Genomic DNA, 144,179 nt, shown 5'->3' on the forward strand with positions numbered 1-144,179 from the left:
TAAATTTTAATATTTATTGTTTTAGTTTTTGGCGGACACAACATCTTTGTTTGTATGTGGGGCTGAGGATCGAACCTGGGCCGCACGCATGCCAGGCGAGCGCGCTACCGCTTGAGCCACATCCCCAGCCCCATCTATAGTGTTTTTTAATGGTTTCTTCTAGGAATGTTCTCAGACTTCTTTGGGAAAAAGTAAAAAGCAAAAAAAAAAAAAAAAAAAAAAAAAAAAATGCTGAACTCAATTTGTGAACTAAAATGATATGTCATTATAAATTTACAAGATAAATGGCAACTCACAAAATAATCTTCTAAGCAAATTTAAAATTACGTACAATTTGAAGATAACAAATATTAAAACTTATGTATAAAAAGTTATAAACCAAATGTAAAAATTAACCACAAAATGGAAAAATATTTGCAACATATAATAGAAAAGGTAGGTTCTTTATAAATTTTATAAATCATTAAAAGAAAATTATACACAATAGAAAAATAGGTCCAATAATATTAATAGGCAGTTTTCTGAAAAAAAAGAAAAGAAAAAAACAAATGGAATCATACTTACCTTTATTCATGATTAAATAAATGTAAACAATCTTATTTTTCAACTATAAGAACGGTAAACACAAAATATCCTGATAATACACAGTGTTGGAAAATAGCATTTGATAGGAATGTTAACTGAAACAACTTTTTGGAGGGTAATTTTGTAATACTATCAAGCTTTATGCTTGCATATTTTGGAAATATAATTTTATAGCTTGGAATCTACCTCAAAAATTACAAGGTGCAAGTTCAAAATACTTAATAATCAATCATTGGTAATAACAATAAAAGGTGATTTAAATACCTATAAACTTTATTTAAATTAATACCAAATTGACTCAATATTATTAACAATTAAATAATAAAATAATTTTGTGGTTCTGGGGATTGAGCCCAGGGGCATTCTACCATGGAGCTATATACCTAGCCATTTTTGAAACAGGGTCTGGCTATATTTGGGAGATGCTAAGACTTGAACTCAGAGCCTCTACCACCAAGCTACACCGTCTACCCCACAACATATATCTTTAAAAAGTTCTGTGATAAAGTCAAATGATATTTTGGAGAAATGAAACCACATGAATAATTGCTTATAAGTTCAATCATTCAATAGTAGGTATGGTACATAATTCATATCATCCACCACGGAGAAGAAACAATGATTTCAAAACAATAATTAAAAAAGAATGGGTTTTCATCCTTTATTTCTTTTTTTTTTTTTTTTTTTTTTTTTAGAGAGAGTGAGAGCGAGAGGGGGACAGAGAGAGAGAATTTTAATTTTTATTTTTATTATTTTTTCTTGGTTCTCGGGGGACACAACATCTTTGTTGGTATGTGGTGCTGAGGATCGAACCCGGGCCGCACACACGCCAGGCGAGCGCGCTACCGCTTGAGCCACATCCCCAGCCCCATCCTTTATTTCTTGATGCAAGTTTTTTTTTAAAAAGAGAGAGTGAGAGAGGGAGAGAGAGAGAGAGAGAGGAGAAAGAGAATTTTTTAATATTTATATTTCAGTTTTCGGCGGACACAACATCTTGGTTTGTATGTGGTGCTGAGGATCGAACCCAGGCCGAACGCATGCCAGGCGAGCACGCTACCGCTTGATCCCCAGCCCATCTTGATGCAAGTTTTAAATTAATTTTAAAATAAAATCCAATACCATAGTATAACTACTTTGTTTTTTACTTTCAAGAAACTTTTAGCAAATACTTGAAGTCATGGTAAAGAACCTTAAAGATAACAGTATGCTTGGTACAATCACTTAAGAAAACAATGTGTCACTGTCTTTTGAAGGGGTATACATGCCTTAAAAACTAGTAATGCCTTCTTTCCTAAATACATATCCTATCGAAACATATTTACCCTGACACTTGTATAAAAATGTTCACACATCAGTGTTCACAACAAAAACAAAAGCTCACAGGAGATGAGACCTCAGTGGTAAAGTAAAAGGCCCTGGGTTTGAACCCATCCCTACAAAAATATAAAATAAAACTAAACACAAAGTGTATCCTGGAAACCATAAGAGTATTGATTAACAGTAATTATGGTATAGAAATAGAAGGCTATATCATGAAAATACACTACAACACAAATGCCTGAGTTATTGGCATAAACATATGCTGAAGAGAAGAAACATACAATATGAATCCATTTATTTACTGTGTTTTGGGATGAACAGTAAAATCAAGGCACAACCATCATAAACTTTCCATGAGTAGAGAAAAAGTAGGGACTTTTGGGAGTCCTCACGAGTTTCAAGACCTAGATGGTGACTTATATAGGTGTTTGCTTTATAATTTCCACCAAAATGTACATATCTGTTCTAAACATGTCTCTGTATATATGTTACATATCATAAGAAATAATATCAGATAGGGCAGGGGGACAATAACCCAGTGGTAGAGCATGTGCCTAGTATAAATACATATTTATGTAAATATATAGTGTATATATGTATATAACAACAAAAATAAAAATTAAAAAGTCAATATGAATGGTTCACAAAGAAAATATTCTATAATTCCAAGGGAATCATCCAAAGAGTCATTAATAGGCTTGCAGAATGAATTCTAAGATTTAGGCATTTATAATGCAAAAATAAGGTATAGGGAGACTAAATATGGAACTCTGTCCAAATGATCATGGATTAAGATCAATTACCAGACCCAGGAATAGGTTTTATATTTAGGTAAGAATATAGAATTTCTAATTCTTATTTCATTATGAGATCTTTAACATTCATTCCTAAATTAGATAAGGGTCGTTCTTTTTCAAGGGTATTACATTTCATGATAAATTTATTTAATAAATTATAAATGCTCTTAAGCAATCATATTATACATCCTATCATCATTACTCCTATTTATGTAGCCTATACAGAAAGAACAAGAGATTTTTAAAAGTATAAGACTATCAAGAGGATTAAAATCATCTCCTTAAAAATATATGGTAGTGTTGGTGGAGTAGAATATAATTTTAGAATTATTATTGTGTACACAAACACACACACACACACACCCCACACACACACCTAATTTTGTAAGGAGAAAATTCTTATAAAATGTTATCTATGTATTAATTTTCCCTTAACTTATGTAGGTACATTTTTAATTCCATGTGCAACATAATTATCATTTTAAAATATTTTATAATCCTTTAAAATAGAGGTTTCTACCCACTGGCAGTTCTCATGTGACCATGGGGGTTTCCTGAACTCTATGGGTTATGGCTGGCCACAGGATTGTGAGGTAGAAAGCTGTATTTTCTGTCTAAAGCCCTGGGTTCAATCTTTAACACCAAAATAACAGCAGTAACAACAATCAAAACATTATATTTCCCAATCTGGTATGCATACCCAAGTGTCTTACTTTTGGCATATACGATTAAAATGCCATTGCACATCTGTTAGTGTGTGAGTGTGTGAGAAAGAAAAAGAGAGGGAGGGAAAGAGAGAGACATAAGCTGCTTGTTTTCTACTCTCTAGTTCCCCCTTCCCACTGATTTGAAAACAACAAATAATGAAGGCTTCCATAATTTTAAATTTTTTCATAAAAATTAGGGGATAAAAATAAAAGCATAAAATGCATAGATATTTACTTATATGATCTTGTGATAACAAAAGCCTCTCTAAGCATTGCTAAGAAAAGAATCATAAAGAAAAATACCTAGTTTATTTTCTAAATAATTGCATGTCAATATTATGATGAACAAACTTACAATGCAACTAACAAACTGAGAAAACCATTTCAGTGTAAGGTTTATGTTTGTAATACATAAGATATTCTTAAAAATGGTTAAAAAGAAAACACCAGAAAAATGGTAAAGAATTTTGTGTTAACACTGATCTTTGATTACAAGCCAAAGAACCCAAATGTTTAAGTAAAACAGTGAATTACTAGGAGAATATGGAAAAGCTAAAAGGAAGAAGAACCTTATGCAGAAAGGATAAGAGAAGTAGTTTCAGAGGGTCCTGGTATCTAGACAACTGTGTAGTCTTTTCTGAATGTTGTTACTAAAAATAAATAGACAGTACCTTGGAAATAGACTGAGGAAGGCAATGATGAACAGAAACTTTGCTAGCAAGTGTTCCCAGGAGATATATCTCTAAGGAAAGTAGGAAGAGTAGGACTGGGTAGGGAGAGAAGCAGACGTACAGGATACAAATAAAGCCTCATCCATTCTCATAAGGTGCTTATGCTGGAATGGCCCTTTAGAGTTGTCCCAAATTGAGTGGAGGCCCTTTGTATTTACCATCAACCTGGCAGGCAGTTCCTTTGTGATAGAAGCAGCAAGATAAAAGGAACTAACAGTCCCAACAAACAGACTTGATTTCTGACTTTGCTTCTAACACCTGAAATTCAAAATGTTTAAAAGAGCCAGATTGGTTCATTTTTTCATGCTCACAATCTGGCTGGAACAGGCAAGTTACAGAGAGGTAATTCTTAATCCTATTGAAAAAACAATAACTAAAAAAAGAAAATTGCACATTCTTACCAAAACAAGACAGGATACAAGTGAGCTTTCCATGACACAGCAAAGGTCTACTATAAACATCATCAGACAATTCAGAAATAAAGATATATAAATGAATAATAAACTTTTGAGACAAGTTCTGTTTCCCAGGTTGGCTTCAAACTCCTGGGCTCAAGCAATCTTCCCATGATAGCCTTTTGAATAGCTGTGACTACAGTGTGCACCACTAAGCTTGGCTAATAAACTTTTAAAGGTATGTCTTCATTAGCAAAGATCTGAAAATGAAACTATCTTTGGATAATAAAATTGAAAAGGACCAGCCAGTTGTGGTAACACATACAATCCCAGTGACTAGGGAAGTTGAAGCAGGAGGATCTCAAGTTTGAAGTCATTCTCCTCAACTTAGTGACACTATATCTCAAAAAAAATAAATAAATAAAAGGACTGGAATGTATGTAGCTCAGTGGTAAAACACCCCTGGTAACATGGCTCCCTGGTCGAGAACCTATGCCACCAGTCCAATGGACCCTGTGAAGAAGTGGCATCAGAGTGAATTAGTGGAGCAGCAGAGCAACAACCTGTACGAACCGGAGTGCAGGCCTGAGGCATAGTGGGCTTGAGGCATGTTGGACCAGCACTGCAGTTGAGCCAAGACACATCAACCTGTTATGCAGCCATAGGGGCTTGGCCCAGCTGCACTGCTGCAGCTCCAGACATTCAATCCAGCGTGCAGGATTCACCGACTTTCCCAAGAAGCTAGGAGAAAATGGAAGGCAAACTTGAATGGGATTTAGGGCTAATAGTGTGTATACGTTTACAAACACTAAGTAAGCAAATTTGTGGATCAACAGCATTGCTACTTTTTTCAAACCCTGATTAGCATAAATTTGGACCAATAACATTGACCCATGTGTATATAAACCCCTAGACTAGCATATTCAGCTAAAACCCCTCTTGGGTCCTCTCTCACCTTGTGAGAGTTCTCTTTGAATATATAATAAATCCTACTCTTATACTCACTCATCCAGGTCTTTGGATTTCATCTTTTGAATTCACTAAGGAACAGAGAAAGAAGGAATTGATGGTGTGTTTCTAGGGTTTGCTGCAACACTGGAGGGCATGGCCTGAGTGTTAAGAACTAAAACACACTTCTTGGCTTCAAAAGCCAGTAGCTTGTGCAGACCCCACACGCCAGGAGAAGCAGAGAAACTCCAGTTTCACTGGATTCAATCTCTAGGACAAAAAAAAAAAAAAAAAAACAAACTTCAGGCATGGTGGTGCACGCCTGTATTTCCAGCTGCTAGGGAGACTGAAATAGGAGGACCCTGAGTTCAAAGCCAGTCTCAACAATGGTGATGTGCTAAGCAATTCAGTGAGACCCTGTCCCTAAATAAAATACAAAATAGGGCTGGGGATGTGGCTCAGTGGTTTAGGGCCCCTGAGTTCAATCACTGGTAACCCCCCATCCCCCCAAAAAAATTGATGAAAGAGTAAGAAAGATTTTACTCAAATCTATAGGAGGGTAGAAGACAGGCACTTTAAATACAAGGCCAATAGAAGGTCAAACTGATAAAACTTTACTGAAAATCCAGTTTGTAACATATGCCAAGTTTCAAAACATACATACCCTGCAATTGCACCTGTAGGAATTCATTCTAAGGAAAAATCAGTTAAGAAGAAAGACATAAGAATGAGGCATGGTGGTGTATGTCCACTCCAGCACTGGGGAGGCTGAGAGAGAAGGATTACTTGAGCCAAGGAGTTTGAAACCAGTTGGGCAACATAGTAACACTCTCAATAAATAAAAAGATAAATAAATAAACAAAAATCTGTATATCCACAAAGATATTCAACGCATTTCTTGATTTTATTTATAAAGGAAAGAAAAATTTTAAAATAGGTGATATAGTCAGTAAATTATGATAATTCTAAATCATGAAGCAATATTATGAAGCCATTACAATCATGCATATAAAAGATATTTAACATTATATATGAAGATATTCATGTTATTGATGTTTTAAAAATTACAAAACATACAATAATTTTATAATACCAAGACCAAAAGGTAGATGTTATTTTGAGGTGACAGCATTATTTTTTTCTCTTTGCTTTTTTCTTGACTTCTACATTAAACATGTATTACTTTTATAATTAAAAATTATTATAAATAATAAATATCTGATTAACTTCTTATAAATATAAATATAAAAAATTTTATAGAGATTTTAGAATTTTGTTTTCAGACACTGGTTATAAGAGGTGGACTTTTAATTAAAACCTGTTAATACAAAAAAACTTTGAGTATCAGAAGAGCTAATACTCAGGGATATATTTAAGTTTTATTTAAGGGTTTTTTGGTTTTGTTTTGGTATGTGGTATTTGGAATTGAATCTAGGGCCTCATATGTGCCAGGAAAACAGCTCTACCACTTAACTATATCCCCGGTCCGTTAGCCCAGTGTTAAATAAAAACAATTGGTTGAATTGTGAAAACTTGTCTTTACCTGTTTAATCATTAGTTTGTTTGTTTGTTTTTTAAACTGGAATATTGAACCTAATAGTTTTGGCCCACATTTAAAGGAAGATTAAATTACTTGGAAAGGGCTCAAAACAAAGTAATAAAAATAATTATATACTTAGAAATTGGGCTCCATAATGACATGCAAGAGAAATAATTGAGAAAACTAAAAATTACCTTACATTTTATGGGTTACCATAATCTCTGAATAAGAAGCAAGAAAATTTTAATTGTTTTAGCAATGATTTAGGTTAGCCATTGGGAAGAATTTCACATTCTTAAGTAAGTATTTGAGTGATAATTATATATCCAATGCTATGCATGTAAAAACATGTAACCATCAAAGTATTATCAGGGAAAAAAATTTCTTAAAAAAAAGTGTCAAAAATAGAGTAACTATTCTTTTTTTTGGTACTAGAGATTGAACCGAGGGGCACTCTACTGCTGAGCTACTTAAAAGATTTGTCTTAGCACTATTTCTTTTGTGAATTAAATATTTAAAGTTTTGAATATTCATTTAATGTTATGAACAGTAGGCCTTACCACGTGTCAGGCACTAAATTTTGAGGATAATAATCATGTAATCCTATAACTTTACAAGGCCCCTACTGTTATTGTCCTCCATTTTACAGATATGAGAACTGAGGCACAGAAATCACACTAGACCACAGTCATGTAACTAGTAAATAGTGAAGCTGAGATTTAAATCTAAATAATCTGGTGGTTGAGTTTAAGTTTGTAACCAACAGCTACTATGTAAAAGTATTTACTTTATATATTAATATTTGATAAATTGTGAACTCTAAAATTTCTAAATGTTCACAGCCTGTAGTTAGAAGTACAAAAATAAATCAGTACAGAAGGAAAACAACTTTATAAATACAGAACTTAAATTGAAAGAGATTTCCTTGACTAGCTCTGTGACAAATGCATGTGTAGGTGGAAATGGGAATGAGGAAAGAAACTATGTTTATTTTAAATGCATTTTCATGAACTTACAATTTGGATAAGCAATACATGACAAATTTGAATTAAAAACAAACTCAGGCTGTCTTTTTTAAAAGACATAATTTACAAATGTTGAGTTTACATATTGTGTAGAGAAAAAAGCATAGTAAGGTTTCGATTAATGACTGATATCATGACTGACTTAAAATCTGTGATTTTTAATTAAAGAATGTACCTGGGACAGGTAAGACAACTTTCTCTAAAGTAACTTTTTTCACGATAAGGATGATCACTTAATTTCTCAAGGGAAATACAATTGATTTAATTTGTGCTGAAAGCCAGTTAGTAAAAATGGAAATGGTTACTAGCTAAGCACTGTGGCAGGAGCCTTAATCTCAGTGACTCAGCAGGCTGAAGCAGGATAGTCCTAAATTTCAGGCCAGCTGCAGCAATTTAGCAAGATCCTTGGTAACTTACAAGACCTTAAAATGGAAAATAAAAAGGCCTGGGGATGTGGATCAGTGGTAAAGCACCCCTGTGTCCAATCCCCAGTATCTAAATAAATAAATAAATACATAAATACAAAACCATAGCCAGGCAGAATGGCAGCACTACGTGTCTTAAATAAAACATACCGCTTAAACAAAAACAAAACAAAACAAAAACCCTGCACATCAGATTGGACAGGGCTGAGTTGGGGAAGAGGGAATGGGAAAGACAGTAGAATGAATCTGGACATAATTTTCCTATGTTCATATATGAATACATGACCAGTGTAATTCTACATCTACATTACCTCAACAATGGAAAATTATACCTCATGTATGTATGATATGTCAAAATACATTCTACTGTCATATATAACTAAAAAGAACAACCCTCCTGATTTTAAAAGTTCTATGTGGTTTTGAACCTTACATGTTTTAATGCTGCAGATATGAGAATCTGTAGATCTAAGTTAAATTACATCTTTAGGATATTCTATCATGTGAAATAAGAGCTTTAGAATAACAACTACCTAAGTCCTGTCTAGTACTAAAATCTAAGTATATTAAATACATGGTACTAAGTTCATCAATACATATACTGTCAAATGCTGATCTTTTTATGCTTCTTGGCCCAATATAACACTGCTGATTCTATTTCCATGTGCCTTTATATGGTTTTCTTCTTCTTCTTCTTTTTTTTTTTTGGTACCAGAAATTGAACCCAGGGGCACTTTACCATTGAGTTACATTTCCAGGCCTTTTTATTTTTTAGACAGGTTCTTGCTAAATTGCTGAGGCTGGTCTCAAACTTTCAATCCTCCTGTCTCAGTCTCTGGAGCTGCTTGGATTACAGGCATGCCCCACACACCCAGCTGGTTTTCTTATCTTTTAAGGCAGTTACTTTTGTCTGTCCTTTGTAGGTCTTAAACCAGAAATGTTGGAATTACTTTTTTACTTAGCCAAGATTTCCATCTTTCAAATGGGATCCTCTGATTTTCTTCATAATGTTATGAAAATTATTAAAATTATTATGAATCAATGCTTTTGCCCAGTATTCAGGACATAAATTCTCTAGAAATGTTAGCTGCTATGATTATCACTTTATGACTAGATTAACAAAAATTGTGTCCTGCCATATCTTGCTTAGTCTTCCTCCTCCACTCTTCAGTCCACAATTTATAGAGAGTTTCAGTAAAAGTAAATCTGAACATGTGCCCCTCTATCTCCCTGGAAACCCATTAATAGTTCTATGGGGCTTTTAGAATAAAGACAGATTTATCTCTTACTACATTTGCCCTGTAATTCCTATGCTTTAACCAAAGTGACTTCAAGATGCTTATACACCATATTCACTCCATGAGGGCTTCTGTCCACACTATTTCCCTTGTTTGAAAACTCCTGCAAGTTACAGTTTGGTGCTAAGTGTCCTTCAGACCTCTGCCAAAAAGTCACTTCATTCCTAAGTCTGGACCATTTTGCATTCTCTTTGTACCATGTTCCTCTCTCCTAGAATTTTTCAGTTTGCAATTACATATTTATTTGAATGAATATTTACTATTATTATACATTTGTGTGCTTCCACCAAAAGACATTGCCAACCGAGTTCCTGTCCTTCCCAAATATGTTCCTCTTACCTTCTATTCCATCTCAGAAAAGAGCAATACTATTCTTCCCTTGAATTCTTTCACACTCCACATCCGCCAGCAAATTCTAGTCTCCCCAGAATTCAAACATTCACTTCCCTTCCCACTGGACATTCTGTAGTATAAGCATCACTTTCTGGATTGTTGCAATACCTCTTAGCAAATCTTGCTTCTTTTCTTGCCTTCACCACTTACTTTCTTGCCTACTTACAACATGGCAGTTAAACAGATCCTTTAAATACAATCATGTGTCACTTACCTATGGAGATACATTATGCAAAATACATTGTTAGGTTATTTTGTTATGTCAATCATCAAAGTATAATTTCCAAAACCTAGATGGTATATTTGCTACATACCCAGACTATGTGAAATAGCCTTTTGCTCCTAGGCTAAAAACCTGTACAGCATATCAGTGTACTGAATATTCTAGACAATTATTAATACAGCAGTGTCTGTGTACATAAACATATCTAAACATAGAAAAAATAAAACATTAAAAAATTAGGACAGGAATTTTTTTTGAAACTCTATTATGTTTGTGTGGCAATATCTTCCTAAAATGTCATCATCCAATACAAAACTTTGTCAGTTCACTTCATTCTTTTACTGGAAATCTTGTACTTGCCATGTGCTCTGGACTCCAAACATATTGGAGCCCTACACCCACAGATAGGACAGGTGGAGGCAACCTTTTTAAGGTAATTTTAAAGTTGAATGAGGTTATAAGGGTGGAGCCCTGATCCAATGGAACTAATGTCCTTATGTGAAAGGGAAGAGGTACCAGAGCTTTCTCTCCATTAGATAAAGACACCCTGAGAAGACTGTCTACAAACCAGGAAACTAGCCTGAAGCCAATCATAGTGGCATCCTGTGAGAAAACAAATTTCTATTGTTTAAGCCACCCAGTCTCTGGTCTTTTGTCAGAGAAACCTGAGTTGACAAACACATTGTTGCACATTGTTGCACTCAGAGAAAAGCCAAAGTATATCCAATAGCCAAAGTATATCCAATATACAATATACAATAGCCAAAGTATATCCAATAGCCAAAGAGGTCCTACACATCTCATGTCCCACATTCTCAAACTCTGACATAACCGCCTTTGATTCTTCCCATTTTTTAAAGCAGTTCCAGTCAAGCTGGCCTACATGCAATTTCATGAACATTTCAGACATGCTCCCACATTTGGGACTTTACCTCTGCTTGGAACAATCTTTCCCAAATATTATCATTCACATCCTTACTCAAATGAATCCTTCTCAATGAAGCCATTCTATGTAAAATTTTACCATTCTCTATCTCACAAATATCCCATTTCCTTTGCACTCATTCCTCTGATATAGGTTAGTTTATCTATTAGTTCTCCCTCACTGGAATGAGCTCCATGAGAAGGGACTGCTTGTTTTGCTTAACTCCAAATCCCTCAAACACAGAGCAGCTCTTAGTAGGTGCTCAACTTTTGTTCAATTTAATTAATGCTGAATTCCAGCAGCCACAAATCAGCTTTGGAGGTGAATGCTACCATACAGACCAACTACTAGGGCAACAAGTACCCTAGTAGAAAACTGCACAGCTAAAATGACCCCCTGATCTTTGGCCTCTTCTGGGTTCCTGCTAAAGTTCAAGATGGGCTTTAGAAACACTGGCTCCACAATCCAAGAGCTTTTTTTTTTTTTTTTCTATTTCCCTCTTTAAAATACAGATAATAAAATGATTTGATAAGTTATCAAGGTCAAATAAGATCATGGCATGACCATGTTTTGAAAATTACCTGGTTGCTTTTATTAGCAGTATTTTTCAGTTTTACAAACTCTGAAACTAAAAAAGGTTCAAGCTTCAAGGGCTCAACAAGATGGGTATTTATCCCCATAACTAAAATTTAAAAATATGGAAGTACAATAAAAACATAAATAAAAAGACAAGCGATCAGAGGAAGCCAACTTTGCCACTTATTTTTTTTACTTGGGGCGTGGGTATAACTATTAGTTAAATATGGATTCCAATGTTAAGAGAAGTTGGAAAATAGTTACGTTTCTCTATTTTTTAACATAAGAAAAAAAAAAAAAAAGGATTCCAGAGCAGAAGTGTACCATAATGTTTGTTAAAACTTGAGTTGATTCTTCACAACCCAAACCATGTAGAAACGTGCTTTACAGGAATATTACTGTAGTCAAGGTACTGAGAGCTAAGCGCCTATCATTTAAATATCGCCTTTAAACAATACACAACTAAGCTCCTTTCTCACCTTCAGATATCAGTCTTTAAAATAAAAGTGTAGTCGTCAGAAATGTGGACACACCCGCTGCATCACGACTGGAACTGATTCTAGTTATGCAAATCTAACTGCCTGGCTGCCTGAGTGTTAGACTAAGAGGCCTCAAGGAGGGAAGCTGCCTCTCCTCAAGTTCAGGCCACGAGAGCGGGGCGTGGCGGCCGGCCAGAACCCCGAGAAGGCATTGCAGAACACGCACCAGCCCGCGGGCCCCACAGGAGAGCCCCCAGCATCACCGTAGGAACTGCGGCGGCCGGCAGCGGCGGCCGGCAGCGGCGGCCGGGCCTCGGGTACCACGCGCCTGAGGGGAAGCGGCTCAGTCGCCCTGCAGCATCTCGCGAGATCTCGCCAGCCTAGCCAAGCACTGCGAACTCAGAATTAAAAAAAAAAAAAAGGAAAAGAAGAAAAAAAGAAAAAGCGAGAAGAACCCCTAAAGCCGTCGCTGTGGTGGCAGCTGCCTTGGTAGCATCCGTGACCGGCGTGCCAGCGCCCACACGCTGTCCGTGGCCCCCGGCGCGGGCAGTCGGCCCGCTGACGCGCCGCCTTGGGGCGGGGAGACCGGGAGGCGGCCTGGGGGCCCCGCTCCTCTTCCTCGCAGAGCGCGGCGGGGGAGGGTGGAGAGGTGGGAGGAGGGCGACGGAAGAGGAGGTAGCGGCGCGGATATATTCCCGGCCACTGCGGTGAGGCGGCATGTAGCCACGCCTGCTCCCTGGTCGCGCTGCTGGCGCTGCCGGCGGCCTGACGCCTAGGGGCCGAAAGCCACCCTCGCGCGGGCGGCTCTCGCGTGGGGTCGTGCGGGAACCCGGGAAGGCCGCGGTACCAAGGGAGCGTCCGCCGCGCGCCACTGCGGGACCGCGGGTGGGCGGGCTGAGGGGCGGAGGAGCCGCGGGCCCCGCCTCCCGCGTGCTGCAGCCGGAGCCGCCGCTGCGGCCCCGCCGAGCCTTTAAACAGCGGACAGCCCCGCGCCCACAGCACTCGCGCCTGGCTCGGGTGCTGGCGGCTGACTGCTCGCCCGGGCGAGTGGCAGGGAGAGCAGCTTCCTCGCCTTACCTTGCAGCCACAGCCACTGCCGGCCGGGATCGCGGAGACGCGCAGCAGTCCGCAACGTTCGCCAGATTCTTCAGGTCCGCCGAGGGTCGGGCGGCGATGGAGCCGGGGCCCACGGCGCCCTCCCCCGGCGCCCCAAGGCTGGCCGGGGTCGTGGAGACGCCGCTGGCCGCGGCCGAGGTGGACTTGCCCGGCACGGCAGTGCCCTCGGTGCCGGAGGATGCTGCGACTGCGAGCCGGGGCGGCGGTAGAGTTCTCGGTGCGGGCGCTGCGGCGGCCGGGGACGGGCTGGGGAGACCCCTGGGGCCCACCCCGAGTCAGAGCCGCTTCCAGGTGGACCTGGTTTCTGAGAACGCTGGGCGGGCCGCGGCGGCGGCAGCGGCGGCGGCCGCAGCAGCCGCAGCGGCTGGAACAAGGGCAGAGGCAGGGAGCAAGGAGACCCCAGCGGACGGGAAAACCAGCGGTGAGAGCGGGTCCGCCAAGGCTAGCGAGGAAGCCAAGGGCCGCTTCCGTGTGAACTTCGTGGACCCGGCTGCCTCCTCGTCTGCGGACGACAGCCTGTCGGATGCGGCGGGGGTCGGAGGCGATGGGCCCAACGTGAGCTTCCAGAACGGCGGGGATACAGTGCTGAGCGAGGGCAGCAGCCTGCACTCGGGCGGCGGCAGTGGTCATCACCAGCACTACTACTATGATACCCACACCAACACCTACTACCTGCGCACCTTTGGCCACAACACCATGGACGCGGTGCCCAGGATTGATCACTACCGGCACACAGCCGCGCAGCTGGGCGAGAAGCTGCTCAGGCCCAGCCTGGCAGAACTCCACGACGAGCTGGAAAAGGTGAGCTCTCCCCGCCTCCCATCCTCTGGTGCGTGCTGACCGCAGGATGTGGCCACCGACTCTCCCGGGTGAGGTGGCGGGAATGGACAGCCTGGCTCGCTGGCATCTCTGGATTCAGCTGTCAGGGGTGGAATTGCAGTGGAATGTAACTTAATCTGTTAAAAGTTTGCTGCAGCGGGTTAGGCTGGTTACGTGATACTGGAGAGGGCTGCGTTTAGTTTAACAACCTTCCCTGTCCAGTTACGTCGTGTACACTGTCTTTCTCACCCATGCTTGACAATTACCACCTCACTGAGTTTATAGTTTTGTTTGTGGGCCCTGCGAAGGGAGTGTGCAGGAGGTTTAGGTGAGGACCTCTCTGGGGAGAGGGCGGAGAGCACCTACCATCTGTGTCTTTTTAGATTGTAGCGTATGGCTTATGTACACCCATTAGAGAGCCTATGAGTTGGTGGTGTTTGAAGGAAAATCTTAATAGGGTGTGTTTGTGGTCTATGAATTATTAAGCTCAAAATTTTGCAATCTTGAAAGTTCAGAGGATTATAGGAATCTTGAATCTTGGGATATGACATTCCTAATAATGGCACAAATTAATTTTTTTTGTAAACCTTTTGGAAGGGTGCTCTATATCAGAAAACTTTGACAAACAAGCAAGTCATTAAAGAAAAAGGCGGGGTGGGGGTGCGATGGCTGGGACAGGAGAATTGATTTTTCTCTGAAGAATGCTCAGAAAGACCATCTGGAGTGTTTGCACAAGTGATCATACTTTGGTAAAGAGAAAACTGTCCCCTTACACTTGTGAGTGACTTCAGTAATTATATTTTTAAGAGCCCATTAGACATGTTTCTTCAAGGTTCAAAACCATTATTTTGAAATAACATTGATGCTTTTGACACTCGGTTAATATTTAACAATTTTTATGGGTGGGGATTACTTGGAGTCTGCCCATGCAAGTCTATAATGACTACATTGATGGAATTTGATGTGGGCAGAGTTGGTACCACATAGATTGAAATGATCATTGTGTGGAAAAGTTTAAATCTATTTAGTGTGTTAAGTGTGTGATTTCTTTTTGACATGATTATTTGATTGCATATATTTATTTCATACAAGACTGGACTGGTCCTAATGTAAAAGTAATATTCACAATTTGATGTAATTGCATAGGTCCCATCTCTGACAGCTTATTGATTATTTAAAAGCCTGACATCATTTAGGTTTAGATAATACTATTTCTGTTGTTTCATTGTGGTATTTTGTCATCAAAAGCGAAACAATTTCTAAAACACTTCTTTAAGTGTTTAAACTTCTGGAGTTTATTTTTTCCAATCTTTTTTCAGCACTTCAAATCTGTGTTAATAACAATAGATATGGGGTTGGTAATATTCCTTTTCTTAGAGCATTTTTGCTATTGAAAATATAATACAAATATGTTTCAGATTTATTTAACCAAGTCCAAGTAGTTTAGCAGTCAAGCCAATCTGTATTTAACCCATAAATTCTAGGAAGACTTTAAATTGGAAGTTGTTTTTTTTTTTTTTTTTTAATTTAAAACTCTGCCACTAACAAAGCACTTTATGTTCTTCAAGACTTTAGTTTTATTTTGAAGTTGTATTTGCATTTTTGTTTTTGGCATTTTTGTTCATCTAAAAAAGAGAAGACTTGTGCTGTTAGCTGTATGATAGTTTAAAAATTTATCCAACCCCTCAGCCTTGGATTCCTCAACTAGGGAAAAAGTGCAATAAAAATAGAGGGCCATGCTCAGCACCTGAAAATAATGGCTAGTGCAGTTTTTGTTCCACTCATATTGGCCCTTCAAAAAGGGCAAAATTTAAACTCTGATATATCAATATTATATTATCTTAATTACTTCATTTTTAGATGAATATGTATATTTATATCATACACACACACACACACACACACACACACACACACACCACACACACACATAGATTTCTTTTTCTTTTTTTTTTTGAGACAGAGTAAGTTGGGACTGGCCTTGAACTTTGCAGTCTTCCTGCTTAGCCTTCCAAGTCATTGGGATGAATATATTATATAAAATGTTAAAATTAGGGTTTGCTTTATGCAACAGGTAGTATGATCAATTCTTTAGTTTTCTTTCTTTTCTTTTTTGGTACCAGCTCTTCTTGTTTTTTTGTTTTGAGACAGGATCTTGCCAAGTTGCTTAGGGCTTCATTAAATTGCTGAGACTGGCTTTAAACTTGCGATCCTCCTACCTCAGCCTCCAGGTCCCCTGGAATTAACAGCATAAACCATCCTGGGCTAACTTTTTTAGTTTTTTTTTTTTTTTTTTTTAAACCTTCTTTTGCATATGCTAGGCAAGCATTCTACCACTGAGCTACATCCTCAGTCCCCAATCAAGATTTTTTCTGGACTCTGGAAGAAGTTGGTAGGGTTAACTTAAACACATATTGAAGATAAATTGCTTAGAATTTTAGCAGATGGGTTAAAGAAATAGGTGTGATATTAGGTAGTACAAATATGCCTATACACCACTGTTGAAGGGGGGCAGGCAAGGGAGTGTGATAAATTGGGTTGGCTAGATCCCTAAAAGTTGTTTCTACTCTGTCTAGATTGACTTCTATCTCTGTAAAACCATCTATAATGTTTCCATTCCTTAGTGAACTGTAATATTTAGAATTTCTGTAACATTTAATTCTAGCTTTTGATTGATTGTTAATACTCTGGTCACTAAGTGCTTTAGTATCTATCATGTCTAACTCTGTGCTAGGAACTATGAAAGAAGTCAAAGGTAAGTGCTCCAAAAACTTGTTAGGAAAAAGAATTATATTGTCTTTCACTTGAATTTCTTTCATTACTCAACACTGACCTTTTAAAAGTATTTTGCCCAAATGTCCAACTGTAGAGGAACAAATATCCTTGGTGTAGCTTGCTGTGTTAAGCAGCCATTCTAGAAACAAGACTCATGAGGTCTCTCTTTTATCAAATATTATTTTGGGAAAGGGATGTGTTAGATGTTGGCTACATGACTGTGATACCATGGGATGAAGGATGATGCAGTGATTAGCAAAATAGATACTGCTTCTGCCTAGACAGACATTAACCAAATAGTTGAACAAATTACATATTTATAAATGAAATACTATGTTATAAATGAAATACCACTGAGCTACATGAAATAAAAGTAAACTTTGCTAGTGAAGATGTAATAGGAGCTAATTTTAATTGGGTTTTGGGAAGGTGTAAGTGTGACATTGATGCTTGAACCTGAATGAACCTGATGACAAAAAAAAAGAGCAAATAAAAAGATAGATGTAAAATTGTGATATGTTCAAAGACCTAATGAGAGGCTGGTATATCTAATTATAAATGTAATGGGCAGCTATGAAGGATTATGTATGAGGGAGCAACAGGATCCATTTTGCTGGCTGCTGGGAGTAGAGTGGATTGGCAAGGGTAAAAAATGAAAGCAGGGAGACTCGAACTGTCACAGTGGTCTAATTGAAAAATAATAAGGGTTGGTGACAGAACAGATTGGATATGGCTGGCTTGGATGCAGAACAGAGAGAAGATGATTCTCAGATTTTTTTGAACTTGAATAACTAAATAGGTAGTGGCATTGTTGCCTGAGGTGGGAGAGATGAGAGGAAGAATAGATTTGGGGTGATGGACAGAAAGAATTGTTTGAATAGACTCTAAGACATCTTATTAAAGAGTCATTGGGAGGAGGAAGGCAAAAAAAATTATATACATACATATATATATATCTGCCTCTCTCTTTTCTTTCCATATATATTCTTATTCATCAAATCCTTAGAGAGTGTATGTGTACACGTGTGTATAGATAGACAAAAGTATTAGGGGGAATGGGTAGGTAAGAGAAGAGGGACTGGACATTTAGAACACCTATAGGTATGTTAGAGATTGAGCTGCCAGACCAGTGACAGATAGCTGCCTAGAGATTGAACCTAGGGGCACTTAACCACTGAGCCACATCCTTGTCCCTTTTTTAAAAAAATTTTATTTTGAGACAACGTCTTACGAAGTTGCTAGGGTTTTGCTAAATTGCTGAGGCTGGCCTCGAACTTGCCATCCTCCTGCCTCACCTCCCTAACTGCTGGGATTACAGGAATGCACTACCATACCCAGAGAGAAAAGAGTTTTTACAAAGGCAGAAATTCTTCAAAACTGCAAAAAGTAAAACCAAAGTAATAATTTCTGCTGCTATAGGAAGAAATAAAAAGTGGGGAATACCAGTGAAGTATTTGATGGGCAACTTTAACATGTATGATAGGAATCAAGATTATCAAAGATGGAAAAATGGAGTGGTGAATATTTATACTAGCTCTTACTAGATTTAAAAGGCTCTACCAATGAACTATACCCCTACCCTAGAGCATTATTAAAGCTTTCTTTTCTTTAAGGGTTGCACTACTTTTGCATTTGTCCTTAGGCCTAGACTTGGGAATCTTTTGCCAGTGTTGTGTGAATTCATTGTATGTGGCCTATTTTTGCCTTTCTCCTTAATAAAGGAAAGGTAAAGAAGGTAGCTATGTTATTTTTAATGCTTCTCTGCACTTGTTAGTTTTTCATTTAATTACTAAGAAATAGGTTTTTACACATTTTGCTTATGATAAAATGGTCTCATGGACACTGAAGATATTGCTTAATAGGTATTCATTAAAAGAAGTAGAGCTGGACTTCACTCTTGAGTTTTTTGACTCTAATGCCAGAAGCCTGTGTCTTCAGATTCTTCTTTCTTATCTTGTGCCTATTACCCAGACTTGGTCTAAGCCTAGCAGGGATGTTGAGTTGGAGATATGATCACCATCACCCCTCCACACTGACACCCCGAGAGTTGAATGATTACATAATGAATAGAAACAAGGAATACCTGTGATGATGTAATTGATATTGCAACTAACTCCTTAACTAGAATCTGAGTTTATGCCTCATTTATTTCCAAAAAGATTTGTTCACTGAATGGATGAGGGTGGGCAATTCTTATCAGCACTTAATAAAAGACTTTAAGTAACAATTGTGATATCACCTCGAACACTGAGCTGCTTCTTTGGGTGGGTGGTATTGATTCTGGGGAAAAAAATTCCACACCCTACTAATTACTTCAGGAATTGCTTGATTCCTTGAAGGTCACCCTGGAGGCATAAGAATATGTCACATGGGGAAGTATCTAGGAGTAATTTCCAGAATTTAGTAAAGCTGGAACCCTTATATGGGGAAAAGTCAGATTTGTCCTGTTTCACAATTTTGTTACGGGCTGCTAAATCCATGCCAGTGGCCACTGAAGTCTGGCTTACACAAACTGGATACATTCCCTAAATACATACCAAATGACTACCTGGGTAGAAGGAAAAATAAATTTGGGGATATAAAATATGGCAAAAATATATTTATGTGTCTAATCATAATTGATGTCTTCTTGATATGTATTTGTGTTAATACTCTCAGTCCTGTGAGACTGGAACTTAAAGCAACAAAATTGAATTTTTTGGTTCTTACACATTTAGTGTCTTTGCTTTCAGTGATTCTTAATTATGTTTCATATATGTGTTTGGGAAGTCCATAGTACTTATTAAGTTGGCTCCATGCTGAAGTGAGATGAATGTGAATTCTCTTATTCATCAAATCCTTACAGAGCATCAACAACAGCATCATTAGAAGTGGGGGAATATAGCAGTGAACAAAACAAAGTCATGGGGCTTTCATTCTAGTTGTAGGACACAATAAACAAATAGATCAGATGTAGTACTGTGAAGAAATTAAATCAGGGTAAAAAAAAGATGGCTAGATAGAAATGACTGCAGTCGTGGTATTTCAGAGTAGTTGAGGAAAACCTCTCTGATATGGGGGCACATACTAGAAGGGAGTGAGGGATCATCCCATGTGTTTATAAATCAGCTTTTTCATCACTTTGACCAAAAGACCTGATAAGAACAATTTTAGAAGAGGAAAAGTATTTGGGGCTCACGGTTTCAGAAATCTCAGTTCATAGATGACCAACATCATTTCTCTGAGCCTAAGGCAAAGGTAGAATGTCATGGCAGAAGGGTGTGGCAGATAGAGGTAGCTCAGGACACAACTGTTGGGAAGTACAGTATTACTCAGCTCAACACACTCAACAATATGAGCCCCAAAGGCATACCCTCAATGACCCATCTCCAGCCACATCCTACTTGCCTACAGTTATCACCCAGTTAATCCATTTAAGTGGTTTAATGTACTGATTAGGTAAGACTTGATCATTTTACCTCTTACTGTTCTTGTATAGTCTCACACATGAGTTTTTGGGGGACAACTATCTAAACCATGACATCATGCAAATATCAGGAAGAACGTTCTAGGCACAGGAACAGCAGACACTAAGACCCTGAGATGTTTGTGATAAAGGAAATCAAGACTGAAGTGGTAAGACACTTGATAGAAGAGTAATGAGAACCTTAGTAGTGTAGATCTTTGTAATATATGATAAAAACCTAGGGTTTTGTCCCTACAATGGTAGTACATAGTTGTGTTCTTTGTGCTGGTTTTCAAATTTGAGATACTCTAATGCAGACAGGTAATAGACAAATAGTAACTGTCAGATCTGGCTTCAACTCTTAGATAAGTATATCCTGAATTGAATTAAGTTACTAATTATTAAATATCTGCCATGTTCAGAAGCTCTCTTTTGGCTAGGAACAACCTTGCATACCAGGTAATTTACAAATAGACAAACTCAGGTTAGTAGCAACTTAAAACTGAAGTCTCACAGCAAGTAAGTGGCAGGCACAGGATATTAGGGAAGGTGAGGTATTAAGGAAAACGTCTATTTTTTAAAGTGGCCTATTAAAATTTTTATAGAAGTCAGACTTACAAGCAATAATTGTTGAGTTTAACTCCTGATGAATTCATTTGAAATTATTGGGTGTTGATATATGTCTTATAGAACTTAATGGTTCCAGGCATAAATATTTAAGCTTTACTATTTTAGAAATCAAATTTTATGATAAGCTACTCTCGATTTCAGAGGAAGAATTTTTCTTTGGATAATAAAATGTGAATTTATTTTCTTTAGTCAATAGTTTTAATCTCAGAATTTTAGTTTAAAATAAAAACATCACAAAGATTGTATGCTTAAATGTACTTACTTAAAATGTGTTAGCCATTTGTCTTTATGACAAAACATTTGAGGAAACAACTTAAAAGAGGAAAGAGTTATTTTGGCTCATGGTTTCAGAGGTTTTAATCCATGGTCCACTGACTCCATTGCTTTGCCTGTGAGTTGAGGTAGGACATCATGGCAGAGGGCATAGTATAGAAAAGGTAATTAGCACATGGCAGCCAGGAAGTGGTGGGTGGGAAGTAGCCAGGGATAAGATGTAGTCCCCAAAGGCATACCCCCAAAGTGGTCCCACTCACTTTGTCTAGGTCCTACCTCTTTCATTTTCCATCACTTCCCGGTAACACCGAATCTTGTCAGTGAATGACCCATTGATGAGGTTAGAGAAGTTAGAGCTCTCGTGATCTAGTACCTTCCTCCAAATTCCACTTCTGAACATTGCTGCATTGGGGACCAAGCCTTTAATAACACACGAGACTTTGGGGGACATTCTGAATCCAAACCATGACAAAATATTTATTATTTTATTATGGAGAGAAAATAATAGAGCAAGTTTGGAAAATAAAGAAAGTAATATCAAACCTTTAACATTTTTGCATTTTTATGTATGTTTGTTTTTGTGGATTGAGGGCTAGAATTTAGGGCCATGTGGATGCAAGCACTGTACCACTGAACTACATCCCCAGCTCCTTTGTGCATAATTTTAAACTGTAATTTTATATCCCACTTTATAAATGTGCACTTATTAGTAAATAGAGAATGAAAGTTTTGTATGTCACCTAAAGCAATCTTCTATTTAGGTGAATATTTATAAAATACTCTCAGGTACATGTACCATAATGCTGCCCCCGACCTGGGTGGGCAGCTGAACTTAAGATCGCTCATGAATTTCCATGGACACCAAATAAAACACACACACACACATTACCTTTAAACAAGCTTCAGGATGGCTTTTCGCTTGGCCTCAGGCTCCCCAAATAGGAGAGCAAGAGAAAGTCACAAGAGGCTGGCAAGAAAGAGCAAGAAGTGGGTTTTTATTGGTGGGAGGGAGACCCTTGTTCTTAGAAAGTTCCATCCAAAAAAGACCACAAGGGGCAGGGTTACAAGGGACAGGCCAATGTAATTCAACCCAGGGGGCATTGCCTACATTTGAAGACTCAACTTCCTGAACTGCCCTCAACTTCCTGAACTGGGACAACGCCCAGATCACTATGAAATGTAGTGATGGTCAAGGCCTCTCTCTTCAGGATGGAAGGCAGGAGTCATTCAAAGTGGCTTCCCACACCATAATTTGCCTTTTCCTCTGTATACTGTTTAGTCCATTACATTTGTTTTGATTTACTTATAATTAAGTTGGCTATCTCATTTGTTTTGTTTCTCTAATCCTTTCCCTGCCATCTTTTGTGCTGATTTTTTAAAAAAATTTTTTAGTATTCCATTTAGTTCTATTGACTTTCTAGTGATCTCTTTGCATTTTTCTTTTTAGTGCTTGTTCTACTAAGTGTAATGAATATCTTTAGCTAATAAGTAGAAAACTTTCCTCAGAATCCTTATTGTTGTATAAATGGTAAATCCAGTAATATGTTTTTTAAGCAGTTGTATAGCTTTTAAAAAGAGAGAAAAGAATACATGAATGTATATATGCATACATACACACATATTTCCATTGTTTTTCATTTCCTAGAGATTTATGTATCCATTTGATACTGCTTCCTTAAGTACTTGTAATAGAGGTGAGCTGCCAACAAGTTCTCTTTAATTTTTATTTATCTGAACATGTTTTTATTTTACTTCAGTTTTTGTTAGTTTGTTTTTGTTTTTAACTGGGAATTGAACTATTAAACTCGGGGGCATTTTAACTCTGAGCCACATCATCAGCCCTTTTTATCTTTTATTTTGAGACAAGGTCTTGGTAAGTTAATTAGGGCCTCAATAAGTTGCCTAGGCTGGCTTTGAATTTGTCCTGCCTCAGCCTTCTGAGTCACTGGGATTACAAGTCTGCAACTGACTTTTACTTGAGTTTTGAAGGGTAGTTCTGCTGTATATAAACTTATTAGTTGACAGGGTTTTCTTTTAAAAAAATTATTTTTTAGTTATAGGTCAACACAGTATCTTTATTTTATTTTTATGTGGTGCTGAGGTTTGAACCCAGTGCCTTAATGTGTGCTAGGCGAGCGCTCTACCACTGAGCCACAACCTTCTTTTCAGCCCTTTAAGCATATTGTTCTGGTGTCTTCTAACCTCCCTCATTTCTGGTTAAGAAGTTAGATAACTGTACATGGTGTGTTCTTTTTCTCTGTTTCAAAATTTTCTCATTGTCTTTGGCTGTTGTCTTGCGTTTTTCCATTTGCCCTGAGTGTCCATGCACATATAGTTGAGCTGTCAACCAGGGATTTAAAACTTGGCTATTCCCATTTAATAGTTCTGTGACATGTAGGAAAAGGATTTCCCATCCTGACTCTCAGTTCCCTTATTGAAAAGAGGAAAGATGATATACTTGGTGAGATATATTATCTATTCCTATCAGAAATGCATGAAATACCAAGTGCAAGTTATGTATTAGATTTATACTAAATGTAGTTTTTGTTATCACAGTTTTTCCATGCATCTTGTTTTTCCATTACTGATGCTGGAAATGATGTTTCTATTTCTGATGTTGCTAGTAATGTATTTCTCTTTCCCCACTTTTGGTTCTTATTTTTTTTTTAAATACCAACAATTTGAAATGTAAATCACACAGCTATATTATTAATTGGAACCAGAACGTATAAATTTTCTGGTAATTTGAATGAAAATGTTTCAAATTTTTTCTTTGTTGGCATTAGCAAGTTGTGTGAGGTTTCAAGCAAAGCACAATTTATGTTATTCTTACGTGTCCTGTTGTAATTCATTCTTGAATGGTTAGTAAAGAACATGATGGGCTAGGTAGAGGACTGAATTCTTTGACTGCAGTCAGCAGTTCTGACTTGGTTCATTGTAAAGTCACATGGTCACACCATCCACTTTTATCTCTGGTACTTGAGTTTTGAGCTTTGCATTAATGCCACTGGATATTAATAGAGCATTGTTAACCAGAGCAGATTGGATTCCTGTAAAACAATACTTTGTTTTGAAAGAGTAGTCTGTATGGGGAGCATTACACTGAATACACCAATCACCGACAGCACGGATAGGAAATGTTGGTAGTTGGGGGATGATACAATTTGCTAGTACTTGATTTAAAAAAAAAAAAATTGGTTCGAACAATTGTTAGAATAAAACCACCTTTGTCATACAAATTTGTCATACACATTTGCATATGTATGCATTAATATTTTAGTCAAAAAGTTTGCGTTTAGGATGTAAATAGATTTTTTGATAAACTTTGGCATTTTTTATGTATGATTTTGGGTTTATTTAAATCAACCATAAGTTGCCAGCCAAAAATAGTAATACATTTTTGTATATTAACAGTACCCTGAAATAAAGCTTTCCACCCTTCTCACCATCAGTAACTGTGATTTAATTTGCCTCAATAATGCTGGTCCCAGAAGTCTGATCACTTGTTCTTAAACATTCTTTTTTTTTTTTTTTTTTAAAGAGAGAGTGAGAGAGGAGAGAGAGAGAGAATTTTTAATATTTATTTATTTTTTTTAGTTCTCAGCGGACACAACATCTTTGGTATGTGGTGCTGAGGATCGAACCCGGGCCGCACGCATGCCAGACGAGCGCGCTACCGCTTGAGCCACATCCCCAGCCCCTTAAACATTCTTAAAATTTAGCATTAATGTAAATGAGTTTGTAAAGTGGATGACATTGCCACTAAGGTCAATCGGGAAGGAAGGAGTTTGTCATTTATTGAGTAAATTTTTTGTGCCAGAAAAATTGCAAAATATTTCTAGCTGTGTGATCACTGGTTTTTCAAAGCCATGCACGTTGTGCTATAATAACCTGCTGATGGCACAAGTGAAACCCTTTATTACTGCTGTGCAGAGGTTGACATCATATTTATATGTGAAAAACAGTGCTTTTGTTTTATTCATACAGAGATAAATTTTAAAGTTTGCCAATTTTGCATTATACTGTACAAGCTATGTAATAGTATGAACTTATATTAATGATGTTTTGCAGTGTTTGTTTTTATAAATTTGTTTAACATCCAGTTTTAAACTCAAATGGTCAAGTGGCACTAATTCATCATTCTTTAGTTGTTTATAGTGATAGCCAAAGTTTATCAAGCTCTTACTCAGTTAATGGCAGGTAATATACTATGTATTTAATACATATTCTTTCTTAATCTTTAATCTTTTCTATTGTGGAATATAAAAAAGAACATAAAAAATAAATATATAACTTTTCTAGTGGAAACATGTAATTACCATCCAGACCAAGAATTACACTTGCTGGTACCCCTGAAATCCTCTGTGCACCCCTTTCTAATTGTCCCACAAAGTAGCCATTGCCGTGACTTAATGGTGATCACATCCTTGAGTCTTGGCCTTGATTTTTTTTTTTTAAACACTTTTGAGTGTATTCCTGGAGGCTATTAGTTTAGTTTGTCTTCCTTTGAAACTTTGTATGAATGGAATATTTGTTTTTTGAGACAGCCTCTTGCTATTTTGCCCAGTTGTTATTGAACTCATGTGCTCAGGCAGTCCTCCTGCCTCAGCCTCCAGAATACCTTGGGCTACTGTGTCAGCATGTCAGGCAACTGTTATATTTTATTCACTCATAGCTTATGATATTCATTTATACTGTATTTGTAATTCAATTCATTTTTGTGGCCATTTATCTTTCATTGTATGAATATACTATACTTTCTTTATTCTGCAGTTGTAGGTCTTTAGATTGTTCCTAGTTTGGGGTAATTATAAATAATGCTGATATGAGTATATTTATGCTTTGTAGAAGTATTGGATATCTCTAGAATGAACCTGTGAGTAGAATTGCTAGGTTAAAGGGTATGCATCTTTTTAAGTTGAAAAAAATGTCCATCACCCCAGTTTTTTATCAATTGATATTCATGCCAGCAATACTTAACGTTTTTTTGTGTTCTATATAATCATCATATTTTCTCATTTTGTCTTCTCAAACAATATGGGGTAAGTAATATTTCCATTTCATGGTTTTAGAAACTGAGGGCCAGAGGAGTTATATCACTAGCTTAGTGAATAGCAGAGCTGGGATTTGTACCTAGATCTGACTTGGGAACTGCCACTTCTCATTTCACTCTACTGTTTCAGGCAATATTTAAGAAACAGAAGTGACAATAAAAACTGAATATCCATTTACCACATTTATTATACCTCTGTTGCATTTTCGAGGAGTGGGGTGGGTACTAGGGATTGGATCCAGGGATCCACTGGTCATATCTCCTGCCTTTTTTATTTTGAGACAGGGACTTGCTAAGTTGCTTTTTATTTTTAATTTTTATTATTTCACAGGGTCTCACTAAGTGCTAAGTTGCTGAGGCTGGCCTTGAACTTAAGATCCTCTTGCCTCAGCCTCCCAAGTTGCTTAGATTACATGTGTGGGCCACTGCACCCAGCCATTTACTATGTTTTTGATAAAAGCGAAAGGAAAGGTCTGTGCTGCTTTAGACCTTCCATTTAATATATATTAGAGGAGTGGAGGTGAGTATGTAGATTACCAATAAGTTTTTAAAAACTACATGAAAAAGAACTATATATACCATGAAGGTGAAAAAAGGACACTGATAAGACACTGTGTAGGGTGATATAAGAAGGAGGAGGCCACATTTACACCAAGACTGAAGGATGAGGAGAAGTCAGCCATCTTCAAAGTGCATTACAAAGGGGATAGCAAGCCAAAAGTTTTTCAGGAGAAAAACACCAGTATTTCAGAAAAAAAAGCAAAACTATATCAAATTGAACACTGTAATTAGAATTCAGTAATTTTCCAAATTAAAGGATGAGTTTGAGGGTGCATAAGAAGTTTCAAGAAAAAATAATAGAAATAGGAAAGTGATCTATGGTTGGAAAAACAGGGACTTTATATCTGGAAGAAGCAGACTCGTATTTTTCTTTTCTATAATCCTGTCAAGTCTTAATTATTTACGATAACAAAACACTAACAAATCCAAAGATTCCTATCTGGATAATTTTATTTTTCAAGTTTTCCTAAAAGAGGCATGAGTGTGTGGTTGGGCCCAAGGTTTCAGAGATTGCAATGGGGAGCCCAATGACTTGAAACATTGGCTTGAGGTGCTAATGAGGATTTTTCATTGGAAAAAGACAATTCTAGGTAACATAGAAATTGAATGATTGGTATATTTTAACTACCATCTTTATTACAATAGCTTCCAAATAAACTTCCAAAGATAATAACACACATAACTCCATTTCATATTTAAACATTGTATATCTTTTCAGGTAGATTTCTACATTTCTCCTCCATAGGTGATATAGTACAGCTGTCTGCTACCAGTGTCTGGGAAAGAATTTCATAGACTACACTGTGTACCATACCCTGGTGAACATTTCTAAAAAGCACAAAAAGTTAAAAGCAAACAAAAAAACTTCCTGTGGGGCCATCCAGTGGAGGATTTCTGCTGTCCTTTTTTATGAGGACCATACTAGAAGCCCTGACTTTCTATAGAACAAAATAATGAGAGAAAGATGAAGCAAGTAGAAGAACAAAAATATTTGGAGAATTGGGAAGTTTGAGCAGGATAGTTTTCCGAGTTGCCTGTCTTTGGTTCCCATGTCCAAATTAGATACCTAAAATAATTTACCATGACTCCCTGTAATATGTGGAATTCTTTCCTATTTAAAAGATTATCTTCTCTGCCATGTTAATACAGGCTTTTTGATTTGGGCAAGTTAACCTCTCAAAAGGCTGTTCCCTCATTTGTGAATGGGGATAATATCATCTCTGTCTCTTAAGATATGTCAGTTCAGGGAAATAGGACACATAGCACTTAGGGATGTGTCTGACACATAGTAGGCATTCAGAAAATGGTGGCTGTCATTAAAGTAAGCCAGCCAGATTATGAGAGTCTCATCTAAGAATTCTTAGATCACAGGTAATCACCTAGGTTATGAAAACTATTTTATAAGAAACTTCTTTTTAGGCTATTTCTTTGTATTTTGCAGTATTATTTAACACACACAAAAAGCTGGTATATATCTCAGTAAACACAATTTTTTTTTTTCCCAGTTGGATTCTATGCCAGGATTCACCCTAAGACAAATATGAGAAGCTGAGCTATTCTCCACCCTACAAACATTCTTATCTAGAATTGGAAACTTTAATAGGGAAAATTTTATTCCTATTCCTGTTATATTATTCCAAATATTTGTTTGTTTATAGGAAATATTAAAGGAATATTTCAGAAACATGAAAACAAAAACATTTAACTAAGAAGTCAGCTTGTTATGCTACTCAAAAATATTTTCATCTCATTTTCTTTAGCATACATTATAATTTTGGATATAATTTAAAACTCAACTCCTGGAACAATTATTGTTTTGGTTTTATCTATGTGTGATCTCCTTTAATGTTGGACTTGTGACTTTTTTGGTGGCTTTTATTTACCAGAAATTTTTAACATTTAAATAATATAGACTGCCAGAATAACTTGAAGTTGGTTAATCTGAATCCAGGTAAACAGTTTTCTGTCTTTAAAATTTCTATATTCTGTGCCATAACTACTACCCTGTACATAGCACTATCATCTGAAGAAGTAATTTATTAAATGAATAAAAGCTTTATAGTGATGTATCTCCCTTCCCTCCATTCTGTCTCTCTTCATGTTTCTTTTCTGGCCCATTAGGCTATTTGTTAAGGTTTGGATTACAATATAAAAAGGTGCATCAGTTGTGTTTGGGGAAGAATTTTTATTTCATAGATCAAAATATGAGAAAGTCTTTTTAATTTTTAATTTATAATTTTTCAGTCTTCATTTTGCAGGGTAAATGATATATTTGACACATTTTGCGACAGTGCATTCCAGTGCACATAATTGTTTTATTATAAAACAAAAACTCATATTCGGCTTTCTTCATCTGTAATAAGTATCCTTGCTTTCCCTTCCTCACTCTTGGTACCAAGGATTGAGCCCAGGGGTGCTTAACCACTGAGCCACATCCCTAGCCTTTTCTTTCATTTTTCTTTTTTATTTTGAGACAGGGTCTGGCTAAGTTGCTGAGGCTGGCTTTGAACTCACGATCCTCCTGCCTCAGCCTAACAAGCTGCTGTGATTATAGGTGTGCGCCACATGCCTGGCAGTATTCTTGCTTTTTTTGATAAGTGAATGCCTTATATGGTTTCTTTATTAATCATGTAAGTCAGCATGATTTAAGAATCATTTTCCAGAAATGATGCCAAAAGCATATTTTGCTCCTCTTAAATGAATGGACATTTACATAAAAGCAGATTTGCACCTGGTTCATAAAACATGGTCAAAACTTTATACTATGTGAAGACTGACCACAGGTTATGTCACAGGATCCCCTGTTCCTTGGGTTCACAACCATTGAACCCTGAGCCAATCACACCTATTCATTTGCCACCACTTTACAACCTTAGCTTTAAAATTTTTATTGGTAAGAAAATATTTAATTGAAAAAAGTAGTATAATAATATACATATAATAGTATATACAGTATGATATTGAGCTGAATAATTATGTATTTTTGTATACATTTTTTTATAAATACATCTTAATATATGCATAGAATGAAGCCTGATAGGAAATAAACCAATATGTGATTTTAAGTTGGGGGAAAAAAAAAAAACCTTTACACTGTGTATTTCAGATACTTGTTTGAGGGTATTAAAGTAAGAGGATCCCAGTTGCAATAGTAGTTAAGGGTGTGTTCTTGGTCATCCCATACTGTGATGGGTCAGAGCTTCTGAACCGGTGGAACAGGTACAGAATTGACTAGGCACTGAATGCATATGCAGTCTCAGGAATATGCTGCCCTTGCTCTTACAGAGTCTACTGATGGAAAAATCTTGATCTTACCAAAGAGTGTCCAGGAATTAAAAAGTAAGGCCACAATAGAGTAAAAGTTTCCCATTAATTATTTTGAATATGTGGGACAATTGTCTCATTCCAAATTTGGGATTGGCACTTAAATTGAAGTCTTATAATCTAGTTGTATCAGTTAACTTAATAGCCAAGAGCTAGCAGTCTCAACTGCTTTAGATGGCTGTTTTATTACTAACTGATCTTTATTTAGAGAACCTTAAGGTCCCCAAGGGGATAATATTGGTGAACAGGGATTATCTCCATTTTACAGAAGAGGAACTGCTTCTCAGAGTGGGATTGTAACTTGAAAAGTAAAGTGGGTGTTACTGTTATTTTATTATCATCATTACTTTGAGATGGTCTTGATTTATTACTCAGGCTGTACTTGAACTCCTGGGATCTAGTGATCTTCCTGCCTCAGATTCTTGAGCAGCTGGGACTACAGGTACATGCTACCACACCAAGCTGAAGTAGTTTTCATGCAGCATTTGACTGGATTGAACATCAAATTCAATAGAGGCTGCTTTATACAATGAAAAATGTCCCGATTTATGGTAGAACATTTGTCTTTTATGTCTAGACTCTACTGAAAAAATAGCAACTCTAAGAGGGCTGAAATGTACTTGATAAAATTAGTTAATAAATATTTACTTAATGGGCTAGGGTTGTGGCTCAGCGGTAGAGTGCTAGCACGTGCGAGGCTCTGGGTTCAACCTCAGCACCACATAAAAATAAGTAAATAAAATAAAATAAAAAGGTATGGTGTCCATCTACAACTGAAAAAAAAATAAAAAAATAACTTTTGCTTAATGAATGAACAGTGATTCTATCTATGCCCAGAAACTGCTTTTGCAAATGCAGCATCTTCAAATAATAGAACAGCATTAGAAGTTACTTTAGACTTTTTTATGTATTAAATATGATTGAAGGGCTTTGGAACATTTTCCTGTTTAAAGACATGATATTTGGGCATCCTTTAGTCTCCCTGGACAAAACATTGTGTCAACCTAGAAAAACCTAAAGAGAAATTTTAGTACAACTTTGTTCACTTGTGTTTTAAAATCCCAATAAAATAACAAAACATACCCCCCTTCCAAATTAAAAGAAATAAACCATTAGTAGGCTGTTGTTTTGCCTATTATGCCTGAAATCACTGAGCAAAGACACTTTTACCAAGCCTTTACCAGTTTAACTGTAAAAGAAGAATAAGTTTGTATTAAAAGTGATAGATGGTAATACATTGCCAGAAATGTGTTTTTTTTTTTTTTTTTTTTTTTTGGTATGTTCACTGTACTGGGAAGTTTGATTGTCTAAACAATCTCAATTTTTCTTCACACAGTGAAAAATACTTTTTATCAGTCTACTGTGGAAAAAAACACAAGATCCAAAATCATTCTGGTGACAGCACAGTCACTTTTCTGGGTATTACCATCCTTATCCAGTGACAACATAAGGAATAGCTATGCTACATTGTATGTTATATTGTACACTTGATGTGAAAACCAAAGAAAAAGGAAGAACTATAATACATTAATGTCATGTATATTTAAAAATGTGAAGTGCATTGATATGCATATTTTTGCATTAATAAGGATACACATTGAAGACAATCCTACATTCTGTTACAGAAAGTTAAAGCCATGTTAAGGTTTTTTTATTATAATTTTTTTAAAAAATAAAGAATACTTTTTCCCTCAAAGTTTGATTTTGTAATTGTTTTTAGAAGTAAAGCTTGTTACATAAGAGTTTGCTCTAAAATACCAAATAAAATTTTAGTATTAGGTAAGAATGAATAACTTGATATTTTAAGAATTGTTTCATTGAGCTGGGCATGGTGGCACCCTGTAATCCCAGCAACTTGGGAGGCTGGGCAGGATTGCAGATTCAAGGCCAGTCTTGTCAATTTAGCAAGAACCTAAGCAACTTAGTGAGACTGTGTTTCTAAAATAAAAAAAACAAAAAGGATTGGGGATGTAGATCAGTGGTAAAGCACCTCTGAATTCAATCCCCAGTACCAAAAAAAAAAAAAAAAAAAAATTGTTTTACTAGAAAAAAATAAATATTAAGCTAATAAGCCAAGTATTTCATGAGCAGTGTTTTAGCTCTAGCAGAATTAAAATATGACCTTTAATATGTAAAATATAAATCAGTAAATCGAAAAAGTTAAGTTTTAGATATTGGAAATTGAGAAAAAAAGGACACCTGAATGTAGGAATAAATCTAAAATATATTTACATCCTAAAACATTATAAAGGATTTAAGTCTTCCTGTCTTTTTGGTCAAGTATGTTTTGGTTTGACAGTTTGCACTGAAATCTTTCAGGATCTAAAAATTATATCCAAAAAAGAAACTCTTTTCACTTAGAAGAAAGTCACTATTATAGTACGTTGGCTATTTCTTTTTCTCATTTGGTAAGGATTAGAATAGTAAGCAGCAGAGTGGATGGTTGGTTTTTCTTTGGGAGCCATCCCAAATTTAAGGCAGGAAGATGATGACTGCAAAAAAGACTAAGTGTCTAGAGTGGATCAGCTTTAGGCTCCAACTTGTTACGAAAAGTGGAATGTATGTGCTGGAGTCAGGCAGACTCTGAAGATGAATAGAGGGGCAAAATGAAATTGCTTACCCTGATGACTGCCGCAGTCTTGGCTGGGCACAGAATCACGAGCCAATCAAGCAGGAACAAAACTTTATTTTGAAAAAGCCGCTAACACTCTCAGCGCCAGCAAGTCAAAAACCGGTCCTCCCACGAGGGTGTCCGACCGGAACCGCGCGCCGACCGGAACCCCCCCGTCTCCTCCCACCTCCTCCGGAATTCCCTCCTACTATCCTTCCCCAACCAATGGGAACTCTCCAGCAGTCCCGTAAAGTCCCGTAACTTGAGTCCGGTAGCAGGCCAAGGTGAACAGCGGGAGTCCAGTTTGCATATGAATGTAAATTTTAACATAATCATCTCAGTGGCTAGCTGGCGTCACTTTACAACCAAAGGTGCCATACATCGTATATATGCTTGTGGCTCCTAGCATCTGCCCCCTTCTGTTTAATTAAGCAACAAGCAATGTGGCTAGGGACCGTGCCTGGTAGGTTGTCCAATTTAACATATGGTTCTTACCCGTCATGGGAGAACTGACCTTTAGGCGTCAGCTTCCTGTCTTAGGTTGAATCCACTGTAATCAGAGCAACCCGTCGCTGACTACCGGTCCAGCATTCAGCCATGCTTGTGGATAGGCCTATGCACCAGTGGGGGGGTGAGGTTCTTGCCTCACCTCTGTTGGCCCCCAAATTTAGCCTTGGTGCCAGTGGGGGGGTGAGGTTCTTTGCCTCACCTCTGTTGGCCCCCAAATTTAGACCATCACTAGTAGAAGGGAGGAGGATACAGAAATGCCACGACACCAAGCCAATTGACGGCTCCTTTGGAAAAATTGCGTCACTGGTGACACCATCAGCAAAGATATGCCAGTATTACCACAATAAACATGGGGTGAGCTGGCAAGGAAATTGCATCACTGGTGACACCATCAGCAAAAATATGCCAGCAGTACCACAATTCGGTGCACCAGATGATATTTCACAATGTATGCAACTGATATATAGTCCAGGCAAGTTCTGCAAGCAGTTCAAATTGGAGGAGTCTATCAATATGTCCATATCCTCCCAAAGTAAATCAAGTCCTTGATAGCATTACTTGTTGAGTTATATTCATTGATGCATCAGTTTATACAGTTTACTGTGATAGCTATCATAGAAGCTGTAGTTTGGTTTTATCTCAGTCTTCACTGGAATTGGGATGGAGATGGAAATTCTGGCAATGATGGTAAAGAGACATTATCCTGAACAGAATTATTAAATATAATAAAAAGAAAAGGTGAAAGTAAACAAACAGATCTGTTAAACTCCTTTAAAAACAATCCTTAACAGCCGTTTACCAAATTTAAATTAGTAAACAAACAGATCTGTTAACCATCTTTAACAACAATCATAAACAGCTGTTCACCTAATTTAAATTAAACCATATAAATCACGTGAATAAAGAAAAAATTCGGATCCATTTTTTCATGAGCGCTCCTCATATAAGAAATATGGACATACACACATACAGACATACAACACAAAACAGAAGTGTGCACACAACATACAACACATAAGACAATAGTAAATAAAGGCCTTGTAACTATACTTAGGTGAAATCTCCATTGCAATGTTTAAAAACTCCACAGTCAAAAAAAAAAAAAAAAAAATAAATAAATAAATAAATAAATAAAAAATAAAACACAGTCAAAAAATAAAACTGATCAGAAAAACATTAACCTAGGTTTGTATGAGCTCAAAAATAAAATAGAACTTTATGATGTGGAAAAATGCAATAATAAAATAGATACTGAAAAAAAAAAAACCTTGGTTAATCACTGTCGCAGATGTAAGAATAGCCAAGCTGGAGCTCTGGATGTCAGCTGTTATGGATTTGAGTCAAATCATCTTCTTTTTCTGTAGAAATTGTTTTAGTTAATCTCTCTGGAATCCAAATCGGTTGCTGTTCATCCTGTGGGAAAACACAGACAGCGCCCCGATTCCAGACTATCACTGGATCCGGGCCTTTCCATTGTCCTGTTAGAATATCTTTCCAAAGTACCTTAGGCTTATGTACATTTTTGGGGTACAAATGTCTTTCCGCAGCACTAAGTCCCGATGAATCTAAATTTAAAAAGTTTAGAGTAAAAAGGGTTATTTTAAGTTTATCTTTGGGGGATATATACCCCTTTCCAATTCCCTCCTTTTGTTTTAATAAGTACATTTTAATAGTTTGATGAGCTCTTTCAACTATGCCTTGTCCTTGTGGATTGTATGGAATTCCTGTTATGTGAGTAATACCAAATGATGAGCAAAATTGTTTAAAAGAGGAGGAAGTATAACCAGGACCGTTGTCCGTTTTTAACTGTTTTGGAACGCCCACAGTGGCAAAATTTTGTAAGCAATGAGCTATAACATCTTTAGTTTTTTCTCCGGCATGAAGGGAGCCCATCAAAAATCCGGAAGAGGTATCAACTGTAACATGTAAATATTTTAATTTTCCAAATTCTGGCAAGTGTGTGACGTCCATCTGCCAAATATGGTTAGGTATTAGTCCTCTAGGATTGACTCCAAGATTAACTTGTGGTAAAAATGTCACACAATTTTGACATTGTTTTATTATATGTCTGGCCTGTTCTTTAGTTATTTTAAAACGCTTTTGTAAAGTATTAGCATTGACATGGAACCTTTTATGAAAATTTATAGCTTCTTCTATTGTGGAGAAAATATGTATGTCATGTGTAGATTTATCTGCTAGTTCATTGCCCATACTAAGGGCTCCAGGCAATCCTGTATGTGCCCTGATATGACCTATGAAGAATGGATCTTTTCGGTCCCAGATTAGACTTTGTATATCGGAAAACAAAGAGAAAACAGTAGAGGAAGGGGAAATCCTACCAGCATCTTCAAGGGAATTAATAGCATTAACTACATACTGACTATCAGAAAATAAATTAAATACAGAATCTTTAAACATCATAAAAGCTTGTAATACTGCATTAAGCTCTACCTTTTGAGCTGATTGTTTGGGTACTAAAAATGTAAAAGTTTGATCAGGAGTAACTACTGTTGCTGTACCATTGTTTGACCCATCAGTGAATATATTTGGAGCATTTATGATAGGGGTTTTTCTTGTCATTTTTGGAAAAACTACAGGATGCTTAGACCAAAAAGACAACAAAGGATTAGATGGTAAGTGATTATCAAATGAAACACTAGTTTTACACAGGATTATTGCCCAAGTATTTAACTCATTAGCTAACTCATCAATTTGATCCATAGTATATGGAGTAATAATTTTATTGGGAGAAATCCCAAACACTCCCTTAGCTGCTTTTATTCCTTTGAGTATTAATTGTCCTACAGCCTCAGGATATCTAGTAAGAATAGTGTTAGGGGAATAAGATAAATGTATCCACAATAATGGACCTTCTTGCCAAAATACTCCTGTAGGAATATTTTTTGTTGGTAGTACAATAAATAATAAAGGCAAACTTATATCAATTCTATCCAAATGCATATTTTCCATATATGTTTCAATGATTTTTAATACTTTTCTTGCTTCAGGCGTTAACATGCGGGGTGAATTTGGATCTGATGGACCTTTTAGAATATCAAATAAAGGTCCTAACTCTCCTGTTGGTATGCCTAGATAAGGCCTTATCCAATTTATGTCTCCCAATAACTTTTGAAAGTCATTAAGTGATTTGAGTTGATCTACTCGTATTTGAATTTTTGGTGGACGGACCATGGTTGAGGATAATAGAACTCCTAAATAATTAATTGGAAGATTTAATTGTACTTTATCTATTGCTATCTCTAGATTATAATTTTTCAATAAATTTGTAAGTGTGGCATAACATTCTAGTAATGTGTTTTTATCTTTATGTGCCAGTAACACATCATCCATATAGTGAAATATTTGTAGTTCAGGATTTTGGTTTCTAAGTGGCTGGATTGCTTTATTAACATAAATTTGACACATAGTTGGGCTGTTAGCCATCCCTTGAGGGAGTACTTTCCATTCATATCTCTGATCAGGACCTTCATGATTCAGTGCAGGGATAGTAAATGCAAAATGTGGACTATCCTCGGGATGAATTGGAATTGAAAAGAAACAATCTTTAATATCTATAACTAAAACATGCCAGGTTTTTGGTAAAGCAGACAATTGAGGAATCCCTGATTGAGCAGGTCCCATAATAACCATCTCATTATTAATGGCTCTTAAATCTTGTAATAATCTCCATTTACCAGATTTCTTTTTAATGACAAAAATGGGAGTATTATAGGGGGATACGGAAGGTTGTATATGTCCTTCCGCTAACTGTTGTCTGACCAAGTCATGGGCTACTTGTATCTTTTCTTTAGTCAAGGGCCACTGAGGAACCCACACTGGTCTTTCTGATTTCCAAGTAATTTTGATTGTCTCAGTGGCCCTTTCTGAAAACCCAATTCATGTCTATTTATTTTTTGATCTATTTGAATAGGTGCTGTCATACCTTGTTCTTGTTCTCTTAATCTTTTTTCTTTCCTAAAGCCTTGTTTAGCCCTAGTAGTGGGCGCGTTAGGATTGATGTTATTTGTTAATGTCAATCCTAATTGATCTAGGACATCTCGTCCCCATAAATTTACAGGAAGATGATCCAATACATAGGGCTGTATAGTTCCTTCACATCCTTCAGGATCCCTCCAATCTAATACCATAGCACTTCTATGGGGATTTGTTGCCACTCCTAGGCCTCGAAGCGTTTGAGTGGCTTGTTGTAATGGCCAATGTTTTGGCCATTCTTGACGAGATATGATGCTGAGGTCAGCTCCTGTGTCCAGCAGCCCATTAAAGTCATGTCCTTGAATTTTTAATTTTAGCATTGGGCGAGAATCTAAATTTAAAGACAGCATAGCCCAATCTACACCTGTGGAGCCTAATCCCTTGGAACCTCTTTCTACATTACAACTGGAAAATTTATCATGCAGGCTGGGTATTATTAATAACTGTGCTATTCTATCTCCTGGTGAAATTACTGATATACCTCTTGGAGAACTAGCTATAATTTTTATTTCACCTTCATAATCGGGATCAATTACCCCAGGACTTATCATAAGTCCTTTTAGTGTAGAAGAACTGCGTCCCAATAATAAGCCTACTGTTCCTTTGGGAAGAGGTCCTTTTACTCCTGTGGGAATGATTTGAATTCCCATCTCTGGGGTTAGTACTGCTCTGGCAGAGGCGCAGATGTCCAGCCCTGCGCTCCCTCTAGTTTGTCTGATGAGGGATTTAATGGATAATGCGTCCTGGGCACTACCTTGATGGGGCTGTTGGGTTCCTCCATTGCCCCATATATTTGTGGTTTGGGGCCCCGGGGCATTGGGCCCTCTAGTCCGTTTTTTGGCAATGGAGCTTGATACCTTTCTCCACGATATCGTGGGTAAACACTTGGTCCTTGTCCGTTTTTTGATAACGGAATACCCTCTATGGTGGTTTGAGAACGGCATTCATTAGCCCAATGTCTCCCTCTACGGCATCGTGGGCAAATACCTGGTATTCTATTCCTTTGATATCCAGCTTTGTTAAACCCTCCTCTTATGGGGCAACTCCTTTTAAAATGTCCTGTTTGATTACAATTATAGCATGTTCTTGGCCTGGCATCTAAAGCCTGTTGTACTGCTGCTAAGACTTGCCCCTGTTCATTAATGTCTCTACATAATTTAATATATGTGTTTAAATCCTCATGTCTCCATGGTCTAATGACCTCTCTGCAGCAACGATTTGCTTGGTCATAAGCCAGTTGTTTTATAAATGGCATTACCTGTTCTGTATTTCCAAATATCCTAGAGGCTGACTGAATAAGTCTATCTACAAATTCAGCATAAGGTTCATTAGTTCCTTGTATTACCTTAGATAATTGACCTTGTAAGTCTCCATGCCCCTGTAAAGTTTTCCATGCCCTAACTGCATCTACAGCAATTTGTGCGTACACACCAGGGTCATATTCAATTTGTTGTCTTTGACCCTCATAAGGTCCCTTCCCCAAAAGCATGTCCATATTTCTTTGAGGGTACCCAGCTTCTGCATTTCGCCTAGCTGTCTCCATGCAAAATTCCTCATTGGCAACCTTCCATAACAAATATTGTCCTCCGTTTAGCACAGATCGACACATGTTAGCCCAATCTGCTGGTGTCATGTCCAAGTTGGTAACAGATTCAACCATGCTTATTGTGAAGGGAGCTTGCGGCCCATAGGTCGTTACAGCCTCCTTTAATTGCTTTATTGTTTTGAAATCTAAAGCACGGTGAATTCGTTGCCCTCCTGCCTGCTCAAGTACAGGGCATGCTAATCTTTGGGGTCCTGCCTCAGAATTCCGTCCATCAACTACGGTAGTTGAGGGCCGCTCAGCGGTAGATGGAGCTGTTGGCTGAGTTACGCCCTCTGGTGATAGAACGGAGTTGGTAGCAACCTCCTGTTGTAATTCTCCACCTGATGGCTGCTTGTCCTCTAAGCTTGCTTTCTTTAAATTCTCCTCTGTCTGACTAGCTTGAGAGACCTTCTCTTTTGCTTGACCTAGCGTTTTTTCTACCATAGTCTGGACCTCTAACAATTTACTTAACAGTTTTTCGGTTTGTTTTTTATTGGATTCTAATCTACTATAACCTAACCCAATAAGGTAGGATAAAACAAAGCCGAAGCAGAATGAAACAAAGACGGAGCAGACAATGGTTGTATCAATTTTCTCTTTCTCAGGGCTGAATAACTTCAAACCTTGAGCCAACCATTTTTTCCAGTTCGCCTGAGAAAATTCTAGGGCTAGGGAGCTCGAAATGAAAACAAAATAAATCAAAACAAGAACACATTGTTTTCTGAGAAGGTCATCCATCCTGTCGCCTTCCCTCAGGGGCGAGCAATTTACTCACCTCTAAGCTTCAGGCGTTCCCCGCACGGGCCGCCAAATGCCGCAGTCTTGGCTGGGCACAGAATCACGAGCCAATCAAGCAGGAACAAAACTTTATTTTGAAAAAGCCGCTAACACTCTCAGCGCCAGCAAGTCAAAAACCGGTCCTCCCACGAGGGTGTCCGACCGGAACCGCGCGCCGACCGGAACCCCCCCGTCTCCTCCCACCTCCTCCGGAATTCCCTCCTACTATCCTTCCCCAACCAATGGGAACTCTCCAGCAGTCCCGTAAAGTCCCGTAACTTGAGTCCGGTAGCAGGCCAAGGTGAACAGCGGGAGTCCAGTTTGCATATGAATGTAAATTTTAACATAATCATCTCAGTGGCTAGCTGGCGTCACTTTACAACCAAAGGTGCCATACATCGTATATATGCTTGTGGCTCCTAGCAGATGACTGCTCAGCTTTGAGAAAATATGAAATAGAATAGCCATGTTGCACAGACTGGTGTCTGACACTGGTGGCAGTAATATTGAATTGGCATGTGTCAGATACCAAAGACTCTGCACTTTGGCTATCATTAAACCCAGATGATTCTGATATTATCAAGAAGCATGCCAGAACAGACTGGTGACAGGTAAACCATGCAAGACTCTTTTTTTCAAAAAACATGTCCAAATTTATTTAAAAAAAAAAAAAAAGGTGCATATAAATGGAGTCCAAATCTTAGAGGATATCAGAAAGGGAATTTTCATATCCTTTCTTATACTATCTTGCTGATCAAGTTAGCGTACATTTTCATCTTCCTAATTTGCCTTTATCTTCAAATAAATAAATAAATATAACACTTGCCAGATCCAGTTTAAAAAAATTTGTAAATGTTGAAACATCAAAGTACTATCATAAGTATTTACACAGAGAGTTGAAATTTAGAGGGGAAGTCTGATCTGGAAATGAATTTGATCCATCACTGTGACTTGTCACACATAGATGGTATTTAAGGTATGCGTCTAGTGAGGTAACCATAGGAAGAAAATATAGCATAAGAAAAGGATACAGGTTTAGGACTAAACATTGAAAAAAGACTCAATATGTAATCATAAGCAACTGGGAAAGAGTGATATTTCATAAAAGATACACTGGACTGTAGTATAAAATACAGCTAGAGGAATCCAGCAAGACAGAGCCTAAAAAATGTATATGGGGGGGGGCTGGGCTTGTAGCTCATTGGTGGAGTGCTTGTCTAGCACTGGGTTTGATTCTCATTTCTATACATAAAAATAAAGTAATTTTTAAAAAAATGTATATTAGATTTGGCAGCAGAGAAGTTACTGGATGTCTTAATAAAAAACTTTTGATGTGGTAGTGGGGCAAAACCAGGTTGACCTGCATTTAATGTAAGATTGTGCTGTACTAGTCATTTAGTGACTTTGGCTGGGGGCATGAAGCAATAAAAAGTTGACCATGATCAAAGGAGAAAGAATAATCAAGTTGAAGTAGTGCTTTGAATATGCAAGGGAGAGATGATATCATCCACAGTATAAAAACTCTTCCTTTTCTTTACCCCTTTATAAAGAAATAATGACCATAGAAACCAGAATTCTCTTCCTTCTTATATTTTGCATAATACTGAAAAATGTTGCATCTCTCTGTAAGTTTCTCTCAATTTTGTTTCTATAGTTTTACCCACTGGCTGTTTATCCCTGGCCCCTCTCTTAAGTTCCTCTCATGAATTTTTCAACTACTTTATAGAGTCTTTAATTGTCTTCTGGCTCCTGAAATATTCCTTTCAGGATGACATAATTTACAAGTATCTTTATTTCTTCTATAAAAAAATCTTTCTAAATACTGAAGGTCTACTTTACCTGGGTCTTCCATATTTTCTTGCTCTCCCGCTTTTCCAGTTCTGCTGTCATCCCCACCCTCAGTTCCAACTTCGTAGACTCAAAATCCCTGGGTACTTTTTGGAAGTTACTTTCCTGAATAATGCTAAGTTAATTTGGTCCACTGACTTAGTCTGGCTGGGCACAATTCAGGAGCCACTTGTCAAAAGAAACGAACTTTATTTTTAGAACTACAAATGCCAAACAAAACAGCTCCTCAGGAAAAAACCCTCAGAGCCCAACTGCCACCACCTGCTTCCCACAAGCCTCTCATCCCCACACAAACCTCACCACCTCCCACAATCCTCCTGCTCTTGAGGCTGATTGGCTGGGTCATGTGGGCGGAGCCAAAGAAGTCCCCCAATGAGCAGCTCCGTGGAGGAGCCAATCAGCTAGATGTTGCTGGGGCCGCTGTGAGCCAATCATCAGCTGGCAGTCTGAAGGGCAGGGAAACAGCCCAATGAACATCACCGCAGAGGAGCCAATCAGCTAGATGTTGCTGGGGCTGCTGTGAGCCAATCATCAGCTGGCAGCTGGAAGTTTGCTGGCAGCTGGAAGTTTTCTGGGGCCCCTTTGGCTGTGGCTCTCAACAGTCCACTTCATTGTTTTTTTTCTTTTTTTCTTTTTTTTTTCTTTTTGTACCAGGGTTTGAGCCCAGGGACACTTAACCACTGAGCCACATTGCCAGCCCATTTTTATATTTTATTTGGAGACAGAGTCTCGATGATTTGTTGAGACTGGTTTCAAACTTAAGATTTTCTTGCCTCAGCCTCCCAAGCTGTTGGTATTACAGGCATGCACCACCATACATACCCAAGATGGTCTATTTCATTTAAATGGAGTTATCCATAAAATCATTTATGTTTTTGCTTTTTATGTATTAGTGTAGAAAACAGTTTAAAACATAAACCCATCATTTCTATGTAAATGGCAGTTGAATTGAAGATTTTTATTTATGTACTTCTGTATTAGCCTAATTTATAGTTCATATGTGAATATTCGACAATATTTGGTATATTTGACCTTTTTCTTATATAATGAAATTTTTATATAGTTTCTTTTTTGGGTGGGAGTGAATATATTGGATAATTTCTTTATTTTTCTGAAGCTAATGTATTTAAAGAAACAGCTGGAGATATATCATGCACTTCTGTGATAGAATGGCTTGCCCAGCATGTATGAGGCCCTGGATTCTATCCCCAGCACCAACAAAATACATGAGAAACAACAACAAAAAGATTAATATTGGTATTGATTTTGGTTTCCTGGTATTTCAGGAAATTAATTATGACCTCACTTTCATAATATTTAAGTTTGCTAATTGAACAACAAATAGCATACTTAGTTGATTTTAACTTTTGAATTATATTTTAGAGATTAATAGAGCTAAGAGAAGATGATTAGAATTTTTTTCATTTTGTGTGGTTGCATATTCATTTTAATATACTATTTCATATACTCTGGAAAATCTGTTTCTGAACATAATTGTTTATGGTATGTTGAACTATCAGAATTGCTAGATCTTCAACTTTGAAGTGGAATGCTGATAAACACCCACAGCAGAAATTTTAGGATGCCTGCATACTTTTGCATTGCTAAAAAGACACCCACATTGATACTTAGCCTTGGAAACAGCAGCCCATAAGGTTATACACATCTTTAATTTTCTTTTAATAGAGTTGGAAAGAGGTATTTTTTCTACGCATATTATAGACATTATATTTACTTGTAACACTTGGAAGTTATATAATATTTTAAAGTCTTCTTTCATAAACTAATTAAAGAACTCTACATCCTAGAGTAGAAACTAGGAAACTTTTGTCTAAAGTTAATTGATTAACAGGCAAACTTTTTCTGTCCTGGCTGTATTAGGAATCATTTGTACTATTTGGGATAATTATTGACTATTTATGGTCTGGAACACATTTTACAATCTAAGTAAAGCCAAAGTAGGGTTGTTCTTGTGATTGAGCTATACAAACCTATGATCAATATTTTTTGTTGTTGTTTTCACATATACATATTTCTTTTTTCCTTTGTTTTTTCTTTTCTTTTTTTTTTTTTTTAAGCACTGGCGATTGAACTCATGGGTACTTGACCACTGAGCCACATTCCCAGCCCTATTTTGTATTTTATTTAGAGACAGTCTCTAAGTGAGTTGCTTAGTGCCTCACTTGCTGAGGCTGGCTTTGAACTCCCTTGTGATCCTGCTTCCTCAGCCTCCCAAGCCGCTGGGTTTACAGGCATGCACCACCTGGCTACATATACATACTTCTAAAAGTTTAATGATTAGTGGTTACCATGTTCATAGGATATTCTACACAGGGCAAGGAATAGCAATAGGCAACCTAAAGACAAAGGGAAGTTTATAAAGATTTTGGTCTAAGGTAATTTTGGTCTATGGTAATATAGAACTTGCTATAGTTCATTTCTTTAAATAATTATATTCAGAATTCATTCAGGGATTGGTTTTAAAAATTTGATTGACTCTTTTATATTTAAAGAAAGCCCAAAGTATAGTTGTATTTTGTTCCTTTCTGTTGAGAATGTGGATAGAGTAGGAATCATGAGAATAATATCTGGAACATGATTCTAGATCTGGAACATCTTCTGTTTTCCAAGCCATCTTTCTAATCCCTTTGTATTTTGCTTTGGAAAGTTGTCATATTTCTTTGGTGTACTGAGAACTACCTAGAGAGAAAGAGAAAAGGTAGGGGGACAAAAACTAGGAATTACAGAATTAGACCTGAAACTTTACCTATCGGTTGGGAAAATGTATTGTTTCAACCAGTTCATGTCTCAAACTAAAAGCAATTAACAAAGGAAAACACCAAGATATGAATGAATGTTGAGAATCCTGCTGTCATGGACTATGCTAGGTGATGAAGAAATTTAAATTGTTGATGCTGAACTTTGTATGTAAGAAGGGTGACAACTAGGTAATATGAATTGTGGCTTGAGATACAAAGTTTGAATTGATTGACCTAGGAAGCTTGTACTTTGCAGACAGTATTCACTAAGTACTGTAAAATTTAGAATTATTAAAATGGTTTACCATAATGGTGAGACTTAAACTTTAAGAAATCTGAGTGATTAAGGTTTTCTTTGAGTTTATTGCTTTACATTTTTCTCAGGTGAAGTATCAGAAACCTTTATGTATTTATCAGTTTTTTTAGTACCATAACAAAATGCCTAGAACAGCTTACTTAGGAAGAAAAGAAGTTTCTTTATCTCACAGTTAATAATTCTTTTTTTCTCCCACTTTTTTTTTATTGGTATATGATGGGATTTGTTGTTATGTATTTGTACATGCACACAATACAACAATATAATTGGGCCAATATCACTCCCCAACACTACTTCTTTTCTCCCAACCTCTCACCCCTTGGCCCCTTTTCCTCTCCTGATCTCCCTTTAATTTTTAGGATACCCCTCCCCCTCATTTTTTTCCTTTTTCCTCTCCAGCTTCCACATATGAGAGAAAGCATAAAACAACTCTTTGCCTTCTGAGTTAGACTTATTCCACTTAACATGATAGTCTCTAGCTCCATCCATTTTGCAGCAAATGCTATAATTTCATTTTTCTTTATGGCTGAATAAAATTCATGCACATGTACCACATTTCTTTATCCATTCATCTTTTGATGGACACCTAGGTGGGTTCCATAATTTGGCTATTGTAAATTATGCTGCTGTAAACATGGGTATGTATGCATGTATCACTCACAGTTAATAATTCGTAAATATAATGTACATTTCTTTTTATGACTAGGAACCTTTTGAGGATGGCTTTGCAAATGGGGAAGAAAGTACACCAACCAGAGATGCCGTGGTCACATACACTGCAGAAAGTAAAGGAGTCGTGAAGTTTGGTTGGATCAAGGGTGTTTTAGTATGTATTAATAGACTTAATTTGAGAGTACAGCATTTCTGTTGATTATAAAAGCTACCTAATATTGTCATCAATTCTCAAGAGAATTCTTTTTTCTGTTTTAACTGTACCTGAGTCTATAGAAGACCAATTAATGTGCTTCCTTTCTTTTGGATATTCAGTAGAGGAGATAGGGTATTTATTAATTTAACCAAATTTTTCTTGATAAATTGGGGAAGCTTTCAGAAGTAATTTATTTTAAACAGGAAAGAAACACCTAAGGTATGGTAGGATTATTAAACTTTAAATTTTTAAAAAACATGAACAATTGATATGTTGAAAAATATGTAACGGTTTAATTTGCTAACTACTCAAATAAGGATGTTGTAAAAGAACAAGCAAAATTTAAACTCATGATAAAAAGGGCATGTGAATTATTTTTAAGTGCTGGAGTCTTACAGTATTTTTTGTACCTTTTTTGTGTTGCTTCTCCTACTTCTGATGTCTGTGATTAAGCACATTTATTTATACACATGTATTTATGTTACATTATATTTAGCTTAACAGTAAGCTTTCACATTAAACTCTTTTAAAAAGGAGGAGTTAGGTTTAAAAACTATATAGCTTCTGTAGTTTCCAGTGTATGTTCTTCTACTTTGGGCCAGTTTAGTATTTATTACTATGTATGTTTGATTACTTTCTTCATCTGTGATGTGGCCTCTTTTTTCCTCCCAGGTACGTTGTATGTTGAACATTTGGGGTGTGATGCTCTTTATTAGGTTGTCATGGATTGTAGGTCAAGCTGGAATAGGTAAGTGAAGTTCCTTACTAATTGATTTGAACATAATCAATAAATAAAATAGCATGTGCCTTTGAGCTCTCAATCTCATAAAACTCAGGCAAGGGAGTCCTTATGAGCAATATTTTCCTTTATTATCAAGATTCTTAAATTAATTTTACTTTTTTCACAATTCTGATTTGGTTTTTTAAAAAAAATAGGATTAAAAGTAGCTAATTTTAACTTGTAAATTCAAAGTATTCAGACCAACCAGTTCTAGATGATGGCAAGTTTAAATAAGAATATATATATACTCAATTTCTTTCTTTTCTCCCTAAAGGTCTGTCAGTCCTTGTAATAACAATGGCCACTATTGTGACAACAATCACAGGATTGTCTACATCAGCAATAGCTACTAATGGCTTTGTAAGAGGAGGTAAATTCAGTCTTTTTCACTTCATTATATTATAATTATTAAATAAACTGATATTTAAATCTTGTTTTTAATTATTTTTTGCCTTAATAGAATATACCAGGTGTATACAGGCAAGGAAGTTGCTACCAAGCACTTCCAAACTATTATGTTGAGTGTAAGGTTTTATATTGACTCATATTAATATAATACATGTATGTTTTAAAACATCTAAAATGTTAAGTCTGTCTGGTAGCAAGAATAGAGGTTCTAACTAGTCTTTTTTTTTTTTTAAACTGGGCTGTACCTTGTTACTTCCTCGTAAGCTTTATCCCTTGTATCAGTCACATGTATCCTGACATTTGGTCTACATTTTACAAGTATAACTTTATTTTCCCACTCATTAAAGGAAACTGAAGTAGAATAATTTCCCCATGTTCTAACAGCTTATGAGAGTTGTACCTGGGACTCTGAATTTATACCTTTAAGTCTAGCTGTCTTCTCTGAACACCCTGAGGCCTCTTTCATTGGAGTCCACAGGATGTGCCTTATGAGATTTTTGCCTTCCCCAGAGAAAGCACTTAAGAAAACAAGAGCATGACCTTGAGACCCCTGAGAAAATAAAATAATTCAATTTTCCAAATCAAAACTTTTCATCCAGTTGGTGTGAGGGGAATCCTGGAGAAAGAGCAAAGAATGTCAACTAGCACTTGTGAAGTCACCATAGCAAATCGACCTAGAATAGCATTCACCTATTCCATCTAACTTATTTATTTTGAATGTACCTATTTGACATTATGTGAATAAAATTTCTGCTTTAGTTGTGTCAGGTTTTCTGTGAGGGAGACAGAGAGCCACACTGAGCTTTTCATTTTCACCAACATCTTTATCCTTCTTAGACACCAAAGGATTCAAATCAATAAGCCCTGGGAAACTGGTAGCTTGTATCAATATGATTATCAGTATACTGAGTAAGCATCATTGTTTACTGAAATTTTATATTTGTATTAGTCTTCTTGAACTTTATTAGAGTGTAAAATATGGATATGTCTAACAAAGTTAATCAGACAACACTGAAATGCTTCATTTCTATCCGACATTGGGAATAATTAACAGGAGACAAGGGTACGGTGTTGGGTATTTGCAGGGGATCAGCAAGTCATCAAAGAATTTCTCCTTACCCTCTAACCTCAACATCTAGATTGTGAGTCTCTATGAGAAAGGGGGAAGAAACCACAGGCAGCATGAACCCTGGACCATTTTACATTTGAATCTGAATCTTGGAAAGCATAGATTTTCCTGGATTGTGCCCAAAAAGCCATTTCATTTTTCTTTAGTAGTAGTACCTATCTAGTCACAAATCTGTCTACCTTGGGGACTGTATCCAATCTTCTCTTGTCTTAGATGCCAGGGAAAAGTGTGAAAACTTGGAACCTATGAAGCTCTGTTCCAACAAATTCACATGTTTTGTAATTTTGCTAATGTCTCCTCAAAATGATAAGTTAAAGAGGAAGAACCTTTAGGGAGAAAGATCATTATATCATAAAATTTGGAATTCTTCTGTTACCAGATACTTAGATAAATAAGAATTTAGCACATTTGCTAAAATAATCCTAAAGAAGATAAAAGAGAAAGTTGTTGATTGAAGAAAGGACCAAATATTATGACACATTAGAAGGCATTTATTTTTCACTTTATGTTAGTGACTTTGGACACCTGAAATGAGCTGCTTCCTCTGTAGTATTTCCTCAAGATTCTTGTGAATTTAAGACCCTCTGTTTCTGACTCAGGGACTTGTAGATCTCCAACAAAGTGTCTTTGTATCATGAAAAAAATTATTCTCCACATGGGAGACAGTAGTCTATACCCCATATGCATGATTGGAAATACTATGTATGTAGTATCATACATTTTATCCTCAAAGTACATAATTTTTAGCTCTCTCCATTAAAATGACCTGTAATAAATGACTAACCCGGTAGCAGCAAGTACCCATGTCGTGAATTTCCACTGAAAAGAATGAAGCATGACTAATTTCAGATCTGGACAGGAAACATAGTGCATAGTCATTTTTCATTTCCAAAAGTAATGAAGATAACAGAAGCTACTAGTTATAGCAAAAGTACCCAAGAACCAACTTAAGGAACCAACTTAAGAGCCTAACACTGGCTGAAGTTTGGATAATTTGAACAACAATAATAATGATAATAATCTATTTGGATAAAAGCACAATATATGATAAAAATCCATAAGTTCACAGTAACATTACAAAAAAACTCATGTCTAATCTTTGGGAAATGGTAGGGAACCAACCTGAAATTTGAGAAAGTTAAACATATCTAGTGTTGGATCAAACTTTACTGGATGAAAGATTTCTTACCAAAATATAAACCAACCAAGAAATTGATAAGAAATTTGTTCATTAGATAATTATTCTACAATAACAAGTGAAGAATGGAAGAGAATTAGAATATTTTAACTCTGTAAACTCTTTACTTGTTAAGAGTACCTGTTAAGTATTATTTTCTAACAAATTGAATCTGAATTACAGGATAACTCCAAGAGCATTTAGTACAATACTTAGGAGAGTTAAATGACAGTACAGGAAGATGATAACAGGTCTAGACTGGGAATCTGTGGAAAAAGGAATGTTTTTTGTTCAACAAAATTTCAAGGAACCAAAAAATTGAAGGTGTTAAGGTGTAAAACTGAAGAGACCATTAACCATAAACAGTGCTTTAGGGTATTATCAAGAGTACCTAGAATGGATCTTCTACAGCTATGATTTGACTGCCTACTTTGTAAGGGCTACTAAGAGAGGAGGATGGTAGAGCTGGAACTATCCAGAAAAATCAAAGTGTCAAGAAAAAAATGGAGGAATGCTATAGGAATAGTGATATCTGGGGACCCATCTGAGCTTTTCTGTAAATTTTAAGTTGATTGATAATATTTTTAGGCAGGAATTATTATTCCAAGATTGGAGAACACTATTACTCTTAAATTTGAAGAATCCCCCTTTAAACTTGATAACTTACTTTTAAAAAAAAAATTATATAAAGAAACTATTTTGAGGCAGTGCTTAACAATTTGTTTTACTTATCTTGATTGAAAAGGTGAGTGACTCACCCAGGATGGAGATTCAAACAAGAGATGTATTGGGGAAGAAAAGGAGAGGCAGAGAGGAGAGAGGAAGAGAGCAGAGAGAAAGAGTAGAGAAAGGAGAGAAAGAAGAGGAAGAGGGCAGAGCTTAAGCTTGCAAGCTTTGGCTTAAGAAGGTTTGCGTAGGTGTCCCGGATGCTGATTGGCAGGGTGACTCAGGAACGGCTAGTGGACAGTCAAGCGGACACTATGTCCAGTGGGGATTGGTCGAGAAAACTTTTGAATTTAGCGCTCTTCGGCTTGGCGCCCTTCTGAGAGGAGGGGGAGGGATAAGAGATTCTGTGATGTTCTTGCCAGATGGAAACTTAACTTTAGCTTCAGCAGGGAGTCTCCCACATACCCAACATTGATTCTTAACTGAATTACAACATCTATTTGTATTTTATTAATAGTGAATGTTTTGTTCTTGTAAAAGGAATGTTTCTAACTTTGTGGAAGTATGTGAAATCTTTACTTTTCCTAGAGTTGTATACTTTTTGCCCTAGGAGAGATTTTATGTTTTTGGTTTATTTTAACTTTGGCTTAAACTACATTTTAGAGTTTAAACAGACATCTAGAAAAGTTGTAGTTTTGTTTCTCTAGTATGAATTTACTGCCAACTTGCAAACAAATATAATGATGTTCAATTAATAAGGAAACATGGTTTCTGGAAAAGCAAAAATTTAAGAAATAAAAAATACTTAGTTTTATGCTGATTAGATTATAAACGAGATTTGAAGTACTATTTAAAGCCACTGGCAGTAGGTTAGAAAATCATCCCTTAGGTTTTCTGCCTCCTCCAGGAAAAGAAGAATTGTGCCAGTTAACTGATGAAGTTTGCCTTCATCTCTGGCATAATTCCTGCCTGAAAGATACATTCTTACGTTTAAAATTATTTCAGTTTGCTGGGTGTCTAGAGCTTTCTCTTGTTCTGTAAATCACATCAATGTTCTTGAAAGCTTGTGTTTTACAAAATTTGCATGAATCCTGTTACAGTTCTATAATTAGATGGTGTTGGCTTTACTCATATCACAAACCAATACTCTCTTATCTTCTACTAATGTACATATAGACTCACTTAGAGGCTAGCCTCAGGTATCTGAACAAGTATAAGATGTATAAATTCTGGTTTTTGAGTCATACTATATTAATGAATGAAAGAATTAGTAATAGAAGGAAAAGATTTCTCAACCACTTTATTTTGGTATACTTAACTAACTTATTTAACAATAGGTCATTGCCATTTCAATTAAAAACTCAAGTTACATCAAATTTCAGTCATGTAGTTCTAAAAATCCACAATAAATATGAACCTGCCTAGTCCACGATTAAGGTGAATTTTACTGAGTATTTTGTGATAGACACTGGGTTTATAACAGTGTAAGTCAAATAAGATCCAGTTTTCTTGGAGGTTATGTTCTGATAATAATAGTACTGTTATTTTTTCAGACCTAGCTGCTGGGATTATACCATGGTTTTGACATATAGTAACTTGTCTAATGCAGTGTTGCATTGATAAATGTTATCACATATATGGATAATGAGAGCATAAATGAATTAGGTACATCCCTTTTTTCCCAGTAAAATGAAATGTTATGCAGATTCTGCTTGTGAATCCTTCTTAAATGTCTACATCTTTTTCCTTTCTCCAAAATTAACTGAAGACCTCTGAATTTTTGCTCCAAATATTGAAAGAGAGGAAAAATACTTTCCACATTTTCACAAAGAGTGCTTACTATATTGGTAAAAACAGGTTATCACTGATTATTAACTACTCATTTCTAGCGTTCCCAAGCAAGAAGCTCTGTTATAATTCAACTCCATAGTTCTATTCTTTTTTTTTTTTAAACTTGTTTTCCTTTGTAACTAATTTATTTGAAACTGACTTTTCAGGTAAATGAAATGTTTGAAAAGGCTGCAAAAGGCAGTTCTGCAACAGTTGTTTTATGAGATTTTCTTAGGTTTAAATATAGTATGTTTTTGATTTAGTAAAACACTACTTGTATGTTACAAGTAACTCGCATATAAATCTGGTGAGTGAATAATTTTATATATTATAAATATATTTTTTAAATTTATTTTTTACACGAATGGAGTACAACCATTCATGCAATCATACCTGTACATAGGGTAATAATGTTCCCCTCTCACATATACCCCACCTCCCCTCTGCTCAATCCAAAGTTCCTCCATTCTTCCCTTTTCCCCCCAACCCCCCATTATTGGTCAGCATCCACTTATCAGAGAAAACATTCAGCCGTTGGTTTTTTGGGATTGGCTTACTTTGCTTAGCATGATATTCTCAAACTGTCCATTTACTTGTTAATGCCATAATTCTATTCTTCAAGGCTGAATAATCTTCCATTGTGTATATATTCCACCATTTCTTTATCCATTCATCTATTGAAGGGTATCAAGGTTGGTTCCACAGTTTAGCTATTTTGAATTGAGCTTCTATAAACATTGAGGTGGCTGCATCACTGTAGTATGCTGATTTTAAGTCCTGTGGGTATAGATCAATGAGTGTGATAGCTGGATCAAATGGTGATTCCATTCCAAGTTATCCAAGGAATCTCCATACTGCTTTCCAGATTGGCTGCACCAATCTGTAGTTTCACCAGCAATGTATGAGTGTGCTTTTTCCTTCACATCCTTCCCAACACTTATTGTTGTTTGTATTCTTAATAGCTGCCATTTTGACTGGAGTGAGATTAAATCTTAGAGTAGTTTTGATTTGCATTTCTCTAATAGCAAGAGATGTTGAATATATTTTATATATCTGTTGATCAATTGTGTATCTTCTGTGAAGTGTCTGCTCATTTCCTTAGCCTATTTATTGATTGGGTTATTTGGTTTTTTGGTGTTAAGTTTTATATCCTGGAGATTAGAGCTCTATCTGATGTGCGTGTGGCAACGATTTTCTCCCATTCTTTTGGCTCTCTCTTCAGGTTATTGTTTTTTTTCTTTAGCTGAGAAGAAGCTTTTTAGTTTGAATTCATCCCATTTATTGCTTCTTGATTTTATTTCTTGTGCTTTAAGAATCTTGTTAAAGAAGTTAGGTCCTAAGCCAACATGATGAAGATTTTGGCCTGCTTTTTCTTCTATTAGGTGCAATGTTTCTGGTCTAATTCCTAGGTCCTGGATCCACTTTGAGTTTTGGGCAAAGTGAAAGATAGGGGTTTAGCTTCATTTTGTTGCATATGGATTTCCAATTTTCCCAGCACCATTGTTGAAGAGGCTATCTTTTTTCCAATGTATGTTTTTGGCACCTTTATCTAGTATGAGATAACTATTTATTGTCTCTGTGTTCTCTGTTCTGAATCATTGGTCTACATGTCATTTTGGGGCCAATACCATGGTGTTTTTGTTACTATAGCTCTGTAGTATAGTTAAGATCTGGCATTGTGATGCCTCCTGCTTCACTCTTATTAAAGATTGCTTTGGCAATTCTCCTCTTATTTTTCCAAATGAATATCATGATTGCTTTTTCTATTTCTTTTCTGTCTTTTTTTTTTTTTTTTTGGTAGCAGATTTTAAACCCAGGGGCACTTAACCACTGAGCCACATCCACAGTACTTTTTGGTGTTTTATTTAGAGACAGGGTCTTACTGAGTTACTTAGGGCCTCACTAAGTTGCTGAGGCTGGCTTTGAACTCATGATCCTCCTGCCTCAGCTGAGCCTGAGCCTCTGGGATTAGAGGCATGCACCACCATGGTGGCAAGTGAATAATTTTTGACATGGGCATTTTCTTAAATAATTAATAATATTTTAAACTTGGTTTCAAAATGTAATTGTATTTATGGTTGATTTGAGATTTAGAAAGAACTACAAATCTGCGAATCCACATGGAATAATAAGAGAACCCAGTATGGTTTTATCACTACATGTCATTTCTGGCATCTTACTTTTTTTTTTCTTTCTTCCTTTCCTTTCTTTCTGTACTTAACCATTGAACCACATCACCAGTTCCTTTTTATATTTCACTAGGAGACAGGGGCTCACTAAGATGCTTAGGGCCTTGCTAAATTGCTGAAGCTGGTCTTGAACTCAAGATTCTCCTGCCTCAGCCTCCTGTGTTGCATAGATTGCAGACGTGCGCCATAGTGCCTGGCAAAAGAATACATTCCCTGTATCAGTAATTGGGGTAGTTTATGGCTGGATTATGAGCCTCCATGAGGATTTTTCCCTGATATTGACTTCTGTGTTTGCTTGAACAATAGATTATTTTTTGAAAGAAAGTAGTTAATTTTTGTTTTGATGCCTTTTAATTGAGCATAGTTTTTTTTGTTTTCGTTTTTGTTTTTTTACTGTACTCTTGAGCATTTTCCATTACAGACTGAGTTTCAAGATTTTATTATAAATTTTGTATTGGGTAAACACCCAAAGATAGAAAGATCTGAGTTTAAGTACATTTCTAGATTTGCACGACCTTGACCAAATTATTTAATTTTCTAAGCCTTATTTCTCATAGATAAAATGAAGATGAAAATAGTATGTTGCTAGAATGGGTAATTCTAGTAGAAGAAGGAAGGAAGCAGTTTTTTTTTTCTTAGTTTTTTTTTCTCAGCCCATATTAGGACTGATTTTTTTTTTTAAAAGAGAGAGAGAGATGAGAGAGAGAGAGAGAGAGAATTTTTTAATATTTATTTTTTAGTTTTCGGCGGACACAACATCTTTGTATGTGGTGCTGAGGATTGAACCCGGGCCGCACGCATGCCAGGCGAGCGTGCTACCACTTGAGCCACATCCCCAGCCCCAGGAAGCAGGTTTTAAGTCACATTACCTCTAGGAAGCAAGAATGGAAATGGGGAGGAAGAGGGCATAGAACTTTTGCTTATCATCAGGAGTAAAAATTAAAGATAAATAGATGCTTTTATTTTCTTTATTATCCACTGTCACTTATTAATTTCCTGACAACAGAAGATAAATATCTATATTTCTCTCTCTCTCTCTCTCTCTCTCTCTCTCTCTCTCTCTCTCTCTCTAAAGTAACAAACTGAGTTTTAAGTTTAGGTTTGTGGAAGATTTTTAAAGTCATTTGGAATGTCAAAATTGACATTTTATATAATCAATATGCTAGAGCACATAACAAATGGATTCTTATTGGTGATAGTTCTTATTCTAAAGTTTAATTTTTCAACTATGAAAACATATAAATGGTTGTGATTGCAATTAGCCTTTCTTTGTGACTTAGTTTTCTTGTTTATAAAATCAGGATAAATAATAGTTGTCAATTCATTGTTGGTATTAAGAGTAAGTGAAAAAATATTTATTTGGAAAGCATACATGTTTATAGGCTATGACATAGTATATGCCAGGGATTTTTCTTGTAATTAACTTTCATGTGATTTAATGTCTTTAGAGCTTTTATTAAGATCTTTATTTGACTTACAAAATTATTATTACATAAAAATTTATTGGACTTTTTAGTGTTCAGAAATATTTCTGAGAAATTTTTTAAGTCATTTTCATCCCAAATTATGAGACTTATGTTAAATTGTAAGATTGCATTTTTTTTTCTTTAGGATTTCTGTGATAAATAATTGGTGTTACAGGTATTTCCAAAATGAAATTTGCATGTTTAGTGTTTTATCAAATGGTACAATTTTGTGTTGTTTCTATTTATCATCTTTATACTGGGTGAATAATAGAAACAAATATTCATCTGTTTTAATAGCATTTCACTAAATGGCCTTAAAATTAAGCATTTCTTTAGTATACAGAAATATATATATATATATATATATATATATAATGTAGCTTCAATATTATTAACACTAATAATTTGGTTATGACCTAGAAACCAGATTTAAACTAGAATTTTATAAGTTAGATTTCAGGAATACATTAGATTGACTTCAAATCAAATAATACTGCTTTAAATTTATTTATTTATTTAGTACCGGGGATTGAACTCTGGGTGGGGGGACTCAACCACTGAGCCACATCCCTGGTCCTATTTTGTATTTTATTTAGAGATAGGGTCTCACTGAGTTGCTTAGCACCTTGCTGTTGCTTAGGCTGGCTTTAAACTCGTGATCCTGCTGCCTTAGTTTCCCAGGCCACTGGGATCACAGTCGTGTGCCACTGCGCCCAGTAGTATTGCTTATTTTTTTTTTTCACATCTTCATACTTATTTTTTAAGTTAGAAAAATACTTGCTTTGTGATAATGTCATGTAGTATCTTGTTTATTCTGCCTTTTAGGCAGGATTTACTAGAGTACAAATTACTTCTTTGGGATGCCATTATATGCTTTTCTTTACAGTTTGTCATGAGAATTGTTTTATTTTTGCCTTGGTATTCATACCACCTGCAAATTGTCATAATAGTTAAGCAATTGAAATCAGGTCAACTGTGAATTTTAAAGTTAACATATTACTTGGAAAATCATTGGGAAATGATCGTGATATTTATGAATATGGGGAGGAGGCTGCCCATTTTAATCTAAGCTTGAAAGAGAAAGTGGGGACTTAAAATAGGATGAGCTTATATTTGATGTGGGAGAATTCTCCTAATTTGGGGGAATTTTTAATGGAGTGCATTGGACTGTGAAGAATTTTTTTTTCATGTTCCTGAAAATATACTCACCTTTTGTTAATTTAATTGCTGTGCTTACTGAAGGCATCTGCTTTGTGAATTCTTTATGTATTTAAAAGGCTTGATCAGTATTAAATCCTAACTTTCTTTTTTTCTTTCTTTTCTTTAGGAGGAGCATATTATTTAATATCAAGAAGTCTAGGGCCAGAGTTCGGTGGTGCAATTGGCCTGATATTCGCTTTTGCCAATGCTGTTGCAGTTGCTATGTATGTGGTTGGATTTGCAGAAACTGTGGTGGAGTTGCTCAAGGTAATTCACCTTTCTTTTGGTCATCCATTTGCCACATGTTTATTGAGTGCTCTGTGCCCTCATCATGTTAGGAGTTAGTAAAGTTGTGATGTGATAACTTAGAAACTTGCCCTTCAAGAAATTTAGTACCAGAGATAGACAAAGAAGAAAATTATGTTAGAATGCCAGCTGTGGAATACTATAGGTGGCATTAGCAGCCCAAATTAGGGGCAGAGAGGTGGTGTTTACATGATCCTCTTTGGGAATCGGCATAGTAGGAATGTTGAGGAAGGTTCTTCAAGTAAGGGAGTTAGCATTTGCAGGCAAATAGGAAAGGTATAGTCAGGCATGAGGGAACAGGAAAGAAAAGGAAACAAAGGCCTGGAAAGTGTAGAGTATGTTATGTTAAACAAACTAAATATTTCACTGTGATTGAAACACAGAGTGGCAAGACTTAAGTCTTAAAGCATCAATTCAAGAAAGGTCTTGTTTGTAGTAAAGTGGGCTTTAATATTGGAATTGGGGCCTAGAGAAATATCTGACCATAGTATGGAAAATGGATTTGAAGGATCACAAGTTGGGATGGAGACCATTTCAAAGTTTATTGTAACTATCCTGGAAGTGGAGATGGTGGCTTTTATTATAATAATGACCAGTGGAGTTGGAGAGATGGAGGTGATCTTCAGATATTTTAATAAAGTTGAATGAGGACTTCATGATTAATGTAATGTGGGAAATTAAAGAAAGATAAATGAGGATTTCAAGTTTATACACAGATTTATGACTATTGGATTTAGTTGGAAGGTAATGCCATTCACTGTGAGACAGAGAATATAGAACAGCCTAATTCTGGATGTGCTAATTTGAAGAACCAAATAGAGCTGGTATCTAACTATTCAGAAAGAACTATTCAGAAGACATTTAATAGTACTGCTCTTGGATTCAGAAGAGAATTTGTTTGAAAAGTTATGGAGATATGTGCCATTAAAGAAGTGAGAATGAGTAAGATTCCTTCATATTAACTGAAAGTTGTTCATGTTAGGTTGTAGGTATTCTTCTATAGTAGATTATGGCAAATTAGGAAGCGTAAACTCTGAAAAAAACTGACGCTATGTTGCTTTGACCTCTGCCTATGTAGGCCAACAAAATGAAGAAAAGGAAGATGTATAAAGTAAGCAAGTGATATAATCACTGAAGTCCATATTCTTTTAGTTTAGTTTTAGTTTTAATTTTTATTTTAGTATTTGTTCTTATTTTCTGCTCAGTTTAAGATTAAGCTTGTGAACTCATCAGAATATTTAGAGTTTTAAAATGTTTTTGTTTTGTGGAAAGTTAGATCCAGCCAAAATTGAAACAAATACTTAAAATACTGGATTTAATATAAAAATATATATATGAGAGAGAGAGGGAGAATTTTAATATTTATTTTTTAGTTTTCAGCGGACACAAAATCTTTGTTTGTATGTGGTGCTGAGGATTGAACCTGGGCCGTACGCATGCCAGGCAAGCGCACTACCGCTTGAGCCACATCCCCAGCCCAAAAAATATATTGAGCTACAACTTTGGTGTTCTGTTGTACTTATGATCCAGTGAATCTCGATTTAAAAACAGATCCAATAGATATATATTTGCACTCTCATCATTTTTTTCTTCTATAGGTAATCATCAGGTGTGATTATCCAAATGCTATAGGAAATGTCAAATGATATAAAACTAAAATTTAAAAACAATATATAGCTAAAAGTTTAGATATAATTTTATTAAATCAAATGGGGTCCTTTAAAAAAGTTGAATTTGTTCCTGTTTTTTTTGACACTTACTATGCCTTTGGTTGGCAAAAATGTCTTTGGATCCTGGGATATTTTTCTCCTTAATTTTTTTATTAAGCTCATCTAATTGGAATTCAAAGATTTTTCCCTTGTTGCTTTTATGAAGGAGTTTTTAAAAAAGCTTTAATAAGAAGGCTTTTTTTAAAAAGAAGCAACTGCATAGGAAAATTGTAATCTTTTATAATTTTTCAATCATAATGCAGTCATTCTAAGTTATCAAAATAAATAGATATTTTAGGTTTTTGAGCCTTTTATAAATTTATTTGAGCAGTGGTAATTCATACATAGCTACTTATTTAGGTTGATTGAGGTATCATAGCTTTTAGTTTTGATCTACAGGGGAACTTTTATAATATGAATCTTAAATTCAAGTAATTTTTGTTTGTAGAATGGAAATAATATGTGGTTTTGACAACTGCTTGAAGGAGATTGTTCATCTCTTCCTCACACATCATAAAAGACCATCAAAAACATGAGTTCTCTAGCCAGGTTAATATGAAATATATCTCTGCTCTGTCATTTAAAAAAATCTAATTAGCAGACTAACGTCATTTTTTTGTTTTTTGATTATTGAATCTATCAGATATTCAAGTATTAATTTAATCATACATTTGATGTTAGATCATCAGATGCTTGAATGACATCTCAATAATAATTCATTCCTTTCCTTAGATTTCCCATCAGTTCATTTAATAAGCATTTATTCAACATCTACATGTAAGGCATTGTTGCTCATTATATTTATAATTCTCTTTTCTAGGAACATTCTATACTTATGATAGATGAAATCAATGATATCCGAATTATTGGAGCCATTACAGTAGTGATTCTTTTAGGAATCTCAGTAGCTGGAATGGAGTGGGAAGCAAAAGTAAGTCATGTTAGGAGTATCTATATATGTTTAATATGCAAACTTTTAGAGGTTGTCTTTTTTTTGTTTTTGTTTGTTAATTTCCTTTATGTAGGTGGGGCATATTTGAAGAAAACCAGTCTAGGATTCAGTTAAACACAATACTTTCAACGAGTTTGTTTTTGTTTGTGGTGGTAGAAATTGAATTCAGTGCTTCATATATACAAAGCGTGATGCACTCAACCACTGAGCTACATCCTCAGCCCTTTTTATATTTTATTTCATTTTGTCCTAAGTTTTGAACTTCTCACTTCCTCCCCTATATTTCAGTATTTACATGGAAATATTCAGGTCAATATTAGGTAGTCCTAGTTTAATAAATGGTTTTACAATTTATTCAAAGAGATTCAGTTTAACAGTAAACCTGGGGCAATGACTGAAAGTGTCCACCTGAAGTTAGAGAAGCTATTCTTACCCCTTGATATTGAAATCTTCAGAAATCAATTAGTGCTAGTGTTTCTTGAAAAAATTGCTGAGTTCACACACTGATCAGCAAAGCATGCAGAAATATTATTGGATCTTTGAGCATTACAGTAGGTTACAGCACCATTCTAGTTTCCTGAATAGTGAATATCTACAAAAATACTGTTCAGAAACTCAGAAGGTCCAAGTTTTTTCATGTTTACTTTTGTAGGTTCTGTAAAACTCACATATTTGTTCTATAAGTGATAATATTTACTGAACTGAAAATTAGAAGAAAGAAAGAATCTTTTTCTAAGCTTTTAAAGTCATATTAGAATAAAATTAAATCTTGTCTATTTAATTATTTACATATCTTAGTGCTGGAAATCAAATCTAGGGCCTTGTTCATGCTAACCACATGCTCTATCACTGAGCTATACTCCCAACCCCTCATTTATTTGTTCTTTTAACACATTTACTTTGTTGAAGGGATGTGATTAGCATTATAAGTAGTTTTTTTTTCCTCACTGATGTAATTTTTTTTTTTTTTTTTAGTACAGGGAATTGAACCTATTCGCACTTCATCACTGAGCCACATCCCTAGCCCCCACCCCCTTTTTTTCTTTTGGTACTGGGGATTGAGCTCTGGGGCACTCACCACTGAGCCACATTCCTACCCCTATTTTATATTTTATTTAAAGACAGGGTCTCACTGAGTTGCTAGGCCCCTCTCCAATGCTGAGGCTGGTTTAGAACTGGTTTAGAACTCACTATCCTCCTACCTCAGCCTTCTTGAGACACTGGGATTATAGGTGTACATCACATCACTCAGCCATCCTAACCCTTTTTATATTTTATTTTGAGATAGAGTCTCTAAGTTGCTTAGGACCTTGCTAAGGTGCAGAGGCTAGCTGTAAACTTGAGTTCCTCCTGCCTCAGCCCCCCAAGCCCCTGGGATTATAGGTGTGCACCACCATGACCAGCTGATAACATACTTTTTCATAAGTATTTGTTCCCTTTTATTGGGAGTTAAAATTGGAGAAAAATTCTTTCCTTCCCATCTCATTGCCTCTTGAGTTCTCCTCCTCCATATTCTCTACTTTGTCTACTTTTTCTTCTTTTCATATAGAAGTCACATATTTAACATATGTTTGGATCTGGTATAAAACTTGCATATGTGTTAAATTTGTTCTTAATGTCAAGAATGTCGCTGAAAGCTGAAGGAAACCGAATTACATAGGGTGAAAAGCTTACAGTATATATAATTTTTAGTGCTTTAGGGTTTGATATATATGTCATGATCCTACTTTTGCTACCCGCTAACCCCCATTATATTGAATATTCTAAAACAGTTCTTTGTTTATTTAACCAAAGCTTATCTAGTACCTGCTTTGTGCTTGGCACTCTTTGGGGAAGCAGACAAAATAGAACAAAAGTTACATTCTAGTGAAATTACACTTGATTTTATTTTTAATGTTTAAAACTACAGGCTCAGATTGTTCTTTTGGTGATTCTACTTCTTGCCATTGCTGACTTCGTCATAGGAACATTTATCTCATTGGAGAGCAAGAAGCCCAAAGGTTTCTTTGGTTATAAATGTAAGTAAAGAAGATTAAATATCTTTAAAATTTATTTATATTTTTTATGTAGTACTGAGAATCGAACCTCGGGCCTCATGCATGCGAGGCAAGTACTATACCACTGAGTTACATTCCCAGCCCGAATAAATACCTTTTAAAGAATGTATATTACAGCATTATACTGCTAACTAAATTTAATACATTTTAGGTATTTTGTAATGTAAATTGAGTTAGTTCTGGTGATCCACACTCATTCTTATTTCAGTTTTTGTCACCTTTATATAGTCTATACACTTGCAATAAAAGTCACCTTCATTTTCATCTTTTATTTTTCAGCGTTAGCAACAAAAGGTGATAGAATTTACAGAAATCAGTGATACTGAGAAAAGGTGCTTTTGATTTCTACTTCTTGGGGCAGTTTGTAACTAACATGACCTTTTCTGTGGTGCTGGGGATCAAACCCAGGTGTTCTACAACTGAGCCATATCACCACCCCATTTTTTATTATTTTAGATGTATACGTATACATTATATTCCCTTAACTATGGAAACACTGTGAGAAACATTCATTGACATGCAATTCAGTGGATGAACTGCATGTATTCAATTAGTTGTTGTGAATTGAATTCATTGAATTCATTTTTGTGCAGATATCAAAATATAACACAAATTAAGGTGCATACAGTGTTAATAGGCAATATAATTTTATGGAACCGCTGTCCTATATGTGTTCCATTGTTGACCAAAATCTCATTATTTGGCACATGACCCTATTTATAAACACAGCAGTTTAAAGGTGAGATTGTGAATGCAACTAAAATATCTTAGTTTCTTGGTGTAAGTGCCACTTAAGTTACTCTGCAATTTATATTAATTATGTGAGAATTTTCCTTAGTTTTTATATTTTATAATCTTTTATTTTTAACTGCTGGTGACATTTACTTGTCTAGGACTTCATTATTTCCTAACATTATATCAGTGTCCTCCCCATCCTCTGTTGACCTAATTAAGCAACTCTGGACCTGTCTTTAAGATAGTAGGAAAGATTAGTTGCTGAGAGGCTTAGCTCTAGTCAGCTAAAACCCACATTTTTAAGCCCTAGAAGCAAAAATCTTGTTTAGTTTCCCTGAGTTGTTTTCCCCAGATCTGTAAAAAGATACAGAATGTAGATCAATGCACTTCTTCCTTCAGAAAGCCTTACTGGAACCAAAAATAAATAAATAAATAAAATCAGCTGAACTAAATTGGAGCCTAGAGACCTCATTGGTTTATGTTCTATTGTAAGCTCCTTAATCTTGTTACTGACTGGAACATAGCACTGGTGTGGCTTGTACCTAACACTGACTCAGTTAGCTGAGCTGTTTTCTGATACACATTGTTTTAAGGCTTTTACCTCAACCAGGGACACCCAATATTTGTGACTATTTGTGGTTTCTATTCAGATTGCTAGTGTATATGACTGATTCAAACTGGGCTTTAAATTTGTTTCCTAAGTTGGAGAAGAGGCAAGCCAGAAATAAGTTAGTAGCCTTCTTTGATTGCCTTCTTTTCTGTATTTTGTGCTCTTATAACTATATTAGATTTTTTTCCTAGTAATGAGTTTTTTTTCCACTTCATTTTTTAATATTATGTATTTTGGGGGAACAATTGTTTACCATTTTTTCTTCTAAAAAAAGTATTAAAAATTACAGTGTGGGCTGGGGATGTGGCTCAAGCGGTAGCGCGCTTGCCTGGCATGTGCGGGGCGCTGGGTTCGATCCTCAGCACCACATAAAAATAAAATAAAGATGTTGTGTCCACCGAAAACTGGAGAAAAAAAATTACAGTGTATGGTTACTTCTAAAAATATCCCCAATAAATACATTTTCTTTTATTTTTTACTCCAGTTGATTTTAAAATATCTGTAGATAACCTTCTAAGCCATATTTTTTTTTCCTTTTCTTCAGATCTCTGACATCTTATAAAGGTGTTATATAGTTATATGGCATATTAACAGTGTATATTGTGTTTAAGTAGCACATCTGGGCTTACATTAGTTCAAGGTTAATAAATCTAAATGCTTTGGCACGTGAGTTTTCCTTTTGGTAGTTGATACTGCTTTGGCTTTCCTCTTCATTATACTATGAATTTTGGCAGTGTACAATTTATGCTAATGAACTCTTGAGTTCACATGACCTCCTAATGGTGATGTGGAGATATTCATGTTATGCCCTTTTCCTTTCTGTCCTCCTTTTGCCAAGGAATAGTGCCTCTTCTTTTTCTGGATCCTGTTTCTTTTACTTTACACAAGGCACTTCTCTTCATAACATACTTATTTCCCTTAATCAAAATGTCTGCCCCTCTGCATAATAAGCTTGCTCTAATAATTCTCATCTTTGGAAATGCTGTCTTTCATTCCCCTTGTTACGACTTCACTTTTCTAGTTACCATTCATATATAAATTTCTCAGATATTCACCTCCCACTTATTCCTTGTTATTTAAAAAAAAAAAAAGACAAGCCTGTAGAAAACTTGCAAAAATAGTAAAATAAATTCTTTATACTTTTTACCTGGATTCAATGATGAACCTTTTATTTTTTATCTTTTTCCCACATTTATCATATATATATATATATATATATATATATATATATATATATATATATATAATATGTAGTAACAAATTTACTATGTATATTATATATCAAATTATTATTATGATTGCCTTCTTTTGAGAGAAGTTGCAGTACTCATAGCTTCTTACCTCTAAATACTTCTGCTTATATCTAGTAAGGAAAAGAGTGATTCAGGAAATTTAACTTTGGCACAATACTAATAATATTTGACATATATGGGCTAATACAGATTTTTTTCCAAATGTCTCTAAAGATCTTTATAGAATTTTATTTTTCCTCCAGGATCATGTGTTTCTGTGTTGCATTCAGAGGCCGTGCCTTTTACTTTCTCCACCACCCCGACCCCAATGGTTCTTCACATACTGTTCAGTCTCCTTAGCCTGCCTTTGTCTTTTGTAGTGTTGACATTTTCAAGAGCAGGACATTTGTATTTCATTTGGGTTTGTCTGGCTTATTTCAGTGGATTCAGGTTATTTATTCATTCATAGAGCGTCTGATGAATGATGCATTCTCCTCAGTGCATCACATCAGGAGGGGTGCATGTTTTCAGTTTTTCCTATTTTTGGTGGTATTTGATTACTCTGTCAAGTTGATATCTGGGAGGTTTTTGTGTTGTGAAGTCATCTTTTTTTTTTTAATTTTTGTAACAAATAAGTGGTTTGTATAGCGGTATTTTGAGACATTTTCTTGTTTTATTTTGTGTCAAAAACTCATCGGGCAGTGTATCTATTACTCCTCCTATTACTACTCTTCTTCTTCCTGTCCTTTTGTTTGTTTGTACCAGGGAGTGAACTCAGGGACTCTTACCCATTGAACCACATCCCCAGCAGCCCTTTTTATATTTTATTTTGAGATGGGGTCTCCTACTGAGGCCGGTCTCAAATTTGCAATCTTCCGGTCTTAGCCTCCCTAGTCACTGGGATTACAGGCGAGCACCACTGAACCCAGTTCTTCCTATCCTTTAAATGCAGAGTTGCACAGGGTATGGTCCTTGCCTTCCAACTTTTGCTGATACTCATTTTCACGACTCAAAATAACTTATTCCTGATTCTCTCCTGTAAAATTCACACATGTAAAATTGAAATATTTATTCAGTATATTTTCTACTTATTCCTTCTCACACTTTCCTATGTCAGCAAGTGAAAGAAACTTAACAACTCAGTGCTTCCTGTTTTCTACCTGCCTCCCTTAATTTCTGATTCCTCTAATTAGGCAGTATTCTACCTGTAGATTGAACCACTGAAGCAACCTCCTAATTGGTCTCTGTGCTTCAGAAGTTGACCCCTTCAGTCCATTGTTGACACACAGCATCTATACAACATAATCTACCTTATGCCATTTGGGTGCTTCTAGCCTTACCCTGATTTTCCATTTTATTTAAGGTAAAATTTAAACTTTTATAAAATTTTGCATAATCTGATCCCTACTGATGTTTTCAATCTCATTTCATCTTTCCCTTTACTATAAGAACTTTACCTTGTAGTTCCTCAGAATATCTAAAACCCTTAGGGTTTATACTTGTTGATTCTCATATTTCAGCTGTACTCTTCTCCCTGATGATTGATCACATTGCTGATTCTTCTTCAGTAAACTGTCAGTTGAAATATTATCTTCTTGGTTATGTCCTTTAGACTTCTGTATTTAAACTGAATTAGGTTCTCTGTTTTATTCTTTATCATAGCACCCCCGTTTCCATTAGTATATTTATTGCCATCTATAATGACCTGTTTCTTATTTTGTAGTCCCTCCTCTTCAAGACTTTATAAAGTTTCATGAATGCACACATTGCTTATAGCTTATTCATATTATATCTATAAACATTTTGAGGTGTTAAATAACTTTAGAGAATCTGGCACATGATACTCAAATAATGAAAATGACAAGTAAATGGTTATTTTAGTGTTAGTGCATGCCTTTCAGAATAGAAAAAGTAGGACTAGCTGAAACTATCATTATTATTGAAATGAAAAGAATCTTTACTTAGGGTACCTTAGCTAAAATTATCTGGCATGGGTCACCACTATAAAACAGATAAAGCTATGGACCCAAACCCACACAGATGGTAACATAAGTTAGAAGTAAGGGGCAGTGGGACTGATTCCAGATTAGTATGAAGTTTGTTTCCTTACCTACTTTTGTGTTTCTTTGACCTCTAAGAAGGAGGGGTTGTTCACACTTTGATTTTATATTTTGACTAGTGACAACAAATCAGAGGCTCTTAAATTATTGGTAAGGGATACAAAAAAGTAGGACATGACCCAAGTCAGATTACCATTTTGACTATACATGCCCTCATACAAGAACAAAGGAATACTAATACTTGAATTAGGAAATATACATAAATTTGCCAATTTCTTGAAGAAAAGTTGGGGATCATATGCTCCAATTACTTTTGACCATAAAATTATTATGGACTAATCTATCATTTATTTTCCAAATAAATGTTCTCTATAGCTGAAATATTTAATGAAAACTTTGGACCAGATTTCCGAGGTGAAGAGACTTTCTTTTCTGTATTTGCCATCTTCTTTCCTGCTGCAACTGGTATTCTAGCTGGAGCAAACATCTCAGGTGACCTTGCAGTAAGTACTTTAAAATATAATATCATACGGTTTTAAAAAGTGGTATATGTATTTTAAAAGATAGATTTTTAAAAAAAATTATTATTGTCTTCCAGGATCCTCAGTCAGCCATTCCCAAAGGAACACTCTTAGCCATTTTAATTACTACGGTGGTTTACATAGGAATTGCAGTGTCTGTAGGTAAATAGCCTTCCAATTTTTGTGTGTCTTAAGTTTCATAATACACAGTATAAATATTCTCATAATATTTTCTAACTTCTAGTCCAAAAGTATTTCCATAAAAAGACAGAGTTGCCTATTATAATTTTAAAGCAGTTCTAAGAAAACTAGTGGTGACATTTATACTCAGGCTTGGTGTGGCTCAGTGGTATAGTAAATGCTTCCCTTGGATAAGGTCTTGGGTTCAATCCCCAGTATCATGGGGAATAAAAACAACACAAACTCCAAACTCACTGATTTTATGGTATGAAGGTTTCATCATATTTCAGCTTTGCCACATATTACTGATTTATTGTGACATAATAACAGAAGTATATTTGTAAACTTTGTTATTTACATCAGTGTAACTTTGAAATTTCTCTAAACAAAAGTTAGAAATGCTAATAGTCATTATCATGATAAGCTGAATTGGCATTTAAGGATTTTTAGATTTCATTTATCATTAACAATCCATAAATAAATCTCATTAATTTTGAAAAAAATGAATTCATATATTTATATATAGAAAGACATGTGTACACACACACACACACACACACACACACACACACACACAGGTTTAGCAAGCTTTGTGTTTTCCTTTAAGTTCCCAGCATGCTTATATACATTATGTGTAAGCTGGCTTAATAAAATTTAGCTTTAAAGAATGATTTAATTGATTATGTTTCAACTTTTTAAATAATTTTATTGTTACAGATGAATATTTTCTATTTTTTATCTGACCCCCTAAAACTGCTAGCACTTGGGGCTGGGGATGTGGCACACTCGCCTGGCATGCATGCAACCCGGGTTCGATCCTTAGCACCACATACAAACAAAGATGTTGTGCCCGCCGAAAACTAAAAAATAAATATTAAAAAAATTCTCTGTCTCTCACTCTCTCTTAAAAAAAATAAAGATATCTTGTCCATCTACAACTAAAAATATTTTTTAAAAAAACTGCTAGCACTTGTATTTATTTCATACTGTGTATATTAGCCCTTGGAACAAGGGTAGTTCCTTTTCCCTGATGTTCAGTAGCTGGACCAGTAAAGACAGCTTCTGTATCACTGACTGTATAACTGGTTTAAGGCAAAAGAACATTTTTCACCCCCCAAATTGCAGATTTAGAACTTTGGAACATGAAGCACATGAAAACATAGCTGCCATAGGGCTGACACATATCACAGGGCTCTGTACTCTCCCCATCCCCTGGTGGTTTCAGAGGGACCATTAGGGAAACATGTTTGCAAATTTGCTCAAAAGGTAGAAGAAGAAATTGAAGGATAAAGAAGTATGTAGTCTTTTTAGTCATTAAAATATTCTCCATCTCAAACTTAGTTTTCTGTTTAGTCCTTACTAAATGCCTATAACTTTTATCTCATGTATGATGATACTTGATAAAATGCTTCAGAAAGTATAAATACTAGTCTAAGGAATGATGATTACCATTAACTATATATTATGTGTTATTCAAATAAGTGTTTCAAGGTAACTTTTCAAATATTTTATTATGGAAGTTCTCAATTTTACAAAAAAGTAGACAGCATTCTCTAATAAGTCCAGTATAACTACCAACCAACTTCAAGAAAGTTAGCAAAACTTATTAGGACATGGTTAATCTTGTTTTATCACTCTGTCTCATGTGTTATTTTAAAGCAAACTTGAGATGACATATATTTTCTTATTGTAAGGTTAATCATATTTGATTTGTTGTTGTTGTTTTCTTGTACCAGGGATTGATTGAACCAAGGAGTACTTACCCACTGAGCTACATCCCCAGCCCTTTTTATATTTTATTTTGAGTTAGGGTCTCATTAAGTTGCTTAGGGTCTCACCACATGGCTGAGGCTGGCTTTGAACTTGCATCTTCCTGCCTCAGTTTCCTATGCCACTGGGATTATAGGTGTGTGCCACTACACCCAGCTCAGGGCAGTCATATTTGAGACAAAGGTTTAAATAAAATTTTCATTCAATAATATTCAAAAATTTTTCTCTCACAGAAGATTGATATTATTGATCTCACCTTTGATCATGCTTCAAAAGTGAAATATTTGGAATTTAGGAAAATATTTTTTTTCTATTTGGTCTATTTATATTTACTTAAAGACTTCTTAACCAAATAGGCCATGAGATAATTTTACTAATGTACCATTTTCACAACTCCATTTATACAATTTTTAAGTATTTGTGTGTAAATACTATTTTTAAAAGGTTCAGTTTCATTACTTGTACACTGAAGACCATGATACTTTCCAAATTTGTTCAAAGTAAAGCTATCTTAACTGTAAAGTCAGTGTATACTATATATCTTGTCAGTACTTTGATTTCTTTATGAGTAGATGTAATTCCAAAATCATATAGATTTTAGCTATATTATTCTCTTGTCGCTGGTACTTCAGGTTCCTGTGTTGTTCGGGATGCCACTGGAAATATTAATGACACCATTGTAACAGAACTGACAAACTGTACTTCTGCAGCGTGCAAATTAAACTTTGACTTTTCATCTTGTGAAATCAATTCTTGTTCCTATGGACTAATGAACAACTTTCAGGTAAGTATTGAATTTATATTATGCAGACAGACTGCTGTTAAATCTGACTATTCATAATATAGCTATAAATTACAAGGCAGGGACGTTGTTACCTTATATACTCCAAATTACTAACTGGGCATAGAGAAAAATATGAAAAGGTGAAAAATCTAGGCTCTTCGTGAGGAAAAAGACCTTGAGGATAACACTTTTATAATAGAGTATAATTTATAGTGTGTGTCTATATGTAGTTTATAAGAAAACAAGCATCTGAAGCATCTCACATATAGTCGTATTTGGGCAGTCTGTTTCTGGTCTCCATATTCTGTTCCACTGAGTTTTGTGTCTATCCTTCCAACAGTACCATCCAGTCCACTAGTTTTTTTCAAGTATTATGTAAATATAATAATAGAATAATTGAGAATCTGAAAATATGTAGAACTCTGTATTATGTAGAATATGCAAATTTTACTGTATGGTTTCAAGCAGTTAACTGCAATTTCAGTAGTTATAAATATTGGACCCAATTATGTAATAGTTTGTGTTTTCTAGTCATAAGACTAGGCAAAATTGTAGGAATGAAAGAAAGTATTCATGTCCAACTAATGATTCAAGCCAGTTCTGACATTGATCTTGTGTATGAAAGGCACAAATGCTAGTCTTTGCCCAGTGAGAATGCCAGTCAGATTTGTGCATTGTTGCCTTAAAATACAAAAGTGTGTTGTCTTTATCAAATCTAGTATGGACTCATTCAAGAAATGAGGAGTTTGATGTAAGTAAAGCTTTTTAATTTCTTTAATATGTTATTTTATTTTTGTTGTGGTGGAGATTGAACTCAGGGACCTGCCCATGCTAGGCAAGTGCTCTGCCACTAAACTACATCCTCAGCCCAAGCTTTTTAATTTAAGTAATTTTTTTAAAAAAAATTTTTTTAGTTGTATGAGAACACAATATCTTTTATCTTATTTTTATGTACTGAGGATTGAACCCAGTACCTCAGGCATGCTACTTGAGTGCTCTACCACTGAACCACAAACCCAGCGCCATAATTTTTTTAAGTACCTTGCAAAATGATACAAAATGGTGGGGAAAAAATCCTGTGAAAATATAGATCACTTGTCTTTTAGAGAATGAAGGTGGTGGAAGAATATAACAAAGGAGTATGTTAATTGGAGTCTCCATCATAGTATATATACAGGCCAGACTTTATAGTACTGTTTTACATGTAATTGCCTTTTTATACTCTAGGGAGTAAATTGGAATGTTTGTCTTCAATTATTAATCTTATATGTAGTCTTACGTTTCTTATTCTATTTTCATTTTTTAAAGTCCTCTAAAACTTTTACTTACCATTGCCTAGTAACAGTATGTAAGCTTCTTTGTTCTGTCAGTTAAAGCCCTTTATCTTCTAAGTCCTACTTCCTTTTGTTTAGTCAGTTCCAGTTATGGTATGAGTGTGTATACATGTGCATGCACAAGGGCTCACCGCACTCTGTTCCTTTGTTCAGTACCTCAGTTGACTTGCCGTGCATCAATACACACACCCAATTTATGTCATTCATTTTCTTTTTACATTCTACCTTAAATTCTTTTAGTCTTTTTTCTCCTATTAGAGACAAAAAAAAAAATCTTGTTTTTCATTTTGATTCTATTATATATTGTGGGCAACACTGATAATAACATTATTTACTTTCAACATCATTATACTTGCTACTCATATTTCAACATTAAATTTTGGGCAATGCAGAGGGGATTGGGTAAATATTTAACTGGAAAACCAGAAACCTAGCTGGCTGTATAGCATAACATTATTTACCTCAATTTAAAGCTGGGAAAATGTAATTTCTTTCACACTGAAAGCTGGAAGGTTATTATGATATATTGGTAGTATCAGTTTTGCTTTAGTCCAGCCGCATTCTATGTGTCATATTCTCTGTTCTTTTTTTCCATTATTTATGTCCTCTATTTGCACTTAATTTAGCTTTGAGATCTTTACAGATGTGTGGAATCTTGCATATATAGTTGAAGTTAGGGCTCTCCTAAAGGTAGAGTTGACAATGCTATCTAATCTAGCTTTAATAATTATTATGATAAATAGTACTTACACAAAATAGATGGCATATATGAAACTGCTAAATTGTTATTAGAGGACAAAACAGAAAATCATCTTTTCAAGATTTTTTCCTCACCAGGCTTCTCAGAGAAGTCAGTACTAACTGTGTCTTGATATGTTAAGAATTCTTCATATTTAAGTCTATTAGAAGATACAGGGAAATACATTTTAAGTAAAACAAGATGGTTCATGTACACCTGAAATCAGGGTTATGCCTCATGACCAGAAACTGCTCATAGCCAAATTTACATCTCTTAAAGTATTATAGTCAAGTTTATGGTAGTCATAAACAACTTTAACTTGATTACCTGCTTTCCTTAATGTCCTTGGCCTCAGTTGTCATATTCTTAGTCCATGTAAACAAAAGGTAGATCTCCACTAATGAAGTAATGTATCTAAGTGATGATCACCATTCACTGCTGAGAAATTTTTATAATGAATGGATCAGGATAACAATGCTTGAATCTACCTTGAATACTTAAACAGCAGTCTTTCAGTTATATTTACTAGTTGTTTATATTTTGCTAAATGTTTTATCTGTGTATTTTTTCTTCTCAATTATGAGAATAAATTATAGATATCACAACATAATCTTGAAATTAAGGCATTCTGTGCAAGCACAGTACATTTTTCCCACTTAAGAAATTTAACATTGATGATATACTCTTATTTCACTTGTCCCAGTAATATCATTTGTTTTTTTCCAACATTTGGTTGTGTTACTTAGTCTATGGTAGTTCTTAGCCTGTCTTAATCTTTATGACATTACATTTTGAACAGTCTGGCAAAGATGCTTTGCATTGTATTCCTCATTTTGGATTTATCTGGTTGTCTTCTCTTGATCTAAAGGATTAATCCTTTTTGTCATTGTTTAAGAAATTTAAAAAGGTATTCACTAGGAAATATTTGAACACAGAGAAAGCAATATAATGAACCTAATGTACACATTGCCCATCTCCAAAAATTATTAATGCATGCCTAGTTTTTGTTTATTTTTAAATCCACATCCCAGTCAGTTTATTTGGGAGCAAACTGAAGACTTTATATCTGTTCAGCTGGAATATTTCCATGTTTAACTCTTACTATCTTAACATCACAAAAAGAATGTAACCGATGTGATTCTGCAATCTGTATTTGGGGTAAAAATGGGAGTTCATAACCCACTTGATTCTAATGTATGAAATATGATATGTCGAGCTTTGTAATGTTGTGAACAACCAATAAAAAAAAAAAGAAATTATCTTTCTGATGGAAGTTCTTATACCTCAGTATAACTGTCTACATCTAACAACCAGTTTACTGAAAATATAGAGATGACAAATACAGGTTAAACTTAATGGAAATGTAGGCAGCAAACTCCAGGGTGTAGGCTTTCTAGAGGAGATATGGCATAAAAACAAATAAATAAAATGAAAACGGAGTGTGAACCTGTAGATTGAAAAAGACCTGAGATACATCAATCAAATAAATGTAATCCTTTTTGGATCCTGATTTGAATACACTTTTAAAAGGTCAAGAAAAAAGGGATGATCGAGGAAATGTGAATGCTGACCAGATATGGTATTGTTAAGAGATTAATTTTTTTAAGCCAGGACAGTGACATTGTCATTGCAGTTTTCAAAAATTTTTACCTGTTAGAGATGAACACTGAAGCATTCATGCACTAAATATCTGGGATTTTTTTGTAAAATAATTCAAAGACTGACTTTGTATTGAACATTGATTGTAACCTGGTGCTGGATAATTGGTGATTCATTATAAACTTCTTTGTGTGTCATTATGTGTATTTGAAATGTTACAAAATTTAGGAAAACATTTTAGGATTAGTGGTGAATCCAATTCAGAAATTTGTAATGCAAATTATTATTGCACATTGTTATTGTTTACTATCATCAAATTATACCCAGAATTGTCTCATTAGAGTAATAAAATTGTGACTACATATTTTTACATCTCTTAAAGTATTATAGTCAAGTTTATGATCTTAAAGTATTATAGTCAAGTTTATAATATAATTTTCATTTTTCATATTATTTTTAAGACTTATTTTTCTTTTTTTTTTTTCTGGTCACTTTTATTTAAGGTAATGAGCATGGTGTCAGGATTTGCACCATTAATTTCTGCAGGTATCTTTTCCGCCACTCTGTCTTCAGCATTAGCATCTCTTGTTAGTGCTCCCAAAATATTTCAGGTAAGTATTTTCATATTGCAAGCTTTATTGAAGAGGGAGCTAAGATAAAATTTTTAGTTTGGGATTGTTAATATTTTTAAATTATTTGCATTTGTCAACCTGAAGTATATGATACATACATGTGCACAAATCATGGTGTACATTTTATGTATAAGATGCACATGTTTATACATTTTTTGCATTTATTCACTATCAAGGTATAGTAGTCTTTGAATTGTTCTTTTAGAAATGATGATGGATTTGCTTTTTGACAAACCTAGCATAAATTTTCACAATCTTTACCAAGAATTAGGAGTGTAATCTAAACCATAAATCAGTGGTATAAGGAAAGGGCTTTGGGGAGTGGCTCAATGGTAGAGCACTTGCCTACCACATACAAGGCCTGAGACTACAAACATATTGGGGAAAAAACATAATAGAGAAATGTCATGTCCAAGTTGACAACACCAATGTAAATTATTTATTTTACAAATATTTGAATGCTTAATATGTGCCACACATAGTTAACTGCTAAGGTTATAATGATAAATATGATGAATACTATTTTCCTTTGATGGACATTAAACATGGAATAGGAAATAAATACTTTTTATTATGAATGTATGAAAATTAACTGTTGATTTTACAGCCTTGTTCTTAATATATAGAATATATTTCTTAAAACAGAGTTCAATGATATTTTAAGAAAAGTGATTAAGTTTTATGAGGATTTTTATCTGTTTAGAATTTAGTCTTGGTTTTCTTAAAGTTGCTAAACCTATGCCATCCTTATCAAGTTGGAAAACTTCTGTTTTATTATATTTTTATTTTTACACCTGCTTGTCTGATTCTTTATTCATAAATAGAAGAATTTCAACATGGGAATGGGGGTAAAACAGAGAAAACTTAAGAGGTAGTCTAAACTAGTTACCATTCCAATATTTGAAATGTCTTAATCACTTTCAAAATTTGTAGGTAAAGCATCATGAGAAAGTAGAGAAAGAGGATTGGGATTAGAAACTTGAGTTCCTTTCCTGATTAACCTATTGAAACTGTAAGAAAATAATTTTGATATATTCTAATGTTTGCTTCTTTTTAATCAGGCTCTTTGTAAGGACAACATCTACCCAGCTTTCCAGATGTTTGCTAAAGGTTATGGAAAAAATAATGAACCTCTTCGTGGTTACATCTTAACATTTTTAATTGCACTTGGATTCATTTTAATTGGTTAGTTATATAAATGATGTGTTAATATAGAGCTTGGCCCATTTGTATGTAGAATTAGCTCTTAACATTGAATTATTAAATTATTAATAAAGTATCACTTTTCTTGGTACATACTATTAATTTCTTTCTAATCAAATGAAATAATGTATAAAGTACTACAGATATTATTGTTTAGTAGATTACTCCTGAATTTATTACCTTCTGTAAAAAGTCCTCACTGGGGCTACAAGGAGCTCCTAGATTTTCCCAGAAGCAATAAAACATATGACTGAGGATGTGGTTCCTAAAAGATCAGATTGAAGAATGATAGATACAGTTTATTATTTATGTAAAATTCTTTTAAAAATATCCCAAATAGTACTTTATAATGCAAGACTATATATGTAAAGTAAAACTATAAATGTCTGATAACATATATATAATTCTTTTAAAAATATCCCAAATAGTACTTTATAATGCAAGACTATATATGTAAAGTAAAACTATAAATGTCTGATAATATATATATATATATATATATATATATATATATAGATCATTTTTCCGTATTCCATGTATTGATCAATTTTTTATTATTCCACACATTACTTGCAAAATCTCCAAGTGATAATTACGTTTTTGAAAAATGTTTATAAATATATTTGTCTTTGATTTCAGAGAAATCAAAACTTAAAAATAGTTTTAAAGTTGGCATGTGTGGAATTGGTTTTATCATAAGTATATGATTGGAAGGAATATGCCAAGTTTGGAATAGTGAGATATAAAGAGGGTTTCAACTGTGTACATATAATTCCTGAAAGTAAAGTTTATTTTACATTTATGGCAAAAATACTATTAAATCTAGATAGTGACTATAGAGGTGTTCATTATGCTATTATCTAAATGTTGAAATATTTCATGGTATTAAAGAATTTAAAAAATGTCTGTTATTCTGTTTCTTTTACAGCTGAATTGAATGTTATTGCTCCAATTATCTCTAACTTCTTCCTTGCATCATATGCATTGATCAATTTTTCAGTATTCCATGCATCGCTTGCCAAATCTCCAGGTGATAATTATGTTTTTGAAAAATGTTTTATAAATATATTAATGTCTTTGATTTCAGAGAAATCAAAAGTTAAACATAGTTATAAAGTTGGCATGTGTGGAATTGGCTTATTAATAATCAGTTGTGATTTATAGTTAAATCAAGTTAAGGCTTCAAAGATCTCTATCATGAAGTTTACTGGTAATATTCCTTTTTAAAAAAATTTGGGGGGTTGTATTTGGACACAATACCTTTACTTTATTTATTTATTTTTATATGGTGCTGAGGATTGAACCCAGTGCCTCACACATGCTAGATAAGTACTCTACCACTGAGCTACAACCCCAGCCCTTAATAATATTCTATTTATTATTTTCAAAGCATTTAAAATATATTGTGAATTATCTATTTTTTCAAGTCTTTTTGTACTGTTTAGTTGATTCTGTTTCAGTTCTAAGAACATTGTTATGATGTAGTTAACCTTTTACAAAAAAAAAAATGGTTTTCTTAATACTTGGGATTGAACCTAAGTCCTCACACAGTTGTCAAGCATGCACTCTACCACTGAGCTTCATCCTCATCCCTCTAGATGTTTTCGAGTCTGGTGGAATTCTAACATAAGGTGGCCTTATTAACTGAAAAAGTATATCGAACTTTTATAAACTGTGACATGAAATCAGGGGTAGAACTGATAGAACAAAAATGTTGTTCCTTCTGAGGATCTAAGTCTCCTTAATAAAAATGTGTTAACATAGAGCTTGGCCTATTTGTAGTATTAGTTCTAAATATTGAATTATTAAATTATTAGCAAAATGTTACTTTGCTTGGTATACTATTAGTTTCTTTCTAATAAAATGAATATATAAAATACTACAGATACTATTTCTCATTAGATATCTCCTGAATTCCTGGCACTTTAAAGTGCTCTCAGTGCGGCAGCTATAGTCGTTTTGTGTATACATACATATGTGCCATTATATAAGTAGATGAGGAATTCAAATGACTTATTTATCTATTTATCATTAGGATGGCGTCCTGCATTCAAATACTACAATATGTGGATATCACTTCTTGGAGCAATTCTTTGTTGTATAGTGATGTTTGTCATTAACTGGTGGGCTGCATTGCTAACATATGTGATAGTCCTTGGACTATATATCTATGTTACCTACAAAAAACCAGGTTAGTAACCTTTTCTATTTAGTATTTGTATATTTGGAAAGTATTTCAAGTAAAAACTAAAATACTTTATTTCTAAGTACACATAGTTTTTTGTTGTAATTTTTTAAATACATGGAATTTTTGTTTTGTTCTGTTTTGAGATTTTTGTTTTTGTTTTAGTATAGGTTTTTGTTTGAACCAGGAATTGAAATCAAGGCTGCTCTACCAAGTTACTCCCCTAGCCCTTTTTGTTTTTGAGACAGGGTCTAAGTTGCTCATGTAGTCCTTGAACTTACAATCCTTCTACCTCTGACTCCAAAGTATCTGGGATATAGGCAGGCACATACATATGGAGTTTTAATGAATAATTACCTTAGACTATTTCTGTGCAGTTTTATTTTCATAAATTTAATCCTATTTATAGAAAAATAATAAATTAATATCATTAACATTCTGTGGCACTCTATATATGCTAAAATTACTCTTTGAAAGAATCAGGTTTGGGTAGCTTCTGGCCTATTAAGCACATGTATTTCCTGTATTGATCTTACAGCTATAGGAAGTAGGACAGAATTCACAAAACACTTGATGACATGCTGTCTTTCCCAGTAGGTTACTATGTGGCAAAGAAAAATGGACAAACATGTTTTAACGGGGAAATACTTTAATGATCATGTTTTCCATATTGGTAATGGTTATGTATATACGCACAAGATGATGATGTCTAGGATATATTGGAATTACTCCAGAATATAGATGAAAAATCTAGCAAGAAAAATTTGGAAAGTTTAGACCTTTAGCTATATAAACAGTTATTCTAAATTGTTTTTTGGTTTGGTTTGGTTTGGTACTAGGGATTGAACACGGGCATTTGACTACTGAGCCACATCCCCAGTCCTATTTTGTATTTTATTTAGAGACAGGGTCTCACTGAGTTGCTTACCCCTTGCTGTTACTGAGGTTGGCTTTGAACTCACGATCCTCCTGCCTCAGCCTCCCCTCCCAAGCCATTGAGCGAGCATCACTGTCCCTGACTCTAAATTGATTTCTTTATTCTTAAAAGGCTGTTTAAGTTGTGTATACAATATATCTACAGTACTATCATCTGTCTTTTCTAAATTATACTTTAAATGCAGTTCTAGTTCAGATGCTTATAGTAGTAGTGTCATGCTATATTAAAGTCAAGTATAGTAATTTATTTTAGCAATTGCCTTTTTAAAATATGAAACTATGTTTCAGTGTGAGTCTCAAATTGGTTGTTGAGACGTAATCATTGGCGTTATGTTACATGAATATTGTCTTCCTATAGATGTAAACTGGGGATCATCCACACAGGCCCTGACTTATCTGAATGCACTTCAGCATTCAATTCGTCTTTCTGGAGTGGAAGACCATGTGAAAAACTTTAGGTAGGTGACACGTTAACATGGAAACATTTTGTGTTGGCTAGCCAGCCCGATCTTAATTCAGCAAGATGTTCTGTTATTCCATAAAATTTCTCCAAAAGAATAGAATATTATTTTTGGACTTGGGCAACTTATTTAAAACCAAATTGTATAAGAAAAAAAGTTATTTACCTTAGTGTTATGAAAGTTTTGGAAGTTCCTTATTTGAAAACTTCTAAGTGATGGTTTTCATAAAGTAAAAATATTTCTCTCAGTGGCCGTTTTAATATTATATTATAAATCACTTTATACATAAAAATTCATAAAGATTTTTGACATTATTTTGTAATTTCACTGAAACACTAAATATATTTGTTATTCACTTTCTCATCCGTGACTAACTGAAAACCAGTTGTAATAAAGAATCAATTCTTTACAATAAAGAGAACTCTTATTTTTCTTAATAAGACTTTTATCTTTATAATCATATATCAGTCATCAATATAAAAACTATCCTTTAATACATTTCTTGTAATTGATGACAGATTCAGTTACTAAAGAACCATCTAGAAACATTGTTTATTATAATGGATTCTTAGAAATTACAGGTTAATATGTATACTTGGCTAAAACTAAGTTTGTGGTTTTCAAAAGTAGAGCACTAGACAGTAATATTTAAATACTTCAAATTAAGTCTGGCTGTGAACAAGTGACTTTCTTCAGTCATAAATAATCACTTCTTAATGACTTCTATATAATAAATATAGAAATCTATTCCATGTATGTCAGTAAACCAATGGAAAAATACCAGGAATGAGAACCTGGGAAGAAAAGTTTAGTTAGCATATTTTGAATAGTTGATGCCAACTGTGACAGAAAAATTGAAACTATTCTTTTATGTAAAATGCTGTATCTCATAACTGAGGGTATGAGCAAGAGTTAATTTACCATCAGAAATACCTGTTGCTTTGCCTAATTATAGTAATGGGAACATTTTTACTTAATTTTTTATTAGAATTGTATATGAACACTAAAAGAAGAAATGGGATATAAGATTTATCTTCAGAATTAGTGCTTGCTTCACCCCTAGTATCCCTGTTTCTCTTACATCACTGACAACCAGTTTCAACTTCAGCAGATTTTGGGTTTTAGTATTTATTTAATAAATCCCATGTTTTTAATTTTAGACTTATCAATGTCTTTTTTTATCTACCTGAGCCCAATACATGCATGCTTGCTTCTCTTTACCTCATCTTTCAGTATATTGTTATGTTATTATTTTGATTAGATCACATTTAGATATTTTGGGGAAAGGGCTCTAAACATGAGACACAGCTGAGCCATGTAGTGTATTATGACACCTTTTTCTTGGCTGCACAGGTTTTCTGTTTTCCCTGAAGTTAATAATTTTTTCTTGTTAAACTGTATTTATCTATCTCAGCCTTCACCAAACTTGCCTAATGATTTTGTTTTCTTCACCTTGTAATTACTATTTTCTTGAAGTTTTTTTCTTACTGTTTTCTGTTTAAGTTGGATTTTTAAATTAAGCCTTGTCTGAAGTAAAGTATTTGTAATTCTTGGCAAGGAAGCTCTATTGCTATCGGTCTTGTCAGTTAAAGTCTTTAATGTAGATTAAGGTGGCTTTGCTTGTTCTTTGAGGAATTTAAGTCATCTTAAAGGCTTTCTTTTTTATTTGATTAGTTTTCCCAGAAATGAATCTTTTAATCTTTTGCTTGTACATAAAAAGTTCTTACCACCAAAATTGTTGAGGGCCAGATAGGGAAGGAGGTTTGGGTGTCTCATGGTTCAATATGTAAATGTGGCTTGTTTTGTTTTTTTTGGTACTAGAGATTGAATCCAGGGTTGCTTAACAACTGAACCACATTTCTAGCCCTTTTTTATTTTTTATTTTGCGACAGCATCTCACTAAGTTGCTTAGGGCCTCACTAAATTGCTGAGGCTGGCTTTGAATTTGTGATTATCCTGCCTCAGCTTCCCATGCATAAACCATGGCCACTGCACCCAGCTCAATAAATAAATGTTCTACCTCCTCTATTTCAAACAGACTGCTTCTGCTCTTGGTTGTTTCTGGTGTCTCCAGACCAGAAGTTCTAACAAATATGCCAATTAGGACTGAGGAGGTACAGGACAATTGCCCATCATACAGATGGAAATGTTTGGGTTTTTCTAGTTGCTTCTTATACAGAGTTGAAACCAGTTCCCCTTACTTTTGTTTCTTTATCACACTGTCCCTGCCACTTCTAGAGGTATCTAGTACTATAATTCCTACGCATTTTGATCATATTTAGATATAAAATCAGGGATTTTCACATTTTCTCATGCTTATGTGGGGTTTACCCATCTATCCTCACTGTTCTTCCATTTGTGTTTAGCTTTCAATATTTCAATGCTGTTTTTTCTTTTGTTCTTTATCTTTGTGGTTTTGTGCTTTTAAAAAAATATATAATATAGGGATTTTGAGAATTTTTTGCTAATTTCTTTTTGACTTATAAAATGGTTAACTAAAATTTTGTTGTTTTTGTTGTTGTTAACTGAGATTGATTCCCTCTTCTAGTCAATGAAAATTTAATAGTTAATATGTGAAAGTCATATCACCATCTCAGGTTTATAAAAGCAGTTCAATTCAGTTTTGGCCTTCACAACATCATTAATTAGAATTAACAACTTTTATTTCAAATTGCCATGGGTGATTTTACATGGCTAGTCATTAAAATTAAGCTAGATTAGAGAGAGCTGATAGCATAAAATAGAAGTAATTATGATGAGATCAAGCTAAGAAGGAAACATGTTTTATATTTGAAGGCAAGGCCATGCTCTTAAGTTTTCCAAGTTCTATGAAGGAACTAGGATATTTATTACCTTTAGAACATGAAGAGTTTTAACTAGCCATGTAATTTCTTCCTATAGTACTACCAGAAACTTCATATATAATATTACCTATTGTTTTAGAAGAACATTTGGCATAATGTTTGTTCAGAAGTGTTGGTTTTTGCATTTTTCATGTACCAAAAAGGCCTAGATAAAAGTTACATTTTAAGAGACTCCTATGGACTGTCTTAAGGACAATTACATAAATGTTCTAGTGTAATATTTTGTTCTTAGAGAAACAGCTTGAATATCATGTTCTTATAGCCCAAAACACAAATTTCTCTAATTTTATCTTTTTAATCTTAAATTAGGCCACAGTGCCTTGTTATGACAGGTTCTCCCAATTCACGCCCAGCTTTACTTCACCTTGTTCATGATTTCACGAAAAATGTTGGATTGATGATTTGTGGCCATGTTCATATGGTAAGAACCAATTTTTGTTTTCTGGATTAAAGCATTTTTAACTCTATGTAACTTGTTATTTGTAACACTTTCTGGGTTGGAAGCAACTTGACAAATTGTCACTTTTTTTAAGGTAGTTTTCTTTAAAATATTTTTGCCTATAAACAGTATCAATATAACATTTTTAGAAAGATTTTGACATTTTGAATCTTCACTGTTATACTAACCAGAAGTAAGAATATGATTTAAAATAGTGGTAAATGTTCATGCCCAAAATAGTTTTTTGTTGTTGGCATCTTGGATGTTGAGAACAATCACTGGGTGATGGTTTACTTGTTCAGCACAAGAAATTGGAATATTTGTCAGATTCACTTTTCTCCCAAGCTATGTTGTTAATCTTATTTTGGTGCTGAAAATATGTGTTGTATGCCCCATGTCCCAGCTTCTGCCAGAGTTGCTCTTTTACTTGTGGCAAAGTCAAGGGGAGCGGGAGGCGCGGCACAGCTGCCCATGAGCTCTAGTGAGGATTGGTAGAAGGATCCATTGAAACAGTGATCTCACTTGGAACATGTGGAGTTTTCCAGTTTGTCTGAAATTGTCAGTTCAAGCCAGGGACTTGAGCACAAAACATTACAAATGAAGCAATTTCTCTAACAGAAAATATTTTTCCTTAATCTTCATTGAGGTATATACAATTAAACTATTTGCTTTGTTTATTTGTATATAACATGCTTTTAGGGTTGCTTACAAGGATCAAAATAGAACTTTAAGGTCACAAATTCTTTTATTTCATTAACAGAAGTGTGAAGAAAAATGTATTAATACATAATTCACTCTGATTTTCAGTAATATTCTTCAGTCACTGAGAATTAATAACATTTAGGCCAAACAAACAATAAACTAGGAAACTTTCTGTAGAAAAGTGGGAAGCTATTATTTTGTTTTGTATAATCTCTTCCTCATTTTAAATAATTTTCTAGCTTCTCTGATGATGGATTGATATGTTTATTTTAAAGTCTGTTCCTTCCTCTTCTCTTCCTGCCTTCTGCTAGCATACTCTTGTGCCATTGAGTATGCTTTTTTTTGTAATCTTAAGTATTAGGAAGAATTTAGTTACATGAAAATAAAATACTTTTATTAGACTTCTCCCACACCAATATTTAGAGACCTTGTTTCAACCTTGTATAATAGGATGGTTTTTATAAATGTAAAATGGATTACCTTTTAATTAAATATATTGTTAAGATTTTTTTTTTTTTTAATTTAAAGGGCCCTCGAAGACAAGCCATGAAAGAGATGTCCATTGATCAAGCCAAATATCAACGATGGCTTATTAAAAACAAAATGAAGGCTTTTTATGCTCCAGTGCATGCAGATGACTTGAGAGAGGGTGCACAGTATTTGATGCAGGTAAATGTGTTGGCCTCTCGGGTGTCTCAATTCTGGTTTTATATAAGCTTCTTAGAACGTTTTCATTCTGGATTTCTTTCTTCGTAGTCATACAATTGGTAACTCTTTTTAAATATCTTAATTATGGCAGACTACATTTTATAATTCTGAACTAAAAGGACTATAGAAATTCTTGGCTGGCAGCCAAGAACCTATTAGAAAGTTATCTTAGGTTATGATTCACAAAAGATATTTCCATCTATTCCTCCTGCATTTTACTGTTTTTTTTAAATAAAAATGGTAACTAATATAGTCCTTATCTAATTTTTTAAAAACCCCAGCTCCTTATATTTCTCACTGTTTATTTGTTAGTACTAAATTTTTATTTTTGTTTCAGTTTTGTATATAGTAGAATAGCCAAAATAGAGGAATGGAACCCATCATAAGTTTAAATGCTAGGAAAACCCTTTCCTTATGATGATTTGGGATTGAACAAATTTTTAAACTTCTCTGAACATCAGTCCCTTGCATCCTAAAGATTGTAGGAGAAATAAATGGGTTTAAATAGTGTTTTCTAACATTTTCACAGGGATCCCATTCTTTTACTTAAAAAAAAAAAATGCTCAACCATAAGCTTCCCCTGTTCACTCTAATTTTGGAGCTTCTCTGTTAAAGTAGAGGTGGGAGGCTCCTCTGAGCTCGTTTTAGTCAAACAATCTTCAGGGAAAAATAGCATTTAGGGAGTGCTAAGTAATTAAAACATTATGATATTAAAGCAGTAATAGACAATTAGATGAATGGAATGAAACAGAAAAATAGAGCTACTCATCTAGGAAATTTAACAAATGACAGAGGTGGAATTGAAAGGATGAGCTGGAACAATTGATTATTCTCATGGAAAAAAATTAAAAAATAAATCCTTACAAAGACATAATTTCCAGACAAACAAAATAACCTAAATATAAAACAATTTTTTAAAACATTTAATATATAAATAATTTTATGATCTAGGGAAGTTTTTTTTTTAATGAAACTGAAGTGAACTAGGAAGAATAGGTCAATTTTTTAGAGAATATGTGAAAAAAAATCATAAAGGAGGCTACAGACCAAGGAAAGATAATAATCCTACCATGTAAGTAGCACACCAGTGGTCCAAAGTATATAAAAAAATACTAGTAAATGAGTTAAAGAAAGAGCAGAAGTGAAAGATATGAATAGAATAGGAAAGATAAGTGACAGAAAAAGAAAAGAATTAAAACCACAATACAATTTAATTCCATATCTATCAGATTGGCCAAAAATTATATTTTCCAATACATAAGATTAGAAATTATATAAAGCAATTAGAAATCTTAGTACTGCTCTGCTAATTTAGATTGAACAACCACTTTTTTTTTTTTTTAACCACCACTTTTGGATAGCAACCCAGCAATGAATATTCTTTTCACATGTGAAGACTATATGAAACTTCAGCAACATCATTTGTAATAGTGAAAAAGAATTGGAGATAACTTTAACAAACATCAATCAGAAAGTTGAAAATTATAGTGTATCTCTCAGTGGGATTCTATACAATGGAGAAAAGAAAATGCATATCAACATAGATAAACCTCATAAAGAAAATAAGGAAAAACAGTAACTTAAATATATGAAGATTATGAGGATATATATTTTTAAATATATAACATATTTTTATATGTATGTGTCCCTAAATAATAGATTATGTAATAAAAATACAAAGCAGGCATGAAGCCAGTCGTAGTGGCACATACCTGTGTCATAGCAACTTGGGAAGCTGAGACAGGAGGATTCAGTGTTGAGGTGCCAGTCTGGACAATTTAGCAAGACATTGTCTCAAAATCAAATATAAATAAATAGAAAGAGCTGGGGATATAGCTCAATGGGAAAACAATCCTGGGTTCAATCCCCACTACTAAAAAGTGGGCATGAAGATACATATGGGTACTTCATGTGTTATTAATTTTTTTTTCTTAGCTGAGTGGTGAATACCTGATTTTATATACTAATCCCTTTTTGTACATGATATAGTTAAATATTTCAGGTATAATGCTACCCCTGGTCATAAGGTTGTTTACAGTGGATAAATCTTGCTTACTTTTATACAATTTATTACTAATTTGGACAAATTTTAAAATAAAATTTTAAAAAGTTAAAAAAACATTGTGATTACTAGGTATGTAATACATTTTATGAAGGAAAATTCTTCCTTAAAGCAGTGGTTTTTAAACTTCAGCATGAGAATCACTTGTTAAAATAATTTCTGGGTCCCACCTCAGAATGAGTCAAGTGGTTTGCACTAAGTCTCAAGAATTTAAATCTCTAATAAAGTTCCTGATACCACCACTGGTGGTTGTCCAGTTCAGAGATCATACTTAGAGAACTACTCACCTGTCAGAACATTGTGCTAATTTGCAACACTCACCTAGAGGTTTTCTGTGGTATATATGAAAATATTGTGAATTTGGCAAGAGATGGAATCCATTCTCATCAACCTAACATATTCCCATACATCCTGAAAATTTTATCAATATGGGCAAAGTAGGATAAATAGAACAGTATCATCTTCAGATTGCCTATAAACCTGACAAATTCAAGCCCTTTACAAAGATCCCTAAGCTGTCTGAGAAATAGTATGAAATGTCCTTACCAGTAGGTGCCACCTTGCCCCTAGAGGACTAATAGATATTGTAATATAAATTTTCACTGAAAGTATTTATTTTTCCCTTGTACCTTCTGGAACCCTAGTAGGTGAAGTGACAAATGCCCACATAATATTTTCCTGCCTTGTAATCTTTGTCAGAAAATATTTATGTACATTAATTTGTCTCTAATGTGTTAACAGTAGTCTACAGGGTTTTTTGGAGGGGGTGGGGGCCAGGTACCGGGGATTGAACTTGGGGCACTAAACCACTGAGCCACATCCCCAGCCCTATTTTGTATTTTATTCAGAGACAGGGTCTCACAGAGTTGCTTATTAGCACCTTGCTTTTGCTGAGGCTGGCTTTGAACTTGCAATCCTCCTGCCTCAGCCTCCCAAGCCCCTGGGATTACAGGTGTGAATCACCAGCACTCTGGGCACTATTCTACAGTCCTTGAGGTGTCTTTTAGATGGGTTCTGTTATTTGTTTTACTAAACTTTGTATCTGTAGTTTCTCTGTCCCTGCATACCATCATAAGAATACCATTCAACAAGCATTTGAACATACATCCTACACAACAAAGTAAGATTCACTTTCAGAAAGAATCTTATCAGTAGTTTGTATAAAAACCCCTTAGGCAGTGAGACATAACAATGTTAATTTTTTCATTTGTATATTTGGGTTTTTCATTTTCTTTTTTTTTTTTTCCGAGACAGCAGCTACTTGATTATCAACCCAATTTATAACCTTTATTTTAAATAGCAAAATGACATTGTTCTTAAAGAAAATTCCAGATTGTATAATGATAGTCCTTTAAAGCAAATGAATCTCATGTAGGATTTCAGTGTAGACAAAACTATTTTTTCCTGGAGGAAAAATGGTCTAGAATTATCTTGTGTGGTATGTGTTGTGTATTCCTGATATTTCTTTATCATATGTTGAAATAAACAATGTTTTAAAGAAAAAAAAATGTTCTCAAATTAGTGGATCAAAAATTCTAAATGGGCAATAAAAATATTTGAAGTATACATTTATATCCATATAGCCTGGATCTAGGTATAAATGATGCCATGATGTTATTACCTAATTATAACTTGAAGCCATCATTTTTGACTGAACTTTTCAAAACTATCCAGATCATGTAGCAAAAACTTGGTGTTTTTTTCAGTGATTTTTAAAGTAATACAAATCTCATATCAGAACTCAAGTAAATTTTAAATAGGCAACTATGATATTGGAAAATGTTTTTACTTAGTAGTGAAAGACAAAATGAAAAACCACAGTTGGGAAAACAGTTGTTCTTTTGGCTGTAGTAAAAATTCTTGTTAATGATACAAAGAAAATTATAACAACAAATGCATTTCTTACTACAAATTGTAGTCTGAGACACACAGAAAACAAACATTGCTAGTGAGTTGAAGATAGTAATGTTTGTAATAAGGTTCAAAAGATTGCATTTTGCCAAGTCATTTTCAATTATGGAATCCATGAAGAATGATTTTCTGTCAACCATTAGAGAAATATGTTCTGGAGTAGATAAGTTTTCAGAAATAAACTATTTCCCTAATGCACATCATGTACTGTGCTGGAAACTGTGAAAACATGACCCTCTAACAAAATAAGTACTTTGATTAGAATTTATGAAGAATTTAGGGATTTAGAGATTTAAGAATTTAGAGATTTCTTCATTCAGTCATTCTGGGGAAAGTTATCTCAGTAATGAAGTTGGAAGCAGAAGTGCACAGAGTATATAACAGGATGTTATTGTTAATTTTTTTTTGTTATTTTTTTTTTGTGTGTTGTTATTTTGTTGTTGTTAATTTTGTAAAGTTAAAATCTTTAGGGGGCCAGCAATGTGTAGCTCAATGGGGGAGTATGAGCTACACACTGGAGTATGGCTAGCATGTACATGGCCCTGGGCTCAATCCCAGAACTCCCCGCCCCCCCCCAAAAAAAAAAAACCCACACAAATAAACCTTTTGATTATATTGGAATTATGGCAAATTTGTGATGAGGAGGAGTTTACCCTGGCAATATTTTGTCCCACCAAGAAGTTAATGCTGAAAGGCCAACATCATTCTAAATGGGAAAAAATTGAAAGCATTACCTCTAAAAACTGGAACAAGCCAGGGATTTCCTCTTTCACCACTTCTATTCAACAGTCTTGGAAACTCCAGCTAGAGCAAGTAGACAGATGAAAGAAATTAAAGGGATATAATAGGAAAAGAAGAACTCATATTGTCTCTATTTACTGACAGCATTTAGAAGACCCAGAAAAGTTCTAGAACTCAAATGAATTCAGCAAAGTAGTAGGATATAAAATTAACATCTATAAATCATTTGTGTTCCTATGCATCAGTGATGACTGAAAGAGAAATTAGGAAAGCTGTCCTATTCACAGTAGCCTCAAAGAAAATAAAATATTTAGGAATCAATCTAACAAAAAGGTGAAAACTACAGAACACTAAAGAAATTGAAGAAGACCTTTGAAGATAAAGATTTCTAATGTTCTTGGACAGGCAGATTACTATTGTCAAAGGGCCATATTACCAAAAGCACTATACAGATTTAATGCGATTCCTATTAAAATTCAAATGACATTCTTCATAGAAGTGGAAAGAGCAATCATGAAATTCATTGGGAAAAATAAGAGGCCTAGAATAGCCAAAGCAATCATTAGTGAGAAAAGTAAAACAGGAGGTATCATAATTCCAGACCTTAAATTATACTACAGAGCAATAGTAACAAAAACAGCATGGTATTGGCATCAAAACAGATGTGAAGACCAATGGAACAGAATAGGAGATGCCGAGACAAACCCCCTACTTAGGCTAGACCAAGGTGCCATAAACATACATCGGAGAAAAGAGCCTCCTTCAACAAATGGTGCTGGGAGAATTGGAAATCCAAATATAGCAAAATGAAATTTAATTCCTATCTCTCATCCTACACAATACTTAAAGTGGATCAAAGACCTAGGCTTTAGATGAGACCCTGTGAGTACCAGAAGAAAATGTAGGCCCAAGTTTCTACCATGTTGGCTTAGGAATTGACTTACTCAACAAACTCCTAAAGTTTAAGACCTAAAATAAATCAATAAATGGGATGATATCAAACTAAAAAACTTCTCCAGAGAAAAGGAAACAATCAAGAACATGAAGAGAATGCCTACAGAATGGGAGAAAAACTTTGCTACCCGCACTTCAGAGCATTAATCTCCAGGATATATAAAGAACTCAAAATCTTAACATAAATAAATAAATAAATAAATAAATAAATAAATAAATAAATAAACAAACCAGTCCAATTAATAAAAGGGCAAAGGAACTGAACAGACACTTCTCAAAAGAAGAAATACAGTGGTCAACAAATATATGGAAAAAATGGTCAACATCTGTAGCAATTAGAGAACTGCAAATTGAAACACCACTGAGATTCCATCTCCAGTCAGAATGGCAATTATCAGTCATATGAGTCACAATAAATGTTCATGGGGATGTGGGGAGAAAAGTACCTTATGCATTACTGGTGGGACTGCAAATTGGTGCAACCTTTCTGGAAAACAATGTGGAGATTTTTCAGAAAACCTGGAATGGAATCACCATTTGACCCCATTGTCACTCCTAGCTATATATCCAAAGAGTTAAAATCAGCATGCTCAATAGCAGCTCAGTTCACAGTTGCTAAACTATAGAACCAACCTAGGTACCCTGCAAAAGTTGAATGGATAAAGAAAATGTGGTATATACACAATGGAATATTACTTAGCCAAAAAGAAGAATGACTTTATGACATTTGCTAGTAAATGGATCTAGAGGCTATTATTTATGGTAAATGAAATAAGCCAATACCCATCCCACCCCCAAAAGTCAAATGGTCTCTGATATTTGAATATAAACCTACAATCAAGGGGGAATATAAGTTCCGTGGATCAGACAAAAGGGAATGAAGGGAAGGGAGAAGGGTTAGGAAAGACAATGGAATGAATCTAACATAACTTTCCTGTGAATACACCACAGTAAGTCTTAACATCTTGTACATCCACAAGAGTGAGATCTTAATTAGAATAAGATAAATTCCATGTTTATATAAATATGTCAGAATACACTACTGTCATGTATAACTAAAAAGAACAACTAAAGAGTTAATGGTTATCTTGTGACTTAGTTCTTTAAAGACCTATAAAATCTAAAAGTAATTTTTGGTTTTCTTTTATATTCCATTTGCCCTCCACCTCACTTCAAATTTAAAATGTGCTATTTTGTAGTGATTGCCAGTTATTAGTTTTTAAAAATTTTTAGCTGTTTCTTCAAGGCAAAGATGTTGTTTTTAGCATTGAGAAGGAAGAAAAAAGCTCTTTGAAGAAATTTGTACATGGATTGTATATTTGGAAGCTTTATAGGATTAGAGGTTTTTCTTCTGATCTTTAATTATTCCAAGTACTTGGGACAGTGTCACATACTTAGCCTTTGATAAATAATCGGATTGTTTTAAGAATGCAAAATGTTGATTATTATATCCTTTAGAATCATATACAAAAATATCTTATGTGGATCAGCAACATAAATATGAGAGTTAAAACCATAAAACTTCAGAAGAAAGCAGAGATAAATCTTCATGACCTTGGATTTGGCAATGGACTCTGTAATTCAGCACCAAATGTATGAACAACAACAACAAAAGTTGATGTCAAAATCAGCCTGTAGAATGGGAGAATATTCATTCACAAACATTCTGATAAAGGCTTAATATAAAGAATATATAAAGAATGTCTAAAACAGTAACAAAAAAGAATGGAATTTTAAAATTGTCAAAAGATATAAAAATAGCCAGTAAGTAAATGATGTTCAACATCTTTAGTTATTAGGAAAATGCAAATCAAAATCACAGTGAGATACCACTTAATCTACCTAGTGTAGTTAAAGTTGAAAAAAACTAGAAAATGTTTTATTGAGAGTGTGGTAAAATGAGAATCTGTGAATTGTTGGTGTAAGTATAAAATGATATATACATCATAGGAATGGTTTCTCAAAAAGCTAAACCCAAAATTACCATGATTATCAATTCTCCTTGATCTTTACCTAAAAACATTTTAAAAAGGAGTCAGATCTGTATACCAGTGTTTTTTGCAGCATTAATCACAATAGCCAAAATTAGAAACTACTACCCATCATGTGATAATGCATAAATAAAATATGTATATATAAGATAAAATTCATTCAGTTATAAAAAGGAATGATATTTTGATATAGTATGGATTAAGCTGGAAGACATTCTGTTAAATTAAAAAAAAAAAAAACTAGGCACAAAAGATCAAATTCTGGGATTCAATTCAGAAAATATCTAGAACAGGCAAGTTAACAGGGATAAAAGTAGATTAAATGTTGCCAGGAGATGGGGAGAAGAGTGAATAGGTAGTTATTACTTAATGGTTGCAGAATTCCTACTGGGGTGATGAAGACATTTTGGAAGTAATTAGTGGTATTAGATGTAAAGGATTTTGAATGTAATTAATACCTGTTGAAAATGCTTTAAGCCAGATGCTGTAGGTTAATCTCAATGGCTTGGGAGGCTGAGGCAGGCAAAATTAAAGTTCAGAGTCAGCCTCAGTTACTTATGGAGGTCCTGAGTAATTTGGCAATATTCTGTCTAAAAATAAAAAATGGGCTAGGGATTTGGCTCAGAGGTTAAACACCTGTTGGTTTAATCCCTGGTACGAAACAAAACACAAGGATTAAAATGGCATATTTTAAAAACTTTTTAATCACAATCTCACAGTTTTCTAGTATGCTTTACAATCAAGAGATTTTGTTGGGCTTTTGGGCAAATTTGTTTAACATATTATATTGCAATTCCTGATGAAATTGCAAAAAAATGTGATTAATTGAAAAGTTGAGGAAAGAAATTAGTCAAATTTCAGCAGGAACTTGCATGATTGATAGAATTCAAATTTTAATATTGTAATTTAAAACTGTAGCCCTTTGGACTTTTAAAAAGTAACTGAGAATACACCTATATTATTAGGATTTTAAAAAATTAAGTGTATTTAATATTTGCCAATAAATATACATAGAAATTTTGGTAAATTATGAGAAGTATACATATGTGTAATATGTGATCAATGTACTATATGTAATTTATAAGTCAGCACCCATGTATGGCCTGCTGAAGAGTTTTTGTTGATAAGTCCATATAATATTTAGAGACTGTTAATTTGGAGGATTTTCATCTCTTAAAAAAACTATTTTGTTGAGTAGTATATATTTGAAGTTGTATTTATTGTATATTTTAGGCTGCTGGTCTTGGTCGTATGAAACCAAACACACTTGTTCTTGGATTTAAGAAAGATTGGTTGCAAGCAGATATGAGGGATGTGGATATGTATATAAACTTATTTCAGTAAGTATCTTTTTATTTCAGTAATTTATTTCAGAAAAATACTAATTTTGAAAATTTTGAATACTTTTTTAAAAATAATGTCTTCTAAAAGAGTGAAAGGAATCACACAAAGGGTCTGGGTTTTAAATTGGTGATCTATTAGTGAAATATTTCAATTTTATCTTTTCCTTTTTAGCACACATATATACATAAACATGTATGTACATGTGGGTATGGAAGCACACATACTCAAGAGTGAGTGTGTGTCATTCTGGCTTCCCACTTTTTATCCCTTCAGCTCTTACTGAGCAGAGTTCTCAAATGTTCTCAGTACAATCACCTTCTAAATTATATCATTATAATGTCCTATGCTGAGGAAGGGAATTCTAGCATTATCTCAGCCTCACGGGTTTAGTTGTATTCTCCTTTCAGACTAATTTTTCAGTTAGTCATTGGTTCATCCATGAAGTTATTTAAAACATTTTTTTTTATTAAACCTATTTACATGTTTCCTTTTTCCACCCCCTTGAAGCATTAAGTTCTGAGTTTACTATTCCTTTTTCAGTGATATTTTCAATGATCTTTATCATATAGCCTAGTTTTATTTTCCATCACTGTAACTTTCTTCTGATGAATTGTCTGATAGGGGTTTTTTTGTTTTTTGTTTTTTAAAATTCTTTCGTTTGTTTGTCTTTGTTTTTACTTGGAGTTCATGAATTTTTGTGTATATACCTTTTTATGGAATCTGCTACCTATGATTATGGAACTAAGTCATTGCAACAAAAAACTTTTTGCCAAATTTACTTCTTAAATCTTGAAAAGTACTTCCTTCCTTTCTCTAGTACTCTAGGATTTGCTAAGCAAATCTATTTATCTTGTTCACCCTAAGGATAAGCATCCCCTCTATATGCCAGAGTTGAAGAATATAGTCTTTTTCATGTCATAGTTACTGATGACCTAGAGCTATCCTCTCCTTCTTGTTAAGTATGTCTTTATATACAAACAGTTGTCCTTAAATTAAAAAAATAAATAAAAACCCTTGTATTTAGCCAAGTAACTCCAAGATCAAAGTCAAGTCCCGTTCTATGAATTTGATCTGATTATCCTTAATTCACTGGCATTATCTCCCTTGCCGTAACTCCTGTTATTTCTATAGATACAACATGGTTATTTGCCTCTCTCACATAGAATATAGTTTTCTTTTTATAGCTGCATTTAAAGAGTCTTTAAGGAAATATCCAGATTTCACTCTATTTTTTTTAAATCTCTATACTGATTTTATGATGAACAAAATTTCTCAACTAATTGTTAAGTGTTTTTAGTTAAGATTAAAGCTCTGCTAATTTTGTTGTGTTGTGACTGCTGTTTGACTTGGGGTTTATTACTTTTTTAAAAAGTAAAATCTCATTCTAACTTCATAATTCTGTACTCTGTATTTAGGGGGACAGAGGAAAATACAGTGGAAACAAAGAATAAATTATGTAGGCCATAAATCGTAAATCCCATGAGTAATGGGCTGGGTTTTTTCTCTCAAGGCTCAATTAAAGATAAAAGTTAATCCCATTACCACTCATTTAGAAAAACTTAAGTTTTGAAATTTATCTTTTCAGAAAATGTAAGGGAACACTTGAGCCAGAACAGAAGATTTATGGTCTTAACAAGTTTCTAGACTTTGTCTGCTTTTAGAATCACCTTCAAGGTTTTTAGTATATGTGAAATCTTTGAACTACTTTTTAAACCAATTTTGTAAAAATTTTTGAAATAATTTTAAAATACCCTTCTTTCAGAAATTTCTTCATACTCTACAATCTGCTGTCATTCTCAGTAGACTATATTTTGTCTTCATATATTTCTCTTGATGTTAAGGGTATGAGCCTGATTATAAGTATCATATATTTCTCTTGACGTTAAGGGTATGAACCTGAATATAAGTAGAGGAAGATTACTGAAATTCCATAATTTTACTTTGTAGGATAAAAATACTATTACTGCTTTTAACAGCTACTTTAGGTAGAATTTCAGTATATGTGTCACAACGACAGGGATACATTCTGAAGAATGTATTATTAGCTGATTTTGTTGTGTGGACACCATAGAATGTATGTACACAAACCCAGATAGCATAGCTTACTACACATTTAGACTGCTTAGCATATGTGGGTGTATATGTAGTTGTACTCTGTCATTGACCAAAATGTTGTGTGGCACATGATAGTACTGTGGAAAAAGGGAAAGGGAAAGTATAGGATTCGAAAGCAACATTTATATCTTACCAACTAATTTTTTAAGCATATGAAAGAAAACATATATTTAAGGCTGAAAGTGATTTTAGAGATATGTGATTATGTTCATTTTATGGAGAACATAAATTGTTGTGATCTCCAAATTTTATAGTGATGCTTTTGACATACAGTACGGAGTAGTGGTTATCCGCCTAAAAGAAGGTTTGGATATATCTCATCTTCAAGGACAAGGTAAACATCATTTGAAATAAGTTTTTATTTAAAATATATAAATTACTTTGTTATAAAATTGTATATGATTCTTACATTCTTCATTAACTTTCATGATTACCATCTATTTTGTCATAGACTGTTATATGGCATTTTAAGAACATATCTATTTGGAATCCACCAAAGTGTGTTTTTTCTTTGTGTCAGCTTGGATGATATTTAGTGATTATTAATGAAGAGATTAAATTTGATTCAAATAATGTTAAGAGAAGCAGATATTAGCTATAATTGTCTAGGACCAAAATTATAAAAGTATATAAGTAAAATAATAGTGTGTGAGAAAATTTTTAAATGATTACTAAATCATTGTTTTCATGCTTATAAAAGTAATGTTTTGTACATAGTCACAGTAATAAAGATTAAATGTTGTCACAATTTTTTTGTCTTCAGAAAAGACCCATTTTATAAAAAGAAACTTGTCATTTAAAAATATTTAAGATGCATAGAAAGTAGTGCATAGATGTCCTCTATATTCTTAATCTAACTCCATCCCCTTTAGTAACATCTTGCATATCTAGAGTACTATCTCAAACTAGGAAACAGTCTACAGATTTTATTCCAGTTTTACCAGTTTTACATTCATTTGGATGCATGTGTATGTATGTCATTCTGTTTTATTTATCACATTATTTGTACAACTACCACCATAGTTAGGATACAAACTATTCTGTCACTACAAAGATTCCCCTTCACATTCCTTATTTACAGCTCTCACCACACTTCTTCCCTGACCCTCATTACTAGTAATTTGGTCATGTCTAAAATGCTCTCTATATAATACAATGTCACTTTCATAGCATTTTTAAAGTGAAGGTTAAAACCTAAGGTGTAATTGCTGCTTTTGTCAACTTTATTAAAACTATGGAAATGTCTATATCCTCAATTTTTCATAGTTTAAAAGATATTATAAGCTTAAGATAACGTGTATTCCCCTTTGTAAATTAAGTAACTAAATCAGAATTAGTTAACTTTAAATAGTCAAGAGGCATATAATGAAATGTTGTCATCTGTTATATATTGAAATTAGAGATGTATTATTTATTTTAATCTTCCTCCCTTTTTTCCCTTTAAGAGTATTCTACAGTTTTGAAAGACACACTTTGAAGTCTTTATCTTTGTAACAAAGTATATTTTATTCTGTGGAAGGCCTGGCAAAGATAACTGCCTCAATTTTCTCTTATTCTAACAATGATTGAACTTTAGGATACCTGATTTACATCTGTTAACTTCGCAGAATTATATGTAGTGTTGTTCCCTTTCAGCGAGAAATATCACAATTTGGCTAATAGCTTGCATAGTTCTATAATTTGCTGAGGTTTGAATGTTATAGAAACTTTTTTTCAAAGTATTTGTTCATGGATTTATACTTTTTACATTTTTTTGAGAATTTATAGGAATATGATTTGGTGTAGGAATTAAGAGCACAGGTGTTGGAACCAAATAGATTTCTTAATCCCAGCCTTTTCCCGTAGTTGACTTCCAGGACTCTGTTTCCTTGTCTGTTAGAGCAGAGTTATCCCATAGGGCTGTCATAAAGATTAAAGAATAGATAAGGCCTATAAGTTCCTGTCATAATGCTGGTCAGTGGACTCCATAGTTCTGTTGTTACTTTTCTTCATTTATAAAAATAAGTTATGATGATTATGGGCAGATTATCAATCTCATATTTGTCTGAATGATAAATGTGTTATAGGAATTAAATATTCACTAACTCCTTGCCAAAAAAAGAACAAAACCGATTTAAGGGGCTGGGGTTGTGGCTCAGCAGTAGAGTGCTCACCCAGCATGTGAGGTTCAATCCTCAGCACCACATACAAATAAATAAATAAAGTCATTAAAAAAAAAAAAAAAGATTTAAAAGTGAAGAAGTGGTACTTTCACCATGAGCTTGTTAGGAAAAAAATTCTGTGGTCTGAGCTTCATAGTTTGGGTATAATTTTTTCAGTGTTCTCTGCTTACTTGCATATAAATGTTGGTTACATTTTACATTTTTATATTTGTAACATTGGAGCTAGGGTTTGTTTCATATACTATATATCATTGTTTTTTCCATGTAGGTTGTACTATTAAGTGAATTTCACTCATTACTTGTTCTCTAGCACCTAATTCAGATATCTTAGCCATGTGGTTGTGGTTTCTATATTTAAGTGACTATTCAAAATATATTTAACTGAATAATCAAACAGACTCTCACATAAAACATCACATTTACATAAGGAATCATTTATAATTAATTTTCTATTCCATAATTAACCTTGCTGTAAAATATCATTTAATTATTAAACCCTGATGCCTTCTTGAACTGTTAAAATATGATTTTAGATACTATTTTAAATGCTTTCATGTTTACAGAAGAATTATTGTCATCCCAAGAGAAATCTCCTGGCGCCAAGGATGTGGTACTAAATGTGGAGTACAGTAAAAAATCGGATTTAGATACTTCCAAAACATCTGGTGAAAAATCTGTTACACATAAAGGTAATTTGCAGTCGAACAAGAAAATTTATTAATGTTAATGTTTTAATCTGGGGAGGAAATTATTTTTGTTATATATATTGTAAAATAGCCTATTCTCAAACTTGTCACCATTCATTTATAGTTAGATAAAATTTATGACTTTGAAAATGGCTACAGAATGACAAGCTGTTTTAAAGTATTAAAGAGGATCACAGAACAAAAACTATGCCAATGAACATGGTCTTGCATGTTTTTATTTATATTGCTTTAAATAAAACATTTTAATTTAAAGCATAGTTTAAATCTGAACTTTGAAGGAACATGGTAATTTTATAATAACAGAGAAGACTTTCTGAAAATTTCATTCACAGATCTGTATGTCACATTTATGAGAAGGGACAAGGGATGACTTCCAAATCTTACTCTCCCACCCTCATTCTCCTACCTCTCTTCAGACTAGTATCTCCATCTGTCCTGTTTATTCCCAGCTAATATGCTACAAGAAAAAAAAAATGCACTGTAAACCATGTAACCACAGCATACTTTTGATTTCTATATCTATAAAATGGTAACCTTTTGTGAAATTGAAACATTAGAAACAAACTATGTGTCTATGCAGTTTATTTCTTCTAGGTTACCTTAGAAGTATTAGTGTTGCTTTTTAATCCCTTCTTATGTACCTTGTTTGCTTAGAGGAACAGCAGTTGAAAGTGCAGTCAAAACCTATTTTCCCTTTCAGTTCTTTGCTGGCTTGATTATAATTGTTTTCTTTTTTGCCTCAAAACTCCATAAATTGATTCTGATAACTATTCTTCTGCTCCTACATTTATTTTAATTTATGGTATACATTCTTTAATTTCCTTCTACTTTTATTTTTTTGTTGTTGTTAATTTCTCTTGCATAAAATAGATCCTTTCTCTACAGTTTATTAGGAATTAATGTATGAGTTGTTGAAAAGGGAAAACCTAATTTTATCAAGCAGCTACTCTGTGCTCCCACATTTTAATCTGCTATTCATGCATTAATTTCTTAATGATTTTATAAGACTGTAACTCACATTATTTTTGTAGACTAGGAAACTGGGTCAGAACATCTCTAACCATCTTTCTGTTGTTAAAACCTACATGCCTTTAAATTAGTTTAAATCATTTTTAAATATCGATAATTTTCTTGACATTTCTGAGCTATTATAAGTGAATACAGAATGTCCATAGTTACAGTTTTTTTTAATTATTAAAGGTAGATATATTAAATATCTACTTTATGAGAACAGTAATATTTAGTACCATAAAATTAAATATAATAGTTGGTTTTTTCTATAACATGCATAAAAATACAATATTAGCTTTATTTTGTGTTTGCTTTCTATTTGGTGAAGTCTCAGCATCAGCAAACTACTAAGAAGTTTATGTAAAAAGTCTTAAGAATTGGAAACATTCTGGTATAATTATTGTGTAGTGACAGCATTTGGTGATGTCTGCTTTGATTATTGAGGCATACAGTGTGCAAGGAGACAAAAAGAATACTCTTTTAAAGCTTGCTTTGTATCAAACCCTGAGCTCATTGCATCAGTACTTGCAATATAACAACTTAAGAGGTAGGTGCTGCTAACTCTTTCTACAAATGATGAAAGCAAAGAGTTATGTAATCGGCTCAAACTCATACAGCTAGGAAAGGAGTAGAGGTAATACTGGAATCCTGGAAGTCTAACTCAAGAGCCCAGTGCACTATACTCTTATCTGCCCAAGTCCAAAATTTTATGTGCCTTAAACAAGCAAATAATACAAGCTTACATTTAGAAGAAACGTGGGGTTAGCAAAACTAACCCCAGGGTGGGGGAAATCTGGTGAATACTTAAATATAAATGGATGAGTACATGCACATGTACATGCATTTATATGTACATTTATTTGAAGAAAGCCATTCTTATATAACTTAGCATTTATATAAAGCAAAGACCCCTGCCACTGCTCAAATTTCTTAATATTTCAAATAGTGATTAACTTTTACATATATGAAATATCAGATATTTCTAAAATTGCTTTTTAGTCATTTGCACAGTTGTGCAGTGACATATTTAAAATGTATTATCTGCAAACCAATTTTGTGATATCTTATTTCTACTCTACAAGCTATAGTTTTATACCTTCTCAACGGATTGCAAATGTAAAAGCTTAAAAATTCTGCTGAAGGTTTTTTGGATAAACTTGCAGGAATAAAATTTCAGGGTGAGTGTTTATCATTTGCCCTGTAGGGTCTAAGATATATTGGCATATTAAAAACCTGAACACTAGTGTAGAAAATATTAATCTTCAGTCTTGATCATTTTTCATGGACTGTTGCTTCATACTGTTTTGTTTAAAATGTGCTCTATATTTTATTGATATAAAAGCAATTAACTTAATATTTTGTGTTTTTTAAACATAATCTAGATGAGGAAGAGGATGGCAAGACTCCAACTCAACCACTGTTGAAAAAAGGCAGGCATTTTTCATCATTTTATTTTAATCCTTTTTTTTTTCATACTGTTAACTCTTTAACTCCAACCTTATTATTTTCTGTTTTTTTTTAACATTATCTTTCATTTCCCTAGTGAGGTGATGTTACAGATATCTATTAAACACAGATTAGAAGTTATGATTGGTCCAACTAAAGAGTTAAATCTTTTTGGGACAAGGTGAAATATTACAGATAAGTTTTTATCATTATAAGAATTTAAATAATTTCAGCATTTCTAAAATACTGAAACCTAAAAAGTCAGTATTTTTTTTTTCTTTAAACTGCATGGTTTAGATGATATGTAGGGACACTGAAATGGTATCGCTTGCATTCTTTACCATCAGTTGTACCCAACCAGGTCCTAAAATTTGATACTAATATATTTTTCATTTTAAAAATTACAATATTTCTCACAGTCGTGCTGCGTTTGGGAGATACAGTCATATCAACATACATGAATTTTATGAGGAGGAGATAGAGGTGAGAGTTATGGAGCAGTGTGGTTTGGTAGCCATATTTCATCATGCAGAATCATTTGTCATGTTTGCATACATCATGGCAGCATGAAAAGTGAGTGACAGACATTTTTCAGAAGTGATCAGATTTCCTCTTTTGGATTTCTGCTTTTAAAAATTTAGTATAGGAGTTTCATAATAGTCATCTGCTTGTTCACTGAGCCAATACTGATTTATTATTTTTTTTAATTCCTGGAAAGAAAATGGGAACTACTTTGGTTTCTTGTCCTATAAACCTATTGCAGATGGGTGCCCTTCCAAGGAATTCCTACCCCTTTGTGTGGTACAGAGAAAGATATGATGTTCCTTAGAACTGGGCATCATATATTAAAGAGGACAAAAGATTAAAGATCAGGGATTTTCCTAAGACTAAGGTTTCATTCTGATGATTGTAAGATTGTATTGGTATGTCTTCAACTCCTTCTGTCATTTATGTTGCAGATAATTTCTATTTAAAAAAAAATTTTTTGACCTTAAATTACTCAGTTACCTGATTACAGAAGAAATATTTTCACAGAACAGGTATAAACTTGATTTGTCCAGTTAGCCTGAAATAGTTTTCCAGAAAAACACACAAAAAATTTATTACTCAAGTATATTTTGATTGGTACTTATGATTCTCTTATATTCATCAGAATGCTTCAAAATATTAGAAATTAGACAAGCAAAGTTGGATGAGTTATTTTTAAAAAAAAGTACTTATTCATAGCCATTTTTAATTATATTTAAATTATAAACAACTGATATAAATACCATATATATGCCCTATCTGCATTATTTGATTATAAAAAAGGAAATTATAGGAATTCAGCTAAAGAAACTTTATTTACTTCCCTTACACTTTTTTTTGTACCCTTAATCCTTTAGAATCCAAAGGCCCTGTTGCACCTTTAAATGTGGCTGACCAAAAGCTGCTTGAAGCTAGTACACAATTTCAGAAAAAACAAGGAAAGAATACTATTGATGTCTGGTGGCTTTTCGATGATGGAGGTAAGATCATTAATGTATTTTTTAAACGTTTAAAATTTACTGAAGATAGAAGATAGTACCAAGAAATGGCATGTACTTTTCACCCACTCAAGTTTTGCCAACATTCTCACACAACAAAAGGATTAATTTCAGAATCAGGCTTAGTTGTCTTGTCTCTTCATTATAGAAGTGCTCAGTACCTCCTTGAGCCTCATGACCTTAACATTTATTTTAATATTTGGCCATTTTGTATAATGCCATTCAGTTTGGAATGCTATTTGATATTTCCTCAAAATTAGTATGAAGTTATATGTTGGCAGAAATATCACAGATTTGATACTCTGTTCTTCTGGCTCCATTGTTCTTCTGACTACATCTCATATGATACTGATTTATCCCATCACTGGTGCAGTGAACTTTGACCATTGAGTAAAGTGTTTCCCACCAGGTTTATCCACTGGAAAATTGCCCCCTGCTTTATAATTGCAGATATTAGAGGGTTACTCTGAGACTGTGTCGCCTTTATCAGTATTTTTAGCTATCACGTATTTTTCTCATTTTTTTGTTATTTTTGTTGTGATTGCCAAATGACGATTTTCCAATTACATATTTCTTCCTTGTTTATTAGTTGGCATTTTACTTGAAGGATGAGCTTTTTTTTTATTTCTATCAATGTGGGTTAATTGATTTCTTATTTTATTAAACGGGAAATAATTTATTATTTTCATATTTAGCCAGCAGGAGCTCTCTTAGACTAATTTCTGTGCCATTTGTTCTGCCCCAGCATTCATGGAGTCACTTTCTGACATAAGATGATGTTCCAGGTTCAATTTTATAGTTTTGTACATTCCCTATACTAGCCACAGATGGGACCTCCAAGGATCTCTGGTTTCTTGGAGTGGAGAATAGTATTTAGAAAAAATAAGGGCATTAGATACCTGTGGCTGTGAGGGTGTCACTGCTCCCAGGCCCTCTCAGTGGAAAGAGCGGGAAGTATATATGTTTTTTTGTATTTATTTGTGTATGTATAAGTAGAGACTGAAAACCAACTCCAATCCAGCATATCCTTTATTTCTCATTTCTGAATGAAACCTGGGTCCCATTAGGGTTAATGAATATATTCATTCCTCAGTCTTTCTGAATGTGACCACTTTTCTGACTGCCAAGCTACTGTCCCATTGGATTGCCTTACTCAAAGAGCTATGAGTGCTGGGCCTCCTTTCTTGCTGAGATCTCCCTAATGGCTCTTTGATTGAATTATCAAAGAAGGACAGAGGAAGTATTTTGTTTTACATTGAGTGGTAGTGAATACAACTCAAAAGAGAATAAAGATCCCTTTAGAAAATAAGTTGTATTAACAAGTTTTTGAGAAACTAGCATTTAGTAAGTGATGTTATTTTTTTATAATTCAGGTTTGACCTTATTGATACCTTATCTTCTGACAACCAAGAAAAAGTGGAAAGACTGTAAGATCAGAGTATTCATTGGTGGAAAAATAAACAGAATAGACCATGACCGGAGAGCGTAAGTTTATTTTAAATTAAAGGAAATTATTCTAATAGTACCTCATTACCACAATTGATAAGGATATCCTTGAGTTGATAGGATAAAAAACTAGACATTCCAGAACATATCCATAATATTGCTGTTATACTGAAGCTAAAAATCTAGTAGTTTTCGGTGGACACAACATCTTTGTTTTTTTGTATGTGGTGCTGAGGATCGAACCCGGGCCGGGCCGGGCCGCACGCATGCCAGGCGAGCGCGCTACCCCTTGAGCCACATCCCCAGTCCCTAAAAATCTAGTATTTAAAATTTCATTGTCTTTAATTTGACCTTCATATTTAAGTTATAAACGTTTAATTTTACTTAGATGTGGTATTATTTAACAAATTGGCATTTTAGAAGGTCTTTATTAAATAGTTGCAACATTAAGGGGTTAAATAGCTTATTTTTTCTTTTAATCAGGGTTACAAGTACACAAAATTTACTTATTCCTATATGGGATATATTTTGTAGACTTCTAGACAATAAATGCAGACTGCCAGTATCACTCATTTGCTTCTGTCTGCACTGCCATAGTTCTGGTTCTGGTTTCACTGCTTCTCTCCTGCACTCTAGTACCTTTGTGTTAACCTTTCTCCTATATTTTGCACACATAGCATCCAGGGTTATGTAGAAAGCAAAATTTTGACCATCTGATTCCTCTACCCAATATATTTTAACAATTTTTCCATAAACTAACATTGTTTCTTTTTTGTCCTTACCTCCCATTCCTCCATATAGGCCCTATACTTTGATGTACACTTGCACATTTGCCAGACATATTTGTGATTTCAAGCTTTTACTGCTTTGCTTACTGTCACTTCTCTACTATAAATAGCTCTTCACTTGTTTCCACTTCCCTTCTCTGTTTACTACTCCATTCTTCAAAACCCAGTTCAGTTCTTCAGAATGTAGGAACTTATTGTGCTTTCTTCCTGAATCACTGTGCACTTGATACTGCTTATCACTTTCCAGCTTGTATTTATTTTCTTAAATTTGAGTTTTGTGGATCCTATAATATTTAGCACATAGTATAATAGTAGGCACTTAGGAAATACCAAAATCCAGTGAGCTATTTCTTTATTTTGAACGGTGAATTATGCAAGAAATGCTGTTAATGAATTTATTACTTAAACCTGTAGCTCATCAGTTTTCTAATATCTCAACCTAATTTTTAAAACTGTTATTTTATTAGACACAAGATCTTGTTAAACTGTTCACTACTTTTTACTTAAATCTATATACTCTGATATAATTAAACTAAAATTAATCATTTAAAAAATAGTTGCCAGATTTCATTATTAATGTTTTTCTCTGTCCACCTAATATTTAGGTCCTAAAAAGAGAATAAGAGAAAGTTTTTTTAAAAAATAACAACAGTAGGCTCCACTCAGGCAATTTAGATATCTTTTTTGGGGGGTGAATAGTATGAATTAATTCAGATTTGGGGAGCGATACTAGAGATTGAACCCAAGGGTGCTTAACCACTGAGCCACATCCCTGCTATTTTTATTTTTTAAGACAAGATCTCGCTTAGTTGCTGAGGCTGCTCTCAAACTAACGATCATCCTGCCTCAGCCTTCCAAGCCATTGGGATTATTAGGTGTGTGCTATTGCACCCAGCTAGATGAGTTTTTGTTGTTGTTGTTGTTGTTGTGTTGTTGTCGTTGTTTAAAAAAAAAAAAACCACCGAAAAAACTTCTATAAGTCATACTGTTCAAATATAAATTCAGCCCTATGTAGACTAAAAGTACATATACATCCTTAACATATCTGAATGCTATTCATTTTTGTTCTAGGATGGCTACTTTGCTCAGCAAGTTCCGAATAGACTTCTCCGATATCATGGTCCTAGGTGATATCAATACCAAACCAAAGAAAGAAAAGTAAGTTATTGGATAAATTAATCTGTACAAACATCCAATCTTTTTATGTATCAACTACACAAATAATTCAACTTCAACTAATTATTTGAGTATTTTTCCCTGCTGTTAGTTATATGTAAAGCAAATTGGTAGTTGGCATGCCAAGAGTAGATGTTGAAGTAACATCTTAGAATTTTCAGTTTTCAGAGAGGATTTCAATTACTGCTTTACATGCTTTCTGAAAATTGTTAGTGCCGTAGAAATTCCAGGTGGTTCTTTAAATTTCCATTTTTCCTGCCCACATTTAACAATCTGTGCCCACTCTTCATACCTATTAGTTTTCACTGTTTGGTATTTTTGCTAAATAGGAGAATCTAACGATTTGCTTATAATAGTTGATTCAAAATTCTAGCACAGAAAATTTCTATTCTTGGGATATTCTGCCTAGAAATGATATATAGAGAGGTTGTTATAATGATTGTGTTTATTTCACCAGATTATTCTTAGATAAATGTTGAATAAATGATGAAGCTGGTATAAAGATTTCATTTTAAATAGGTTTTAATCAGGGAGAGATTGCTTCCTCTTACAGAATAATATACACCAGATTTGATACTGAAAAGTATTTTTTATATTCAAGAGTTATTAAAATGTCATTCATAGTCTTTCACTGTCTTTTGCCCTAGTAAATATCATTGGATCTAGAAATTCTTAAATTTTTACTATCTACCCTTTCCTCCCTTCAGAATTTTCTACTATATTTTCTAACACTACTTGTATTCATTGGTACTTGGGAAAGCCTTGGTGTTTTGAGCAGAGTAGTAAAACAATTTGTCTTCTAAGTCAAAAGAATCATTTCAGCTACTGTGGTAGAATTTTAGGTTGCAGCATGGGCACAGGGACAAAAGATTAGCTTTAGCTGCAGTTTTATTATTGTCAGTGTAGTTTTAGAGACAAAAACTATTTTCTAAATAAATTATCAATATAGTTGGTGTATGGAGGGAAGCATAAAAATAAACACCAACTTCACAAGTTATAATTTACTGTTTAAGATTTTTCTGTAATTTTAAATTCTTTTCTCTTAAGCATTGTAGCTTTTGATGAAATGATTGAGCCATACAGACTTCATGAAGATGATAAAGAACAAGATATTGCAGATAAAATGAAAGAAGATGAACCATGGCGAATAACAGACAATGAGCTTGAGCTTTATAAGACCAAGGTATTCTTTCTCTTCTGTTTTCCTTCATTAATTTTGCATGTGATTTTAAAAAAATGCTTAAAACATAAATATAAAGGCCTACCATTTTGATATGAGATAAACCAGTTGTGTAAATTAAATCTAAGTGGATTTATGTGTGAATAGTGGGAGACATCAATTTTGTTTCTAAACAGGGAAAAGATATTTTTATCACTCCATGGTTCACTTTGGTTTGTTTTTGTTTTCTTATTACTTTATAAACTATGCTAGATTGTCCTGTTTCATTTCAGACATACCGGCAGATAAGGTTAAATGAACTATTGAAGGAACATTCAAGCACAGCTAACATTATTGTCATGTAAGTAATATTTGTATTAAGATTTCCTTAGCTGTTCATTTTATGATAATGTATTTGATTAATTTCTATTAAAAGCACTTTTAGTGCTCTGTCAAGACATACTAGTTATACAAAGGAAAAACAAACTTAAATATACTTTGTTTTAATTGAGAAATCATTTAAGTTCCGAGAAAAGACAAAAACCTTATTTAACTTTATATAAATCTTAAGTAATTCTTTATCATAATAAGTTAGTCTGGATTTTTTTGGGGGGCAGGGGATACCAGGAATTGAACTCGGGGGCACTCAACCACTGAGCCATATCCCCACCTCTATTTTTATATTTTATAGAGAGACAGGGTCTCACTGAGTTACTTAGCTCCTCACCATTGCCGAGGCTGGCTTTAAATTTATGATCCCCCTGTGTCAGCCTCCGAGTCACTGGGATTACACCTGTGTGCCACCATGAAGAACTGGAATTTTTTCTTTCAAAATTCTTTAGTTTTGAAAACACTATAGCCTAGCCATTACACATGTTGGGATAGAATGGCCCCACACTAAAATTTGAACCTAGACAGCTTCCTTGTGAAAATAACTTCATACTGTTTTAAGGATTAAATTGGAATAGTGGTTCCTGTCCAAACCCACAAATCTCACACACAAACTTTACATATGGACACATTGTTTTGCATTGAATAGAGCTGCTAATGCTTACTTTGATTTTTCTGCTGCAATAGGTTAGTGAGATATCACAATGAACCCGAATTTTCTCAGTCTTGGAACCTGGGAGGGTAGACATAAGGAAAAATCATGCTAAATGAAATGAAGTAGTACCAAAGGAATGTTAGTTTGATTAATAAGTAACACTTATTATTCCATTAAGTTCGGGTTTTGATGATGATGATCAAATACTGTATTGGAGGATGCTAAAACAGAAATTTAGAGAAAAACGTACAAGTCAACTGGTCATTACTATATAGTCTATAAATAGAAATTAAAACTCATATTAAAAATATGTAGCATTAATGATGTTTAAATTTTATCTATAAGTAACTTCCATTTTCTAAATTCTGATAGAAACATCTATTTCTCCTAAAATAATGTTATCCTTATTTAAAAAAAGCAGTAAATTTGAGATTCAGAGACAGTTTATATGTAATCATAGTAGTAGTAGTAGTAGTATCAGAAGTAGTAATAGTAGTAGTTTCTGCAAATCATTATTCCCTATCCATCCTTATGAATAGATATTTTAAAATCTTTTGTTGAAACCTGAAAACATGAGAATAGTGACATGAAAACATTGTAGTTGATATTCCCTGTACAGAATTTCCCTGTACTCAGAATTATTCTGTAATTGTAGTAATTTCTAGTTACTGTTTTTGTTGTTGTTGTTTTTGGTACTGGGAATTGAATCCAGGGGGACTTAACCCCTAAGCAACACCTCTCAGCCCTTTTTATTTTTTATTTTGAGACAGGTTCTTCCTAAGTTGCTTAGGGACTCGCTAAATTGCTAAGACTGGCCTTGAATTTGCCATTTTTTTGCCTAGTCTTCATAGTCATTGAGATTACAGGTGTGCACCATCACACCCAGCTCTAGTTACTGTAGTATTGTTAATTTATAACATTTGTTACATTTTCTCCTCAATTTAAAAGCATCACTCAACATCCTCTTTCTTTTTGATCCCAGGAGTCTCCCAGTTGCTCGTAAAGGTGCTGTGTCTAGCGCCCTCTACATGGCATGGTTAGAAGCTCTATCGAAGGACCTCCCACCAATCCTCCTAGTTCGTGGGAATCATCAGAGTGTCCTTACCTTCTATTCTTAAGTGTTCTACACAATGGACTGCTCCCAGAATGGTACTTCAGTGCCTAGTGAAGTGACTGAAATCTTCAATGACACATTAACATCACAATGGCAAACTGTGACTTTTCTTTCACTATTTCATTAATTTGAAAGCACACAGGAAAGTTGCTCCAGTGATAAGTGTATGGAGACTTCAGTTGTAGTCAATTCTGTATCTCAGTCTTAATGATGATTCTTGTTGGACTGAAGTTCATATGAAAGTAAAGTTTTCCCTTGCTACTTGAATAGCAATAAAAGTGTGTTATTTTTTGATTGATGAAAGGAGTTACAAAAAGCCTTTAGCCTTGAGGTGCCTTCTGAAATTAACCAAATTTCATCCTTATATATCCTCTTTTATAAATTTATAGAATGTCAAACTTTGCCTTTGAATATTATTTTATTTCTAGTCTCACCGTAAAACAAAATGGACACTGCTTTTCATCTTCCATTGACCAATTAATGTTGAGTACTGTATGTTTTCTATTACTTTTGTAAAAGTATCTGTTAGATATTAAATGTGAGAATTAGGGCAGGCTAATGAAAAATGGGAAAAAAGTGGGGTCAGTAACCAAAAAGTAAACCTCAATGTTAGATTTATGAGAATATATATAAATGTAGAGCTAGGGGAAAAGGCTCAAAATACCTTGTTTAATTCCCAATTGACTGTTTTTTTTTTTTTTTAACCTTAAAAGGTTGAAGATTTACCCAGTACTTCTATATACCATGATGAAAATTCACGTTATTCTTTAAATAAAAATCCTCAAGATCATTTGAAGAGAGATCTGTCCTAATTTAAAATTTCTCTCAAATCTGAGGGATTTTTAAGAAATGCTTACAGATTTTTCTGGAGGAAATTTAGACAAAACAATGTCATTTAATATAATATTTCAATAAACACTATGGAATTTTACTATACTGTACCATCCTTTATAAATCCATTAAAATAATGTTTCACCAAATGGTTAAATGGACCACTGGTTTATTAGTGAAATGTTTTTAGGCTTAATTCATTTGATTGTCAAGTACACTTAGTCTTAATACACTCAGGTTTGAACAGATTATTCTGAACATTAAAATTTAATCCATTCTTAATACTTTAAAACTTTTGTGTTAAGAAAAACTGCCAGTTTGTGCGTTTGAAATGTCTCTTGACATCATAGTCTACTAGTACAATTTGACAGTGCATATGTACTGTTACTAAAAGCTTTATAAATAGTTATTAATGTGAAGGTTTTTTATTTTTGTTTTTGTTTTTTTTATTCAAGGAAGGATTTCCTAAAAACATTTCAAGGGATTTATGTCTACATATCTGTATGTGTGTGTGTATATGTATATGCATACACAGATACATATGTGTATATGTAATGAAATTTGTATTGCTGGTGTTTTGCATTTTAAAGTGATCAAGATTCATTGTATTAAGCTTTTTTGGTTTTAGTAAACATGTTCAAAATCAAATTGACAGATTACAGGTTTCATAGAGAACAAAGCTGATCATTTGAAGGGCATAGTGTAACTTCACACAACTATCATCCAGTTAGAAAATGGTGAACATTTCATCTAAAGTACTTTTCAGTGAGTTCATTGTTGAGTTTCAGTGGTGGGGAATTTATGCAGGTTCTTGTGAATCTTGTTAGAAATCTATAAAATTATTTTCAGTGCTGCAGTATTTTTGCTGCATGAGTATGAACTGAATTAATAAAAATTGGAACTCTGATAATTTAAATTCAGAATATTAAGAAAAGGAAGTAATCAATTTTCTAAAAATTATTTCCTACATTATAACTCCCAGCATTGTTCAATTTATTGCAGGTTTTGCAGTGTTGGGGGGAAACAGTAGAAATGTCACATTGTTCAGTAAATAATATCATGTGTGAACTTTTTAAATGGATAATAGGGCATGGCCTGAGTGCTGCTAATTTGAAATATGCACAGGTACACTTATTTTGTTTTGTTTTGTTTTGTTTTTGTTTTTCCCATTCAGGAAAACAACATTGTGCTCTGTACTACAGGAACCAAATGTCATGCATCATACATGTGTGTATAAAGTACATAAAATATATCTAAATATGCATAATGTGGGGAGGGTAATATTGTCTGTGAAATAATGTAAGAAGCTTTTCACTTTAAAAAAAAAAAATCATTACTTTCACTTAACACTAGACACCAGGTCAAAAACTTTCAAAAATTATTGTAGTGCTCAAAAAATTTTTTTAGCAATTCTTAAGATGCTCAGTAGTGTTGACACTGTTTTACTTTATTTATGCTGATTTTGATTATTTGAATGCCAAAAATTTTTTTTTAGTCTAATCATTGGTGATAATTACACAGGGGCATTGGAATTAATTATTCCCATAGGTAAGAATGCAATGGGTTTAGAGAGAATGATGGTGTTAAGCTGATTTATTAACAGTTAATTAAAATCAAATATTTATTTGTTACATTGTTTCCTTTGTATTTTAGATTTCCTTTTACATCCTTTTTATATTGCTTTCTGACATTACATGTTTTTTAAGACTATGGAAATAAATAACTTAAAGATTTGAGCTCTGGTGGATGATTATCTACTAAGTTTGAAAATGTAATATTTTGATAACACTGTACTATAACTGTCACACAAATGCTTTTCTAATGTTTTAACCTTGAGTATTGCAGTGCTGCTTTGTAAAGAGGTTACTGCAATAAAGGAAGTGGATTCATTAAAACTATTTAAAGTCTACTCTTGTATTTTTACCAGTTTTATAAATCTATGCCAGCTTTGATTTCATCTTATTTCATTAATATCTGAATTTTTTAAATGATTTTTACCTTATTATTCATGCCTTGGAAAAGTTTTTTGTGTTCATTCTCTCTCCTTATGCCTGTGGAATAATCAGTATAGATACTGTGACTGAATTGTTTTCAGTACAGTAATATTATGATTTTTTTAAAAAAAATGACTTAGCTTTTCTAATTCTGCTTTGGGGCCAAATCCCTCATTTATGAATGAGGAACGAAAAGATTAAAAGGGATTCATAGCCCTTGAATTTAATCTCATTCTTTTTTTCCTAAGATTTCTTTGCTAAGCTGATTTTCCCTTTTTCATTTGAACCCTTCAATAATTATGTTACATATGCAGAATAGTTATTCATCTTTTACTCTGGAGAAAGCAGGTTGGAGAAATTTAGGAAGTTTCCCTAGGCCATGGTAAATCAGCAAAGGATATTTGCCTAGAACCCAGACCTAATTTCCAGGGCTTTTCCAGTATGCTTTCACTGCTGCCTGATCTATGTTAGATGATTGGGATAGATTGTTATTTCTAAGCTACTTACCCTATCTTCCCAGCAAGTCGGTGCTCAAGTATTGCAAATAACAGCACATATAGATGGGTTACAGACTGCCCTAAGAGATGTGAAACCAAATGTAAAGTCCACTGTATGATCTTTGTTCTTAATAAATAAGCTTCTATTCAGGCCAGTTTACTCCCTTTTATGGGAACCCGAAAGAATTCAAAGGCAACTGTGAATTTTACATTTACTAATTTCAGATCATCCAACAATTTTCAAAACAGGAATACATCTTGGAGCCAACAGGCTTTTGTTATTCATTCACTATGAAGAAAAAATTATTTTTCCCCGTTTTTGTACTAACAGTATATTTGTAGAGTCAAAAGAAATAGATAGTAATATTTAGCTCTTTGGGTAAAGATAGTACAAGTCCTGGGATACACTCAGTAGGAAGTTTGATTTAGTTTAGTTCAGATTGTAAATATATAAAACATGTTGGTGTGTTAACCAGTTTAATATTGGGGTGGGGGGAGAGTACTCAAATATCTAGCTGATTGCCTTCTATAGATTTGGTAGAGTGGTCACAGACCCGTTTCAAATGTGTGGTAGTCTATTAAATGCTAGCTTTAGAACTTCAGCCTATTCCCCACTCCTTATGTCTAACTTGATTTTTATGTTAGACAAAGGATTAGAAACTTGTAGGAAAAATGTGAGTGCCTCTGAATGTGTGGCCTTACCTCTAGCTATGTTCCTTACAGATCAATAACCCATTCATTCCTTCAAAATAATCTTTTTTTTTAGTTATAGGTGGACACAATATATTTATTTTTTTATTTTATGTGGTGCTGATGATCGAACCCAGTGCCTCATGCATCCTAGGCAAGCTCTCTACCTCTGAGCCACAACCCCAGCCCCCCAAAAATATTGTGTCAGCATATAGTTTTTTACACAATTGATATATGAGTACAATTGCCAATATATTCTACCAGAGCCAAAGTGAAAATAAACTTACATTTTTAAATCCAGAAATAGAGTCAGTGATCCATGGATACTGGATATAAAAACTTGACTCAGTACTTATCAGAATTTTATAGAATACTGCTGAAATGATGGAGAATTGTTGAGATTTTTGTCCTAGAAGAGTTAAAGGAAAGCAATTTATAAAGTAACTTTATATTCAGATCTTTAATATCAAATAATACCTAAAAAAGACAGTCTTAAATTACACAGGCAATATTCATATTTACATAGGTACATATAATAGCATGTAACTACTGTAAGTTTTCACTACCTGTGTTCTTAAATTTTAAAATTAAGCTCCAGTTAAACCATGTGAATTTACATCAACACTTCTAAACTTACAGGTGTATGAAAAGTATAGGATTTTTAAAAGAGGTACTCATAACTTAGAAAGCAACAATCCATAGGAGTTTTTCTGAGTAAAGAGTAAGCTTCAGATTAAGTCTCATAGTTTTGCTTAAACCATGAAAATGCTTTGAGTTCCTAAAATATGTTAGGAATGAGGGAGAAGGCTGGTGGCAGGGGATGGAAAGGTATGCTCCAAGAAGAGATTAGTGGATTGTAAAAGACATTTGTCTTTAAATAAAAGTCTCAGGCAAATTTCCTTTTGGGGAACAGCAAATTGAAGAATTGAAGTCACTGTTTTCTCTTGAATTTTTAAAAACTGTTGACCCAATCAGTATCTTTTATTAGCTACATGTCCCAATCTCAGAACTATAACCTGTATCGTAAAAATAGTCTATTTTTCTATGTTTTGTTTTGGTTTTTTTTTTGTCAGTGAAGGTAATCCCTTCTTTACTTTCTATGCACCTGTGAGGTTAGCATTGTTGACATAAATTTATCGTTTTTTTTTTTTTTTTTGAAAAGTGATGGTAAGGAAGCACAGGTGTGTTATGTATTAAAACATCGATTAGAACAAGGTTTTCAAACACTAGTGTATATCAGAATCAACTGGAAAGCATATTCAAACATACTTTATTGCTGGTGGTATGTCTTGGTGGTAGATTGCCTGCTTTACATGTGCAAGACACTGGATTCAACTCTCAGCACTGCAAAAAGCAAACTTTTTTTTTTTTCTGTCACATAATCTCTGTGCTAAATGAAAGTCATCACCTTTGCTGTTTTTTCAATATAACCCCTTCTTTGGGGTTGCTTTTGCCCTTTTTTCCGTGGTACACCTGTATTTCCATCTCCCTTAGCAGCACCTGTGAATTCTAATGCTCATTGTTTTCATTTTTTAATTAGTTAGGTCTTAGTTAATGGCAGGAACAGAACCCAAAGCAGGCTAACACAACAATGAAGTCCAGGGAGGCAAATGACTCCAGGGACTTAGCTAGTAGGAGAAGGGACCCAGCACCACATCACTAGGGCTCTGTGTCTACTTTCCTTCTCTAATTTGCCCCTCAAGGGTTGACTTAATTCTCAAAATGAACTGTCACCACACGCTTGCTTAATGGTTTCTGAACCAAACTCAGTCCCAGGAGTTTAGCAACAACTGAAGTAAAAAGTTGATGTGCCTCAATAAGCTTTGGCAGGATAAGACTAGGGAAGGGCCCCAGCGGATTCAGTTTAGGAATTATGATCCCTCTGATTCAGTCACGTAATTGATTAGGCATGAATCTTGTGCCCACTTGACATAGAGTGGATTCTCTATAAAAATGAGGATTTGGGGGCTGGGGTTGTGGCTCAGCAGTAGAGTGATTGCCTAGCATATGCTAGGCCCTGGGTTCAATTCTCAGCACCACATAAAAATAATAAAGTATTGTGTCCACCTACAACTAAAAAATAAGTATATATTTAAAAATGAGGATTTAATTATTGAAAAGAAGGAAGAGACTGGGAAGATTAAACTATTGACACCTGTGACTTGTTACTCCTGGGATTGCTCTAAATAATCTGCTCCATGTTCAACTGAATATAGGAGAAAATTTCAGTTGTCTATCTCCTTGGAAATATAGTTACAGATTCTTGTCTGAATCCAGAATATTTATGATGTTCAAGCCCAAATATGGCTCTTCATAATCCTATGAATGGCTGAGTATTTTCACCTCAATACAACTTACAATGACATAAAATGTCTCTGAGTACCAGATATTTGGCATTTAATTTAGCTATGAGGTAGATTCTGTGAAACTAGATCATAGTGCAAAGCTCTAGTATCCAGATTCAGAGAGTGTAGCTAGGCCCTGTGCTCTTAACTACTCAGCTAGACTGCTCCCAGCTTACCTAGAATTATGGAGCACAACAAGTGAGAGTCATTATAAGAACACTCAGCAGGAAAGATGAGACCTGACCTTAACGTGAGTTCATGGTCAGTCACTGCCTATGCAGAGTTGGCTCTCTGGTCAGCCCTCATCATCGTCTTCTACAGCTGTGTGTTGTAGGAAGGATTCCATCCCTGAGCTTCACACTGGCTGTTACTATGGTCCAGAGGTCTCATGACTACTCAAGAAGTCCCAGAATCTTGTTCCCTCCAAGCTAGAGTTTTGTCTGCTAAACAAAGGCTCAACTAATCAGCTGTCAGCTTGCTTGGATGTTTTAGGACTAATATGCAACTCCACAATTTTGGAAGCCTGATCCTTGATCTACATTCTAACCTCGCAATTATTCTAACAGGACTTAACATGTTTATTACAGAATTATACACACTATATAACAATTATAACACAAGATGGAAATTTTACATATCACATTAACAATATTTCATCCTTCTCACAATAAAATATCTTTATGTGCCCCCCCATCAGTTAATCCAAAAATTATTTTAGGGCCATATACTATAAATATACTTTAAACATAACATTAGATTGTAAATCTAACAATAGAAGCTAAAAAACTCCTTATTTACCGAGAAAAGATACAAGAACTGTTAACTCATGTCTCCATGTAAAATAATATGGCTTTCCTAAAGAATGGAAGTAATTTGTTGGCTTTAGGAACCAAAACATCAGTGCAGCTCCAAATAGAAGTAATAAACTTATTCTATTATACTGTCATTTATTATTCTAACATTACCTATTATAACTATAAAGATAATTCTTACCCTCTTTACATAAAAATCTCTGTCTCATGCTTTTTATCTTTAGCCTAATTCCAACTCTTAATTTGTTTGTTCATTCAAGTCATGAAATCAAATTGGTGATAAAACAGATACAAATACAACAGCTCTTTCAGCAATTTTGTATTTTATATTGGAGATACTGGATTCATTCTGTCCATAGCAAGATTTTAAATATACTCAAAAATACATTAGAACTTCAACAAATATACTCACCCATGAGCCTGATCTTCTTCTTCTAGTTGGACTATGAATACTATAGCAACTGGTAAATCAGCCCAATGTTGCCTCCACCTATTATTTCCCTCGGCAATGCAAGAGCCTATGCTGGTTATCAGCTGTACTTCATTCCAGAACTACAGAAGTAGCAGGATTTTTTTTTAACCTGCTTCTACCCATTAACTAAAGATAAGAAAACAATCCAAACATTAATAAAATATGCACTATTACCATGCTGGTCACCTGCACTTCAACAGAATGACATAAAAAAGCTCACATTTTCTACCTGAAGTCAACTACGATTAATAATTGGTACTAATCAACCACATACAGCATTTCTCCATAACTGCACACAAATATTTTTTAAAGCTATACTACTTGTATGCTCAGGTTCTATTATCCATAACCTTAACAACAAACAAGATATTCCAAAAATAGATCTCTTTAAAGACATACCATTTTTCACTTCCTCATTAATTTTGAAAGCCTAGCACTTACAGGTATACCCTTACAGGCTTTTATTCCAAAGATCTAATCACTGAGTCTTCAACTATGTTGTAAGCAACACCTGATCCCTATTAATGACCCTCACTGCTATTTCCCTAAGAGATGTCTATGGCACAAACATTCTATTTGTACTTTTAGGACAACTCTGATTTCTATATTTAGTTAACATGAACGAGCTCCTGCCCCAGTAAGTTAAATCAAATATCTTGTAATTGATAGCACTTTTGCTGAATTTTTCATTTCCAATAATTTTATTCCTATAAACAAGCCCCAATTAACTGTACCATTTTACCTAAAAAGTTACAGCCTTTGCTGTAACTAATTTAGGCTTCATTTTAGCAATTGAACCAACCTAGCAATGCCTAACTTTAAAGTTTATACTCCTCACCTCTAAATTCTCAAGTCTCAGCTGGGCACGGTGGTGCACGCCTATAATCCCAGCAGCGCTGGTGGCTGAGGCAGGAGAATCACAAGCTCAAAACCAGCCTCAGCAATGGCGAGGTGCTAAGCAACTCTGTGAAATCCTGTCTCTAAATAAAATAAAAAAATAGGGCTGGGGATGTGGCTCAGTGGTCAAGTGCCCCTGAGTCCAATCCCTGGTACCCCTCCCCCCGAAAAAATAAAAAATAAATGTAAATTCTCAATGCTCTTAAAATTGTTCCTAACCATGTTCACCACTTATTGCTATTCACAAAATTATCAGCAACTCAAAATACATCACACTCTTTTAGATCTAATCTGATTAGAAAAAGCCTTGAAAATTATTCCCTATCTTCAAATAACAGTTTTGACAGCTATTTCTGACCTAAAGAGATTAGTCAAACTACATTACTTTTTGTGTGTTGGGTGGAGGCAGTGAGGGACATACTAGGTATTCAACCTATAGGTGTGCTACCATACACTGAGCTACTTACTCCCTTAGCCCTTTACTTCATCAGTGGTAGTAGTAATACTTTTGAGACAGGGTCTCACTAAATTGCCCAAGCTGGCCTCAAACTTGAGATCCTCCTATCTCAACCTTCCAGGTAGCTAGGATTATAGGTGAGCACCACTGACCTATTTCTTTTTCTTTCTTTCTTTCATTTCTTTGTTCTTTTTTTTTTTTTTGATACCAAGGGTACTAAACCACTGAGTCACATTACCAGCCACTTCTTTTATTTTTTATTTTGAGACAGGGTGTAACTAAGTTGCTGAGGCTGGCTTTGAACTTGCGATCCTCCTGCCTCAGTCTCTGAAATCACAGGAGTGTGCCACTGTGCCCAGTTTATTTCTTCCCTGTCTTAATCTTACTCCTCCTAGCTATGAGTGATTTTAATTATAACAAACTACTAACAAAAAATCTATCCATACAGCCACTAATCAACTTCCATAACTGTATAACATAGCCACATCTATGGAAAATTCACAAAGATGATTTACCTTTTCACCCACAAAAACAATCCTCCAAATTCTTAGAATTAACAAGAATTTCTACTTCATAATAATTCATTATCCATATAATCATAAATAATTCCTTGGAAAAATCCAAAATTAATGTACCCCAAATTACTGCACTAGACCCCAAGTCTCAGGATACTCTTCAGTAACTATTTCCATGGTATATTCAAACACCACAGCTATTTATTCCTCTTAAATAAATCTAAAACATCATTAAAACTAAAAACAACCCATCAAAATTGAATACAATCTCATAACCAATCCAACTACTAATAATCCCAATTCATAAGTGAAGGTTTTGAAAAAAAATTCGTACCAAACTTGGAGCAAAAATAATACTTAATAAAAATACAGTATAAAATTTCTACATGGAATTAAACCATGACTAAACACATGAAAAATTGCTATTGTATTTCAACTACAGAAATTTTAGTGACCAACATCTGAAAAACCCATCCGCTGATTAAAATTATTAACCATTCATCATTGACCTACCAGACCTAGCAAATATTCCATCCAGTACAGAGAAATTTGGGCTATTAGGAGCATGCCTAGTTTTACAAATCATTGCTGGGTTATTCCTAGCTACATACTATGCATCAGACACAATAATTGCATTCTTACCTGTTGAGACATAAATTACAGTGGAAGTACTGGATATCTTCAGGCAAACAGAGCCTTCATATTATTCGCCTGCTTATATTTACACACAGGTAGAGGCCTCTATAATGGATCGTATACTTTTCTAGAAGCCTCAAATATTGGAATCACCCTACAGTTTGCAATTATACCCACAGTATTTATAAGTTATGTCCTACCATGAGAACAAGTATCTTTCTGAGGAGCAACTGTCATTACTAATCTTCTTGTAGCTATTCCTTACATTAATACTAATCTGGTAGAATGAATCTGAGAGGACTTTCATTCAACAAAGATCTTTGCTTTCCAATCATTCTTTCTATTTATTATCTCAAGCCTAGCGATAATTCACCTTCTATTCCTACATGAAACAGGATAAAATATCCACCAGAAATAATTTCCGACTCAGATAAAATTCTATTCTGCACCTACTGTACAATTAAAGATATTTTTGGCTTTCTTTTCCTAATCCTAATAGTAGAAATATGAGTCTTACTTTCCCCTGATCTTCTGGGAGACCCAGATAACATACACCTGCAAATCCCTCAACACACCTCACCATATTAAACCAGAATAATATTTCCTATTTGCTTATGCAATTTTATGATTCATTCCTGTGTTAGTCAGCTTTTTGTCACTGTGACTAAAATACCTGACAAGAATAATTTAGAGGAGGAAAAGTTTATTTTGGCTCATGGTTTCAGAGATTCTGTTCATGGTTGGCTGAGCCCATTGCTCTGGGCCTGAGATGAAGTAGATCATTATGATGGAAGGGCGTGGCAGAGGGTGTGGCAGAGGAAAGCTACTCAGCTCCTGGCAGCCAGGAAGTAAAGAAGAGAACTAGAGCCAGAGACAAAAGACAATTCCCAAAGGCAAGCCCCTAATTACCTATTTCTTCTAGAGACACCCTACCTGCCTAACTTACAACCCATTAATCCATTCAATTATTGATCCAAATGGATTAATATACTGATTAGGTTATGGCTCTTAAAAATCTAATCATTGTACTTCTGACATTCCTGAATTTCCACATAAACTTTTCAGGGGATACCTCATATCCAAATCATAACAGTCTCTAATTCCCTATCCTTTGTATTCAATCCTCATTTTAGCAATTGTTATTATTCTCCAACTATCCAATCAGTATGACATTCCATCCATTAAGCCAATGAACTACCACATGAACCCTTAAATGAATAAGAGGTCAATCAGTAGAACATCCTTTTACAATTATCAGACAAATAACATCTATATTTTCTTATTATCCTCATTTTTTTTAACCTGGGATTGAAACTCAGGGGCACTTAATCATGGCCATGTCTCCAGTCCCATATTTAGGTTTCTATTTTAAGATAAGTTCTTGCTAAGTTGCTCAGGGTCTCACTAAGTTGCTTAGGCTGGCTTTGAACTTGCAATTCTCCTGCCTCAGCCTCCCAAGTCTCTGGGATCATAGGTGTGCAGCACTGTGCCCAACTAATATCATCATTCTTATACTATTCACAAGTCTATTCAAGAATAAGTTCCTTAAATGAAGAGGAAGAGTCTTTTACTTTGGTTTTGTAAGCCAAAAATGGAGCCATAATCTCTCCAGGGCAATCAAGGAACAAACCTACAGCCTCACCATTAGTACCCAAAGCTGAAATTCTACTAAAACTATTTCTTCATTCTTCTACATAAAGCACATAAATCATTTAAAATACTATGTATTAATAAATTATAATATAAATTCTAAATCTTATGTATAGCATGCTTTATAACATTATATACTTTACCCCACTAATAATGTACTGCTACTACATATGTATAATCATACTACACATGTATAATCATATGTATAATCATGCTTAATTGAAAATCAAGATATACTCTCCATGCATAAGCTTATATAAAAGTACGTAACACATTATTGAATCACATATACTCATTTTCCATATAATTATTATAGTCCATTTTAATTATTACATGTGGCAATGTTATTAATTATACCTGCAAATTAAGTTAAATCAATTCTTATCAACATGTTTATCACCTCCAATGGGGGTCTCAATCTGTCATACTCCATGAAACCAATGACTCTCTTAGAGAGCACTCTTTTCCTCTCCAGGGCCATAACATTTGGGGCTTTCTATATTGAAACTATTTCTGGCATTGGTTCTTTCTTCAGGGCCATCACAACTAAGATCGCTCACTCATTTCTCTTAGATGGATGGATGACTAATTGGCTCAAATTCACCGTAACCGCTGTCATACATTTGGGATTTTTAAATTTGGGGATGCTGTGATCCAGCATAACCATCGAAGCTTTGACACAGTCATTAACTTTGTAGCTGACTGTAACTGAATATTATTTATTCAAATATAAACCAGAAGGTGTTAGTCCATTTATGCTGACCATTTTATGATACACCCCTAAACATGAATACCATGTTTATACACATGAAACATACTTTTCATTACATAAGTGATTAATTCCACAAACTCCCCAAACTGGATTCCTCAAATCTCTAAATTTATATACTAATATACTCATTATTAACATTCTATATAAGTTTTCATTCTTAACCTCTAATATAAGTATGAAATATTCACTGGTTGAAGATAAATTAATCACTCAATTACAACTTCAACCAGAAGCAAATTTTAGTGCGACTCCTAATTAAAACAATTTTGGCAATTTTTGCAAACTTTCAGGCTTATCAAGGTTAATTTTTTTTTTGTTTATAAGGTTACTAAAAAGTTCCCCAATACTAACATAGCACTTAAACTTGCATTTTTTCTGTAAGGGGGATATCTCTAGATTCAATTAATGTAATTACCACTTCCACTAGAGTCAAGTTCTAGCTCAATTCCTATAAAGTATATTTAACTTTCTCCAGTAAGATTGGCAGCCATTATGAAGTCAAACAACAACAAGTGCTGGCAAGGATGTGGGGTACTCTTGTACACTGCTGGTGGGACTGCAAATTGGTGTGGCCAATTTGGAAAGCAGTATGGAGATTCCTGGGAAAGCTGGGAATGGAACCACCATTTGACCCAGCTATTGCCCTTCTCGGACTATTCCCTGAAGACCTTAAAAGAGCGTACTACAGGGATACTGCCACATCGATGTTTATAGCAGCACAATTCACAATAGCTAGACTGTGGAACCAACCCAGATGCCCTTCAATAGATGAATGGATAAAAAAAATGTGGCATTTATACACAATGGAGTATTACTCTGCACTAAAAAATGACAAAATCATGGAATTTGCAGGGAAATGGATGGCATTAGAGCAGATTATGCTAAGTGAAGCTAGCCTATCCCTAAAAAACAAATGCCAAATGTCTTCTTTGATATAATGAGAGCAACTAAGAACAGAGCAGGGAGGAAGAGCAGGAGGAAAAGATTAACATTAACTTTCTCTGTATAGTTAATGTTGTTTAATACATAAAGGCAGGCTCTGAAAATACCTCCATTGGTTTTATAACTTCATGATCCTGTGGGTTTGGTCTTGGTCTTTTATTAAAGTCTAGTAAATGTACCCATGCAAGTGTCCATATTTCAGTGGAAATGTCCTCCCAATCACAAAGATCAAAAGGAGCAGGCATTAAGCACATGACCTAGTAGTTCACAATGCCTTGTTTGACCACATCCTCACAGGAAACAGCAGTGATAAAGACTAAGCAATGATGAAAGTTCAACCAAGTTACACTACTATCAGGGTTGGTAAATGTCATGCCAGTTGCTAAGGTCATTCTATTAACCCAAATTATAAAAAGTCTCTTTAAGAATTAAAGCCAACAAACAAACAAACAAACAAAATCCAGGCATGGTGACACATGACTGTAATCTCAGCAACTTGGGAAAATCAGGCAGGAGGGTACCAAGTGCTGATCAGTCTCGGCAACTTAGCAAGGCCCTAAGCAACTTAGTGAGACCCTATCTCAAAATAAAAAGTAAAAGATTGGAGAAATAACTCAGTGGTAAAATGCTCCTCAGTTCAATCCCCAGTACCAATAAATAAATAAATTTTTAAAAAAGTTTAAGCTGTAAAAAAAAAAGGTTACAGATAAAGTAAAAGACTACAAAAGTAAATTTATTTATTTATTTACTTACTTACTTAGTAACAGGCATTTACTCAGGGGCACTAAACCATTGAGCCACTACCCTAGCCTTTTTATGTATTTGATTTAGAGACAGACTCTGAGTTGCTTAGTGTGCGAGGCCATCCTTGCATGTGATTTGAGTTGCCTCCCTGGCTGGGTGAGAGGCACCTCCCTGGCTGGGTGAGAGGCACTCAGACACAGCTATCTTAGAGCCTTCCCCACCCTTTCCCAGGTCCGAGGGCTTGTCCGCGCAGAGGCGTGTCTGGCCACTCATCTGAAGACCCAATCACGGCCCCTGACCTTGGGATACTGCCCCCCTTAACCTTCATTGGATGGGATTTTTCCTTGAATTTTTTGTTCCCCAATAAAAGCTCTCTCCCTGGCGTGCTCTCCCTCTCTTGCTAGTCTCTTCTGTAAACCTAGCCACCGCATTAGGTGGCTGGAGGCGGGAGCTAGGAGAAGCCATCTCAGAGCTGGTATTAAAGATAATGAGAGTCTGTCTCTTTAATTTAAAATTCACTTGCAATTTCTTATGAACCGAACCTTCTTTCATGAAGCCAGCGCTGGTGGCGTGGCAAAGCTTAATGCCTCATTGAGTTGCTGAGGCTGGCTTTGAACCTGTGGTCTTCCTGCCTCAGCCTCCTGAGCTGCTGGGATTACAGGCGTGTGCCACTGTGCCCAGCCAGAAAAGTAAATTTAATGTGTCTGAATACACAATAGCTAAGACCCTAAATGGGTACCCACTGTGCTTCGGCCTAAACTTAAATAATTATAACAGAAACTCCTTTAAAATGAAAAGGTCCCAATCCTGATGAATTGGTTTTCTGCAACTGAGCTTCCCTCATAACAAAAATGGAAACTGAAGAACTGGCCCTAAAGTCTGGGCAGGGGCCAGCAGGGGTTGAAAAACTGGAATTGTAACATATAATTTGGCTAACACCGCCTGGTTAAATCTATATACGTATGTTTCCTGCCTGTCGCACTGTATCCCCTTTCCTTGAATAAAAGCTCTTCATGCCTGAGCTCCCCCAATATGGAGATTTGTCTTCCTTAGTGTTGCTTTAAATAAACTTGTTTTCTTCCACCAACTTACATGTTTACCAAATAGTTTTAAGACTGAGTGGTGAGCAGAACCTGCAATTCCCATAATAGTATGAACAAAATCATTCACCAGATTATTATGAGCAGTAGCTTTAAACTCAAAGAACTTGGAGTTGCTTTATATCCCCCTAAAGGAGCCAGTCTTATAAACAGTAAACCCCAGTGAACCTCGCCATCTCTTGCCAACTCAGCCTTGGTGTCGCCATCTTCAGCAAACCCTAGTAAGGTATTAGAATAAGCACAAGCATGAACATGAAAATGTTAGGTCAAGATGCAGCTCACAACACGGAAAGAAGTGGACTATATTTTCTACCGCTAGAAGACTCCCCCCAACGTCTCATGAACCCAACTCAAAGGAAGATTTAGAAGTAAATTAAGAATACAGAACTTAGCTGAATAGAGCTATGAAGCATGCACACACCCCCTGTCAATCTCCTCAAATCTCTTTCAAACTGAAATTCACAGTCTATACAATTTTTGAGAGGAGACAGATCATCAGAGGGAGTAGAAAGTGTGCCTGGATCAATCAAAATGTGGCCTCACCTAAACCACCCAGTTTACACCTGAAGGAGTTCACATAAACTTGACTTCTTTGAACTAAAACTAGTCCCAAAATCTAACTTAACAATCTTATATTTTCTTAGCAACAACACAGCCCATTCTCTAACCCTCCAGGCATTGGCTGAAAACAGCTGACAGAGATTCTCTTCCTTGCCTGAGGCTGCATTGCAGCCTGGTGCTTTCAGGTGCTCCTAATTCCACTGGCATTGTCTTTGAGGCCAATTTACATTCTACAGCAGCACAGGAAGTCAACACTGCATTTGAAAATCCCTTATGTCATCCCCAAACTACATAGTTCTGTATCTCACACCAACAGTTTTCCCAGCCATCCTTCTTGTACCAGCTGAAATAGTTGGCTTGTGATTAATAAGCACTAAGTTTTCACAACAAGAGACCCCATACCAATGGTAGGCACAGCAGATGATCCCTCGTATCATTTTCTCCTTCAGGACAAATGGAATCACTGGAAGATTTTAATTGTCATTTTTCTTCTCAATCCTGTTACCATTATCTCCTTCCAACAGAATGTGTACAATTCATTCCAGTTCATGTGTGCTGCAACTCCACCAGGTGGCCTTTGCCAAAAAGGTAAGCAGAATGGGAGGTGCTTAGGGGGAGATGGCCAGGGGTCCCAGTCCTGTCTGTGTGTTGGCATCCACCCTTTACTTCTTTGGAACAGGACTGAAAATTTGGATTTTGAAATACCAAGACTCCTCTGATAGTTGAATCTTATCCAGGTGTGTTTGCTAGCTGCCTGAGAAAGACCACCTATTATCTCTTTGTACTTTAAAAAGGCCAGCCTGGCTGGAAGGTTAGCCTTTTCTTTTTAAAAAAAAAAAAAATTGCTGAGTCTCCACAAAAGTCAAGAGCACATTATTGCCATGCGATGGCTCCTTCTGTCTGAAGGATGAAGGTAATCAATTAATTGAGGTCTCAGCCCAAAACAGCCTCCTTTCTGTGAGGTTGGCGTAGGGATGGTTTATTTAGAAGATGGGCGATCGAATACTAGATGGGTAGAGGTTTATGGTTAAATGACACAAACCTGGGTTGGGTTACTCTTATCACTAAATCACCCATCTGCATTTCCTGACATTACACAATAACTGGCTAGAGAGGGGTAGCTGCCCTGAAGCTCTCCTGCTGACCACTGAACTCATGGTTATTGTGGAAGACCAGGGGCAGATGAAGTTAAATAAGGTGTTTGCATGAGATCTGTTCTCAATGCTCAACTTCTGTGTCAAACTATAATTTTCCCATGAAGCAATCAGTTAGACTGTGATATTATAATTTCAGGTTTTATATACCTAATATATTATTGTTTTACATTTTTTGATTGTATTTGTTTGTCCCCTGAAAGACACACACTTTGGATTTATTTATCACTCCATGTCCTAGGTGTCATGGTTTAAAAACCCAAGGCAAGGAAGCAATGCCCTGTTTGGGTTTTCCACCTTATTATATCTGACATAAATCACATGAAACATGTTTTTGTTTTAAGCTCGGTTCCAGAAAAGTACACTAGATACAAAGCTATGAGGACATTCATGGGCTTACCAATGTTCCCACTATCCTGAAAATCAGTTTGTAGATAAAAGTCATCCTTGAGTTTCCAGCAGGCTTAACTATTCTTAAACATCAAAGTAACTCTATTTCTAAAATCATGGCACAAAATTAGCTCCTTGGCAGAGAGCTGACATGTTCTATTGGATGTACTTGACATACTAGACTATCTGATAAACAGCCTCAACTGGTCGCCAGCCTCAACTGGTAAGCAGTGTTACTTTGTGCTCTCTACTAGAGGCCATTTTCTCTTGCAAGAAGAACCTGTGACATTAAGCATTAAACTACTCTAAAGCCCACCTGTGACAGAGAGCTGAGTTGGTGTGGCCTCCATGCTGGCTCTGCAGCTCCCCGTGGTTGGGGACACTCTCCATGGCCCTTGTGAGACTTGCTCCTCGACTTTAGGGTGAGGACAATGGCCCCCTCTTCAGAAGCCATTGTGGGGTGTCCATGGGTTCCCATGCCAGCCGGCTGGCATGGGTCAGTGTTCATGGCTGCAAGCTCTCCTCCTCCATCTCTCCGGAATTACAAGGAGTCAGAAGACAATCCTTAAACAACCAGGCTCCCTGTGGACTCGGTCCCCTCACTCATTGCCCAGGTGCAATCCTTCACCCTCTCCTATGGATGTTTTTCTCCTAAACGTCTTCAATCTTTCTACTTCCCTGCATTGTCAAATCAGGTTTCTGGCATTAAGACTGGCCAGGTCAGCCTGCTCCACGTGTAATGTGATGGTAGTAAACAGTCTCCAGAAGTACACAGCCAGGGCACAGGAGGCTTCCCACATTATGTGGGGTGGTGAGAGTTGATTTGAATCATGTTTCTGGGTTCTTCCTGCCCTTTCCTCAGAGGCCTCCTTCCACCTCTCCAGAACATGGCAGGTGATTCTTGAGAAGTTCAGGGTTGTATCTACTGTGCCTCTTTTGCACTGTTTCTTTGCTAGTGTTTCAGCAAACTGAAGCAAAGACCTCAATTAAGTCTCTCATCATTCTCTGTAGTCCTCTAATTCAGACTAGGACTTTGTTGATTGGCCAGTTTCAATTTTACTTTTCTCCTTGCATTATTGCAAAAGGTTTCTAATATATGTCTGCCTCCCATATTACACCAGCTTGACCCATCTCCACACTAAAGCCAGGCTACAGTTTTTAAAGCAAAGATTTTATTGTATCACTCTCCTGCTTAAAGCCATTTCTGTTTTGCCTGGATGTGTTCCAAATCCTTCAGCAGCTTCTGGGTCTCCCATACTTGTCTGTAGGTCACTACCTGTCCTGCCTTGAACTCTGGACTCCAGCCCGACCAGCTGCTGGCCCAGCACTGCTCTTTGCCTCCAGGCAGCTAAACAGGCAATTCTCATTAGCTGGTCTGCCTTTGACCTTCTGCCATATAGTAGATTCATAATTTTATGTTGCCTCCGCATCTTTTTTGAAAATACATTAAACATTTCCATACCAGAATCAAGGCTCAGTCACCTGACAATTTCCAGTTCTCTGCCTCTTCCCAGTTCTTCAATGTAGTTGGTCCAGATATTTGCCTTACACAATGGCCTCTTGCTGACCCCCTCCCTGGGGGGGGGGTACCATCATCTTTTTGACCTGCCTCACCCCACCCTCTACCCTATGCCCCACACATATTGCAAGATGGCTTCAGTACCTCCTCTCAGGCACCGCGGGACAACATGGAAGTCATGCCTGCTTGCTTTGCACCCATCCATGAGAACTACCCTTGGGAAACTGCTTGGGTCACATCCTGGACCCCAATAAAGGCTTTAGTCCCACAGAGTCTCTCTCTCCCCTCTCTCCTCCTCCCTACCCCTGGTTGAGCACATGTGCCTGGATGCTTCCTCCTTCCTCTTGGGCCTGCAAGGTGTGCTCCTCACTGGGACCTATATGTGACACTGCTTCTATTAGCTCACGTGCTGTGCTGGACTGCCTCCTCCGTGTCTCCTCTGACGGACACACCTGACCCTAATTCTCCTCCCATCAGGTGTCTCCTAGAGAGTGGCTCTGGTGATAAGGATAAACCAGACACAGGCAAGACAAGCCACAAGGGTTTCTGTCAATATAGACAAATGTTCTGGTCAGACACTGAGGCACTAAGCCATCTGCCAGAATAAAGACTCCTGTAAGAGGCCACGGCCACCTCCTCTGGAGCCCTGTCAAGGCAAGACTAGATTTTATAGCCACACTCTAGAGAGGACCCTCAAGATCAAACTAAAGTCCAACCCCCATGCAGTGAGCAGAGTGTGAGGGAACAAAGCCATGCACTTACCCTGCTATTGGCTCGCTAACTGGCCCTCCCACCTGGTCGATGCCATCTGGGAAGGCTCTCGACTTGCTTTGTGTCCTGGTCACTGTCTGTTGTGGAGAGCTGCCCAAACTACCTAAGTTGGGAGTTCTAGAAGTCTCAGTCCTCCCTGAGACCCATCAGCTGGGTCCTTTATCTCCGGGTCCAGCCTTAGCGCAAAAGGGGCAATCTTGGTGGCTATCCCTCCCCTGAAGGGGACTGTGGTCAAGGGCTTTACTCACTCCAAATGCTTGTTGATGAGGGGCAGAAGAGGGGACCTCCATCCAGGGGCTGTCAAGTAGACCCTGGACCAATGTGAAGATTAGGGGGCTGTGAGAATTGGTGAGGCAGGATCTGAGGCTGGACTTCCTGGTGGACAGGAGGGGCGCCCACTTCGCCATGCTGGAGACCATGCTGCAGGGCTCTGCCATCCTTGTGTAGACTCCTCCCCTTGCTTCTGTTGCTGTTTTTCTTCCAACTTTAATGAGGTCGACAGAGACACCATGGAGAAGGAGGTGACTACATGTGGAAGGAGGTCGCGTCCAGGAACGGCAAATGGAGGCCACCACTCACAATGACGGGCCCACTCAGGACTACTAAGAGCAAGTAGCATGAGCACCGAAAGAGAGCATCGAAAAGACCACCTAGAAATATAGACCATTCAAACAATTTTTCTTAAAAACAAAAATAAAAGGAGGAAAAGAGTCTATTATCTTGCGGTGAGGGAGCATCTTCAGAGAAAGACAACTTCGCAGAGGCACTAGCCCTTTTCTTATCAATTAGAGACAGAAGCCAGGTGTGATGGAGCATGCCTGTAATCCCAGCAATTCTGGAGGTTGAAGCAGAAGGATGTCAAGTTCAAATCAGCCTCAGCAACTTATTGAGGCGCTAATCAACTTAACAAAATCCTATTTCAAATGAAAAGGGGCCAGGGATGTGGCTCAGTGGTTAGGCATGGTTGCATTTGATCCCTGGTACAAAAAAAAAGGGACAGAAATAAGAACCTCAGCTTCAGGAGGATTAAAAAAAGACTGCTTACAAATTGGGGGTGGGGAAGAGGGAAGAACTTTCAGCTTCCTCTGCTAAACAAATACTAGGTCTAGTAGACACAAAGCTAGCTCTAGGTTACCTACTGACTTATAAACAAACCACTGAGTATAGGGAGAAAAAGAAATGATAAACAAGTAAATTATGAATACACATTAATAATGTAATATAGATATATTATAGATAAAGCATAAGTGCATATGTAATATATAATTAAATTAAAGCATTTTCATAATTTGATCCAACTGGAAATAAATTTTTTTTAAAAATATATTTTTTTTAGTTATAGTTGGGCACAATACCTTTATTTTATTTATTTTTTATGTGGTGCTTAGGATCGAACCCAGCACCTAGCACATGCTAGGCGAGCACTCTACCGCTGAGCCACAACCCCAGCCCCATAAAAAATTCTTATACTAATTTTATGTATTACAGTATTTAAATAACAATAAAATTTAAAGGCTTCCATGCCTCTTTAACTTAAGCTCAACATTTGGTAAAATGTACCAATTGATAAAACTTCATGGGCTTAATCAATACTGGGTCTCAACTTATACCTGGGGATCCAACTAAATTTAAGTGCTCTGTGCTTAAAATCTTACAATGTTCACTGAATATAAACTAGAAAGAAATGAGTACATCTCACTTCAACTGTGGCTTTGCCTAAATTTGCCATAGTCAATAGTACCCATTACCCTAAAATATTACATGTTGGGAACAGATGTTCTAACATAATGAATAATAAAATTAAAGTAGGATTTTGGCATTCAAATTGACTTTTGATAAAATGAGATCGAAGGAGCCTCTACTTAAAATAGTTAATATGACCCAATGTAAATTAAAACAGAGTTTTCAAGGACTAAAACTTATAAAATAAAACCTAACTAATAAAGGGATGGTTGTCCCCACTGTTCTTAGCTGGATTTTATATATTTTTAAATCTGGGAATATTAAGGGTGACTTAGGCATATTTCTTTAAATTTAGCCCTGTTTCCATCCCCCCAGGTACCCATACCAAAACCTAATATTACTAAAATTATGATTCTATTCAACCAACCACCAGTATATATTTTGTTCTTCTAGATTAGCCAGGATATTCAGTTCAGTGCCTATTTCAAAAGTCTCACCTGCAAATTGCTGCCACCTCTGAAGGGACACAAAATACCTTTTCCAGGCTACCGTGCTGTACATCAATAGCTTTGTCATCAAACACAAACTTGAAGACAAAGCCTTAAGGACGTACCCTCTCCATGAGCACAGGTGTGACATTACACTGATGATATCCTTTTCCAAAGAGCTTCATTTGACACATGAAGTCCAATGTCTATAAGCCCGTTTTATGTTGTAAGATTTAGGTTCTGGTGGCACATGTTTCTCACTTATGAAGCTTTCTTACAAGTTGAAATCAACATGCACTCCTGCTAGTGACTTCAGAAAACCTCCTTCACTGTAGAGGCTTTGGCAACCTCTTCCCCTGCCTCCTAGAGTCTCCCACATCTCTTACCATGGCCATTCATTGCCCCATGGCTGCCTGCTGATTCTGAGATTTTTGCCCTTGGGCTATACACCATAAAACAAAAACACGACTCACTACCTCAAAACCAAAGCTTTCATGGATTCTGGACACGTGACTCTCCAGTCCCAGCTGCCCAACATGCACTGGGCCGTGGAAATACCATCCCACAGCATGGCTACTTGAGGTCTCCCAAGACAGGACGGGGCCAGACCTGGTCCTCTTGTATATTCTACCTGTAGGCGGGGTTGGCTTCCTCTAGCTTGCTGAAGGAAGTCACCATCCCTCAGACCCTTTGACTACCTCTGGAAAGCCCCTAGGGATTAACTGAGTGAAGAGTTATGGGAGTCCATAGGCTATGCAGACGTTATTGCTCCCCATCACATGTGCCGGAGCTCAGTGGAAGATATTTTAAACCCTTATCCAGGATGTCCCTGGAAAGGATGGGACCCCTAAAACACTCTTCGTCACATTTCAGTGCTCAAAAAAGAAGGTTAAGGTCAACAAATGGTCCCACCTTTGCTTGTATTATAAGCTATTGAACTATCACTTTTTATTTTATTTTATTTTTTGAAGCAGGGGAAAAGAAATATGAGAGAAAGAGAGAGAGAGGTGGGGGGGAAACCTCTGAGGTCAGCTCTGGAATTTTCCATTTGTGGCATCATGTGGACATTCAAATGATTTCAGATTTTGGAGCACTTTTGGATTTCAGATTTTCAGATTAGGATGGTCAACCTGTATTTATTTGATTTTCCCAATTACATTGAACAACTAATGTAATCACTTTCATATTTTTCAGTGGCTTAGTTACAAGTAGCTAGGAGTTTTCAGTACAGGATGTTTTGATGATGGAATGAATGAAAAAAGTAATTATATAAAGGGGAAGGCTGCTGCTGATAGGGAATAGATGAAGAGAGTTATAGACATGGAACCTCATCGGGGACTGAAGTTTTTAGAAACATGATTTAGTGTAGTGCTGTAATTGTAACAACTACATACTAATGTTGTAAGATGGCTCAGACAGCGCTTGAATTCTTAAGATTTAACTTTCCATGACATTACTCCAACACTTCACTTTATTTTGTTTCCTTGTTAGGGTGCCATTTTTGAGGAAGGGGTTATTTAACAAACTGTTAATTGATGGATCCAATGAATATTACCAGTGTTTGTATCATTAATTCAGTGTCCGCTACACAGTAGGCCTCAGTAAATATTTATAGAGTAAACAAATACAACCAATTCATTTAAAAATTGGAGCTGATTTTCCACTTTAAGTTTCAAGTGAATCTGTACAAAGGCAATAAACACCCCAGGCTGGGAAATTGTCATTTTAGTCACTTTTCCTTGCTTGTTCCAGTTAAGACAAAAGCCAGGAGAGATGATGTGAAAGGCCTTGGCCCTTGCATTCTGCTAATGTCCTTTCAGACTGCACCTGTAGCTCCTCACTCTGTTTAGAGGCTATTTGACCATTTCCACTTATAAGTGACCTAAAAAAACAAATAATTTAATTAATACCTCAAAGACTTATTGAGCTGCCACATCCCAAACACTGAGCCAGGTACCAGAGATATAAAAAGGAATTAGACTGTCCCTGTCCTTGAGAAAGTCACAACTTGTAAATAAGTAGTTGCAAGCAATGCTAAAATCCAAGCACAGCAAAGTAGATTAAAAAACAAAACAACAACAACAACAACAAAACACTCTAGAAAAACACTCTGGAGGCAAAGGTCAGAACTCTTTGAGAAGCACACATGGACTTCAGGAACCCAGGTTACCATTTCCATTTGTAAAGCCCATGATCCCGGGCTGCAAAGCAGTAAGGGGATTGTGGGTCACTGACTCAGGGAAATCACAGTAACAACAATCAGCTCTTTCCGTGATTATCGCCTTTAATCCCCAAATCTCCAATAAGGCAGTTTCTATTACTTTCCCCGTTTCACCTAAGAGAAATCAAGGCTTTCAGGATTTGTGATATGCTTGCCAAGGACTCGACCTCAGAAAAAAATTAGGAGACCTGAAATTGGAAAAAGAGCCCCAGGATGAGAATGCAGGAAGACCCAGGTTTGGACCTTGACACCCACTGGGCTAAGCCAAGTACTTAGGAAGCTAAGCTTGAGGAGCTGAGTGTGGCCTCGAGCCCTTTCCCTGCCCGGCCGCCCAGGTTGGAGCAGAGCGGGGCTGGAGAGGGTGGAGATGAGAACCAGAAAGGAATGGCGGCGGGGAAGGGTGTGTGAGAAAGAAACTGGGGAAGGGAGCTGATGAAGGGAACCTGGAGGAGGGTGCGGCTGCCGGGAGAACGTCTGCAGGATTGACGGGACCGGAGACCGCGGGGAGAGGGGAGCTGGGTGGGCCGACCCAGGGGAGGAGAGTCAGCAGCTGGGGGACATCAGCTGAGAAGAGGGGCGGAGAATAGGGGCTGGGACCTGGGGCGGAGAGCTGGGCTAGACGGCCACTCTTGAAGGCATCTTTAACACCAAACGCGAGGAGAGCTGCAAAACCCAACTCCGGAAGGGAGCTGAGTGCGGCCCCTGCCGGGGAGGCGATGAAGCTTGATTCAAAAGGCTTTGAAAAAGGAGGAAAGAGAGCCGCACTTAGTTGTCTTAAGTATTTGCTTAAGGAAATAACCTCCTGCTTGTCCAAGTCCAGCAGCCGGAGGTGATCTTAACTGCCCTTTCAAAGCTTCTCGGTCGCTTCTGTTCTTTGAGGATTGGAGCAGTGCAGCCCCATAGGTGAATTGTCCTCGGTTTTGAGAAAACTTGGTGCAGAAAAGTACGCGACTGGAAGCGAGTCCTTCTCTACTGTTGATACCTCCAGTCTTTGGGGAGGTCCTTTTCCAAGACAGGTGACTCTAAGGTTTGACACAACCCCATGCTTCCATGCGGAGCGGGGGACTTCTGCCTCACCCGGGTCACACCCAAACTTAGGTTCACCCCGCAAAGAGGGAAGCTGGATTCCTTCCTCCTCCATCCTTTCTTTCTCCCTCCCTCTTTCCTTCTTTCGCCTCCTTTCTTCATGTTTGTATAACTGTAATTCTGACTTATCTCATTCCCTTCTGTCCTCCATTTGACATGTCTCAACTTTCACGATTTAGGGGACCGGTGTGTTTTGAAGTCAAGCGTGTGACTTGAAAATCATTTCAATTTTAGAAATATTTCTTCCTTATTTTGATTTCAGTTTTATTGAGTGCAACTCGCAGAGCAAGGACTCGATGAGGACCCGGCCTTGCAAGTTCTCTGTGGGGGAATGCTGCCTGCACCTGGGAATCACCGCAGCCAGGCACTGCTGCTCCGCCTGCCCCTTGGCGGCAATCTTGTTCGCCCTTCCAGGAGCGCCCCCGTGTGGCTGAAGTGGATATTCACTCCGTGTCTCAGTGGAAGAAGGCTGTGGGCATCCCCCTCAGGAGCGGAAACTTTTCTCTTTTGCACATTTGTGTCTTCCTCAGGGTAGAAAGTTTCTAATTGTTCCCAGGGCGATGTGGATCCTGGCAGGAGAATTTAATGATGTCCAGTTTCAAGGGACCAAACTTCTGCCTGGGAGATAGTTTTCAGTAGAATTATTGCAGGATGCCCCAGACTATTCTTGCCATGCAAATGTGGGGTGGGGGGAGACATGGATGAGTTGGACACCCACTAGGTGCCAGGCACACTACATATGTTAGATAATCTTACAGGAATCTAAGGAGGAATTGCCATTCCCTTTTTTACAAAACAGGAAACAGATTCTCAGAGGCCCAAGGTCTCCAAAGGATGACCTCAGGGTTCAAACTGCTACCTACCTGACTCCAGAGCTCATAAGCTTGACACAAGAGGGACCCCCCTGTGGAAGGGGAGAATCTTGCAGTAATTTGCCTTTTGAGTCTGAATAGTTTCACTATTCCTATGAGGAACATGAAGTCATATGCTTAAAATTATGACTAACCAATGGGATCTTTCCCAGGCCTAGTACTGTAAAATCCATTTTGATTCTTATATCAAACTGTCTTACTGCCGCAGTCTGGCTGGGCACAATTCAGGAGCCACTTGTCAAAAGAAACTAACTTTATTTTTAGAACTACAAACGCCAAACAAAACAGCTCCTCAGGAAAAAACCCTCAGAGCCCAACTGCCACCACCGGCTTCCCACAAGCCTCTCACCCCCACACCAGCCTCTCCACCTCCCACAATCCTCCTGCTCTTGAGGCCCATTGGCTGGGTTGCATGGGCGGAGCCAAAGAAGTCCCCCAATGAGCAGCTCCGTGGAGGAGCCAATCAGCTAGATGTTGCTGGGCCGCTGTGAGCCAATCATCAGCTGGCAGTTTTGAAGGGCAGGGAAACAGCCCAATGAACATCACCGCAGAGGAGCCAATCAGCTAGATGTTGCTGGGGCCACTGTGAGCCAATCATCAGCTGGCAGTCTGAAGGGCAGGGAAACATCCCAATGAACATCACTGCAGAGGAGCCAATCAGCTAGATGTTGCTGGGGCTACTGTGAACCAATCATCAGCCGGCAGCTGGAAGTTTGCTGGCAGCTGGAAGTTTGCTGGGGCCCCTTTGGCTGTGGCTCTCAACACTTACTATCTTTATAGACCAATTTTTAAAATCTGTCAGATGAAGGGATCAGGTGATCCTAAAGTCCCCTTCTGGCATCTGAGTTTTATTTGTTCTGGTCCTTGAGTGTTTTCACAGATGAGTGTCCCCTCATCTTCCTGGTGCCCTGGTCAGGAAAGGCCAGGGCCACCTAGAGGTTTAAAGACTGACTCTTGATCTCACCAGCATCTCAGCCCCACCCAAGCCTGGGGTGCAGTTTCACTGTAGGGTAGGTATTTTCGGTTCTGCCTCACCCTGTCCCTTTGGGACAAGGTTGTTCCTCTCAGGTTAGGGTAGGGCTGACTCACCCCAGGCTTTGCAAGAGGTTACATGATTCACCTGACTAGTCAAAGTCATTGGTCCACCAAAGGATCATGGCCTAAACTGGGCCAATGACAGGGATCTGTAGGTCTTGCAGCCCCTTTGGGAGAGAAATGAGCTTTCAACTGCATTTTCTAAGGGGTTCTATGGACTGAATATTTGTGACCCTCCTCACCCATATTTTGACGCTCCAGTCCCCCATTCAACTATATTTGGAGATGGGGGCCTGCTGTGGCTTCATGTGTTGGAATGTAATCTCCATTGAGGGGTATTAATAGGGTAAAAATCATACTATAGATTTTAGTGGTAGGAACTTTGGGAAGGGATTAGGATTAGATAACATCATTAGGTAGAGCCCCCATGGTTGAATCCTATTGGCATTATAAGAAGTAAGATAGAGACCAGACAGACAAATATATAGACAGGTGTATATGCTCCCTGTCTCTTGCCATGTGATGCTCTGCCTCACCTCAGGGTTTGCTAGCAAGAAGGCCATCAGGGATGAGGCATGAAGACCTTGTACCTATAGAACCTTAGCCAAAATAAACCTCTTTTCTTTATAAAGTAGCCTGCCTCAGGCATTTCATTATAGGAACAAGAAATTAAGTGATGCAGGACTTTTACAGAATTACAATTAAATTAGTTCATAAGGATAGGACCTAAATCCCATAGGATTAGCATCCTTAAAGAAGGATGATGATGATGATGATGATGATAATAATCAGAACTCTCTTTCTCCCCCCATTTGGATGTACTGAGGGAAGACCATGTGGTGACATAGGTGACTGTCTGCAACTCAGAAAGAGAATCCTCACCAGGAGCCAAACCATGTTAGTGCCTTGATCTTGGATGTTTTAGACTCTGAAATTTTGAGAAATAAATTTCTGTGGCTTAAGCCACCCAGTCTATGGTATTTTGTTATAGCAGCTTGAACTGACTAATAAGTGGTAAAAAGTCAACTGTGAGCTACCAAGTGAGAAAGTCAGTAGAGGGAGGGAGAGCTAGACCTCCAGAGTTTTTAAAAACAGTTTGATTAGGATGTGACTCACTCATTTTGAGTGTATAATTTGATGGAGTTTAGTATATTCACAGATTCTGTGTAATTATCACCAGGGTCAATCTTAGAATATTCTTATCACTTCAGAAAGAAGCCACCCACATCTTAGAATTTTTAACAGTCAATATGGTTTTAAATATACTCAAGATAAAATGTAACCAGGAAGGGGAAGAAACACAAAACATGGGGCATTTTTATTTTTATTTTTTTTGTACCAGGGATTGAACTCAGGGGCACTCGACCACTAAGCCACATCCTCAGCCCTATTTTGTATTTTATTTAGAGACAGGGTCTCACTGAGTGCTCAGCAGCCTCATTTTTGCTGAGGCTGGCTTTGAACTCACCATCCTCCTGCCTCAGCCTCTTGAGCCGCTGGGATTATAGGCATGCACCACTATGTCTGGCCAAATACAGAACATGTTTTTATGTACTTTCTCTAAAAAAGAAATAAAATATAAGATTAACATAGCAGAAAGAGATCATTGAACACAAAAATTCTAAAAAATTTTAGGCAAAAGGTTTAAATTTATTTTTTAAAATATTTTTATGCCTTTTAATTTTATTTATTTTTTTATGTGGTGGTGCTGAGGATCGAACCCAGGGCCTTGCACGTGCTAAGTGAGCACTCTACCACTGAGCCACAACTCCAGCCCCAATAGGTTTAACTTTAAACTTTTTATCTAGTTAAAGGTCAAAGATTTTCTGATTCTAGAAGTCGTAATGTTCCATTTATCTCTAAAATTCTAAAAAGCATAAATTGCTTAAATCTTTAAAATTGAGGAAGAAATAATCATACATTGTTATACTATAAAATAATATAGCACATGACTTTTTAATTTTTTAATTAGTTCATTATAGATAGACATATTATTGGTGTTCATTTTGACATAATTATATAAGCATGGAAAGTGATTTTTTTCCCCCAATTCAGCCCCTAGTACTTCCCCAGCACATTGACTTTTAAAGAAATAAAATACATATAATGTAGAATATAAAATCATATCCTTTGCTCCAAATGCCCTAGTATAGTGACTTCTGCCAGGCCACTCCACACCCCTGTTTTTAAATAATGAATGAATCTCTTTTTTCAAATAGGGCATTACATTGTACCCCATAAATACATGCAATTATTGTGATCAATTAAAAATAAAGTAAAATTTCTAGGCATAATGGTGCCTGTAATCCTAGTTACTCTGGAGGATCCAAGTTCAAGGCCAGCCTCAGTAATTTGGTGAGACCCTATCTCAAAAAATAAAAACGATTGGGGATGTACCTCAGTGGTAAAGCACTCCTGGGTTCAATTCCAGTACCAAAAAATAATAATAAATAGTAAAATATAAAAAGATACTGGGCACTGTGGCATATGCTTTTAATTACAGTTACTCAGGAGGCTGAGGCAGGAGGATCCCAAATTCAAGGCCAACCTGGGCAACTTAGTGAGATCCTGTCTCACAATTTAATATGGGGTCGGGGGCAGTGGCAGGCTGGGTGTATAGGCCAGTGGTTGAGCATCCTTGGGTTTAGTCCCAAGACCATAAAGAAAAGAAACCCCATCCCTTCTACTTATTACTCCGTTAACAACATGAATATAATTGCTGTCTCTATAAAATTTTACTAGTCTGGATGTTTCATATAAATGGAATCATATCGTACTTGGTGTCTTGTATCTGCTTGCTTTCACTTAACAGGTTTTCAAGGTTCATCTTTGTTATGGCCTCCATCAGCACCTCATTCCTTTCTCTGGTTAAAGAATGTTCCATTGCAGGGATATACCATGTTTTGTTAGCCATTCAGCAGTTGATGGACATTTGAGTTATTTCAATCTTTTGACTATTATGGATAATGCTACTATAAATATTTGTGCTCAAGTTTTGGTGTAGGCATGTTTTAATTTCTCTTGACTATGTTCCTAGGAGTGGACTTGCTGGGTCATACGATAACTTTGTTTGAGAAACTGTCAGGTTGTTTTCCAAGTGGCTATACCATTTTACATTCCCACCAGCAATGCCTGATAGGTTCTGATTTTGCCACATCATTTTTATTCTAGTTGGTGTGATGGTATGTCATTGTAGTTTAAGTTGGCATTTCCTCAGTAAATAATGATGTGAAGTATCTTTTCGTGTATTGCTTGATTATTGTATATCTTCCTTGGAGAAATATATATTCAGATTTCTGCCTATTTAAAAATTTGGATTGTCCTTTTATTATTGCATTTTAAGAGTGCTTTATATATAGTAGATGTAAGTCCTTTATCAGATATATAATTTACAAATATCACCCCCACACACACACACCATGGGCTCTTTTCACTTTCTTTATAGTGTCCTTTTATATACAGAATTTTTAATTTTGATGAAATCCAATTTATTTTTTGTTGTTTTTATTGCTTGTACTTTTAATGTCAAATCTAAAAATCTATTGCCAAACGTGAGGTCATGAAGATTTACCCCTGTTTTCTTTAAATAATTTCATAGTTTTAGATTTCATATTTAGGTCTTTGACCATTTTGATTAATTTTTGAACATAGTATACGATAAGAATCCAGATTCATTCTTTTGCATGTAGCCATTCAGATCTCCCTGCACCATTTGTTGAAAATCCCATCCTTTCCTCAAGTGATATTGTAAAATACATATTTGATCCTCTTCCTTCCAGGCAGCAATCCTTGGAGTCTCTGAATCGATAAGTATCTTTTTGTATGCTAATAAGTTGGTTTAGGGATGGCAGTCCCAGGGGAGTTTCAGGATGATGGCTGGTATCCAGAAAGCAAAAAGCAAATCCTTAGACTTGAAGCCCCTACCTTCCAACCACTGGAGAGGGTACAGTTACTGAAGGCTAATCAAACCTGCCTTTGCAATGATTCATTGCAAATCCTCCACAAAAACCCGAAAAGACAGAGTTCAAAGAACTTTTGCATAGCTAAACACCTGGAGATTCCAAGGTTTGGGGGGGTGGCACACTGAGGCAGGTCGTGGAAGCTCCTCATCCTTTCTTTCATAACTTACCTGGTGCATCGCTTCATCTGCATCCCGTGTGATATCCTGTGCAATACACTGGTAAATATATTACACTGTGTTCTGTGAGCCACTTTAGTAAATTAATCAAAACCAAGGAGGGAAGAGGTTTGTGAACCCTAATTTTTAGCCAGTCAGTCAGAGCACAGATAAGACAAACTGGGACTTGCTATTGGCATGCAAAGTGGGGGCAGGCAGTCTTGGGGACTGAACCTTCAGCCTGTGGGATTTGGTGCTCTCTGCCTAATGTGTCTGAATGAATTGAATTAGAGAACGACCACCTGGCACCTACTGCAGAACTGATTGCTTGCTCACAAGTGGGGAGAATCCCTGCACTGCTGCAGTCTGGCTGGGCACAAATAACCGTGAGGTCATGAGCCACTTGTAGATTCAAGCAGGAATGAACTTTATTCAAGAACCCACGCGAACTCCACGTGAACTCCACGGGGACTCCACGGGAACTCTGCTAGAACTCAAAAGTAGCGGGCACCCGAGGTAGCAGGAGCTGCCCTATTGCCAGATAGCAGAGGTCCATATACACAACTGAATACACAGCCTGCCCCAATCCAGCATCATCCAGTTACAGCAATCAGCCATCATCCCAATAATTATACACAGCTTAACTTAACCATCATCATCCTAATGGCTTGCTAGCACTACCCCTCAACCACTCCTTCTGGCAAAATGCCAGGCACCATCCTGACTTGGTTGTGGCTCTCAACACTGCATCTTTTGAGATTATGGAAGTCCTTTTGATTGTTTGTTTTGTGGGAGCAGAGGAAAAACAGTTTGTCCACATATTATTGAATGGTCTTGGCACCCTTCTTGAAAAACAGAATGAGTTGACCATAAACACATGGATTTATTTCTGGGCTCTTAGTCCATTCCACGGATCGGTATATTTATCATTGTGTCAGTAGCACAATGTTTTGATTACTGTTATTCTGTATAAGTTTTGATGTCAGTATGAGTGCTCCTACTCTGTTCTTTTCCAGAACTGTTTAGGCCATTCCAGGTGATTTTTTTTTTTTTTATTGGTTGTTCAAAACATTACAAAGCTCATGACATATCATCTTTCATACATTTGACTCAAGTCATTCCAGGTGATTTGTAACTCCATAATAGTCATGGGATTGAGATAGGTGAAAGTACTACATACTCAGTACTACATACTCAGTGTAGATAAATGATTGGGTTGGAAAGATGAGGGCCGATTACCCAAGAAAAGGAAATGGGTTGTTGACATTTCTGGGGAGGGGATCAGGCATTCCTGCTCCATGGGTTGCTAACAACCTGGGGCACTTACAAACACAATGGGTTACCCTCTGTGCTCTTGCTCCTTTCTGCCCTTAGGCACATACACAGAGAATAAAGGGAGGCAGGGGGATTCTGGGATCTCTAAAGAGACAAGACCACCTCCTCCCACTAACACCCAGCTATGGTCCCCCTTCTTTTCAGAGCAGTTCGCTACCTCTGTCCTCCATCTCTTTTTAAATAAAACTAGCTTTCTGTGCTTGCTTTGGTATTTCTCAAGTGTTTAATCTTCAACACCAGGGAGAACAAGGACCCCATCCTGATCTCCAAGATGGGTATCAGAATCATTTGTCAATTTCTATATAGAAGCCCTCTCGGATTCTGATAAATTGTTTTTACCTATAGACCAATTTGGGGAGTATTGACTTTTTAAAAAATATATAGAAGTGATTTTTTTTTCAAATACATTTTATTTACTTATATTTATATGGTGCCGAGGATCAAACCCAGTGCTTCTCATGTGCTAGGCAAGTGCTCTACCACTCAGCCACAACCCAGCACACAGTATTGCCATCTTAATTATGTTAATTTTTGCTCATCCATGGTCATGGGTTGCCTTTCCATATATATAGATCCTCTTTGATTTTTTAAACATTGTGTTGTGATTTTCAGAATATAAGTTTGGCTTTTTTTTTTTTTGGTTAAACTTATTCCTAAGTATTTGTTCATGTTGAATGAAATGTTTTTTTTTTCTTAATTTTATTTCTGGGAGCTCATTACCAGTGGATAGAACTACACTTTTTGTATATTGAGTCAATGTAGTTTTGCTTATATTAATTCTGCTTGAATTGTTATTTTTTGTGTGTGTTAGGAATCAAAAGAAAGCTAACCAATGCTGGATTGCACCATAACTGCCTCCCCCAAAGTTGGGGATGTAGAAATACTTAAACAGTGTAACAAAGAGCTTTCACATAATCTTATTTGACACTCTATTACTTTGGGAAGTGTGAAAACTATGTTTACCAGCATTTTGAAGATGAGGAAACTGAGGCTTAGGAGACTAAATGGCTAACCCAGGCCTCAACAAGTGGTTCTTTGTAAGCTGGAACCTGCATCTTCTGACCCCCTAGTCCAAAGACTTTTATGTGGTCCTTTTATGTGGTCTCTTCCTGCGGGTGTTGCCGGGTCTGGCAGAGGTACTGTTCTGAAGTGCCCCCCAGGGAGCAAGTGCAGGGAAGGAAAATGTCACCCCAAATAATGATAAAGAATCAAGGTCTCAGGGAATGAGTCATAACAATAGGAGAAACCCTATGTATTAAATTCTAAGGTTCATCTTAAGGAAAAAATGAATACTTACCAACTAGAGAACCTTTTTTAAAGAATTCTTATTCTAAACAGTATGAAAACTAAGACCTCACCCACCCCAGCCCCAAAAGGAGTATTTATGGTGGATAATTTATGCTATCTTACAAACTCTAGGAGCCCAATCTGGCACTGCATATTTTACTAAACTTAATTATAATGAAAGCTGATTCAAAGGAAATTCAGTTACAATATGTGCTGTACTTGGCATAGTTCTAAACACAGGAGTTAAGGCCAGGGAGGGAGGTCCATTACTTGGCTTAAGTGTTGAAATACGTCTTGGTAATTACTCTCTGCTGTAGGTCATCATTTTTAAAAAATTTAAAACTGTTTCTGCCATATTTTCACACTTCCCAGGCGACAAATGTAGTTAGATGTAGGTATTAATATTGTCTGTTAACTTAAAAGGAAGAATGGTTATAACATTCTCCATCTTGTGCTTAATGGAAGCAAATTCAAATAGTCAGCCCCACTTCAAAGTGGAAAATAAATGCATTTTGTTTTTAGTTATTTGCTCATGGTGACTAGGGATAGACATCAAGTAGGCAGAATCAACAGAACTAGTCTTTTGTTTTCCCGTCTCCGGTGAAGGTCAGGCCTCACTGGAACATCAGTCTCTGGTGGTTCACCCAAGGGAAAAGGTTTACTAAGGAAGGCGGAGGCATGCTATTTATAGAGATGTACTAGGCAGGGTTTAGTTAGAGGCCCCATGTCACTACAGCTACAATTAACATTTAATAATGATTCTGTGTTTATGTGAGAACTAGAATTGTTGCACATAAAGATTAAAAAGAAGCAAGTTTTTTTTTCCTTTTTATTGAACAAAGTCTTTTTGTATTAGCTAGAAGTGTGAGCCCATACATTCACCTCTGTAAGCCACCTACCATGATGGCAAAGAGGAACAGATTCAAATATTAAACGATGAAATGTTAAACCACTCCGCTGGTGTTCAGAGGACAAAACCCAGCAGGATTAAGGAGAACTCTCTACTAAGTGAGGAGGTTCAGAGTTCAGAGCAGAAGGGTGAGGTAGCAGAGACGGTCACTCTAGGTCCCAAAGCTGTCCAATATTGTACATACTCTCAACTACAACTGTCCAGGTCACGGTGACCCTCCAGTAGGTAAAATCTCAAGAGCAAGTCCCCTTGACCTGAAGTGTTCTCACAGCCTGCTTTCATCAGACATTCTGGGGAGGACAGCCCTACTCCTGAGTAGAGTCCAAAGGCCCAGAACAACTGGACTCCATGGGCCACCAATGGGAAACTCCCTCGTCCACCAGGGAAGGCAGCCAGCCTCATGTCAGCAAATACCTGGTCTTGTACTGGATCCTTCCTACCATCTTTAGTCCCACAGGGTTGGAAGAACCAGGGACAAACTCTGTTTTTCTTAGGTAGTCCTCTCATTTCTCCTGCCAGACACCCAGGAGTGTGAATTCCTTGTTTCCCCAATTGCATTAAGAGAGTTCCTTGCACATGACTGAGTCTTCCTTAATTTTACCAAAATGTGTTGAATGATTTGATTACAAAACTTACTGCACTCATGGTGTTTCTGTTTCATAATACTGATGGTGCATTTTTGTGGTGACTTTTCATTTAAGTGTCTACATCTCTGTTTTTCTTTCTGAAGATGAGGAAAAACTTCTTTCTTGCCTGCTCATGCTGAAGCCCTTAGTTCTCATTAGGAGCTTATTTGGCTATGGAAAAATGTTCATTACCTGTTAGAATGACTATTTTCTTGAGAAATTATGAAAGGCTAAGTCAATTTAAAGATCCCTTTAAAAGTTTAAATACCAGTTTATATGAATAAGCAAATGTAAATATATTTATCCCAGAAAAAAATGTACTCACTACAAAAATTCAAAGAGATGCAAATTAAAACAAGTGCTATTTACAACCAAATTCAGAAATAACTTAACTTGAAAATAATATCTGCTAATGTGTTTGTAGTGAATCAGGTTTACTTTTACAGCTGCCTTGGGAGGAAACATGACTATACTAATCAATATCTACCAAAAGATTCTTAGTGGAAACAATCCCACAATGTAAATATTGATGCCATGAATGAAAGTGTTATTATTTTATAATTTTTGCTCCTGAGATATTTTTCCTGAAGGACAAAAGCAAAATAAGTTAAAAACTGTATGTGAAGATGTTGAGGAGTTCTATTGCTGGTGATATTATAATCATGCTTATCTGAAAACCTTTCTTCTATTAACAGATAAAATGTAATACTTATAAATGACAATAAATGAATAAAGTCATATGGGTCAACAGGACTAAATTTTTAAAAACATTTATCATATTAACAAAAAGTCACACATGTAATCGGATGACATTTAGGAAAAAATGTAAATGTTAGGCAATAGTACATGTTGTTGTTTATTGATGCAGAATATTATTC

The 144,179-nt window shown here is 35.6% G+C and overlaps 1 protein-coding gene across 2 annotated transcripts; it reads left to right on the forward strand.

The window, feature by feature from the left end:
- Window positions 1–13,405: 13,405 nt before the first annotated feature.
- On the forward strand, window positions 13,406–108,488 carry SLC12A2 (solute carrier family 12 member 2). Of its 2 annotated transcripts, XM_081283039.1 has the most exons (27): window positions 13,406–14,284; window positions 45,469–45,588; window positions 46,303–46,378; window positions 46,686–46,781; window positions 56,604–56,743; window positions 59,312–59,422; window positions 61,353–61,461; window positions 66,513–66,640; window positions 66,736–66,820; window positions 69,241–69,392; window positions 73,568–73,675; window positions 74,758–74,881; window positions 75,828–75,929; window positions 76,935–77,090; window positions 78,379–78,478; window positions 81,655–81,766; window positions 83,015–83,155; window positions 92,087–92,193; window positions 94,567–94,646; window positions 97,038–97,163; window positions 99,575–99,622; window positions 101,024–101,146; window positions 102,538–102,649; window positions 104,470–104,556; window positions 105,622–105,757; window positions 106,027–106,094; window positions 107,761–108,488. In XM_081283039.1, the coding sequence occupies exons 1-27, from the start codon at window positions 13,541–13,543 to the stop codon at window positions 107,894–107,896; spliced, it is 3,627 nt and encodes a 1,208-aa protein (XP_081139165.1). In that variant the 5' UTR covers window positions 13,406–13,540; the 3' UTR covers window positions 107,897–108,488. The 2 variants fall into 2 exon arrangements, with proteins under 2 accessions (XP_081139165.1, XP_081139166.1); XM_081283040.1 differs by lacking the exon at window positions 99,575–99,622.
- Window positions 108,489–144,179: the final 35,691 nt, after the last annotated feature.

Source organism: Spermophilus citellus (genome assembly GCF_964194105.1).
Source record: "Spermophilus citellus genome assembly, chromosome: 1".
Lineage (NCBI taxonomy): Eukaryota > Metazoa > Chordata > Mammalia > Rodentia > Sciuridae > Spermophilus > Spermophilus citellus.

Excerpts from the sequence above, each read along its gene's own strand:
- SLC12A2 (XM_081283039.1), top strand. The coding sequence starts at position 13,541 with ATGGAGCCGGGGCCCACGGCGCCCTCCCCCGGCGCCCCAAGGCTGGCC. Across the intron at positions 69,393-73,567 it reads GACTAATGAACAACTTTCAG|GTAATGAGCATGGTGTCAGG; the intron begins GTAAGTATTGAA and ends CTTTTATTTAAG. Across the intron at positions 83,156-92,086 it reads GTGCACAGTATTTGATGCAG|GCTGCTGGTCTTGGTCGTAT; the intron begins GTAAATGTGTTG and ends TGTATATTTTAG.